This window comes from Lethenteron reissneri, chromosome 46, assembly GCF_015708825.2.
Source record: "Lethenteron reissneri isolate LAM-NWPU_2019-01 chromosome 46, ASM1570882v1, whole genome shotgun sequence".
Lineage (NCBI taxonomy): Eukaryota > Metazoa > Chordata > Hyperoartia > Petromyzontiformes > Petromyzontidae > Lethenteron > Lethenteron reissneri.
In genome coordinates, this window is record NC_083824.1 from 5,497,842 (window position 1) to 5,642,020 (window position 144,179).

At 48.1% G+C, this 144,179-nt stretch overlaps 5 protein-coding genes across 9 annotated transcripts; all 5 read right to left on the minus strand.

Annotated features, from left to right (window-relative positions):
- Nucleotides 1–3,420: 3,420 nt before the first annotated feature.
- LOC133354304 (mucin-2-like) lies at nt 3,421–18,850 on the minus strand. The gene is made up of 8 exons (XM_061571059.1): nt 17,285–18,850; nt 16,327–16,391; nt 15,238–15,273; nt 12,867–13,009; nt 10,449–10,564; nt 9,475–9,627; nt 8,804–8,854; nt 3,421–6,646 (listed from the first exon to the last, which is right to left on the minus strand). Exons 1-8 carry the CDS (start codon nt 18,692–18,694, stop codon nt 6,635–6,637), a joined length of 1,986 nt encoding a protein of 661 aa, XP_061427043.1. The 5' UTR covers nt 18,695–18,850; the 3' UTR covers nt 3,421–6,634.
- Nucleotides 18,851–19,556: 706 nt separating this feature from the next.
- Nucleotides 19,557–21,406, minus strand: LOC133354305 (mucin-2-like). Its single transcript, XM_061571060.1, has one exon. It carries the CDS (start codon nt 21,236–21,238, stop codon nt 19,691–19,693), a length of 1,548 nt encoding a protein of 515 aa, XP_061427044.1. The 5' UTR covers nt 21,239–21,406; the 3' UTR covers nt 19,557–19,690.
- Nucleotide 21,407: 1 nt separating this feature from the next.
- On the minus strand, nt 21,408–48,062 carry LOC133354049 (uncharacterized). Its single transcript, XM_061570596.1, has 11 exons — nt 46,723–48,062; nt 45,786–45,853; nt 44,241–44,398; nt 42,643–42,896; nt 38,191–38,475; nt 37,252–37,319; nt 35,681–35,838; nt 24,915–33,934; nt 23,574–23,641; nt 22,852–23,009; nt 21,408–21,682 (listed from the first exon to the last, which is right to left on the minus strand). The coding sequence occupies exons 1-11, from the start codon at nt 47,767–47,769 to the stop codon at nt 21,426–21,428; spliced, it is 11,541 nt and encodes a 3,846-aa protein (XP_061426580.1). The 5' UTR covers nt 47,770–48,062; the 3' UTR covers nt 21,408–21,425.
- Nucleotides 48,011–52,257, minus strand: LOC133354050 (mucin-2-like; the record flags this gene model as incomplete). Its single annotated transcript, XM_061570597.1, has 3 exons — nt 48,011–48,065; nt 49,082–49,214; nt 51,219–52,257. Coding segments are annotated over 3 exons (1,227 nt in total), but the record flags the coding sequence as incomplete, so codon positions are not given.
- A 29,301-nt stretch (nt 52,258–81,558) lies between these two features.
- Nucleotides 81,559–125,212, minus strand: LOC133354296 (cartilage oligomeric matrix protein-like). 5 transcript variants are annotated; one of them, XM_061571046.1, is made up of 24 exons: nt 124,889–125,212; nt 119,849–120,052; nt 117,709–117,965; nt 113,912–113,941; nt 113,095–113,197; nt 112,253–112,276; nt 111,058–111,140; nt 109,701–109,752; nt 108,812–108,975; nt 107,433–107,573; nt 106,480–106,557; nt 105,787–105,939; nt 104,846–104,950; nt 104,366–104,473; nt 103,634–103,793; nt 102,265–102,383; nt 101,353–101,405; nt 96,440–96,633; nt 92,376–92,554; nt 89,389–89,437; nt 86,631–86,827; nt 84,917–85,089; nt 83,971–84,110; nt 81,559–83,148 (listed from the first exon to the last, which is right to left on the minus strand). In XM_061571046.1, the coding sequence occupies exons 1-24, from the start codon at nt 124,965–124,967 to the stop codon at nt 83,090–83,092; spliced, it is 2,904 nt and encodes a 967-aa protein (XP_061427030.1). In that variant the 5' UTR covers nt 124,968–125,212; the 3' UTR covers nt 81,559–83,089. The 5 variants fall into 5 exon arrangements, with proteins under 5 accessions (XP_061427030.1, XP_061427029.1, XP_061427033.1 ...); XM_061571045.1 differs by having other exon boundaries at nt 113,095–113,200; XM_061571049.1 differs by lacking the exon at nt 124,889–125,212 and adding an exon at nt 122,980–123,001 and having other exon boundaries at nt 113,095–113,200.
- Between the last annotated feature and the right edge of the window lie 18,967 nt (nt 125,213–144,179).

A 144,179-nucleotide genomic window follows, 5' to 3' on the forward strand; every position in this document is an offset into this window, starting at 1 on the left:
GGCAGAGAGGCGAAGCGACCACGAACATTCATTCACCAGCTGGGGTTCCATTGCCAACTCAAGGGTGGTTCAAATGTCTTTCCCCCCCCCGCCCCCAAGATCAATCGACCCCTAACATTTTTTTTCTGTTTTAAAAAGGCATCTTTATTTCTTTCCGATGGCTGATACGAGTTCATATATTGTTGAACAACGGCTTGGAGTGAGCGCATGGGCTCACGAAAGATTAGAAACCAGACAGAAACTGTGAAGGATGTTTGAAAGGATTTTTGGAAAGATTTAACAATATTAATGATATTTAATAGAGTTATATTGCTTAAATAGCATTCACACCCATTGGTATGCAAAAATATCTAAGTTTTCCAGAATTCAGTTTTACACCCTGCACAATGATCCATATATCACAACAACGAATTGGAATCACTTACATCTGTTAATTGTTCATTAATGACTATGCGGTTTTGTGAATTATTGATTTGTAGCTTAGAATGTAAGTGTTTAGTTAATCAAATGTTCATGTTGTTTAATGTTTTTTTTATGTTAAGAGGAGCCTCTCTACTAATCCTCAGCAGATGCGTGTCTGGGTTTGGGTTGTGGAAAAGGTGGCATTAGCAGATGGAGGAGGCTCGTGAAGCACGCTGCTACTGGGCAGTTGGGGTGGCTGTCGCCCTCCAACAACAACGGAGGGCAGAGAAACGACGCTTACAACAACAAGCGCAGCATAACCGGGCGGATAAAATTAAAAGTTTGCACAGTAGGGGGCACAGCTGGCGCATCTGCCAGTCACCTGAGTCAGTCAACCCATGGCACCTGCTGGGTCTGTCCCGAGACGTGTCGGCGATCCTTCGGCGCGTGTGGGGGGTCGCCACACAGAAGTCACAGGAAGATTGAGCTGATTTAGATCGATAGATGGAGCTTAGCAAAACAGAGTTTCATGGTGGGGCCATAGAAACGCAAGGGGTTGGAGCTGTGGCTAGCGCAGTACTTTGTGAAGCCAGTGAGCTCAATTCGATTCCTGGCCACGGCTAACATCAGTAGCGAGTTAATACCCCCCCAAGGGTCATTAGCACGTCCATTCAATTTGCACTGAGCAGCGGCGTGGTGAAGTATGGGAATTCTCACATGCAGCAGTGGATTCAACAAGGGCTGTATATTATTAGTCTTGCATACAAACACTTTCTGAGCAGGTGGCAGCGTTGTTAAAGCACTTAACTCGACCTGGAAGCCGCGGGTTCAAATTCCAGTCAGGGCTCAACTCGGGGTTCAACTCGGGGTTCAACTCCTGGTTCAACTCGGGGTTCAACTCGGGGTTCAACTCCGGGTTCAACTCAGGTTTCAACTCAGGGTTCAACTCAGGGTTCAACTCAGGGTTCAACTCAGGGTTCAACTCAGGGTTCAACTCCTGGTTCAACTCAGGGTTCAACTCCGGGTTCAACTCGGGGTTCAACTCGGGGTTCAACTCGGGGTTCAACTCTGGGTTCAACTCCGGGTTCAACTCGGGGTTCAACTCGGGGTTCAACTCCGGGTTCAACTCCGGGTTCAACTCGGGGTTCAACTCGGGGTTCAACCCAGGGTTCAACCCAGGGTTCAACCCAGGGTTCAACTCGGCTCATTCTCCTTTTGGGGCGAGCGCTGTTGTGGGAAGTCAACCTGGTTATCCTATGAAGTGGCCGCATGGCCCCCGACATGATAACGTGGAATTTCCACCACCGGCTCGTGCATTGGCCTGCTGTGGAAATGAGCGCCACCCCTCGCTTATTTGAGCAGATGCAGTTTCAATTGGACTCTCCCCTCTCGTGTCTGGACTCGCACCATCACCCTGTGTCTTGCCTTCGATACTGCAATTAATACGACCCGCAGTCTGATCCTGTACAGCCTTAAAAGACTGTTGGGGCAAGTGCTGTTAGCGAGCACCTATGAAGGCCAACACTACGCCCGGCCGCCTTTGTCTCCCCCAGTGGCGATGTTTATACACACCGCACCAGGTCCTCTCATTTGAGGCTGAGTCGACCTAGGGGAGGCCCAGGGACCGGTTCAGACAATCGTCACCGGTGTTGGCCGTGAGCGGGGAATCGAAACCCGCGTCCGCCGGGTTCGTAGCGCAGCGCTCACGAGCACAGCTCGCTCGGTGGGCGGCATCACGGTTTGGTTTAGCCATGTTTGTTTGTTGCAGTACAGAGTTGGCCTGATAACTTTAATCTACATTGTCTCATGGTTGTTATCGTTTGACTTGCATCCCACTGGGATTTTTTGCACACAGCGTTGAAATGCGGTGTTTTTTTCTGGAAGACTTTACTGTTTTTTCCAGGATTTTTTTTCTGTTGCACGTAATCACTTTAAGATGTTTCTTGTTCATGTTTTTATTTTGTTGCGGTTGCACCCGAGTCAAGAGCCGCATGGCTCACAGGGTTATACCTAACTAGCTTTACTACCCCGGCTTCGCCCGGGACTTAATTCACCACGCCCGGCCGCCTTTGTCCCCCCAGTGGCGATGTTCACACACCACACCAGTTACTCGTTTGAGGCTGAGTGGACCTAGGGGAGGCCCAGGACCGGTTCAACTCGGACTATCACCCCCTTGCATGGTCGATACAAATGAGCACCACTTTGTGGAAGGTTAACAGGGGTCGGCTGGTTCTGTGGAGAGAGACTGGCACCAACCATGGGAATGTTGACGTTCCACCGCTGGCTCAGGGGTGGATTAGCACGGTTGGCTACGTACGGTGCGAAAGAAGTTCAACATGCGAACTGTCGACGGAGGCCAGAAGATTTTATCTGAGTTGAGCTTAGAGAGAGGCGCTTGGGCATTCGGTAGGCGGCGCGCGCTGCGTTGTTCGAGTTAGAGGCAGAGGCGTCCTCCTCCAGGAGGCACTGTCAGACCACGTGTTGCTACTGTGAGGCTTAACAACGAGTTTGAGAGGCAATACGGTTGAGCGTGCGGATGTCCCCCAGGTTGTTTTTTCACGGATTGCTCAGACGTCTCCATGCTCAATTTGATACAAAAAAGACCACTACAATGTTAACGTGATCATTTGTATGAAGAGCGTCTAACATTTTCGATTTAAAGCTTTCGTGACTGCAGGGATTCATATTCGTGGGTCTTTCGGTAAAGTCACGTAGATGGGTTCAAATAAAATAACAAAAAACTACGACGTTTCGATCACAATCTGAAGCTAACCCCCCTTTACCTGGAAGACGACCGCTTGCGTTGCGATCGAAACGTCGTAGTTTTTTCGTTATTTTTGTTTTGTTATTATCTTTGAACCTATCTACGTGACTTTACCGAACGACCCCCAATATTATTGCACAAATTGTTTGGTGGCAAAATACTTACGTGTGCCGGTGCGTAAAGAAGAGGTGCTAAGAGGGGTTGAGACTTCATCCGTGACGTTGATAAGTTATTGAGTTCAGGCAGATGCGGTGTAACTTTTCGATCGTACGTGAGCAGCAAATTTATTACTAAAATTCTAAGAGGACAACAATGCTTATGCAAATTCACAGAGAACAGTACCGTCACAGCAATTCCTGCGTGTTCAAAATCACAATGTTCCTCTTGTTATCATTGCCCAATATATACAAATGCAACTCAACTCTTAACAGTGCAGTACTTGCGTACGCCGATTTAAATCATCGTCAAGCATCCCTTGTATTTGCAATTGTGTCAAAATCTACTATGATGTGCAATTATAATAATAATGATAAAACGTAGCAACTTCTAAGAATTTTAAAATCCAATATTGGATGATCCCACATTCGACCATACTTCACCACGCCAGTCAGTCCACTTTGCTAAAGGGGGGGGGGGGTGGCAGTAAGAATTTTTTTTTCAGATATCACTCGTCACTGATGCTTATCACGGTCAGGAATCGAACTTAAGTTGCTGGGATCATAGTGCAGTCCGCTAACCACCGTGTCCCTCGGTCCGCCCACACAATGCATATAACTGCAATCGTATTTTTAATTCATTGGCATGCTGCTTTATGTTTTATTTGCTAGTCTGCACCGAATTTAAGTACATTTAAACTCAATTGAATGCGGTTGTATCTGTTTTGTCGATCCATTATGTTTGTCCTCATTTTAAAGGCCTGCAAGGAAGCACGCTTCCAATCATCAATTAAACTTGGGATGATGTCCGACGTTTCGCTCCACGTGCCGCGAGCTTGTTTAGCTATCTCTACGTTCAGGAGTTCCTGCATAAACTCCCAGCACGTGGTTGAAAAACGTCGGACATCATGCCGAACAGCACACGGGACAGAAATGTAGTGAGATGAAAGAAGACAGCTACATACAAGATAGAGTTGACAGAGATTAATGGGCTTATATAAAATTGGCTTTATATAACCTCATATTCGGATCTGAATTCGAGTAGCCATGTGGCACATCCCTTTATTCTGTGAATGTGGGTACTCCTTGAGCTATTTTCGGGCCCTATGCTTTTGCTTATTTTGCGTTTGCCCGGCACCACCACTGGGGCTCAGGGCTCCCACGAGGACCTCATGAACCCCGCGAGCCACCCGGCCAACGCCATCAGAATGATTTCATTGCGGCGAGTGACCGTCTCAATCTCCCATGCTCCTTACTGTCGTGCGATAACATTCGTCTCCCGGGCGCGTGACGGCCGCCGGGTGGGAACGTCACGGCGTGTCTACTTCCACGGGCCGATCTCCAACCCGAACGGTTGCACTCCTCCGGATTCTTCATCCCGTGACGTGACAACGATATGACGATTGGGACGAAACCCCAGGGGCGAGTGAAGAGGCTGACATCGACCATGTGCTACGCCAAAGCACTTCTGAGTTGATCTCGAAGCCCAGATGTGCTGCTCGCCATCGCGAGGCCACTGAGCTACCCACTGAACACAACAATACGATATCTACCTTGAGAGTATTATTTAAGGCACACAATCAGTGGAGAACTAGGAAAGTTATACATTTGATATACAGCCTCAAGCTTTAAGGAATAAGCAGTTAATTTAATGCAAATCTGGTTCACAAGTACCAATTTTAAAATGCCCTTTGTAAAAACCGGTGCATAGATCGTGTTGCTGTGCATATGCACGCCTCTCTTAGGCTCCCAAACAACAATGGGCTTAATGCCGAGATGCTCTGCAGGCTAAATATACGTTAGCATCACAGTATACGCTATCTTGTCCTCACTTACAACACGCATTATCTTCCAGTTCATGGGGGGTTTCTGTCACATTAGTCGAAGACAGATGGTTGGCTTGTGTGGCAGATGCAAGTGGTTGTACCGTACAACGTCGCATATCTGACCGTCGCAAATCCGCCCTGACCAACTAACTGTGGTATACGTGCATGGTGTCAACTGTGATTTTTCCACAGATGTTCACAAATCAGATATTTTCACAACATCGCGTACACATTCGCTTTACTCCGACAGCATTTCCCCACGTTTCAAGCCGTGCGTGCGATTTGTGCTTGTCCAGTAATCCTATTCGTGCACGATGGTGTAACTGTGACTTTCTACTAGACGTTCATACGTCCGCCTATATCTCAGTCTACAGCATGCAACGGATACGCAACGTTGAGCTGCAGACGACGTTGCAACTACATCGTCCAGAATGGGCGCCATTAGAGTTGTGCGCACATCAACAAATTTCGACAATCCAAAAGCCTCATGAAAATGATGACATTGCCTTGTGCTATTAACCTTACTGAGCGTTACATTCAAGCCCCTAAAATATTACCCTGGAATGTGTTTGAGTAAACGTAACGAGGGCCCAGATGTGCAGCACTGTTGTGTCTCAATCAAAATTTCCCTTTGAACATTTTAAATTTGCTTTATTTCCCGAGGTGGTAAAATGTGCACGGTGTGTTTTGAGCGCTCATCTGTTTAGCCGGGTCCACACCGGAGAGGTCAATTGCCCAACCAAGTAGCTTTTGAAAATTGCCTGCAACTGCTTTGTCCACATGTGAGCAAGTAGTTGAGTGCGGCAAGGGCGTGTCTGGCCATGCCCTTTACAGTATAGCCCCACCCCTTTTCTGATTAGCTACCCCCCCACCTCACCTACGTCAGGATCGTAACAACCAATCGTCATTAATGTTTTGAGTGAGGCCGCGTTTGGTTGCGAAAACGAATTGAATTGGCACGTGTACGAGCATTTGACGACGCGCCAATGGTTATCGTTTCAGCTCACCGCGGGTTAAGTTGAAGGACAATTCTAACAACCAACTTCAGCAATTAGAAATGACGTTTCGCTTGAAACCACGTTACACGTCGTCAGGACAGGATCCGGGATTTCAGAAAAAAAATTCCAGGTAGTCAAGAATAAAACCAACGCCTTAAGTTAACCAATAATAGTTTGTGAATGTGTCACGCGATGAAGTACGTCGCTGCAAATCGCCAAACAGGTCGCTTGGAAAGTTGAGCCTGTCTCTCCTGCAAGCCACCGATTGAGCCATTCAGTTGCATCCAACCAGGTTGCATCCAACCGATCACTTTCAGGTGTGGACCCTGGCTTCAAGGAGGTGGTGACGTGAGCCTCGTTGTTGTCCACCTCAGTCTGAACTGCGTCCGCCCGTGGATCTCGTTTTGCGTTGACGGCGTTCCCACATGGCCCCGCTTGCTACCGCTGCAAGACGTGGTGGTCTCCCGCCGGCGCAGGCCGGCAAGAGGCTCATATGGACACCTGAAGAGAAGCACAGCATGTGGAACCTCAGTCGTCAGGAGCTTTCCAGAACAAATAATATCAAGCAGTATGGGTTTAACGGATTTCCCGTTGCGAGACGTCTGCAAGTTGCAGAGGCGTAGTGCCACTGTTGTTAAAGACATTGTACTCACCGCAGAGAACCGTAGCGACACGACCGCATTTTGTGAAAGCTGGCGCCAAACTGTGCCACACGCCCTCCCGTATGCCCTTGTGGGAGCCTCGGCATCGATAAAGTTACATTATTTTAGTTTTTCTTCACCAATATAGAATGTAAGAATGCCAGGTTATTACAATATTTCTGCAAACCACCAGTGCGCAGCAGGCCTAGCGTTTGCCGACTTTCCGGGCGCGACTGTTGGCAAGAGTAAATAACTAAATATTACACCCGCTGGCACGATTGGAACACACACTTTAAGTGTAAAAAAATCAAGCAAAACGACTAAGCACACCTCTACCCTAGTGTATCAAACCTGTTTGTGTTAGAACACATCAAGGAGTCCTGGGGCTAATGACCAGGCGAGGATGCCGCTCGTCCCACGAGGGACGAGGTCGTTAGGGTTTACGACTGTCCTGGTCACGGTGTTCGTGTACCCTGGCCATGCGTGAGAGCGCGGTTCGTTTCCCCGTGAGAACAAAGGGCCCTTTGAAGGCCTTCGGCCTTTGGCACTCGTGGCCCCCTTTGCAGTTGTGGTTAATCCGACAGTGTGCACAGCCGGCGTGGTGACACCGGGGAAGCCAAACCACAGATGAGTGTCACGAAGGTGCTGCCAAGCCGACCCTCCCCCTCCCACCGCCCACCCAGCAGCCACATCAAAAAGGAGCGGTGAGCTTCTATCATCCTGGCATCAGTAATAATATAACACATTTATGCCACGCCTTTTTGTGGCTCCGAGCTGCTGATCTGAGTCTGGTTTGTTGTCAGGCCTTACGAGGGTGACCCACGGAGTGCCGCGGGGGCGAGATGTTAACGCCCTCGCCTGGTACACAGGAGGTCGTGGGTTCGATCACGACCCTTTGACGCCTGCTGTATATTTGGAGTTTACATGTTTTCCCCTCCACATTTAGAATCAATATCACGCGTTTAGAGTACTTGGCTGCCATAAATTGCCACACGATAAGCCACTTCGTTGAGTTGTCATTTGGGGCCAGGTCGCTTCTGAAACAGAGCTATATAGCTCAGTGGGCCTTACCTGGTCAAATATTTACTATTTAATTTTAGTTTAATGACTAGATGCATCTCAGGCAACACAAGACGGGATCGGGTGAGCAATCAAGAGACAGGGAAGAAGGCAAGCAGGGTAGTATGTATGTATGTTGACCTTTCGCATCATACGTAGCCAACCGTGCTTATCAGAGATACGGTGGAAGGACAACAAACTAAACACAGTTCTGAAGAAATGAGTTCAAGGTGATATACGCTGCGCCCCTATTTATTTTAGTGCCATGATTCCCTTGAGCTACAATGGGACCCTACAATTCTGCTGAGTTTGCTTTATAACGGGCAGCCTGCAGCCCTAACTCGAGCACGACCGTGTGAGGCATGTTCAAGCTAATCAGATCAAAATATCTGATGTACATGCCAAGACGTCACTTCGTACCGATACCTGGGGGTCACATCAAGAGCGATTCACTAATGGCTGCCAATTTTTCAGCAGCCATGTTAACTAAAACCACTTGGCTCCCCTTCCGACGTCAACATGTCAAATGAACCCTCACTGGTTTGACAGCTCGTAGAAAATATGGGGTCAAAGTTCAACAAAACGTCAGGTCGAAAGTGTTTTACTTCTCATAACGAACGTGGTTCATCATTTGTATCCGTCAGTGTCCGTGAGCCAGCGGTGGAAATTCCATAGTTCTATGGTGGGGCTCGACACGGAAGGAGGGCACCTGTGGCAGATTGGAGGTTGCGGAATTGAACGGCACGATGTCCGACGTTTCGCCGCACTCCTCAAGAACTGAATTCTAGATTCCTCATGAACTGAATTCAAGAGGCTCCTGGCACATGGAGCCACACGTTCCGTATTTAGGACACAAAAACTTAGCAGTACAGTAGACCATGCTATTTAACGGTGTTGCTCAATTGAAGCACAAGGCCTCTCTCTAGCGAGCATGTGGAGGAGTTACTCGTCGACTCACCACTAACTTGCTCTTGTCGATTGTGCCTTGCTCTGGCTCCGCCAACGACACCTGCAAAAGTAACAGCCGATGAGTAATCCGATCACCGCGGGGGATTGTGTCCTGTTCACAACCCACGATGAATTGGCCACGACTGGTGGCTCTTCCGCTGCGAACCCGGTGACCCCGTGAACCCAGTGACCCCGGTCACCCCGGTCACATGATGTCCTGGCTACGTCTGCCATCAGTGGCGAGTAATGTTTGAATCGGCACTGGACAAGACCGGCACTGGACGAGACCAACGTTGCAGTGGCAGCTAAAAGGAGGCAATTACGCAAACGAGGGGGACGTCCACCGCAGAGATGGAGCGATGAAATCAGCTCGTGCGCATGACCGTGAAAGATGGTAGCAGATTAGGGGGGGGGGAGTGGGGGGGGGGTGCCTTCGTCCAGCAGTGAACGGAGCATGACGATGTGTGCCAAAAGTGGCCATTATTATTTTTTGGAAATTCGCATAGCAAATTCTACAGTTTTCCGTGGTGCAAATCGCACAGATGCCGCGGCAAAACATCATTATTATCGTTATTATTAGTATTATTGTTCTCATTATACATCTGGCGGTTGTGCCAACTTGCTCGCGTGAGCTCGAGAGTGGGCGGGCGGGCAGGCGAGCGCCGGCTCCGCATTGCGAACCTGCGCATCGCCGGCGTCGAAGGGGGGCGGCGCCTCCATGGCAGTCTCGTAGAGCACGTGCGGGATGCCACCAATGCTCCATGGGCGCAGGTCGTGCGTGCGGTACGAGATGCCCACCTCGTCCACGCTGTACTTGAGCTTGCGTCGCCGAGCCTGAGCGTCGACCCGCACGCACGGTCACAGATTCATGCAGCACGCAAACACGAGCATCCGGTACCGCTGGGAACTTGGGGTTTGGGTCTAGGCAGCTGCCCTCTGGTTAAAGTGGGCTCGTAAACAGAGCGAGTGCGTCGATGGTCTCGACTCAGGAAGCCAAAAACTGCACAAAAAGTTTGGTGTTGATGCTTGATATGGAAAATGTTTCAGCTCTAAGAATCACAGCGACAGTTTGACTTGTCGTGCGAAAAATGTAAACGCAGAGGGCGCACAGAATAAAAGGGTGGTAATGTTGGTCACGTTGATGCGGTGGTGGTTGTTTTTGGTGGTGTCGTGGTGGTAATGGTGCGGGCGGTTGTGATAATGGTGATGCCGTGGCGTTAGCATTGTCGTTGTTGTGCGATGGTAGCCGGCAAACTGTTCGTGGTGCGCCACGTGTCCCTGCACCACGGGCGGACGCTCCCCTACCACACTGAAGTCTATGGGAGCCCTTAACATTGAAGTCTATGGGAGGATTTAACATTGAAGTCTATGGGAGGATTTAACATTGAAGTCTATGGGAGGATTTAACATTGATGTCTATGGGAGGATTGAACATTGAAGTCTATGGGAGGACTTAACATTGAAGTCTATGGGAGAATTTAATATTGAGGTCTATGGGAGGATTTAACATTGAAGTCTATGGGAGGATTTAACATTGAAGTCTATGGGAGGATTTAACATTGAAGTATATGGGAGGATTTAACATTGAAGTCTATGGGAGGATTTAACATTGAAGTCTACGGGAACCAGTACGCACGGCCCTGAGCGCCACTGACCAGGATGAGGCAGATGAGGAGGATCAGGAGGACGAGCGCGAGCAGACTCAGCAGGGTGATGAGCACGGGCCAGATAACCGACCCGCCCAAAACCTCCACGTCTTTCAGCATCACTCCTGCCGAGAGAGGCGGGGGAGGTTAGGAGTTCACGCCGGTGGTCACAACCCACGTCCGTGTCAATACGGTACTCGGTAGTTAGTCCGTCCCGTGTCACCGACACATCGAGCGATCGAAAGCCTCCGAGACGCTCACCGTATCACGCCCTTTCAGATGTGCTCCTGCGACCATCTGGAAAGCTCTTTCATCCGATATGAGGAAGCCACTGGAGCTATGAACTTTTAAATCATCTCGATTCACAAACTCATTTATTTAGAACTGCTTCTTGTTTCTAGTTTGTTGTGCTTCCCCCACACCTCCGTTTAGCGCGGTCGGCTACGTACGGTGCGAACAAATTTCAATATTCACGCCGTACGTACAATCGTCATGGTCGTACGGTCGTGTGTCCTCGATCGGAGGTCTTCCCGCACGACTCCCGTTTCAGCTCATCAGCGGTCGGCCGTGCCAAGCAATGCCTCGACTTCATCTTTATCTTCCTTTGTCGATCTTGTTCCAATTTTATTCCCAGTGCCTGATCGGTGCGTCGTGTCCCTCGACCAAGGAAGTTATGGTAAGGTTGTGACGATGTGTCGACATTGGTAGATTTATTAATTACATGTATTTTGTGTATATATATATAAAATGTGTATCTTCTTCTTCTTCTATATATATAAAAGTCAAAACTTGTGTGTGTGTGGGTTTACGTTAAAAAAGAAATAGCCAGGAACCACGCCGTAAAACCCGCGGTGAGCAAGCGCTATTCCTTCTTCACATCCGTCAACTTAAAATGAGTAAAATTAGCGATTTAGTACGAATGTGCGCTTCCCTTTTATTTATTTATTTATGACACGTGCACGACCATACCAACTCACGCGCCTTTGGTGGGGGGGACGGCCCATGCCAAGTCGCACGCCTTCGGTGGGAGTGAGCGGGACATTTTATTTCGCGTTAAAAATGCTTTAGAAATACATTAAATACTGACGTTAATTATTCACTGTGTGATGTCCCCCACACCCCGATGCGTGCAGTTATTACTACTATACAGTCGCTAGATGCTACCACTATAGGCCGTACATATTACTCCTGAGCGGCCTTGGAGATTGTGGCTGGGGGTGGGGGGGGCTTAGGGGTAGCAGCCCAGCTCCAGCCTGCCAAGGTGCCACCTCGGTCGGCTGGATAATCTAGGCGAGGCCGGAGGCTCTGCACGGAACTAGGCCTCACCACGCCTCTCTTTCAGGTGAGTACTTTGTACTATACAGTCGATAAATACTGCTATAGAGTCAGCATGTACTACTGTAGTGATAGCAGGTACCACCACAGTCGGTATGCACTGCTGTAATCATAGCAAGTGCCACCATAGTCAGTATGCACTGCTGTAATCATAGCAAGTACCACCACAGTCGGTATGCACTGCTGTAATCATAGCAAGTACCACCACAGTCAGTATGCACTGCTGTAATCATAGCAAGTACCACCACAGTCGGTATGCACTGCTGTAACTATAGCAGGTAGCACCACAGTATGCACTGCTGTTAGATTTTAAGAGTAGTTTTGAAATATTTTTAAGATCCCGGCAACGGCGGGTACTTCCTGCTAGTATATATATTAACTTTTCCCCCAATGATTCCAATTGGACCACTAGATATCATGGATGGGATGACGAATCATTCGGAAATCTCGCCGAGGATTGCCACCTGGTGTGGCAGCATAACAAAGTTTGACATACATTATTTTGTAAACCCCTTTACAATATGGGGCGTACTTTCAAACAAAGACAAAGATCCCCCGTATAGCCTTTACAGACGTTTATAGAAGCTGCTGTTAACGAGCACCTATGAAGGCCAGCACAACACACGAGCGGTGGGTGGCTACTGGCCGCCTTTGTCTCCCTAGTAGCAGTTTATAAACACACCACGCCAGGAACTCGTTTGAGGCTGAGTTAACCTAGGGGGAGGCCCAGGACCGTTTCAGATAATCGTTGGAACTCCGGTCGCCAAGTTTGTGGCGCAGCACGTTAGCCGCTGCACTACCACTCTCCACTACCGTGCACATTCACACACACACTCTGTTATGAGATTGGCATGTGTCATCACGTGATAATCAAACTGAGATTTTAATTCCCAGATCAGGAATGTAGCCATGTTCAGTCATCTCACTGCACACGACCATCGACTTGCTACATTCGAGAACCCGAATTAATCACAGGTGGCGGTGGCTAATACAGTACTCAGGATTCAAATCCATGCTCTCAGCGGTGCCGGGCTCAGCGCTCCGACGCCGTAGCCGCTGGGCCAGAGCTCCCGAGGGAACACTCCGCCTCACCGGGTTCGATGCACGACACGTTGGTCGGCTGCCACCCGGACAGCACGGAGGTCGAGTTGAGGTCGTGACGCGAGAGCACCGTCTCGAACGCGTACTCCGTGTTGTTCCGGAAGAACTCCTCCACCGTGGTCCCGTTCGTAAACCTGTGAAGGCAAAATTTGAGCGAGTGTGTTAACGATTGCTCCTGGTCTGCAGAGCGCTTGGAAAATAGGTCAACGTGGGACTTGCGGGGACTATGTGGTGGCACGCGGCAGAGAGCAGTGCGGTGAAATCCGTTCCTGTGCTGTACTTCTGGTCATCCTCGATGGTTTAAGCTCCTTTGTCAAGGAGCTTAAACCATCATCACGTGACCTCTGGTCATCCTCGCAGCAGGGGCTTTTGGCTGGCCATCGAACAGAGACGGTCACCCCATCGTATGCTTTCAGATGTGCTTCTATGGCCGTCCTTCCAATATTAGGAAGCCACTGGAGCTTTGCACTTTTAAATCATCTATGTTGAAAACTAATTTCTTTAGAACTGCTTTTCTGTGTTATTTTGTTGACCTTCCCCCGTACCTCCAACTAGCATGATTGGCTACGTACAGTGCGAAAGAAGTTCAACATACATACTCCCAAATGTTCTATACCTTCATCAATCGGCACTGAGCAGCATTGTAAGTGTAATGTGAGGATATATCCGGGTTGCTGATGGATCACACCTCGTTACGATGATTGGCTCTACCGGTCCTGGCCCATAGCCAATGGGGGGAAGTCTAGGGGCATGACCCTGACGTAATGGGAAGGTGACATCTGTAAGTAGAGGATTGGATCTGCTGGCTTTAGCCACAGCCAATGGGGGGACGAGTCAGGGGCGTGGTCCTAGGAACGTACGATGGAGTCTAGAAGATTTTATAGAGGTTAACCAGGATTGGTGGAAAGGTACTACGTGACCCGGGTATTAAAAGGGGTGGAGACGGACAACACGTGGTCAGATCTGGAACGAACGGAGGGTGAGGCCACGCTGGAGCGGGGCCCAGGCTGCCACGTGGCCGCGCGTGTCTCTCTCTCTCCCTCTCACGCTGTCTGTCAGCAGCGTGAAGGAGTAAGATAGGAGTGTTGTGAACAAAAGACAAATAAAGACCGGATTCCAGAAGTCGCTTCCACGACCTTTATTACATAAGTATGTTCAAATAATTTCCGTGACCTAGAGGCCTTCATCCAGCAGTGAATGCAGACAGGGCTGCACAGTAACACAATGCTCTGTGTCTGTGATAAGGTCAAGAGGTTTATTTTGGTAGCAGTGGGTTTTCGTAACGGAAAGTTTTAGTGACTTACGCTACATGGAATTTAATATTTAACCTTGATTAATTTTTCGTGCAATATTTTCGAGCCAGTTTTTTTAAATTCTCATTTCTATCTCGCGCCATTGCTTCGATACTTTATTTTTCTTCTCCTTTTTCCTTTCGTTTTGCGTTTAGAATGTCTGTAACCCAGCCCACTCTTGACAATTCGACTATCCTGGTCTCTTAAGGTTTCACCGAGTGTAAAAAACAAAACAAAACCCCACCAACTTGTTTGGGACGGCATCAACAGCATTTGCTACGATGACATCTTGACTTTGACCGACCTACGAATTCCTTCAATTGAGTCCAATTGTACTCTTGGTGTCATGTAATTAGATGCAGAATTCATTTATAAATATCGCAGAACAGTTTAACCCCCCCCCCCCCATGTGTCAAGCAATGGTTATAGAAGAGATATTTCAGAGGACCTTTACCAAAAAATCATTCAGTCAAGTGGCTCTCAACGATGAAGTTCATTGTCCACTGCAGGAGTTCAATCCTGACAATGGTCTGATGACGCTGGATGCAACTACCAGCATAATGTCCATACTCAGTTGTTACACGTGTGTGGATTGCTCTCCACCATATAGGTGCTGGTGTGCTGACGCAATGATACATTGGAACGATTGTTTACCTGACAACTTAATCTGTTTGGCTGCGTCGGGTGGAGGAAGGTGTAAAACACACATTGGCATTTAACTCACACGATCGCCCATGCACTCTGCTGCGAGAGCTTTTGTCACGTGACAGTCTAACCCTTACGTACACATTTTCAATTCGCTGAGCTGGAATTTAGCCAAATAAGTGGAACATCAAATTTATTGATGTTTTTTTTTGCGCAGTCGACCAGCAAAATGGGCTGAGACCACAAAATCACGAAGCTTGAGAAGCTGGCTAACATCATGGGTGGCTCAACCATTTTAATCGAGCTTCTGGATCTCAGCAGTGCCGACTCAACAACGCTCTGACCTCTCGGCCACCCGGTCGCCTGAGCTTGCACGAATTTCCTCTAGACGAACCAGCGCTTAAGAAGTGCACCGCGTCACTTACCCGATGGTCACGCAGTAGGTTTCATTCGAGACATTTCTGTTTGAGGAAATAAACACAAAAAGGGGGAAGCGCACGTGACAATGGACGTTCACATTTGTGCAACTGAGAAATAAGCAGGATATTTTCACGTTTGCTTGTATTTATTTGCAATTCGCGCGGTGGGATTCTCGGTGTATAATAAGAGCACGGATATTTGCCAGCAGCCCCCAATGACCTGCGTGGTGAAGTATGGTCAAGCAGCCGCGTGACTGAAGTGGCATGGCGGAAGCCTTCATCTAGTAATGGATTGACAATGCCGTATTTTACCTTTTCTCATTCACCCAGGGAAGCCACACCGAGTCAGGAGGGATCTGCAATTGCGATTGTTTGGCCAACACCAATGACACCACAAGTTTTGGCTGCAGAACCGTGGGAGAATGTACAAACTCCACAACACAGAAAGACACCCGCTTCAGTAATCTAACCCAGGTTCTTCTTGCTACGAGGCATAAGGGTTATCACTTGCGCCAATGGCGGATCCAGGATTTTCAAGTAGGGGGGGGCAACCCATCCAGCAATGAAAAATTAAAGGAGTTGTTAGTAAGTAAGGACTTGTCCCTTGCTTTTTATTCGACGCGTGTGCGGCGATGGCATGGCCATCGACCGAGAGTCGAATTCGAACCGCGTTGTGTGATCGTCATCGCGCTCACTGAAGGTGAATGCCTTCAGGGAAGTCGTGTACTGTCGACGCAACTGCGCACAATTCTGTGAGTCACTTATAACTGCGTTTCTGTTACTTATTGCCAATTATGGACTCACACTATTGTCCTATCATCTCATAGAGTCCCTGGCACGTAATAATATGCGACACAGTGGCAGTGGGGGTGGCAAAATGCCGATTTATTACTAATAAACCCCAATGATCCGATCGAAATTAGGGATTTCGATCGGATCATTGGGGGGGCATGTGCCACCCTCCCCCCCCCCCCCGCCCCACTGGCTCCGCCAGTGCAATGTGCCACCCTGCCACTCAATCATAATAATATTCATACTACGGTGTGATTGTCATTGCATCTGGTGTCTTGTGAGTCTTTGCAGAGTTGCTTCTACCTTATGAAGACATCCATGTTGTGCGAATACTTCTCAAGGTCCGTGTTGTTCATGAGCTGAGTTACCTGAAACATAAATCCGCGTAAGAGCATTGACTGACGCTTGCAGTGCACCATCATTGTCAGTTACGATCTGTCTGCTGCTGGATGAACGTCTTCCCCAAGTTAGCCCCATCTCCCATGGTCCCGAGAAGAAATAATCTACTTAACAACGGCACGCTACCGAGTGTAGCACTACGAACCCGGCGACCCGAGTTCGATTCAGGTTCATGGCCAACACCAGTGACGATTATCAGAACCGGTCCTCGGCGGCCGGGTGTGGTGCTGGCCACCCACCTCCTCGTTCGTCATGCTGGCCTTCACAGGTGACTGCTTATAGCACTTGCCCCAAAAGTCGGTTAAGGATATACAGGGATCTTTGTCTTTGTTTGTCTCAAAAATGTTCTTGAAAGTCAGAAACCGGTAGCTTCTTCCAGTGGAATTTAGTGACGAATGCACCGATTTAAGAAACGTATCCCATTTGTCTTAACTGCCACGCCGGGAGATGGAATCAAACCGGCGACCTCTGGATTGGAGGTCCAGTGTGGTGCTTAGCATTACTCCACTATGGCTGCTCCATTCCTTTCTCAGTTAATAAGGTCACAATGTCGTGGTTAAATTGCTCTAAAACTCAATATATCAAGAGCCGCAATGCACTGTGGTGAATACAAGATGGCGGTCCTTAACAAATAACGTGACAAAGTAGTCCTTAAAGAGCCGCATGCGGCTCTGGAGCCGCAGGTTGACGACCCCTGCTCTAGACAATTCAACGTGTGTCAAACTGACAATGGATTTGACCATATTTTATTTTTTTACATACGTAGTTTATATACAAATGTTGACATACATAGTTTTTTTACATATACATACATACACAGTTACAACACTACAATGCGGCAGCAAACAATTGTCGCACCCACCTCTTGCAGAATGCGCGCCGTAAAATTCCTCAATGTTTCGTCGTCCAGGTCGCTGCCGAGCGGCGCCTCGCTCGACAGCAGGAAATTGTAGATCGGCACAAACTCTTGGGGCGTCGGTTCGTCCGCCGGAGTCGGAGAGAACGGAGGAGCCCCCGTGGTGGTGAGGTACGATGTCGTGGCCACGTGCTCCCCCTGCGTGGTCGCGCCCGTGGGCCCCGTCGCCGGAGCCGACGTCCCGTTGCCCGCCGGCGTAAACATCCTGCCGCCCGGCTTTCTCTTCCTCGGCCTGGAGGTCGTGGACGCCGCTGGCGTGCTCGCGGTGGTCTCGCCGTCTGTTGGGCCCGCCCTGTCCGGCTCCGCACGATCGCCGGGTGCAAAGATTGCCGTCAAGTTGGCCGGCGCCATCTCCGAAAGCGTCGAGGTGTCGCCGGTAGTCGACGACGCGTCTGGCGCCAGCGTCGTGTGGGCGGTGGAGTGCGCCGACGAATCGGGAGACGTGTGAGGGTGCGTCGCTGTCGGTGTTGGGTCGGCTGTCGACGCTTTCGGCGGCGGTGGCGGCGGCAGCCTTGGTGGTGCCGATTCTGATGTAGGCGGCACAGAACTGGTCGGTGAATCCGTCGCTGCAGAGGTGTGACCGGTAGAAGAAGAGTCGCTCGCCGTGCGTGCAGGTGTCCCCGACGAACTGGTGTCCGCGCCTGGAGAGACTTTGGAATCTCGAAGCGGAGGCAATGCTGATGCATTGTGAAGAGGCGAAGACCCTGACACCCATGCGGAAGTCGTGTAATCAGTTGAACGCGACGATGGTTGCGTCGGAGATGATGGTGTGGCCTGTGACGCGAACGATGAGGCATCGACGGAAGGTGTGTGTGCCTCATCAGAAGGCATCACTCTCGGAGTCAACGGTTGCTCTGTCGACATGTCGCCACGTTCCGCAGGGATCTGCGGCGATGAATCGGTGGACGCCGTTGACTTTGGCGGCTCCGGCGAAGTGGGAAACGTTCCCAGTGTAAGTGGGGACACGACAATGGTCTGCTCAGAAGTTCCGAAGGACGTTGCTTCCGGTGAGGATGATGATGGTGATGACGCTGACATCGGCTGCTCACTGGGAGAAAAACCGGGCACAGGAATGAACCCCGCAGCTGACGATGACGAAAATACCGTGGTCGCCGAGGAGTGGCCGGTCGATGTAAATCCGATGTCTGTCGACGCCGATGAACCAACCGTTACTGCTGTGTGCAGGGATTCTAAAGATACTGATGGAGAGGTCGCATCCAGGAATGTTGACGACTCGGCCGTGCAATTGTCGGTGTGCGCTGCTGGAGTTGGCGCCGTCACTGATGAAACTGCGGTCGAGGCTGCCCCAGACTTCCGACGTTGGTTGTGACTCGGCACTAGTCGGTAGGGTGCCATCAGGCGAGGTAGCGGATGACACCACAATCCACGGAGGCAAATCAGAAACGGCCGTGACCGATGTGATCGGTGCAGTGGAAGCCAACGTATCTGTCTGCTGGGACTCCCGTGATGTGAGATCAGTCACGGTTGATACAGGAGAAGTAGACATGGGTGACCCTGGGTGCAGTGTTTTCCATGATTCTGGTGAAGTTTGTCCTGATGTTTGGTCAGATGAATCAGATGTTTGATCTGAATATAGGTCGGTAGAAGCAGTGTCACTTGGGGACACAGAAACAGATGCCTCAGAGGTTGTTTGTTGTGACACAGGAGATGTGGAGAAGAGACTCAGAGGTGATGATGTTAGTACAGTCGAAGCAGCTGCCACATCTGGTACAGGAGAATCAGACAGCGGTGATCCTGTGTGCTGTGAGTCTGGAGATGTGATATCAGTCACAGATGTCACAGAAGAACTAGACAGAGGTGATCCTGTGTACTGTGATTCTGAAGATGTGATATCAGTGACAGATGATGCAGGAGAACTAGACATTGGTGATTCTGTGTACTGTAATTCTGAAGATGTGATGTCAGACACAGATGACACAGAAGAACTAGACAGAGGTGATCCTGTGTACTGTGAATCTGAAGATGTAATATCAGTGACAGATGACGCAGGAGAACTAGACACTGGTGATCCTGTGTACTGTGATTCTGGGGATGTGATATCAGTGATAGATGATACAGCAGAACTAGTCGGTGCTGATTCTGTGTACTGTGATTCTGGGGATGTGATATCAGTGATAGATGACACAGGAGAACTAGACAGAGGTGATCCTGTGTACTGTGATTCTGGAGATGTGATATCAGTCGCAGATGACCGAGAAGAACTAGACAGTGCTGATCCTGTGAACTGTGATTCTGGAGATGTGATATCAGTGACAGATGACACAGGAGAACTAGAGAGTGGTGATCCTGTATACTGTGATTCTGGAGATGTTTGATCAGATATGTCAGATGTCACGGCTGTTTGAGATGAATATAGCTCGGTAGAAGCAGCATCGCTTTGTGACACAAAACAGACGATGCCTCAGATGCTGTTTGCTGTGACACTGCAGATGTGAACATGGGGCTCATCGGTGAAGATGTGAGCACAGTCGCACTAGAAGCAGCTGTCACAGTTGGTACAGGAACACTTGAAGCCATTGTCTCTGTCTGCCTGGTCACTGGTGATGTGAGATCAGTCACGGTTGGTACAGGTGAACTAGACAGAGTTGATACTGTGTGCTGTGATTCTGGAGATGTGACGACTGAAAGGGATGACGCTGGAGATTGACTTGAGCCCTTAGACACAGGAGATGTAGAAGCCACGAACACTGGAGATAAATCCGGTGATAAAGAATAGTCCGTAGTCATCCATGATCCAGTTGGTTCTGATGATGATGGCGTTGTTTGCCACGATTCTGTAAATGTGGATTCAGATGATGCTGATGTTAGGTCAGATGATTCAGACATCGTGACAGTTGGAAACAGCTTAGTAGAAGAATATAGCTCGGTAGAAGCAGAGCCACTCGGCGACACATATGTTGCTGGTATTGTTGATAATTGGGAAACAGGAGATGTAGGCACGGGACTTATGGATGCGCTTTGCTGCGTAAACGTCAGTGAAGTTATTTTGGAAGCGGCCGTCACAGTTGACAAAGGAACACTTGAAATTAACGTTTCTGTATGTTGAGATACTGCAGAAGTGGCATCAGTAGCAGCTGATAGAGGGGCACTTGGTGAAAATGAGAAGTCGGTCAACGGCGATTCTGGAGACGTGGCAGTTTCATTGAATGAAATTGATGGCACCGGAGATTGACTTGGGCCTTCAGACGCAGCAGATGTAGAAGCCTCAGACACCGGAGTTGACTCAAAGGAAGACGATACAGAGGAGACCATGGTCGATGATGGGCCACTTGGTGCTGATGAAGATGCTGTCGTTTGCCATGACGCTGGTAAAGTTGGTCCTGATGTTTGTTCAGACGAGTCAGATGTTTGAGCCGAATGGAGTCGAGTAAAAGCAAAATCACTTGGTGACACGGGAACAGACGATGCCTCAGACGTTTGTTGTGACACAGGAGATGTGGACAAGGGACTCAGAGGTGACGTTGTTAAATTGGTCACAGTTGATATGGGAACACTTGGTAACGATGACCCCGTGTACTCTGATTCTGGAGATGTGAGAGATGAAAACGATGATACAGGAGATTGACTTGGGGCTTGAGACGCAGCAGATATGGGGCTCATAGGCGATGATGTTAGGACAGTTACGCGAGAAGTGGCTGCCACAGTTTCAACATGAAGACTCGAAGCAAACGTTTCAGTCTGTTGAGACACTGGAGAACTGAAATCAGTTGCAGTTGATACAGGAGAACTAGACAGTGGTGATCCTGTGTGCTGTGACTGTGGAGATGTGACAGATGAAACTGATGATGCTGGAGGTAGACTTGAGCCCTCAGACACAGGAGATGTAGAAGCCACAGACACGGAAGATGAAGCAGATGGAGATGATACAGAAGAGTCCATCGATGTCCAAGATGGTGTTGTTTGCCAGGATTCTGGAGATGTGGATTCGTATGGAGATGATGCTGATATTGCATTGGTAGTCAGTGTTGAAATTTGCTCAGTAGAAGCCGAATCACTCAGCGATACGGACACAGATGCTGCTCCAGATGTTTTCTGTTGTGATACCGGAGATGTAGACTCAGCAGTCTCAGCTGACGATGACAATGACGATGATGACTGGTGATGTCAAAGTCGCAGTCGGTGCGGATGTCTTGGAAACAGTCGTCACAGTTGTCACAGGGGCGATACGTGACATCCCCGTTGGTACCGACTCGAGCAGAGTGGAGGTATCAGCAGTGGTGGTAGGCGAATGGCTTTGCTCGGATTCACTCGCTTCGCTGGAGGAGGTGGTCGTGTATGTGTACGGTGTCGTGAGCTGACATTTGTCACCATCCTGATGTATGTCTGAAAATGAGAAAACCAGCAAATATGAATAATAAACAGCTCGATAATAACTTCATCATCATCAGCCACTACTGAATGAAGGGCTCTCAATTGACGTCACCATCCCTCACGGACCATACTTCAGTACGACTCGGAGAAGGGGGGCCCAGGACTGGTTCAGATATCATACGCCACTAAAATTAACCATGGTCGGGAATCGAACTCGGGTTGCCAAATTGGTCAAAATCTGAATTTTTACTCATACTGGAGGAATCCGATGAGCTATTAAGCTCATTTTCACATGTCCAGTCGGGGCAGGTCAGAATGTTACAACAAACAAGTTCAAAAACATGATAGGAGTGCAAAGTATAAGAAAGGGAAGCAAATCACAAAAAAATTACAATCTATTAAAAACCAAACAATTTTTTTATTTTACCAGGTAAGGCCCACTGAGCTATGTAGCTCTTTTAAAGAAGTGATCTGGCCACACATAATAGTGGACATTTATAGCAGGCAAATAATTTAAGTAAAATAAACTCCACCCCAAAGGGCCTTTTACTGAGATAAATCAAATTTAGGTATTTCAAAAAGCTAATGGCCTTTCACCGTTATGGGAAAATGGTTGTTACACATTTTCTTTATGCTGTATATCGACAATGCCAGCGATCTTATTGATTATTAAAATCCGTACACACTCCACCTACACAGGGTGGGTTTCAGGTCAAATATTTCAAGATATCGGATGATCTGATATTCAGGACCAATGTCTCATTTGTTCTTGTATTTTAATATTGTCGAATTTAAATGTATATACTGCTTATAATTCCCATGAATTACAAAAAGAAATGTAATAATTTTAGTAATTCTAAGTATTAACATTTGAATACAAAGTGTGTAAAATCAATACAACCTGTAATTATAATGTAAAGCTTTCTATATTTCAATCCTGTTATATATATTTAATAGTTATTTCACACGTCGTCACAGTTACGTCACGTAACGGCACTTTGCTGGGAAAGGAGCAGAAGCGATGGGATAGGGGCGATGTCATTTCCTACAATATCGCGTTTTCAGACCAATCTGAAACAACGCCAAAAACAAATCTGGATCGTACAAATCTTTGTAAGTAGGCCCAATATTCAGATGTTTCGGATTAATTGGAAAACCAGGAAGACATCCGTCATACCCACCATCCACAGAGTTGCTGCCACAGGCAAGAACGAATGCCCCCAATTCATTTCCTCCGTTTGTGCCATCAAGGAATTCCTCGTGAACTTCTTCTGCCAGGATGTCTTTGTCTTTTGGCCTTTTAAACTTCAGGGTTCCGTGGCAGTCCACCGAGCCTTCCCTACGGAACAAAAAAAACAAGGCTATACGTGTAAATGACAATCACGATGCGAGCCAAAGCCTTAATAGTTGGTTTCGGATTTAACTATGTGTTTGGAAAAGCAGAGATGGTCAACTCCGATGGTAAGCGACAGACGCACCGCAGGCTACATAAACCACTTTAAAGGAGTGTAACGGTCAATTCTTCTTCTTCCGTATGGATATGGCTTGATAACCTGAATGTGAAATTGTAAGTTGTTGCACTGCATCTACATCAGAAGCCGTACGACAAGCAGAACGGTCAATTGTATTGTAAGAGACATGTGTGTGTGAGGCAGGGATTAATCAAGTTGATTTTGTTCAACCAAGCGAGGACTCAAGAGACCAGGATGCAACAGTGACCTGGGGACAAAAGCAGGAATGTAAAGGTACAGCAATTAAGCAAAATATAAATGAGAGCAAAAAAAAGACAACCACGTGAAACGGCACCAGTGACACTGGCCGTGATGGCTTCTTTGACTTGACCTGATTGTCGCTTGCTACTGAGCAAACTTCGGGAGCGAGAGAATGTAAGGTGAAGTCTCACCTGAACGAATGCATCCTGCTCCGCTTGAAGTATTTCGATAGTGGACCGCTTTTGTAAATGGATTTCACCTGTGGAATGCAATATAACAGGCACACACAATTACAGCTCACATGCCATTCCAGTAGTTCAGTAAAATCTAGATATAAAGGTAACTGGTTCAACATCAGCCATGGTTAACCCACTGCTGGATTGGCCATTTTATCATGATGATATACATCCATGAATAATGTTGATAAATGTTTAAAATAACTCGATCAAACTAGTTTAAATGATATACTGCACAGTATTTTCTAAGACATTATATGCACAGGATGTCAATTAAGATTTCACACATCAAAGATGCATAATTAAACAGGCACCTACAATTAGCACGGCTGGCTACGTGCGGTGCGAAAGAAGTTCAACGTACATACGCACTTTTTTCCTTGTGTAAGTTTGCAAAAAGCGTTCTGGGAGGACAACAATTAGGTAGCCTGGCACCACTTTTCTGCACTTCACTGTTGTTTGAGTCTGGGTGAATTGGGGCTCATGAAGATTACCATTCGATGAGTGATCAGGAGCCGGCAGTACAGTAAGCGTGATCACTGCTTTCCACCGTTATCCCCTTGTGCGCATGCAACTGTTATGGTTATGTTAGCGTACTCCCGCATGTGAAACATTCTTTCAGGGTATATCATGGGAACTTTTTGCCAGTATCAAAGTATTAAAAATAAGCATAGGTTTTACCCTTGTATGTTCACCACAAGTAGCTGTGGTTATTATACACTTGATTCCTTGCACAAGGTATATATTTGGCGTTTGAACATCTTAACACCTGTTTTATTGCCAGAAAGGGTAAACCCTATTCTTCTTCTAGATTTGAAGCTTTCGTGACTGCAAAGATTCATATTCTTAGGTTTTTCGGTTAAGTCACGTAAGTAAAACATCAACTATTCTTCTTTTTCTTATTCTTCTTTTTCATAATCATTCAGGGCTTGGCCAAACATCCCAACGCTAGGACCGCCCTCCTAAAAAGGTCTGTGTTGCTATTGATTATTGTTGGCCGAGACATACTGTAGCTAAAAGGTAAAATGTAGGATTCATCCTTCAACACGATACGCTGTTTTTACAGCGAGGTTGGCACGGGGCCCCTGGTGCACGGAATGAAATGGTGGCCGCCCTGAACCAATTTTTCACTTTCGTGGCCCCGGTACCTGGGCCCCTCTGGCTCATGGGGCCTGGTGCAGTTGCACCGCCTGCACACTCCGTAATAGCTGCGCAACTGCAAAAGATGAACAACGGCCTTCATCTGTAAATGCATGTGCAACAAACATTCATTCCGAGTAACTCAATGTTCCATACCTCCTGATTCAAATCGCTCGATAGTTGTCGGAACTCGCCCGAGTTCCGATCGCTAAGCTCCGGGACAAACTCCTTGTTGAGAACTTTGAACCTGAGGCTGAACGTCTGCTCGTCGGGGGAGTCGGAGAAGCGAGGATCGGGGGCCGCCCTGGCGACCATCGTCTCGTTCAGCGTCGCCGGGGCTTCGGAGGCCCGAGACTCGGCAGCTGTGGTCAAGGCGACGGTCGTTAACGTGGGGATGGACGAGAACGTCGCGGTCGGGAGTGAAGCTGAAGACGCGACGGCCTGCGACGGCCTTGAGGAAGCCGCACTAGGCGATGCTGATGATGCCAACGGTGGCGTTGTTTCTTGAGATTTCGGAGATGTTGATGCAAGAGAATCAGAGGGAGTCGCTTCCTCCGTGCGCGTGAGGTGACTTGACTGCTCAGACGTAAAAGTGGATGTTGTGCGTGAAGAAGCAGATGTAGAAGCCATGGATTCCGATGATGAAGCCGATGCAGGTGGCATTGAGGAATATTGAGCCGATGGTGAGCCACTGGGTACTGAGGAGGACGGTGTTGTTTGCCGCGATTCTGGATGTGTCGAAGTGAATGAAGTTGGTCCCAAAGTTTGGTCAGACGATTCGGATGCCGTGAAGGTTTGAGGTGAAAATATCTCCGTGGAAAGAGAAGCACCTGGTGACGCAGACGCTGCATGTGTCGATGACAATCGAGAAACGGGGGATGTAGACACGGGGCTCATAGGTAGCGGAGTTATCCTAGAAGCAGCTGTCACAGTTGAGACAGAAAACCCAGAAGTGAACGATTCAGTCTGTTGTGACTCTTGCGATGTCACAGCTGATGGAGACGCGCTTGACGCAAATGACAAGTCGGTGAACGGCAGTGATTCTGGAGATGTTTGATCAGATATGTCAGATGTCACGGCTGTTTGAGATGAATATAGCTCGGTAGAAGCATAATCGCTTGATGACGCAGAAACAGACGATGTTTCAGATGTTGTTTGCTGTGACACTGCAGATGTGGACATGGGGCTCATAGGTGATGTTAGCACAGTTGCGCCAGAAGCAGCAGTAACTGTTGGTACAGGAACACTTGCAGTCATTGTCTCTGTCTGCTGGGACACTGGTGATGTGAGATCAGTCACGGTTGGTAGAGGTGAACTAGACAGTGGTGATCCTGTGTACTGTGATTCTGGAGATGTGGTATCGGTCACAGATGACACAGGAGAACTAGTTGGTGAGGATTCTGTGTACTGTGATTCTGGAGATGTGATATCAGTCGAAGATGAAACAGGAGAACTAGACAGAGGTGATCCTGTGTACTGTGATTTTGGAGAAGTGATAGAGGAAACAGATGACACAAGAGGTTGACTTGTTTCAAGAGACAGAGCAGATGCAGAAGCCACAGAAGAAGATACGGATGATACAGAAGAACCCCCAGGTGATGATGGGCCACTTGGTGTAGATGATGATGATGAGAGTGTTGTATGCCATGATTCTGGTGAAGTTGGTTCTGATGTTTGTTCAGATGAGTCAGATGTTTGATCTGAATATAGCTCAGTAGAAGCAGAGTCACTTGGGGACACAGAAACAGATGATGTCTCAGAGGTTGTTTGTTGTGACACAGGAGATGTGGAGAAGAGACTCAGACGTGATGATGTTAGTACAGTCGAAGCAGCTGACACATCTGGTACAGGAGAATCAGACAGCGGTGATCCTGTGTGCTGTGATTCTGGAGATGTGATATCAGTGACAGATGACACAGGAGAACTAGACACTGGTGATTCTGTGTACTGTGATTCTGGAGATGTGATATCAGTCACAGATGTCACAGAAGAACTAGACAGAGGTGATCCTGTGAAATGTGATTCTGGAGATGTGATATCAGTGACAGATGACACAGGAGAACTAGACACTGGTGATTCTGTGTCCTGTGATTCTGGAGATGTGATATCAGTCACAGATGTCACAGAAGAAATAGACACTGGTGATCCTGTGAACTGTGATTCTGGAGATGTGATATCAGTGATAGATGACACAGGAGAACTAGACATTGGTGATGCTGTGTACTGTGATTCTGGAGATTTTATGTCAGTCACAGATGACACAGAAGAACTAGACAGAGGTGATCCTGTGCACTGTGATTCTGAAGATGTGATATCAGTGACAGATGACGCAGGAGAACTAGACACTGGTGATCCTGTGTACTGTGATTCTGGGGATGTGATATCAGTGATAGATGATACAGCAGAACTAGTCGGTGCTGATTCTGTGTACTGTGATTCTGGGGATGTGATATCAGTGATAGATGACACAGGAGAACTAGACAGAGGTGATCCTGTGTACTGTGATTCTGGAGATGTGATATCAGTCGCAGATGACCGAGAAGAACTAGACAGTGCTGATCCTGTGAACTGTGATTCTGGAGATGTGATATCAGTGACAGATGACACAGGAGAACTAGAGAGTGGTGATCCTGTATACTGTGATTCTGGAGATGTTTGATCAGATATGTCAGATGTCACGGCTGTTTGAGATGAATATAGCTCGGTAGAAGCAGCATCGCTTTGTGACACAGAAATAGACGATGTCTCAGATGTTGTTTGCTGTGAAACTGCAGATGTGGACATGGGGCTCATAGGTGATGTTAGCACAGTCGCGTCAGAAGCAGCCGTCACAGTTGGTACAGGAACACTTGCAGTCATTGTCTCTGTCTTCTGGGACACCGGTGATGTGAGATCAGACACGGTTGGTACAGGTGAACTAGACAGTGGTGATCCTGTGTACTGTGATTCTGGAGATGTGATATCAGTGATAGATGACACAGAAGAACTAGAGAGTGTTGATCCTGTGTACTGTGATTCTGGAGAATCAGATGACACAAGAGGTTGACTAGTTTCAAGAGAAAGAGCAGATGCAGAAGCCACAAAAGAAGATACGGATGATACAGAAGAACCCCCAGGTGATGATGGGCCACTTGGTGTAGATGATGATGATGATGATGACAGTGTTGTTTGCCATGAGTCTAGTGAAGTTAGTTCTGATGTTTGTTGAGATGAGTCAGATGTTTGATCTGAATATAGCTCAGTAGAAGCAGAGTCACTTGGGGACACAGAAACAGATGTTGCCTCAGAGGTTGTTTGTTGTGACACAGGAGATGTGGACAAGAGACTCAGAGGTGATGATGTTAGTACAGTCGAAGGAGCTGCCACATCTGGTACAGGAGAATCAGACAGCGGTGATCCTGTGTACTGTGATTCTGGAGATGTGATATCAGTGACAGATGACACAGGAGAACTAGACACTGGTGATTCTGTGTACTGTGATTCTGGAGATGTGATATCAGTCACAGATGTCACAGAAGAACTAGACAGAGGTGATCCTGTGAACTGTGATTCTGGAGATGTGATATCAGTCACAGATGACACAGCAGAACTAGACAGAGGTGATCCTGTGTATTGTGATTCTGGAGATGTGATAGAGGAAACAGATGACACAAGAGGTTGACTTGTTTCAAGAGAAAGAGCAAACGCAGATGCCACAGAAAAAGATACGGATGATACAGAAGAACCCCCAGGTGATGATGGGCCACTTGGTGTAGATGATGATGATGATGAGAGTGCTGTTTGCCATGATTCTGGTGAAGTTGGTTCTGATGTTTGTTCAGATGAGTCAGATGTTTGATCTGAATATAGCTCAGTAGAAGCAGAGTCTCTTGGGGACACAGAAACAGATGATGCCTCAGAGGTTGTTTGTTGTGACACAGGAGATGTGGAGAAGAGACTCAGAGGTGATGATGTTAGTACAGTCGAAGCAGCTGACACATCTGGTACAGGAGAATCAGACAGTGGTGATCCTGTGTGCTGTGATTCTGGAGATGTGATATCAGTGGCAGATGACACAGGAGAACTAGACAGAGGTGATCCTGTGTACTGTGATTCTGGAGATGTGATATCAGTCGCAGATGTCACAGAAGAACTAGACACTGGTGATCCTGTGAACTGTGATTCTGGAGATGTGATATCAGTGACAGATGACACAGGAGAACTAGACACTGGTGATTCTGTGTACTGTGATTCTGGAGATGTGATATCAGTCACAGATGTCACAGAAGAACTAGACAGAGGTGATCCTGTGAACTGTGATTCTGGAGATGTGATATCAGTCATAGATGACACAGGAGAACTAGACATTGGTGATGCTGTGTACTGTGATTCTGGAGATGTGATGTCAGTCACAGATGACACAGGAGAACTAGACAATGGTGATTCTGTGTACTGTAATTCTGAAGATGTGATGTCAGTCACAGATGACACAAAAGAACTAGACAGAGGTGATCCTGTGTACTGTGATTCTGAAGATGTGATATCAGTGACAGATGACGCAGGAGAACTAGACACTGGTGATCCTGTGTACTGTGATTCTGGAGATGTGATATCAGTCACAGATGTCACAGAAGAACTAGACAGAGGTGATCCTGTGAACTGTGATTCTGGAGATGTGATATCAGTGACAGATGACACAGGAGAACTAGACACTGGTGATTCTGTGTACTGTGATTCTGGAGATGTGATATCAGTCACAGATGTCACAGAAGAACTAGACAGAGGTGATCCTGTGAACTGTGATTCTGGAGATGTGATATCAGTGATAGATGACACAGGAGAACTAGACATTGGTGATGCTGTGTACTGTGATTCTGGAGATTTTATGTCAGTCACAGATGACACAGAAGAACTAGACAGAGGTGATCCTGTGCACTGTGATTCTGAAGATGTGATATCAGTGACAGATGACGCAGGAGAACTAGACACTGGTGATCCTGTGTACTGTGATTCTGGGGATGTGATATCAGTGATAGATGATACAGCAGAACTAGTCGGTGCTGATTCTGTGTACTGTGATTCTGGGGATGTGATATCAGTGATAGATGACACAGGAGAACTAGACAGAGGTGATCCTGTGTACTGTGATTCTGGAGATGTGATATCAGTCGCAGATGACCGAGAAGAACTAGACAGTGCTGATCCTGTGAACTGTGATTCTGGAGATGTGATATCAGTGACAGATGACACAGGAGAACTAGAGAGTGGTGATCCTGTATACTGTGATTCTGGAGATGTTTGATCAGATATGTCAGATGTCACGGCTGTTTGAGATGAATATAGCTCGGTAGAAGCAGCATCGCTTTGTGACACAGAAATAGACGATGTCTCAGATGTTGTTTGCTGTGAAACTGCAGATGTGGACATGGGGCTCATATGTGATGTTAGCACAGTCGCGTCAGAAGCAGCCGTCACAGTTGGTACAGGAACACTTGCAGTCATTGTCTCTGTCTTCTGGGACACCGGTGATGTGAGATCAGACACGGTTGGTACAGGTGAACTAGACAGTGGTGATCCTGTGTACTGTGATTCTGGAGATGTGATATCAGTGATAGATGACACAGAAGAACTAGAGAGTGTTGATCCTGTGTACTGTGATTCTGGAGAATCAGATGACACAAGAGGTTGACTAGTTTCAAGAGAAAGAGCAGATGCAGAAGCCACAAAAGAAGATACGGATGATACAGAAGAACCCCCAGGTGATGATGGGCCACTTGGTGTAGATGATGATGATGATGACAGTGTTGTTTGCCATGAGTCTAGTGAAGTTAGTTCTGATGTTTGTTGAGATGAGTCAGATGTTTGATCTGAATATAGCTCAGTAGAAGCAGAGTCACTTGGGGACACAGAAACAGATGTTGCCTCAGAGGTTGTTTGTTGTGACACAGGAGATGTGGACAAGAGACTCAGAGGTGATGATGTTAGTACAGTCGAAGGAGCTGCCACATCTGGTACAGGAGAATCAGACAGCGGTGATCCTGTGTACTGTGATTCTGGAGATGTGATATCAGTGACAGATGACACAGGAGAACTAGACACTGGTGATTCTGTGTACTGTGATTCTGGAGATGTGATATCAGTCACAGATGTCACAGAAGAACTAGACAGAGGTGATCCTGTGAACTGTGATTCTGGAGATGTGATATCAGTCACAGATGACACAGCAGAACTAGACAGAGGTGATCCTGTGTATTGTGATTCTGGAGATGTGATAGAGGAAACAGATGACACAAGAGGTTGACTTGTTTCAAGAGAAAGAGCAAACGCAGATGCCACAGAAAAAGATACGGATGATACAGAAGAACCCCCAGGTGATGGGCCACTTGGTGTAGATGATGATGATGATGAGAGTGCTGTTTGCCATGATTCTGGTGAAGTTGGTTCTGATGTTTGTTCAGATGAGTCAGATGTTTGATCTGAATATAGCTCAGTAGAAGCAGAGTCTCTTGGGGACACAGAAACAGATGATGCCTCAGAGGTTGTTTGTTGTGACACAGGAGATGTGGAGAAGAGACTCAGAGATGATGATGTTAGTACAGTCGAAGCAGCTGACACATCTGGTACAGGAGAATCAGACAGTGGTGATCCTGTGTGCTGTGATTCTGGAGATGTGATATCAGTGGCAGATGACACAGGAGAACTAGACAGAGGTGATCCTGTGTACTGTGATTCTGGAGATGTGATATCAGTCGCAGATGTCACAGAAGAACTAGACACTGGTGATCCTGTGAACTGTGATTCTGGAGATGTGATATCAGTGACAGATGACACAGGAGAACTAGACACTGGTGATTCTGTGTACTGTGATTCTGGAGATGTGATATCAGTCACAGATGTCACAGAAGAACTAGACAGAGGTGATCCTGTGAACTGTGATTCTGGAGATGTGATATCAGTCATAGATGACACAGGAGAACTAGACATTGGTGATGCTGTGTACTGTGATTCTGGAGATGTGATGTCAGTCACAGATGACACAGGAGAACTAGACAATGGTGATTCTGTGTACTGTAATTCTGAAGATGTGATGTCAGTCACAGATGACACAAAAGAACTAGACAGAGGTGATCCTGTGTACTGTGATTCTGAAGATGTGATATCAGTGACAGATGACGCAGGAGAACTAGACACTGGTGATCCTGTATACTGTGATTCTGGGGATGTGATATCAGTGATAGATGACACAGGAGAACTAGACAGAGGTGATCCTGTGTACTGTGATTCTGGAGATGTGAAATCAGTCGCAGATGACCGAGAAGAACTAGACAGTGCTGATCCTGTGAACTGTGATTCTGGAGATGTGATATCAGTGACAGATGACACAGGAGAACTAGAGAGTGGTGATCCTGTATACTGTGATTCTGGAGATGTTTGATCAGATATGTCAGATGTCACGGCTGTTTGAGATGAATATAGCTCGGTAGAAGCAGCATCGCTTTGTGACACAGAAACAGACGATGTCTCAGATGTTGTTTGCTGTGACACTGCAGATGTGGACATGGGGCTCATAGGTGATGTTAGCACAGTCGCGTCAGACCCAGCCGTCACAGTTGGTACAGGAACACTTGCAGTCATTGTCTCTGTCTTCTGAGACACCGGTGATGTGAGATCAGACACGGTTGGTACAGGTAAACTAGACAGTGGTGATCCTGTGTACTGTGATTCTGGAGATGTGATATCAGTGAAAGATGACACAGAAGAACTAGAGAGTGTTGATCCTGTGTACTGTGATTCTGGAGAATCAGATGGCACAAGAGGTTGACTTGTTTCAAGAGAAAGAGCAGATGCAGAAGCCACAGAAGAAGATACGGATGATACAGAAGAACCCCCAGGTGATGATGGGCCACTTGGTGTAGATGATGATGATGATGACAGTGTTGTTTGCCATGATTCTGGTGAAGTTAGTTCTGATGTTTGTTCAGATGAGTCAGATGTTTGATCTGAATATAGCTCAGTAGAAGCAGAGTCACTTGGGGACACAGAAACAGATGATGCCTCAGAGGTTGTTTGTTGTGACACATGAGATGTGGAGAAGAGACTCAGAGGTGATGATGTTAGTACAGTCGAAGCAGCTGCCACATCTGGTACAGGAGAATCAGACAGCGGTGATCCTGTGTACTGTGATTCTGGAGATGTGATATCAGTCACAGATGTCACAGAAGAACTAGACACAGGTGATCCTGTGTCCTGTGATTCTGGAGATGTGATATCAGTGATAGATGACACAGGAGAACTAGAGAGTGGTGATCCTGTATACTGTGATTCTGGAGATGTTTGATCAGATATGTCAGATGTCATGGCTGTTTGAGATGAATATAGCTCGGTAGAAGCAGCATCGCTTTGTGACACAGAAACAGACGATGTCTCAGATGTTGTTTGCTGTGACACTGCAGATGTGGACATGGGGCTCATAGGTGATGTTAGCACAGTCATGTCAGAAGCAACCGTCACAGTTGGTACAGGAACACTTGCAGTCATTGTCTCTGTCTTCTGGGACACCGGTGATGTGAGATCAGTCACGGTTGGTACAGGTGAACTAGACAGTGCTGATCCTGTGTACTGTGATTCTGGAGATGTGATATCAGTCACTGATGACACAGGAGAACTAGACAGTGGTGATCCTGTGTACTGTGATTGTGGAGAAACAGATGACACAAGAGGTTGACTTGTTCCAAGAGACAGAGCAGATGCAGAAGCCACAGAAGAAGATACGGATGATACAGAAGAAACCCGAGGTGATGATGGACCACTTGCTGTAGATGATGATGATGATGACAGTGTTGTTTGCCATGATTCTGGTGAAGTTGGTTCTGATGTTTGTTCAGATGAGTCAGATGTTTGATCTGAATATAGGTCAGTAGAAGCAGAGTCACTTGGAGACACAAGAGATGTTGAGAAGGGACTCGTCCGAAGTGAAAGAGGCGATGTAGATAGCGCGCTGACAGACGACGATTGCCCTGAGGACACATTCGGTGGGATCATTGTAGAGGTAGCCGTCTCAGCCGTCACAGGTGCACTTGATGGTTCTGCTAGCGTTGATGCATCGGTTTGGTCAGATTTAGATGTCTTTCCTGGGAGCGTGGCCACGGTCGTGTAAAGAGTTGTGAACGTACAATCTTTGGCATCCTGATGTACGTCTGAAAAGATAAAAACATTAAGTTAAATAACAAGCAAGGAAATATTTAGCACACGCGACGAGATTTGAAACTCATTTCGAGAGCAGCAGTCGAATTAGGAGGGAGCTCGCTCGGGAGCGTGACCTCCACGGAAACGGAGTCTGACGAGTTGGGGTGCCATTCATCCAGCAGTGCATGGAGCATGGCTGTTGACGATGACAATAACTCGGGGTGCGACAAAGGAGGGGGTATTCAGTCTCTGACTCGTACTGTATTTCAACGCAGAATTGGAAGACTCATAAGTTTATTCCTCCAAGTAAAGCCCCATTGGGCTAAGAGGCTCTTTTTCAAGGGCGACTCGGCAGGCAGACAATTAGTGAGCAGGTGGGTGAGTGGGTGAGTAGGTGCGTGAGCTGGTGGGTGATTGACAGAGGTGGGACAAAGTCATTGTTATGCAAGTCCAAGTCGAGTTGCAAGTCTTTGTACATTTTGCCGAGTCGAGTCTGAAGTCATCAAATTCATGACTCGAGTCTGACTCGAGTCCAAGTCACATGACTCGAGTCCACACCTCAGAGGTGGGACAAAGTCATTGTTATGCAAGTCCAAGTCGAGTTGCAAGTCTTTGTACATTTTGCCGAGTCGAGTCTGAAGTCATCAAATTCATGACTCGAGTCTGACTCGAGTCCAAGTCACATGACTCGAGTCCACACCTCTGATTGAATGGGTGAGTTAGTGGGTGATTGGGTGTGGTAGTGGGTGAGTGGGCGTGTTAGTGCCTGAGTGAATGGGTAAGGTGAGTGGGCGAGTGGGTGAATGAGTGAATTAGTGGTTGAGTGTGTGCGTCAGTGGGTGGGTGACTGGGTGGGTGACTGACCGGGTGAGTGACCGAGTGAGTGGGTGAGGGGGGTGGGTAATGCAAATTGAGCTAAGAAGCTCTTTGTGAGGGCGACTCGACCGGCAGCCAACATCAAAGCACTGCTGAGCTGTCATCTTGTTTAAGCTCTAAATGAAACGTAGGCTACCAGCTCCCTCCCCCTAAGCAGTCAAATCAACGCCAATCCGCATCTCACACGGTTCTGAGATGCAGCAACACCATCTAGCGTCTGCACAATGAGCCATTTCGCTTCGCTCCGTCTCCGCGGACGGGGTTCCTGCGGGCACGTTTACTCGATGAAAAGGAGTGAAATATACAAAGGCACAATATTCGGGAACAATTGCCAATGACTTGTTAGACTATAACTGTATGCAATCCAGATCTCTCATGAATATGTGGAAGTGATTGCTGCAAACTTGACGAGCATATTTCTGTACAAGTGCTCTAATGAATTATTTTCAGTAACACTCCCGGCTTAATTTCCGTTGGGTTTTTTTCCGGCGTCGGCGATCCGTAAAGTATTTCTGCAGTAGTGCACACCCACGTGTGACGGGGCCCACTCCACTCTACGCAGTGACCTGGGGAAACGTCCACTGAGTGAGACATGAATCCTTGAGGTGAGGGGAGGAACAGAGGGAGGAGGAATGAGCGGAGAGAAACTTGATACAAGGGTTCTAGATTTGAAGCTTTCGTGACTGCAATGATTCATATTCTTAGGTTTTTTCGGTAACTTTTCGGTAACTGTGACTTTACCAAAAAAACCTAAGAATTTGATACAAGTGGATTTGCGAGGAGGCTGCGGCAGAGCCACTCGCCCATCATCCCTGTGGGGTCTATAAAACAAGAACCGCTTTGTGCGAAGCGCCGGTAACAACACGTTGCACGGTACGTACCATCTACCGAACTGCTGCCACACGCAAGGGCAAATGGTCCTAAGGCATTGCCTCCAGTCGTTCCGCCGACGAACTGCTCGTGAACATCTTCTGCCAGTATCTCCATGTCTTTTGGCTTATTAAACTTCAGAGTTCCACCGCAGTTCACCGAACCTTTGCTAAGAAATACAAAAATATATATTCACATGTGAGTCACGCACTGAAAACATGCGACATTAGAGAAGTTGCCATCAACTGAATGTTTTATTGTTCTTACTCCGCGAGTTTACACAGGAAAGCTGCACTAAGTCTATTCTGCCTCACGGCAGGTGTTTTGCTCCACGGCAGGAGTGGGGGTGTTTGTAAACAGGAATTTCCTGTTTTGAGGTTGAGTTTGGTCACATGACCAGGAAGTTACAATTTGACAGTCTCTCAGCCACGAGGCATGGGCCAGCCATTACACAGAGTTCAAAATGGTGGCACAAATAGCGTTTCCGTGAAGACAGCTGTAACTGTTCATTGTGGGACTTTAAGAAGCATTGTCTGTAAGTCCGTTTATGTTCTTATAATATTGGGAATGCTATTATAATGTTAGAATGACCGTTATAATGCTGTAAATCCCTTTATAATGCTGTTAAATTGTTACGATAAATCTGAGGCCTAGTTAACAACAAAGCCTGAAACTTGCCTTATTGTAAATGTTTCTTCTAATTGAATTATTCGAGTCAGACTCGTACCCATGTAACCTTATTGCGATCTTGAGAGCATGGATGACGAAATATCTCATCCACAGTTCAGTATTATGTGTAGTGCTGTACATTTAGGCTGCAGTATGGTGATTACACGATGTGCCCTTACTTAATACAGTAGCTTCCTCTCTTGTATAGCTGTTCAGTACTAATGTGGGTGCCTGGTCCATCCAGGATCTATTGTTGAGTTTCATGTTATCTAAGACAATGTTATGACGCTGTAGTATTCATTGTATTGATATTACAAAGTATTTACAGATGCTGTATTTGTGCTGTTTTTTTTCATCAGTTTTACCTCGTTCAATTAATTAAATACGTTTGGAGTCAGATGTTCACCCTTGCTCTGAAAGTTTATTGGATGCGAGGTTATCTACTCGGATAGTGGTGCAACGCAGCGCACAGCGAGGCCGAGACAGAGTCTCAACTCTTTCTCAAAAGAGTCCTACCAAGTTTTTGTGGATCATCTTTACGAGATAATCGTTGCCCCCCCCCTACTTTCATCCATTAGTTGGAAAGCGTGAATAATAAATAATACACTCGTGTTGATCAACAACCAAAATGGCTTTCTGAACTCCCAAAGTTTTCCGAGCAGCATTTGCTAAAATCTGCCGTCAGATGCCCATCAGTAGGGCATGATCCATTGAACGAATTCCGTCCCGTATTCCTGGTGGTTATAGGCAAGAGCCCTCCATGAATCACGAGGGGCCGCTTTAGCAACATGGTATGTGTGATTGTTGAACTTCTATCGTACCGTACGTAGCCAAATGTGCTAACCGCATTGCACTATGGTTCACAGTAATAATAATAACAGCAACAAACAGATTTGACTGCTACTGTTGTCACCTGAACGAATGTATTTTGCTCCGTCGAAAATGCTTCGAAAGGGGCCCACTCTTGAAAATGGATTTCACCTGTAAAGTCACAGAGAGAGAGGAAAACACCATGCGGGTCGAATTCCAGTGCACAACATGGCCGCTTAAGGCACTGGGCTGCAGTCAATGTACGTGAAACGATAGACCTGTAAAGTTTGCTGTGCTTTGAAAATATTGGTGCACAACGTTTATGCAGGAGATTTTCACGTAAAACATGTCGAATAAAAGTTTGCGTCAGACAATGTGAGTGGCGTTGCTGCTAAAATATAGCATACATTCTTTGATATCTCCGTTTTTCAGGTATTTATTTTTACCCAAATGCCAAGGGTGAGTGGGCAAAGCTCAAAGCTCACTCCTGCTTAATATTCACACCCCTCCTCTGAAATACACTTCCCTTGTACATTAAGCAGTCTGCCTCCTAAACCTCCTTCTGTTCCTCTCTTGAAGCCTCACCTCTTCTCGACTGCCCATGCTCTTCCCTCCCCTCGGCCCTCCACTCCATCCTGTCTTTCTCCTACCGTTTTGTGATCCCTAAGTACCCTTTATCTCTGCGGCTGTCTGGAATGCTTTTCCTTCCCACATTAGACATCCACTGGAGCTATGCACTTTTAAACCTATATTGAAAATCCATGTATTTAGAGCTGCTTTGTGTGTTTAGTTTGTTGTCCTTCGCCCACACCTCCGATTAGCACGGTTGGTTACGTTCGGTGCGAAAGAAGTTCAACATACATACCTACCTACATCGCTATTACTCATTCCTCAATTCTTCCAAGCCCTTGCCAACTACATTATTGCATTTTGTCACTGTCTCAAGAATCAAGAGCCTTGAATTGATGGATCTCCATACATATAAACTTGATTAGACTGAGTAAATCCCTAATGACAGTACGTGACGAGGCTGCAGCCTTACCTCCTTATTCAAATCAGTCGACAGTTGTTGGAACTCGTCCGAGCTCCGATCGCGAAGCTCCGGGACAAACTCCTTGTTGAGAACTTTGAACCTGAGGCTGAACGTCTGCTCATCGGGGGAGTCGGATAAGCGTGGATCGGGGGCCGCCATGGCGACCATCGTCTCGTTCAGCGTCGCCGGGGCCTCTGGGGCCCGAGACTCGGCGGCTGTGGTCAGGGCGATGGTCGTTACAGCGGCGATGGACGAGAATGTCGCGGTCAGCTGTGAAGCTGGAGACGTGACGGCCTGCGACGGCGTTGAGGAAGCCGCACCAGGCGATGCTGATGATGCCAACGATGGTGTTGTTTCTTGAAATTTCGGAGATGTTGATGCAAGAGAATCAGAGGGAGTCGCTTCCTCTGAGCGCGTGAGGTGGCTTGACTGTTCAGATGTAAAAGTGGATGTTACGTGTGAAGCAGCAGATGTAGAAGCCATGGATTCTGGTGATGAAGCCGATATAGATGATATAGAACTCACTGCGATTGATGATAGTGAAAAAGCCGATCGGGCACTTGTTACCAATGGACCTATTGATGATGCAAAAGAAGATGTTATTTTTTGAGATGTTAGATCTGTTTGTATTGATTCTGGAGATGTGATATCAGTCACAGATGACACAGGAGAACTAGACAGAGGTGATCCTGTGTACTGTGATTCTGGAGATGTGATATCAGTCGCAGATGACACAGAAGAACTAGACAGAGGTGATCCTGTGTTCTGTGATTCTGGAGATGTTATATCAGTCACAGATGATACAGCCGAACTAGACAGTGGTGATCCTGTGTACTGTGATTCTGGAGATGTTATATCAGTCACAGATGATACAGCCGAACTAGACAGTGGTGATCCTGTGTACTGTGATTCTGGAGATGTGATATCAGTCACAGATGACAGAGGAGAACTATACAGTACAGATCCTGTGTACTGTGATTCTGGAGATGTTTGATCAGATATGTCAGATGTCACGGCTGTTTGAGATGAATATACCTCGGTAGAAGTAGAATCACTTGGTGACACAGAAACAGACGATGTCTCAGATGTTGTTTGCTGTGACACTGCAGATGTGGACATGGGGCTCATAGGTGATGTTAGCACAGTCGCGTCAGAAGCACCCGTCACAGTTGGTACGGGAACACTTGCAGTCATTTTCTCTGTCTGCTGGGACACCGGTGATGTGAGATCAGTCACGGTTGGTACAGGTGAACTAGACAGTGGTGATCCTGTGTACTGTGATTCTGGAGATGTTATATGAGTCGCAGATGACACAGGAGAACGAGACAGTGCTGATTCTGTGTATTGTGATTCTGGAGATGTAATATCAGTCGCAGATGGCACAGGAGAACTAGACAGAGGTGATCCTGTGTACTGTGATTCTGGAGAATCAGATGACACAGGAGGTTGACTTGTTTGAAGAGAAAGAGCAGATGCAGAAGCCACAGAAGAAGATACGGATGATGCAGAAGAACCCCCAGGTGATGATGGGCCACTTGGTGTAGATGATGATGATGATGACAGTGTTGTTTGCCATGATTCTGGTGAAGTTGGTTCTGATGTTTGATCAGATGAGTCAGATGTTTGATCTGAATATAGCTCAGTAGAAGCAGAGTCACTTGGGGACACATGAACAGATGATGCCTCAGAGGTTGTTTGTTGTGACACTGGAGATGTGGAGAAGAGACTCAGAGGTGATGATGTTAGTACAGTCGAAGCAGCTGCCACATCTGGTACAGGAGAATCAGACAACGGTGATCCTGTGTGCTGTGAGTCTGGAGATGTGATATCAGTCACAGATGACAAAGAAGAACTAGACACTGGTGAGTCTGTGTATTGTGATTCTGGCGATGTGATATCAGTCGCAGATGACAAAGAAGAACTAGACAGTGGTGATCCTGTGTACTGTGATTCTGGCGATGTCATATCAGTCGCAGATGACACAGAAGAACTAGACAGTGGTGATCCTGTGTACTGTGATTCTGGCGATGTGATATCAGTCGCAGATGACACAGAAGAACTAGACATTGGTGATCCTTTGAACTGTGATTCTGGAGATATTTGATCAGTGATAGATGACACAGGAGAACTAGACAGAGGTGATCCTGTGAACTGTGATTCTGGAGATGTGATATCATTAATAGATGACACAGGAGAACTAGACATTGGTGATCCTGTGTACTGTGATTCTGAAGATGTGATATCAGTGACAGATGACACAGGAGAACTAGACAGATGTGATCCTGTGTACTGTGATTCTGAAGATGTGATATCAGTGACAGATGACGCAGTAGAACTAGACATTGGTGATGCTGTGTACTGTGATTCTGGGGATGTGATGTCAATCACAGATGACACAGGAGAACTAGACAATGGTGATTCTGTGTACTGTAATTCTGAAGATGTGATGTCAGTCACAGATGACACAGAAGAACTAGACAGAGGTGATCCTGTGTACTGTGATTCTGAAGATGTGATATCAGTGACAGTTGACGCAGGAGAACTAGACACTGGTGATCCTGTGTACTGTGATTCTGGGGATGTGATATCAGTGATAGATGATACAGCAGAACTAGTCGGTGCTGATTCTGTGTACTGCGATTCTGGGGATGTGATATCAGTGTTAGATGACACAGGAGAACTAGACAGAGGTGATCCTGTGTACTGTGATTCTCGAGATGTGATATCAGTCGCAGATGACCGAGAAGAACTAAACAGTGCTGATCCTGTGAACTGTGATTCTGGAGATGTGATATCAGTGACAGATGACACAGGAGAACTAGAGAGTGGTGATCCTGTATACTGTGATTCTGGAGATGTTTGATCAGATATGTCAGATGTCACGGCTGTTTGAGATGAATATAGCTCGGTAGAAGTAGAATCACTTGGTGACACAGAAACAGACGATGTCTCAGATGTTGTTTGCTGTGACACTGCAGATGTGGACATGGGGCTCATAGGTGATGTTAGCACAGTCGCGTCAGAAGCAGCCGTCACAGTTGGTACAGGAACACTTGCAGTCATTGTCTCTGTCTGCTGGGACACTGGTAATGTGAGATCAGTCACGGTTGGTACAGGTGAACTAGACAGTGCTGATCCTGTGTACTGTGATTCTGCAGATGTGATATCAGTCACATATGACACAGGAGAACTAGACAGAGGTGATCCTGTGTACTGTGATTCTGGAGATGTGATATCAGTGATAGATGACGCAGGAAAACTAGACAGTGCTGATTCTGTGTATTGTGATTCTGGAGATGTGATATCAGTGATAGATGACGCAGGAAAACTAGACAGTGCTGATTCTGTGTATTGTGATTCTGGAGATGTGATATCAGTGGCAGATGACGCAGGAGAACTAGACAAAGGTGATCCTGTGTACTGTGATTCTGGAGAATCAGATGCCACAAGAGGATGACTTGTTTCAAGAGAAAGAGCAGATGCAGAAGCCACAGAAGAAGATAGGGATGATACAGAAGAACCCCCAGGTGATGATGGGCCACTTGGTGTAGATGATGATGATGACACTGTTGTTTGCCATGATTCTGGTGAAGTTGGTTCTGATGTTTGTTCAGATGAGTCAGATGTTTGATCTGAATATAGCTCAGTAGAAGCAGAGTTACTTGGGGACACAGAAACAGATGATGCCTCAGAAGTTGTTTGTTGTGACACAGGAGATGTGGAGAAGAGACTCAGAGGTGATGATGTTAGTACAGTCGAAGCAGCTGCCACATCTGGTACAGGAGAATCAGACAGTGGTGAACCTGTGTACTGTGATTCGGGAGATGTGATATCAATGATAGATGACACAGCAGAACTAGACAATGGTGATGCAGTGTACTGTGATTCTTGAGATGTGATATCAGTCACAGATGACGCAGGAGAACTAGACACTGTTGATCCTGTGTACTGTGATTCTGGAGATGTGATATCAGTGATAGATGACACAGGAGAACTAGACAGAGGTGATCCTGTCTGCTGTGATTCTGGAGATGTGATATCAGTCACTGATGACGCAGGAGAACTAGGCACTGGTGATTCTGTGTGCTGTGATTCTGGAGATGTGATTTCAGTCACAGATGACACAGAAAAACTAGACAGAGGTGATTCTGTGTACTGTGATTCTGGAGAAGTGATAGAGGAAACAGATGACACAAGAGGTTGACTTGTTCCAAGAGACAGAGCAGATGCAGAAGCCACAGAAGAAGATACGGATGATACAGAAGAACCTCCAGGTGATGATGGGCCACTTGTTGTAGATGATGATGAAGATGACAGTGTGGTTTGCCATGATTCTGGTGAAGTTAGTTCTGATGTTTGTTCAGATGAGTCAGATGTTTGATCTGAATATAGGTCAGTAGAAGCAGAGTCACTTGGTGACGCGGAAACGAATGCTGCCTCAGAGCTTGTTCGTTGTGACACAAGAGATGTGGAGAAGGGACTCGTCCGAAGTGAAAGAGGCGATGTAGATAGCACGCTGACAGACGACGCTTGCCCTGAGGACACAGTCGGTGGGATCATCGTTGCGGCAGCCGTCTCAGCCGTCACAGGTGCACTTGATGTTTCTGCTAGCGTTGATGCATCGGTTTGGTCAGATTTAGATGTCTTTCCTGGGAGCGTGGCCACGGTCGTGTAAAGAGTTGTGAACGTACAATCTTTGGCATCCTGATGTACGTCTGAAAAGATTAAAAACATGAAGTTAAATAACAAGCAAGGAAATATTTAGCACACGCCACGAGATTTGAAACTCATTTCGAGAGCAGCGGTCGAATTAGGAGGGAGCTCGCTCGGGAGCGTGACCTCCACGTAAACGGAGACTGACGAGTTGGGGGTGCCATTCATCCAGCAGTGCATAGAGCATGGCTGATGACGATGACAATAACTCGGGGTGCGACAAAGAAGGGGGCATTCAGTCTCTGACTCGTACTGTATTTCAACGCAGAATCGGAAGACTCGTAGGTTTATTTCCCTCCAAGTAAAGCCCCATTGGGCTAAGAGGCTCCTTTTCAAGGGCGACTCGGTAGGCAGACAATTAGTGAGCAGGTGGGTGAGTGGGTGAGTAGGTGCGTGAGCTGGTGGGTGATTGAATGGGTGAGTTAGTGGGTGATTGGGTGTGGTAGTGGGTGAGTGGGCGTGTTAGTGCCTGAGTGAATGGGTAAGGTGAGTGGGCGAGTGGATGAATGAGTGAATTAGTGGTTGAGTGTGTGCGTCAGTGGGTGGGTGACTGGGTGGGTGACTGACCGGGTGAGTGACCGAGTGAATGGGTGAGGGGGGTGAGTAATGCAAATTGAGCTAACAAGCTCTTTGTGAGGGCGACTCGACCGGCAGACAACATCAAAGCACTGCTGGGCTGTCATCTTATTTAAGCTCTAAATGAAAAGTAGGTTACCAGCTCCCTCCCCTTAAGCAGTCAAATCAACGCCAATCAGCATCACCCACGGTTCTGAGATGCAGCAACCCCATCTAGCGTCTGCACAACGAGCCGCTTCGCTCCGTCTCCGTGGACGGGGTTCCTGCGGGCACGTTTACTCGATGAAAAGGAGTGAAATTTACAAAGGCCCAATATTCGGGAACAATTGCCAATGACTTGTTAGACTATAACTGTATGCAATCCAGATCTCTGATGAATATGTGGAAGTGATTGCTACAAACTTGACGAGCGTATTTCTGTACAAGTGCTCTCATGAATTATTTTCAGTAACACTCCCGGCTTAATTTCCATTGGGTTTTTTTTCGGCGTCGGCGATCCGTAAAGTATTTCTGCAGTAGTGCACACCCACGTGTGACGGGGCCCACTCCACTCTACGCAGTGACCTGGGGACACATCCACTGAATGAGACATGAATCCTTGAGGTGAGGGGAGAAGCAGAGGGAGGAAGAATGAGCGGAGAGAAATTTGAGACAAGAGGATTCGCGAGTAGGCTGCGGCAGAGCCACTCGACCCATCATCCCTGTGGGGTCTATAAAACAAGAACCGCTTTCTGCGAAGCGCCGGTAACAACACGTTGCACGGTACGTACCATCTACCGAACTGCTGCCACACGCAAGGGCAAATGGTCCTAAGGCATTGCCTCCAGTCGTTCCGCCGACGAACTGCTCGTGAACATCTTCTGCCAGTATCTCCCTGTCTTTTGGCTTATTAAACTTCAGAGTTCCGCCGCAGTTCACCGAACCTTTGCTAAGAAATACAAAAATATATATTCACATGTGAGTCTCACACTGAAAACGTGCGACATTAGAGAAGTTACCATCACACAGGAAGGCTGCACTGAGTCGATTCTGCCTCACGGCAGGTGTTTTGCTCCACGGCAGGAGTGGGGGTGTGTGTAAACAGGAATTTCCTGTATTGAGGTTGAGTTTGGTCACGTGACCAGGAAATTACAATTTGACAGCCTCTCAGCCACGAGGCAGGGGCTAGCCATTACACAGAGTTCAAAATGGTGGCACAAATAGCGTTTCCGTGAAGACAGCTGTAACTGTTCATTGTGGGACTTTTAAGAAGCATTGTCTGTAAGTCCGTTTATGTTCTATAATATTGGGAATGCTGTTATAATGTTAGAATGACCGTTATAATGCTGTAAATGCCTTTATAATGCTGTAAAATTGTTACGATTAATCTGAGGCCTAGTTAACAACGAAGCCTGCAACTTGCCTTATTGTAAATGTTACTTGCAATTGGATAAGTCGAGTCAGATTCGTACCCATGTAACCTTATTGCGATCTTGAGAGCAAGGATGACGAAATATCTCATCCACAGTTCAGTATTATGTGTAGTGCTGTACATTTAGGCTGCAGTGTGGTGATTACACGATGTGCCCTTGCTTAATACAGTAGCTTACTCTTTTGTATAGCTGTTCAGTACTAATGTGGGTGCCTGGTCCATCCAGGATCTATTGTTGAGTTTCATGTTATCTAAGACAATGTTATGATGCTGTAGTGTTCATTCATTGTATTGATATTACCAAGTATTAACATGCTGTATTTGTGCTGTGTTTTTCCATCAGTTTTACCACGTTCAATTCATTAAATACGTTTGGAGTGAGATGTTCACCCTGGCTCTGAAAGTTGATTGGATGCGAGGTTATCTACTCGGATAGTGGTGCAACGCAGCGCACAGCGAGGCCGAGACAGAGTCTCAACTCTTTCTCAAAAGAGTCCTACCAAGTTTTTGTGGATCATCTTTACGAGATAATCGTTGCCCCCCCCCCCCCCCCACTTTCATCCATTAGTTGGAAAGCGTGAATAATAAATAATACACTCGTGTCGATCAACAATCAAAATGGCTTTCTGAACTCCCAAAGTTTTCCGAGCAGCATTTGCTTAAAAGCTGCCGTCAGATGCCCATCAGTAGGGCATTATCCATTGAACGAATTCCGTCCCGTATTCCCGGTGGTTATAGGCAAGAGCCCTCCATGAATCACGAGGGGCCGCTTTAGCAACATGGTATGTGTGATTGTTGAACTTCTATCGTACCGTACGTAGCCAAATGTGCTAACCGCATTGCACTATGGTTCACAGTAATAATAATAATAGCAACAAACAGATTTGACTGCTACTGTTGTCACCTGAACGAATGTATTTTGCTCCGTCGAAAATGCTTCGAAAGTGGCCCACTCTTGAAAATGGATTTCACCTGTAAAGTCACAGAGAGAGAGGAAAACACCACGCGGGTCGAATTCCAGTGCACAACATGGCCGCTTAAGGCACTGGGTTGCAATCAATGTACGTTAAACGATAGACCTGTAAAGTTTGCTGCGCTTTGAAAATATTGGTGCACAACGTTTATGCATGAGATTTTCACGTAAAACATGTCGAAGAAAAGTTTGCGTCAGACAATGTGAGTGGCGTTGCTGCTAAAATATAGCATACATTCTTTGATATCTCCGTTTTTCAGGTATTTATTTTTACCCAAATGCCAAGGGTGAGTGGGCAAAGCTCAAAGCTCACTCCTGCTTAATATTCACACCCCTCCTCTGAAATACACTTCCCTTGTACATTAAGCAGTCTGCCTCCTAAACCTCCGTCTTCCTCTCTTGAAGCCTCACCTCTTCTCGACTGCCCATGCTCTTCCCTCCCCTCGGCCCTCCACTCCATCCCGTCCCTCCCCTACCCTTTTGTGATCCCTAAGTACCCTTTATCTCTGCGGCTGTCTGGAATGCTTTTCCTTCCCACATTAGACATCCACTGGAGCTATGCACTTTTAAACCTATATTGAAAATCCATGTATTTAGAGCTGCTTTGTGTGTTTAGTTTGTTGTCCTTCCCCCACACCGCCGATTAGCACGGTTGGTTACGTTCGGTGCGAAAGAAGTTCAACATACATACCTACCTACATCGCTATTACTCATTCCTCAATTCTTCCATGCCCCTGCCAACTACATTATTGCATTTTGTCACTGTCTCAAGAATCAAGAGCCTTGAATTGATGGCTCTCCATTCATATAAACTTGATTAGACTGAGTAAATCCCTAATGACAGTACGTGACGAGGCTGCAGCCTTACCTCCTTATTCAAATCAGTCGACAGTTGTTGGAACTCGTCCGAGCTCCGATCGCGAAGCTCCGGGACAAACTCCTTGTTGAGAACTTTGAACCTGAGGCTGAATGTCTGCTCGTCGGGAGACTCGGATAAGCGAGGATCGGGGGCCGCCATGGCGACCATCGTCTCGTTCAGCGTCGCCGGGGCCTCGGGGGCCCGAGATTCGGTGGCTGTGGTCAGGGCGACGGTCGTTACCGCGGCGATGGACCAGAAAGTCGCGGTCGGCTGTGAAGCTGGAGACGTGACGGCCTGCGACGGCGTTGAGGAAGCCGCACCAGGCGATGCTAATGATGCCAACGATGATGTTGTTTCTTGAAATTTCGGAGATGTTGATGCAAGAGAATCAGAGGGAGTTGCTTCCTCTGAGCGCGTGAGGTGGCTTGACTGCTCAGATGTAAAACTGGATGTTACGTGTGAAGCAGCAGATGTAGAAGCCATGGATTCTGGTGATGAAGCCGATATAGATGATATAGAACTCACTGCGATTGATGATAGTGAAAAAGCCGATCGGGCACTTGTTACCAATGGACCTCTTGATGATGTGAAAGAAGATGTTATTTCTTGAGATGTTAGATCTGTTTGTATTGATTCTGGAGATGTGATATCAGTCACAGATGACACAGGAGAACTAGACAGAGGTGATCCTGTGTACTGTGATTCTGGAGATGTGATATCAGTCGCAGATGACACAGAAGAACTAGACAGAGGTGATCCTGTGTACTGTGATTCTGGAGATGTTATATCAGTCACAGATGATACAGCCGAACTAGACAGTGGTGATCCTGTGTACTGTGATTCTGGAGATGTTTGATCAGATATGTCAGATGTCACGGCTGTTTGAGATGAATATACCTCGGTAGAAGTAGAATCACTTGGTGACACAGAAACAGACGATGTCTCATATGTTGTTTGCTGTGACACTGCAGATGTGGACATGGGGCTCATAGGTGATGTTAGCACAGTCGCGTCAGAAGCACCTGTCACAGTTGGTACAGGAACACTTGCAGTCATTGTCTCTGTCTGCTGGGACACCGGTGATGTGAGATCAGTCACGGTTGGTACAGGTGAACTAGACAGTGGTGATCCTGTGTACTGTGATTCTGCAGATGTGATATCAGTCACATATGACACAGGAGAACTATACAGAGGTGATCCTGTGTACTGTGATTCTGGAGATGTGATATCAGTCGCAGATGACACAGGAGAAGTAGAGAGTGGTGATTCTGTGTACTGGGATTCTGGTGATGTTATATCAGTCGCAGATGACACAGGAGAACGAGACAGTGCTGTTCCTGTGTACTGTGATTCTGGAGATGTGATATCAGTGATAGATAACGCAGGAGAACTAGACAGTGCTGTTCCTGTGTATTGTGATTCTGGAGATGTGATATCAGTGATAGATGACGCAGGAGAACTAGACAGTGCTGATTCTGTGTATTGTGATTCTGGAGATGTGATATCAGTCACAGATGACACAGAAGAACTAGACAGAGGTGATCCTGTGTACTGTGATTCTGGAGATGTGATATCAGTCACAGATGACGCAGGAGAACTAGAGAGTGGTGATGCTGTGTACTGTGATTCTGGAGATGTGATATCAGTCGCAGATGATGCAGAAGAACTAGACAGAGGTGATCCTGTGTACTGTGATTCTGGTGATGTGATATCAGTCGCAGATGACACAGGAGAACTAGACACTGGTGATTCTGTGTTCTGTGATCCTGGAGATGTGATATCAGTGATAGATAACGCAGGAGAACTAGACAGAGGTGATCCTGTGTATTGTGATTCTGGAGATGTGATATCAGTCACAGATGACACAGAAGAACTAGACAGAGGTGATCCTGTGTACTGTGATTCTGGAGAATCAGATGACACAAGAGGTTGACTTGTTTCAAGAGACAGAGCAGATGCAGAAGCCACAGAAGAATATACGGATGATACAGAAGAACCCCCAGGTGATGATGGGCCACTTGGTGTAGATGATGATGATGACAGTGTTGTTTGCCATGATTCTGGTGAAGTTGGTTCTGATGTTTGTTCAGATGAGTCAGATGTTTGATCTGAATATAGCTCAGTAGAAGCAGAGTCACTTGGGGACACAGAAACAGATGATGCCTCAGAGGTTGTTTGTTGTGACACAGGTGATGTGGAGAAGAGACTCAGAGGTGATGATGTTAGTACAGTCGAAGCAGCTGCCACATCTGGTACAGGAGAATCAGACAGCGGTGATCCTGTGTGCTGTGAGTCTGGAGATGTGATATCAGTCGCCGATGACACAGAAGAACTAGACAGTGGTGATCCCGTGTACTGTGATTCTGACGATGTGATATCAGTCGCAGATGATGCAGGAGAACTAGACAGTGGTGATCCCGTGTACTGTGATTCTGGAGATGTGATATCAGTCGCAGATGATGCAGAAGAACTAGACAGAGGTGATCCTGTGTACTGTGATTCTGGTGATGTGATATCAGTCGCAGATGACACAGGAGAACTAGACACTGGTGATTCTGTGTTCTGTGATCCTGGAGATGTGATATCAGTCGCAGATGACGCAGGAGAACTAGAGAGTGGTGATTCTGTGTACTGTGATTCTGGTGATGTCATATCAGTCGCAGATGACACAGGAGAGCGAGACAGTGCTGATTCTGTGTATTGTGATTCTGGAGATGTGATATCAGTGATAGATAACGCAGGAGAACTAGACAGAGGTGATCCTGTGTATTGTGATTCTGGAGAAGTGATATCAGTCACAGATGACACAGAATAACTAGACAGAGGTGATCCTGTGTACTGTGATTCTGTAGAATCAGATGACACAAGAGGTTGACTTGTTTCAAGAGAAAGAGCAGATGCAGAAGCCACAGAAGTAGATACGGATGATACAGAAGAACCCCCAGGTGATGATGGGCCACTTGGTGTAGATGATGATGATGACAGTGTTGTTTGCCATGATTCTGGTGAAGTTGGTTCTGATGTTTGTTCAGATGAGTCAGATGTTTGATCTGAATATAGCTCAGTAGAAGCAGAGTCACTTGGGGACACAGAAACAGATGATGCCTCAGAGGTTGTTTGTTGTGACACAGGAGATGTGGAGAAGAGACTCAGAGGTGATGATGTTAGTACAGTCGAAGCAGCTGCCACATCTGGTACAGGAGAATCAGACAGCGGTGATCCTGTGTACTGTGATTCTGGAGATGTGATATCAGTCACAGATGACACAGAAGAACTAGACAATGGTGACCCTGTGTACTGTGATTCTGGCGATGTGATATCAGTCGCAGATGATGCAGGAGAACTAGACAGTGGTGATCCTGTGTACTGTGATTCTGGCGATGTGATATCAGTCGCAGATGATGCAGGAGAACTAGACACTGGTGATTCTGTGTATTGTGATTCTGGAGATGTGATATCAGTCGCAGATGACACAGACGATCTAGACAGTGGTGATCCTGTGTACTGTGATTCTGGCGATGTCATATCAGTCGCAGATGATGCAGGAGAACTAGACAGTGGTGATCCCGTGTACTGTGATTCTGGAGATGTGATATCAGTCACAGATGACGCAGGAGAACTAGACAGAGGTGATCCCGTGTACTGTGATTCTGGAGATGTGATATCAGTCACAGATGACACAGAAGAACTAGACAATGGTGACCCTGTGTACTGTGATTCTGGCGATGTGATATCAGTCGCAGATGATGCAGGAGAACTAGACAGTGGTGATCCTGTGTACTGTGATTCTGGCGATGTGATATCAGTCGCAGATGATGCAGGAGAACTAGACACTGGTGATTCTGTGTATTGTGATTCTGGAGATGTGATATCAGTCGCAGATGACACAGACGATCTAGACAGTGGTGATCCTGTGTACTGTGATTCTGGCGATGTGATATCAGTCGCAGATGATGCAGGAGAACTAGACAGTGGTGATCCCGTGTACTGTGATTCTGGAGATGTGATATCAGTCACAGATGACGCAGGAGAACTAGACAGAGGTGATCCCGTGTACTGTGATTCTGGAGATGTGATATCAGTCGCAGATGATGCAGAAGAACTAGACAGAGGTGATCCTGTGTACTGTGATTCTGGTGATGTGATATCAGTCGCAGATGACACAGGAGAACTAGACACTAGTGATTCTGTGTTCTGTGATTCTGGAGATGTGATATCAGTCGCAGATGACGCAGGAGAACTAGAGAGTGGTGATTCTGTGTACTGTGATTCTGGAGTATCAGATGACACAAGAGTTTGACTTGTTTCAAGAGACAGAGCAGATGCAGAAGCCACAGAAGAAGAAACAGATGATACAGAAGAACCCCCAGGTGATGATGGGTCACTTGGTGTAGATGATGATGATGACAGTGTTGTTTGCCATGATTCTGGTGAAGTTGGTTCTGATGTTTGTTCAGATGAGTCAGATGTTTGATCTGAATATAGCTCAGAAGAAGCAGAGTCACTTGGGGACACAGAAACAGATGATGCCTCAGAGGTTGTTTGTTGTGACATAGGAGATGTGGAGAAGGGACTCAGAGGTGATGATGTTAGTACAGTCGAAGCAGCTGCCACATCTGGTACAGGAGAATCAGACAGCGGTGATCCTGTGTATTGTGATTCTGGGGATGTGATATCAGTGATAGATGACGTAGGAGAACTAGACAGAGGTGATCCTGTGTATTGTGATTCTGGAGATGTGATATCAGTGATAGATGACGCAGGAGAACTAGACAGAGGTGATCCTGTGTATTGTGATTCTGGAGATGTGATATCAGTGATAGATGACGCAGGAGAACTAGACAGTGCTGATTCTGTGTATTGTGATTCTGGAGATGTGATATCAGTCGCAGATGATGCAGGAGAACTAGACAGTGGTGATCCCGTGTACTGTGATTCTGACGATGTGATATCAGTCGCAGATGACGCAGGAGAACTAGAGAGTGGTGATTCTGTGTACTGTGATTCTGGTGATGTCATATCAGTCGCAGATGACATAGGAGAGTGAGACAGTGCTGATTCTGTGTATTGTGATTCTGGAGATGTGATATCAGTGATAGATGACGCAGGAGAACTAGACAGAGGTGATCCTGTGTACTGTGATTCTGGAGAATCAGATGACACAAGAGGTTGACTTGTTTCAAGAGAAAGAGCAGATGCAGAAGCCACAGAAGAAGATATGGATGATACAGAAGAACCCCCAGGTGATGATGGGCCACTTGGTGTAGATGATGATGATGACAGTGCTGGTGAAGTTGGTTCTGATGTTTGTTCAGATGAGTCAGATGTTTGATCTGAATATAGCTCAGTAGAAGCAGAGTCACTTGGGGACACAGAAACAGATGATGCCTCAGAGGTTGTTTGCTGTGACACAGGAGATGTGGAGAAGAGACTCAGAGGTGATGTTAGTACAGTCGAAGCAACTGCCACATCTGGTACAGGAGAATCAGACAGCGGTGATCCTGTGTGCTGTGAGTCTGGAGATGTGATATCAGTCACAGATGACACAGAAGAACTAGACACTGGTGAGTCTGTGTACTGTGATTCTGGAGATGTGATATCATTGATGGATGATACAGCAGAACTAGACAGAGGTGATCCTGTGTATTGTGATTCTGGAGATGTGATATCATTCACTGATGACACAGAAGAATTAGACAGAGGTGATCCAGTGTGCTGTGATTCTGAGGATGTGATATCAGTCACTGATGATACAGGAGATCTAGACAGAGGTGATCCTGTGTACTGTGATTCTGGGGATGTGGTATCAGTGATAGATGACGCAGGAGAACTCGACAGAGGTAATCCTGTGTACTGTGATTCTGGCGATGTGATATCAGTCGCAGATGATACAGGGGCTCCGTCAGATGCTGCAACTGATGTTGATAAGGTATCACTGGAGGTTTCGGCAAATGTCCCCCAATTTATCACCCCTGTTGAGGGCAAGTCATTTTCAGACACTGGTGGCACTGATGCTACAGGGGTTGAGGCCAATGCAGCAGATGTAGGAGATGTTTCAGTTGATGCCTGACCAGGCGAGCCAGCCGTTTGAATGGATCCTGGTGATGTTGGAACGTTTGTTGTCGTTGTTGTTGGCGAAGTTTCTGCTTTGGGAGAGGAGAGCATTTGCTGTGGTGCAGTTGGTGTCGACACCGTGGCTGAAGTTTCCAGAAGGACTTGGGAAGCGTCCGACTTCCCACTTGTAACATAATTATTTCCAATCGCGGCCGCAGATGAGGGATTTGGTGTTGTACAGTTTGATGTGTTACCTGTCATGAGAACACAGCAGAACATAATTGGTAACGTAAATTTGGTTTAGAAAAAGAAAAAACCCCAGAACTGCCCTTAAGTGGGCTATAGAGCTTATATGTCTATCATATCCTGATATATTATTTTCACACACACGGTCCAAACTTTCCAAATTTCAATCTACACAACGATAATCAGTCCCTACCAGCAGAACACTTAGAACCTTTTCTGAAAAAGTAATGGGAGACAGTGAGGGTTTACTGGGTGAAACAAGCCCATTGCATTGTCATTTTATATTACAATTGTTCTGTGAGTTTTATTTGACAAGTCTAACATCGCCCCATGTTAGAGACGTGTTAGAGGACCACTTCTGGAATATTACATCACAGAACTACTTCTGACGTTCTATCTAGATTTGAAGTTTTCGTGACTGCAGGGATCCATACCCTTTGGTTCTTTCGGTAAAGTCACGTAGGTTTTCCCACCTGATGATGATTGCTTGTGTTGCAAACGAAACGTCGTGATTTTCTGAGGTTATTTTAACTGTGGTGCCACGATGGCGAGATGTTGACTACCTCGCCCCGTATATAAGATGGTCGTGGGTTCGATCCAGACCCTGACGCCTGTATATTTGGAGCTTGCATGTTCTCCCCGTGGTCGCGTGGATTTTTCTCCGAGTCCTCCGGGTTTTCCCTCCACATTTAAAAGCATGTGTGTCGAGAGTATTCGACTGCTATACGTTTGCATGTGATAAGCCGCTTCGTTGAGATATCATTTTTGGCCAGGTCGCTTCTGAAAAAGAGTTACTTAGCTCAGTGGACCTTATTTGGTAAAATAAAATAAAAAGTTTTAAAAATAGTTTATAGTTTAACTGGTTTATCGTTTAACTGTCTCTTATCCACACGAGGCAATGCTGCACATTCTCAGCGGCGTTCGTCACACGGTCGTGAACTAAACAAAATTTTTCCTTCTCAGAAGTAGAATTTATACGAATCAAGTGACAAATATATTTTAACAAGATTACTTCATCCATATTGCAGGTTTTTTGGGTGAGATCGCATAAATATATGAATGTGTCGTTAAATCCCGCCACCACCCGACACAGCCAACTAGTAAGGGTTGTCACGTAAACAGAACGTAGCCAATTCGTCACTAGTACAGCACACCGATGTGTTGGAGAGCCAAGGCACAACATTTACAATCTGAGTACGACGTTTCGCTAGTAATTACAACTAGCTTCATCAGGCGACAGCCAGATTTGTGGAGAAATCCTCCTGTTTCATTCCTTAAATAGAGGGAACGAAACAGGAGGATGTATCCACATGACAAACCTTACTAATTGGCTGTGTCGGGTGGTGGCGGGTTTAACGACACATTTATATATTTACGCGCTCTAACCCAAAAAACCTGCATTATGGATTATATTGTTCGTGGAAGCCTACGTCTTAAAGATTACTTAATTATGTCGGTGCAGTCATTGATAACTCATGACACTTGAGAACCCGGTTTAATCACGGGCATCTAAAAAACTGCATTTCAACCCAGGACCCAGCAGTGCTGTCACAACGCTCTTGACATTCAGCTACTCGGCCACCTTACAGGCTATGCAGTTTGTACGTGTACAAGAGTGGACTGTAACAGTCGGAATGTCGCAAGTTCACATAACTGTGGTTAAGGTCAACACCGTCCATCATCCCCCCAGAATCAGTTAAAATGATCCATACAATGCTGTGGCAAGTCAACAGTGCTGCTGTTCAATGGATAGGCCGGCCCATGCAACAAGAATGTGGAATGTCCACCGCTGGCTCAAGTTTGTCATCACCGCGACACGCGCTGGAGTAGCAACGCTTGCGTTTGATGTCCCTGCCAAAGCGGCACAGCCGAGGGCGGTACCCGCAGTCTTTGAACAAACCGCCCACAATGTGCCCGATCTCGTCAGATCTCAGAAGGCTAAGCAGGATTGAGCCTGCTTTGGGACTTGGATGGGCAACCACAACCACCATGCATACAACTATCCTATCTTTTTTTTGTATTGTTTGTTGTCGCTTGCTGACTCGTCCCTACTGGACATCTGTGCAAAAAGAGCTTCATAGCTCATGGGATTCCTCCAGAATGAATAAAGATTCTAATTCTGAACTGGTTTTGTAGGCGGCCGTGGGGCTACATTGGCAGCAGACGCCAATGTAGCAAAGCCCATTGTTCCACTGTACTATGCTTCAATGTCTATGATCTCTCGCCATCACCAACCCGCACTGACGAGTGCGGTGAAGTATGGTCAAGCAACTCAAAACAATCCGCACGGCGTTGGGAGGCCCTTGTCCAGCACATTGGTCGACAGCAATGGCTGCGCACGAGCACAGACTCTTGTAAACGCATGGAGTTTGCGGTGGAGGTGGCGCTCAGCGTTGGTGTACGATGTTTTTTTCTGGAAGACTTTGCAGTTTTTTCCTGGATTTTTCTGTTTGCGCATAGTCACTTTAAGATCTTCTTGGTTCTTTCGGTAAAGTCACGTAGAAGGGAAATAATAAAATAATAAAAATAAAACATAATAAAATAATTCTCACGACGTTTCGGCCACAACTGCAAGCAGCCGTCCTCAGGTGAAGAACAGGTCTGTCGGAAAGACAGGGTCGTGAGAATTATTTTATTATGTTTTCATTTTTATTATTTTATTATTTCCCTTCTACGTGACTTTACCGAAAGAACCATGAAGATGAATCCCTGCAGTCACGAAAGCTTTAAATCGAAATTCACTTTAAGATGTTTTCGTGTTCCATGTTTTTGTTTGTTGCGGTTGCACCCGATTCAAGAGCCGAATGGTTCACAGTGCTATACCAAATAAATGAAACTGAAACTGAAAAAAAACCTGTGAGTTTCTCACCATCGTCGCAAGCAGCTGCGTCTCCCTGACCCTCCCCGGTTGCCTTCTGTGCCCGTGTGAATGTCCCGGTGCTCTTGCCGACCGCAGATCCCTTGCTGCAACACATGGTCGATGTTACAGCGCGCGAGCGTTTGCACAGCATTGCATGTCCGAAAAGCTGTCAGCCTTATCCAAGGTGGCACTCAGTACACACACAAAGTGCTCGCCACAAATGAACCACAATACCTTTCTGATCTCGCCAAGGATCATAAACCATCACGCCAACTCCCGGTCATCCTCGCAGCAGCTTTTGGCTGGCCATCGAACAAAGACGGTCACCGCATCGCGCGCTTTCAGATACGCTTCTATGGCCTTCTGGAATGCTCTTTCTTACTATATTAGGGAGCCACTGGAGCTATGCACTTTTCAATATAAAAAGGAAACTAATTTATTTAGAACTGCTTTTTGTGTGTAGTTTTTTTGTTTCCTCCCCGCATCCCCGCCAAAGAAGTTCAACGTACATACATATACCCAGACCACCAGCTCAAAAGAACTGCGTGTGTGGCTGTGTTGTCGTTTTAGATCACCGGCTCAGAGAGGTGGAGAAAATGTGGTCAACCGACAGGCAGCCAGTGAAATAAAGACACATCTGCGGATCGGTTTCCATCCTTATATCAGCAAAGCACAGTCGTCTATTACACAGTCATTCACTTCTGCCGTACGCCTCTGGTGGAGTCACATATATATGAGGAGGACTTTCCTTTTTACACTATGGGTGGGTGGGTGGGAAATCCACATTCGTGCTTCCCCAGGACCGGACTCACCACCATGGCTGGGAGAAGAACTGGGGTGCCACGGTTCACAGCGAAGTGTACGAGCGATAGGCTTTTGTTTAAACACCAGCAGAGAGGAGATGCGAACGCACTAAGGCGTGTGCACACCAGCCTCGAGGCATTCGAAACGTTCAAGACAATGCACTTCTGTACGAATCGACGTTGTGCACCATTACTCGTGCATTTATTTACACGTTTGCCGTGTGATGTTCATCAATGTGCTCTATACGTATCTATATAAAAATCAGCTCAAGCTTCCGGCAGAACGCGTGACTCCTCGTATGACCACCCCCACTCTGAATCCCTCCCCTCTCCCCTGTCACCGCCCCTTCTGAAAACAGACGCCTCTACCCGCATCAGCGCCGTGACCCTAATGCACCCACTTCCTGCAATTCTCATCGCTTTGCTTCTGTTTCTCCGTTTCCAGACCATCCGTTTGCTCTAATTTCCCAATATTTATGTTTTTATTTTCCCCTTTCATTATTTGATTCACCTGCTCCCATGCATCGGCATCCTTGATTCTCACTCCCCATCCGATGGTGCAACCATGGTACAACGTTGCTCGATGTATTAATGCATTCTGCAATAATGTATACCGTAATAATATATAATGTAACAATGTATACTATATTCATGTATACTGTATTACTGTATAGGCTGTGGATGTTCAAATGTTTTCTTTGCGAGCCCACTACGAGTCCACGATGCCTTTGCCGCGTACATGTCGTTTGACACCCCTCCCACCTCTTGCGCACGAGGTCATTATTTCAAACGAAGTTGTCGTTGTTTTTGTAACAACGAATCGTGACCATTTGGGTTCACACGCACCGCTGTTTGGCCCCCGACGCATCGCGCAGGGGGCGAGGGATCGCAACGCGCGCTCACCGCGAGTGGCTAACTGGGCCCCGGTCGGAGTCGAGCGACCGCGTGCTCCTGCTGCTCCTCTGGAATCCGCTCGTCACCTGCCGTCAGTCACGCAACCGTGTTAACTGTGGGCAGCGTGTTAATTGTGGGCACCGTGTTAATTGTGGGCAGCGTGTTAATTGTGGGCAGCGTGTTAATTGTGGGTATCGTGGTGTTAATTGTGGGCAGCGTGTTAATTGTGGGCAGCGTGTTAATTGTGGGCAGCGTGTTAATTGTGGGCATCGTGTTAATTGTGGGCAGCGTGTTAATTGTGGGCACAGTGGTGTTAGTTGTGGGCAGCGTGTTAATTGTGGGCATACGGCTCAGTGGGTACTGGATCGGCAGGTCTATTAAACTATTTAAACTAAACTGTTTATTTAAAATTTTACCAGGTAAGGCCCCCACACTGAGCTGTATAGCTCTATTTCGGAAGCGACCTGGCTATCACAAATGATAACTCAACGGGAAGTGGTTTATCATCATGTGGAATTGTTCAGCAGCCAAATACTCGAAACGCCGTGATGTTGTTTCTAAATGTGGAGGGAAAAACTGGAGGTTTAACACGTAGGCTTTCGCGACCAATGTTATTCATAATCAACGATTTTTGGGTTTAGATCGCGTTTATTTATAAATGTGTCGTAACCCTCCACCACCCGACACGGCCAATCAGTAAAAAATGTGTCACGTTGACAAAGACAAATAGTTCACTGCTTTAGCCCACCGGTGTGTTGAAGCAACAACATTCACAATTTGAGTACGACGTTTCGCTGGTAATTACAACCAGCATCATCGGGCAATTCGCCAGAATGGTGAGGCTCTCCTGTGTCTCCCGTTCTTATATAGAGCAGCAGCAGGATGACGTCATCATTAACTCATTAACTCATCAGGTGCAAAGATTCAAGGGGGGAGTGATTGTAATTATATACTAGATTAGTAATCAGGCTATTGTTACGATGCGAGTTGTAGATTAGTAATCATTTGGAATGTGTTTTATTGTGATTATGCTACATTAGTAATCAGTTAGTGGTTGTTTCCCTTATAAGTAATTGTAATGTATCTTATTTAATAATACGCTTCCAGGCCGCACTAAGCCTGTAGCTGTCTGAGCGATTGAAGTTATTTCTGTTTCTCTCAATTTCGATCGATTCTCTAATTAGTCTTTGCCAGTAGTAACTAGTTTTACACAACACTTCCACGTTGTCAAAATCAATTGAGTGTCCCTGTTGGCATGCATGTTCTGCTACTGCCGACAGTTGTGTTTGTGATAGTTTAATATTTCTCTGGTGTTCTTTTAGTCTTACACTAACGTTACGCCCTGTCTGTCCAATATAGCATCTGCCACATACACAATTAATCCGATATACACCTTCTGTTGATAATTTAGGTAATTCGTCTTTAGTGCACGTTACTAGTTGTTGAATTTTGTGTACTGTACCAAATCTTACTGTAATGTTTTGCTTTTGCAAAACACGGGCTAATTTATCAGTTACTCCTGAGATAAATGGTATTTTTTTTTATTGTTTTAATAATCTGATCGCTTTCAGCAGTGTTGCTTTGCGATCGTGATTTGGCTTTTAGTGCTCTGTTAATTTGAGCATTATTGTAGCCATTCTGTCTTAGTGCTTCTTTAACATGTTTAATCTCTCTCACTAGACTTTCACCATCTGACACTGTTTTAGCCCGATGTATGAGCGTCTTGATAAGAGAGGATTTCTGAGCTGGGTGATGATGCGAATCTGCATTCAGATAGGCATCAGTGTGCGTTGGCTTTCTGTAAACGCTGTGTGTTATTTTACCGTTTGGGCCATGCCCAAGTAAAATATCCAGGAACGGGAGTGTGTTATTCACCTCCATTTCCATGGTGAACTGAATGGCCGGGTTTTGTGCATTGAGATGATTTAGAAAATCGTTAAGTGTATCTTTACCATGTGGCCAGACAACCAAAGTGTCATCCACATATCTAAACCAAAAGGATGGTTTTAATGTGCTCGAGGCAAGTGCTCTGGTTTCAAAGTTTTCCATGTACAAATTTGCTATAGCAGGAGATAAAGGAGAGCCCATTGCTGCTCCCTCCCTTTGTTTAAAGAATTCGCCTCTCCATAAGAAGTAAGTGTTATTTAAACAATGGTCTGCGAGTTTCGGAATATCTTTTGGTAAACCTGTATTCTTTACCAGTGTATCAAGTAATTTAAGCGACTCGCTCACTGGAACCTTAGTGAATAGCGAAATCACATCAAAACTCACCAAAATATCATTAGGGTTAAGTTTAATATCTTTGATCATATTCACAAGATGTTCTGAATTTCTTATGAATGATGATGTCCTACCGATGTAAGGCTGAATTTGTTTAGTTACATATTTTGCTAATTTATAGGTGGCAGAGCCAATTGTACTGACTATAGGTCGTAAAGGGATGCCGACTTTATGGATCTTTGGAAGCCCATACAGTCTAGGTGGTTTTGAAGCCCTTGGCTTCATTAGAAATTGCTCATTTTTTGGGATTAATGAATTTGCAATGATTGCAGTAGTCTTACGTTCCAAAGTATTAGTTGGATCTCGTTTAATTTTAATGTAGGTACTCTCCTCTAATAAATCTTTAATTTTATTATCATAATCGGCTCGTGACATCACTACTGTAGTGCGGCCCTTGTCAGCTGCTAGGATTTGAATATCTTTGTTTAGACGAAGCTCTCTTAAGGCTTTTGCCTCGTTCGAGCTAATATTTACTTTAGGTACTTTACTATTCTCAATAATTTTGGCAACCTCGTGTCTAGGACCCAGGGAAAAATCCATGCGATCACGTGGAGAGTGAAAACTCCAAACATACAGCTAGGCGTTAAGTTCGGGATCTAACCCACGACCTCCTGCATACCCGGCGAGGTAGTTAACATCTCCTAGCCACCGTGGCGTCCAATTTGTGGCGGAAAGGCAAGAGGGCGATTTGCGACACAAGGACACTTGGCTTTGCTCAGAAGAGTGTGGTCATTTCCAACTTCTACTGCATCGTTATTTTGGCGACCAATTTGAGTGATTAATAATTAGTAACTAGACTTTTGTTCATCCATAGACGGGTGTATTTCAGTAAATTTGAAACTTGCAAGCGAAAAGCAGACCGCGACGTGATATTCATTGCATCAATTCGTGTGCAATTTTTAAGGGCGCGGAGGATGGTGGTGGGAGGAGGTGGTGGGGGGTGGTGGTGCTGAGGGTGGGGGATGGTGGTGGGTGGTGGTGGTGGGTGGTGGTGGGTGGCGGTGGTGGGGGGTGGCGGTGGTGGTGGGGGTGGTGGATGGTGGTGGTGTGGGGGGATGGTTCTGCTGCTCATACCTGATGCGTCCTCTGCCTGCCGCCTTGCACCGCCTCGTGGCGCTCCTTGGCAGAACCTGCCGAGCGACAGCAGCAAGGGCGAGCAGCAGGAGGGGGGGGGGGATTGACCAGCAGCCCCAACCACCTCGCTTATGCTTGCTTTGCCACACCACGGCGGCAATCCCCGCTCACTCTGCCCTTGCAGAGAGCCTCGGCAGGGATTGTGCCATGCGTGGGTTAAACGGGAGGCCTTCAAAGTTATTGGCGGAAATGTTTTGGGGGATTGTGTTGTTGTTGATGATGCTGGTGTTTGTTCATCACTGCCAGCAGCAGCATCGCCCCCCCCCCTCCAAACATTTGCCACGTGATTTCAATGACTTCACAAGTCTAACAAACAGCTGTCAACCCATGCGGCTTACCCCGCATCCTTGTGCAGGGGAATTGAGTTTTCAGGTCCATACGGCGTACAGCCGTTTCAATACTGGCAACAAAAACACGTGTGTTTGTCTATTTGTTTGTGTTTCTCTCCTTGTAATGGGACTTTGTCTGATGAACGTTGAGACGTATAGGGGCACGGGGTGAACAATACGGTCTGAGTTGGTTTGTAATAAGATGGAGCACTAACAAGGGGCTGATAGGACAGGCAGGTATGTTCGGATTCCAAGAACACAGGATGAGATGTTACTATCCTTTGTGCAAGCACTTCCAAGAGTTCATGAACAGTGAGCCTGGTGAAATTTGGGGAGCGCATCGTCAGTAGTGAACCTTTGGTTCCTCGGGTGTTTCGGCCTTTCATACTATACACCCTCCCCAAAGGCGGCCAGCGACAGGGTGATCAATCCTACGCTTGCGTCCCATTCCCAATTAGTCATAGGAGTTGCCTTGTTGTTGATAGCCAACATCCCATGGGACTATGCATGGCAGGGGCGTCCTCCTCCCTGAGTCAAGCATTGTTGACTGCATACCTTTCCCGACTCAGGGTGGTGCACTGCCTAGCTGCGAAAAATAGGAATACACGACAGCGATAGCAGGATTGCAAAATACATATTTGAGTGTTTAAAAAAAAAAACACGTAACTGAATATTCGCACGCTAATTGTGGGCAGGTGGTGAAGTCAAATAATATGCAGTGCGGCACTTACAATTAAAATTACGCACAGTTAATTTGTCAATTCACTGCTGGGCGAAGGTCTTGTCACGCCGTGTTGGTCGTAAGGGTTGTTTGACCATACTTCACCACGCTGGTCAGTGCCCAGGACTGCTCCACATATCACTCGCCATTGATGTTATCCGTGGCTGGGGGTTAAACTCAGGTTCGCAGGCTCATAGGGCTACATATTAACCGCTGTGCCACTCATTCTTAATGTAGACATTTTATGACACATCTTATTATTATTGCATTGTATTAATTACACAACAGATCTTGCAAGCTAAGCAGACCTTTAGCCTGGATGGTGTTTGGATGGGCTGCCACCATGCACGTCACAGGTTCTGCTGGACGCAGCCTTGGGGCTGTGCTCCATTGTGGGCAGCAGAGGGCAATGGAGCAAAATCGCATTGTTGTACTCTACTACACTCAAACGTCTACGCTCCCCCATCCTTCGCCAACCCGCTTCGAGAGGTGTGGTGATGACGTGCGGTCAAATAACCCCCACGGCGTGGGAAGGCCCTCATCCAGCAGTGGACCGACAAACAGACCGTACCTGCAGTGTGTTTAACAGCTGCCTCCTGTCCAAGTGAAATATCGTGTGCGTGTATGTGTGTTGAACTTCTTTCGCGCCGTACGTCGCCAAGCTTGCTATTCGCAGGCGTGGGGAATTGTGTAATAGATATGAAGACCTTCAGATGCAGCTGCTTACCTGTCCATGTCTCGACACCTCGATTTTCCTTACTTCCCTGTATGAAAAATAAAATACAGCATTAAAAATACACTCGTATACTATTTGTTAATGACGTAAAAACAACAAAAATCCCCGTTAATTATAACCACGGTAAACGGCCGAAGATCTGAGAGAAAGGCTGCAAAGTTTGGCCCAAGATAAATCTGAGCGGAGCAAAAATCACGGTTCAATGACTTCACTAAATAAAAGATGATTAGTTGGCGTGGGACCAAGAGCTGTGGAAAACACAGCTCCATATTCACGTCCAGGGAAGTGATTGAAATCGGACCCGGATCTACATATTGTGAAATCAGGAGGCAAATCAAATCGAGAGCATTGGGAAGAGTGAATGTGAAGAGTGAATATGAAGAGTGGATTTAAATAGTGGATTTAAAGAGTGGATTTAAAGAGTGAATGTGAAGTGAACGTGAAGTGTGAACACGAAGAGTGAACATGAAGAGTGAATTTAACCATGAAGAGGACACCGTTAATTCCTTCCGTGCCTTCACTTCAACCAAACTTCAATGTTTAACAGTGTCCCTCACCACTATGGAATCGTCAGAGGACTTTATATATTACCGTGATATTACATAATTCACATTTGAGATTCACAAAATGGTAAAACGTATCTTAAAAAGTTCAAAGTATAGAAAATAGGTTATAAAATACAATACTGTACGATGTAAACATTCCCGATACGAAGGTCATCGCGATATCTGTTTCTCACGAATCTGCGATTGTATTTCGCATTTGTGTTTTAAGTATTTCGCGTGCACCGTACTTCCAGTGCCAATAAAGAGACGACTCACGAATGTTTATAAAGGGTCACTTCAATAGTTCCTCAACTGCTATTCACTCAGCATAACCCTGCCACGAGTCTTCCTAATCAATGCAACTCTATAATTGAATCAGATAATGAAGACCTCGTATTACGAGCATGTCGCCAATTTATCTGGAGAGAATTTTCACTAAACAGGCCATGTGCACGTTGAGGCCACGTGAAGTGTAGAACACCCGCTGGTAGGTCACGGGGCAGACCCAGGTGCCGCGGGTCGACTGACTGAGATGACTGGCTGATCCACCACCTGTGCCCCCTACTGTGCCAACTTGCTGTGCTTTAGCTACTCGGCGCTCTGCTCTTTTGTTGTGAGCGTCACTCCTCCGCCCTCCGTTGTTGTTGGCGGGCGACTGCCTCCAACTGCCCAGTAGCGTCCTTCACGAGCCTCCTCCACAGAGGCCGATCTTTACACCGCTGGTACCAGTCATCGGCAAGTCCACTCAGCTCCACGTCCTCCTGTACCACATCACTCCATCTCTTCCCCAGCCCGTGCCGTGCCTGTTTCCCCCCTCTATCCGGCCGAACAAAAACTGTTTAGGCATGCGGTGGCTGGGCATGCGGGCTACATGGCGCAGCCAAAGCAGCCTTGCCGGAGGAGCTCACCGATGGGACTTTGTCCAGATCTTTCAAGGATTTGTGAGCTCCTCACACAATCCAGCCTGGTTAAACCCAGGATGGATAGTAGGCAGGCCAGCCTAAATGTTTCTAACCGGCGAAGATGTGCCATTAGGGGGGGTCCACGTTTAGCAAGCGTAGAGAAGGGAGAGACCAGGTAGCTTCCACACAGTGTTACGCAGCCGATGAAAAGATAATGCCGCTCAACTGATTCGGAGTGAGACCCCTGCTGTCAAACCAGGTATGGGAAACTCTCCACTCTCTCCACAACAGCCCCATCACCAATTGGGAGTTGTGGGGGTGGCATGTCCGATGGTACAAAATACCCAGGCAGGTGCTTAGTTTTGGTGGGGCTGATGGTAAGGCCCCACCTCTTAGTGGCAAACTCCAGGTTCAGTGGCAGCGCCTAGAACTCCTCCTCTGAGTGAGCAGCAATTACCAGATCATCAGCATACATAACGTGGTTGACCCATAAGGAGCCATCCCTTGACCGCACCCGGGCATCGATCAGCCTCCCATTGTATCTGTACCAGATGGAAATTCCTCCGGTACAGCCATCGAAGGCTTCACGAACTACGTGGTCGAAAAAGATGGTAAATTACGTGGGAGCCAGAGGGCATCCCTGTCGCACCCCAAGGTGAACAGGGAATGGCTCTGACTCCCAGCCACATAGTTTTATCTGGGCCCGCTCACCATCATGAAGGTCCTTAATGATCGTGAGCAGAGGGTCAGGGACTCGGAAAGCACGAAGAATAACCCAGAGCCCAGGCCTACTGATGGTATCATAGGCCTTGACCAGGTCAATAAAGCAGACATATAGGTTTTGTTGGAATTCCATACACCTCTGCTGGAGCAGACGGATAGAAAATATGGCATCTGTGCAGGAATGCCCTTTCCTGAAACCACATTGGGGCTCCGCAAGCCTCTCCTTAGCGTGCCTGGCAAGGCGATGTTGAATAATCCTTGCCAGGACCTTTCCTAGCACACTGAGGAGTGAGATGCCCTTGTAGTTGTTACAGTCTGTGTGGTCCCCCTTCTTAAAGAGGGGGACCACCAGGGCATCCTTCAAATCCTGCGGAATCCGGTCAGTGGTCCAGACTTGTTATGTCATGTAGGGCAGTCTGTGCACAAACGCCACCCTCTCTCAGCATTTCGCTTGGGAGATCATCTCTACCCGGTACCTTTCCTGGTCTCAGACTCCGGATCGCCCTTTGTACTTCCTCAACAGATGGCACCTCAGCCAGCCACTCACAGGGGGTGACTTCTTCCAATATTTAAGACACCGCAGCCTCAGCAGGATCATCCCCACTTTGTCCCTCGATGTGTTCTAGGCTGAGGGATTTCCCCTCCCCCAGGACCTCACATAAATGCTCAGAAAATCTGCAAACCTGTTCCTGTGGGTCAGAGATTGGATCACCATTATTTCCCCTAATAATGGTAATAGGTGTGGTGCTGCAGGTAATTTTTTGATGGAGTTAAAGAGTGATTTCTGATCGTGGTCCATTGAGGGAGACTCCATCTCCTCAGCAACTCGCGACCACCATCCATCTTTGCAGCGCCTCACGGCTTTCCAAACCTCTGAGCGAAGGCTGCGGTAAGTCTCCTCATTCTCTGATGTGGAATGCTGTAGACGATGAGAGTGGGCCTGTCGATTTTTTTCAGCCATACTGAACATGTGTACCCAAGGCAGCCATTGCAGCTGCATGAGCCACAGTCATAAACCTCGCCCATTTGCCCTCGACATCTGGAGGAGTGGGGAACGATGCCAACCCCAGCCGCAAGCGATGATCAAATTTTTACTTGCAACTTGCATCAGCTAGATGAGACCAGGTCACACAGGGTTTGAATGGGGTACTGGGTCTCCACCCACCACTGGAGTGGAAGAATCGCAGGCGAATCTTACAGATTACAAGTCGATGGTCAGTAGGCAGATCAGCTCCACGGTAGGTCCTGGTGTCAAGGACATGGGCTCGCATCCGCTGTTCCGTCACTATGTAGTCCAGAAGATGTTCTTGCTTGGACAAGGCATGTATCCATGATGTTGTGTGGATGCGCCGATGCCGGAACAGCGTGTTGGTAATCACAAGCCCATGGGCTGCACAAAAATCTAGCAGCCTCCTACCGTTGTTATTGAGCTGATCTGGCCCATGTCTTCCAATCACTCCAGACCAATCACTCCAGAACTTCTTTCGCACCGTACGTAGCCAACCGTGCTAATCGGAGGTGCGGGGTGGGGTAAAGAACAACAAACGTTTGGCAGGAATACTGCCTGTACACCAACTACCCCCACCCCAGTCCCCTCCTTGTTACCACGCGACACTGATGGAGTGCTGTACGGGGAAAACAGGAATCCACGTTGCATGCAAGTAGCACATTATCACCGCGTGCTATTACAGCGATATCAGCCTCTTCCCAATCAAAACACCGCCCGGGCGCTAACACAAGCAGGCGGTGTTCCCCGCAGCGTTAGACGTGACGATGCTTTGACGAGGTTTGAAATAAACATCTGAAGAGCCAAGGGACACACGAAACTGTGGGGTGGGAGGAAGGTGACCGGGTAACTCAGAGGTCATAGCGCCCTGCTGAGATCCTGGGTTCGGATTAATTTGGGTTTTCACCCCCTGGCCTCTTGATGAAACCGGGTTCTCAGGCGGAGCGAGTGGATGACCTCAGTGCAAACGCCAATGACTGAACAGGTTTAATCACACCCGCGTCTGTGCCGAGCGATGGGTCTCTATGCAAGTCTGTTGGTCTCTGTGTAAGTCTGTAGATCTACTTGTGAGCGATTGGTCACGGTGCTGAGGCCATCAACTCGCTGCATTTGAGAAGTTGGTTTAATCACGAGTGGCTGGTTTAATGACGAATGGTTGGTTTAATCACGAGTGGCTGGTTTAATGACGAATGGCTACTTCAATGACGAGTGTCTGCTTTAATCACAAGTGGCTGAACCCCGACCCAGGATCTCACCCGTGGCGGCTCATCTCCCGTGCTTCACGCTGTCTGCACAGCGCTGGGATGAAGTCTCAGAGTTGGTCTTTGCAAACCTTTCAGCCACGACCATGGTGGCCTGCAGTGATGTCCTTGTGCTTACCTTCTCCGAGTGCCTTGCCCAGTTAAACCAGTTGAACCTGGAAGGCTTGCCCGGACGTTGGGAGTTCTTCGATACGCCTGTGGGACGACAAATACCCAAACTGCTCAGTGGCTTGTGCCACTGTGATGTATGCGCTGGAGCAGGACCGCTTTTGATTCTCACTTGGCACTTACGTTTGCCGCGGGCAGGAATCTCACTTGGGTGGCTGGGTTCATAGCGGAGTGCCCCGACCACTGTGCCATCACTCCACCCAGTTTAATTTCAATGTCAAACCAATATGTTCAGAGTTGGAACGAAATCCGCTTGAACGGCGTTGTCAGAACAAGCTGGGCAACAATACATCTAATTTGGCACCCGTTCTCAAAGGCACAGTCGCCAAACGCTCTTGTGAGATTTGGCGACGCGCTAAATTGCACCACGCATTCAAACTGGGGAACGGACCACGGGAACGGGGTGCCACGTTGCGCGAGATGTTATCTCCCTCGCCTGGTATGCACGTGGTCGTGCGTTTGATCCCGACCGTGAGGTCTGTATATTTGGAGTTCGTGGTGTCTCTCTCCCCGTGATGGCGTGGATTTTTCTCCGGGTCCTCCGGTTTTACCCCCTCCACATTTAGATTTTTGGCTACTATAAATTTCCACGCGACAAAGCCACTTCATTGAAGCCATCATTTGTGCCCAGGTCGCTTCTGTAAAAAAAAAAATCCACGTAGCTAGCTCAGCTGGGGCTTTACCTGTTGACATCAAGGTGGAAGAAAAATAAAAAAGGTGAAAACAAACGCGACAGAAGAAAGAGAGAGGCCAACCGAGAGATTGTTGATTTCATGAGCCGAGGTCGCGCTGACAGAAGCAATCGGTTGCGTGCGTGGCGAGGGCGTCCGTCACGACAGCTCCGTTCTCCCCGCGCCGCGCTTGCGGACAGACGCACGTGGAGGTCACCGGTTTTAAAAGCGGCATGCGGAGCGCACGGTGAGCACGGCGGTCGCGGGTGTCACCCGGCAGTCAACCACTCAACGATATCGACGGATGTGAACTCTGAAGCCCCTTTGCCTGCGCTGAAGTTATGGGCGCATGGAGGCGGTGGTGGTGGGGGGGTTGCTATTATGCGCGTGTAAGTGCTCGGCACAATGTTTTGATTGTGATAACTCCACTTTCCTGGGTCTCCATTTGAGAGCGCCTGGCTTCGTACTTGGCTCCTCTTGAGGGGGGGGGGGAGGGGGTAGGGAGGGAATTGAATGGCACCGTCATTGTTTCAGCGGCAATGTAAAATAAGTCATTTCCCCGCTGCCAAAGGGGACAGACAGAAGGTTTCGTCAAGCGCAGTCGATGGAATAATTTGGCAATAAAATAGAACTTTAACTGTTATTTTAGACCCCCTTAATCTAAGCCGTTGGCTGGGCTACGCGGAGTGTCTGTCACATGCGCAAACCTCCCATTTAGACGAACAGATTGTGGGTGAAGGTGCAGCTTAGGGAGCACCTATTAAGGTCGTCATGGCACGCATGGGGTGGGTGGCGTTGCCAGCGTGATGCTCGACAGACTGACTTTGCCTCCCGAGTACCGATGTTTACACAACGCACCACCGGCTTACTCATTTAAGGCCGAGTTGACCGAGAGGAGGCCGGCCGGGGTACAAATGCAGATTGCAACTCGCCACCGATGCAGTGGCCGGGCTGAAAGCGACTCGGTGTGCCAATTTGTTCACCGCTGCCTCCCCCACCGTATGACGCGTACTGCCCGAAACACAACAAATGTGGTCGGCACAGAGGTGCCGCCCTGCATTTTTTGTTGTTGTTGCCGCTTTGGCGGAAGTGGTTCCAGAGGGCTTTCATGGCCCTCTCTTCAACGTTGGCCAGGCAGATTGGAGGAGGTGGCAGTACCCACACTTTACCCCAACACGCACGATCTGCCCGCCAGCTGACACTGCTGCGTGGATAGAAGTTGGGTAAGGGAGGTAGGGGGTGGTGGGATTTTTAAAAAACGTATCCATTGCGGCATCCCTGGGAGGCCATGTAAAGAGAAGGCTTACCTCCTCCACACTATGGCAATCCTCATGAGCACTTGCCCACGATTTAACACGGTTGGCTACGTACGTTGCGAAAGACGTTCAACACAAATACGTAAAGGCAACGACGATTGAGGTTCACGACCAGATAAAGTATGCAGGCTGGAGACAGATTTAATAACACCCACGCAAGATGCGATCGCAAACAGCAAGTGCAAGACATAACAACCCATCGCGCCTTGCACCTGCTGGACATCTGTGAAAAAGAGCTTCATAGCTCATCGGATTCCTCTAGGATAGGTGAAGATTCTGATTCAGGACCGATTTGACCACCCCAATTGAACGCACACTGCTCTTTCACAGGGCCACCGACTCTGAAGCTGAACCGCGTGCCCGCTCTCGGTGTTACCAAGCCCCCACGCGTTTTTTTCCCCATCGTGATAGTTTATAGTTGAAAGTAACCATACATTGTCTGCTTCACAGCGAACGTTAAAGATCCCGTGTCATTATCGAAAAATGGTCGGCCATGTATGCCAGCGCCACGGTCTACATCTGCCAAATATGAAAATGACTGAACTCGCAAATAACCTAACTGGGTAAAAAAAAAACATAGCAACATTGCCTTCGACTGTGCAACTAATCCGTAGCCTACTCGTCGAAAGCAACGGCGTGGATTCCAAATGTATTAACGGCTTGATTTAAAAGTGGTGTTAATTTTATTTGTCCCTCAGAGATGATGATGATGATGGGTTTGGTTTGATTGCCGACTGAGCTTTGAACTTAACAATAACGTGCCCTCCGTTTCAGGGGGCGACTCATTGATTCATTATATATTAATTATATATTCATTAATTCAAATATTTGGTTGGCCCTTTGTTAACCTCTTGTGGAATGAAAGCCTCCACACAGCATGTTGGTCATGGCCTCATGGGGATGTGTTTGTCCACTCTTCACCACGCTGATCAGAATGGCTTGGTGAAGAGGGGGCGGCCAGGACTGATTTAGACATCACCCACCAGTTACGTTAGCCACGGCTGGGAATTGAACTCGGGCCGCTGGGTTCATCGCGCCGTGCGCTAAGCATTACGCCACCGCTTCTCCCACCCCATTTGATATAACACTTCACCCTAATTAAAGTCTTGAACTAAAACTAAACTCTTTTTACTTTACCAGGTAAGGCCCACTGAGCTATGTAGCTCTTTTTCAGAAGCGATCTGGCCACAATTGATAGCTCAACGAAGTGGCTTATAATCACGTGGAATTTTATAGCAGCCAAATAATCGAAACTCGCATTTTTGAATGTGGAGAGAGAAACCGGAGGACCCGGAGAAAAAATTCCATACGACTACAGGGAGAAAGACAAATATTCAGGCATCAGAGTCGGGATCTAACCCACGACCTCCTGTATACGAGGCGAGGTGGTAAACATCTCACCACCATGGCGCGATGTTAACTACGGAATTTGGCAGCAAAACAAACAAAATGATACAATTAATTATTTAGTCATTGCTTTTCATGGTGAAGTGCCAGAAAAGTGGTTTTCACCGACTTGCCAATCAGGCCCCAGGGCTACTGTTGCAAGGAAATCCAAATAAATAATCGTAACAATTTGCATTTGTCAGGCGCATTTCACCCGTAGATCCCGATGCATTATTTCATGACAAGTTCAAATACATTGCGTGAGATTTCTTTCAAGATTACTATTTAGTAATTCAATTAGTTGCAGTATTTTGTCTTAATGACAAGAATAACAATGTGCATGTTTAACACTTTAATGAAGTTATAAATCACACTGTATGATATTGATAACGCAATTGGAAAATAATTGCACTGCCTTCTCTTTGCCAACAAAGGCCTTGGCTTGCGAGGAGGCCTCCTGTCCCAAGCACGAGGCAGGCTCCTTGCTGCTTAGCTTTCGAAGTCTGATGAGATCTGATACATTCCAGTTGATTTTGCCATAGACTGATAGAATTAAAAGAAGACCTTCATTATTGTTCATTTGTTCCATTATAACAAGGCCGTAATTATAATTTATTTTGGGGGTGACACATCCCCCCAAATATTCAAATATGTTCAAAATGTCCCCCCCCAATATATTGCTATAAACAATATATATAAAAAAAAAGAAATTGCTATGCTATGTAAATAAAAACAATTTGCTAAACCTTGGCCACAATATCTGGACTTGTCTTCATATAACAATGCATAGATTTCTGTTTATATGATTGTGGTTATGGTTGTACTTTATTAATCCCTAATCTCTGCCATTACATACACTGAAACAAGAAAAGGCAAAAAAGTAAAAACAGAGCAATGTTATATAATACACTATTAGACATTATTGTAAAAAAAAAAAAGTCCATGCCATGTGTTAGTGAATTTTTACTATTTTAGGCAGGAAATTCTTTTCAAATTTTGATTTTTTTTGTGGAGGGGGATACCCCTAGACAACCTGGAAGATTTGGTCCCCCCCAATGTTGACTCCATGGCTATGGCCTGCAATTATAATATTAATAATAGCTAATTGTAACTTGCCGCACATTACAGTATTCGCTCATTTTCATAGAGAGATGCAGAAGTCTGCGTGTGTGTGGCACGCAAAACAAAGATCAACAGACTGTTGGGGTAAGTGATGTTAGCGAGCACCTATGAAGGCCGCCACGACACACAAGGGGGTTGGGTGGTCAAAACCACGCACGGCCGCCTTTGTCTCCCTATTGGTGATGTTCACACACCACACCAGGTATTCATTTGAGGCTGAGTCGACCTATGGGGAGGTGCAGGACCAGTTCAGATAATCATCACTGGCGGTAGCCGCGAGCGGGAATCGAACTCGGGTCACCAGGTTTGTGGACGGAGCACGCTAACCGCAACACCGGCACATTACACGCACACACAAACACGTGCGCAACTTTTGCCTTCAAATAGAGGGCAGCTTTATTGTCGCGTGCGTTGAACCCCCTTGACAACAATGTCGCCTTACCCCCGGGATGTTCAGCGAGGGAAGTAAGAGGGCAGCAGCAGCTGACGATGGTGACGATGACGGCGAGGGTCGCCAGCAGCCTGACGATGGCTCTGCGGTCGCTCCGGTGCAGGGGAGAGCATCGGCCGGGCTGCGGTGTCATCGTGGCCAACGCCGCTCACATCTCCCTCTCGTCTCCCACCGCAACCTGCGTGGTGGTTGCGCAGTGTGGGCAGCTGTGGGTCTCAACGGCGGGGGGGGGGGGGAGGAGGGTGACAACCTGGTGGATTTGTCCAATTTACTGGGTGCCTCGTTAACTTTGTAAAAAAAGAAAAAAATGTTCGGTTACGACAAGTGCCATTTATATATTTCGATGCGATGCCGCCGTGGTGTCAATGAAGGAAAAATACACCGCTGCTGCAAGTAGCTCAGCTCTTGCAAAACCCCACGACGACGATGATGACAACAGGAGGAGCAGGAGGAGGGCAAAAGCGGGAGAGGCAGGAACAGCAGCGCCGCGGCGGAACGACTCAGCGACCCCAGGGCCACGCGCCCCGCTCGGAAACACGCGAGTCACAGCACGATTGCTGTATCAAGTAATTGATACAGCTATCGTGCTGTGACGGTTCCACCTGAAGACGGAAGCTTGTGTTGCCTCCGAAACGTCGCGATTTATTTATTTATTTTTATTTTACTTTTATTAATTTTTATTTAAATTTTTTACCTACGTGACTTTACCGAAAAAAACCTAAGAATATGAATCCTTGCAGTCACTAAAGCTTCAAATCTAGAAACACGCGAGTCTGTCGCCCCCCCAAGATGGGCCTCGTCGGGCGTGTTCGCACCCCACGGACGAGGGAATTGGTGGAAGACGATCATCCTCGAGCGCGAGGGATGGCCGAAAAAGGACGAGAGCGGTTGGCAGCACCCTGGACTTGCAATCGATTTAAAAATTTCCCCCACCCAGCAGTATAAATGGGTCCACCGTAGTCAATCGGCAGCAGGTCATGTGTGGTGGGGTGAAGTGTGGGTACTCACACCTCTTCCAAGACGTCTGGCCAGCGTGGAAGAGTAGGCCAAATGCTCTCGAGAGGGCCTAGAGAGGCCCTTTGGCCATTGGAGGCCCTTCCTGCCAGCAATGGCCAGAGAAGCGCCTCTAATTTTGATTACTTAATTTTTACTTGTAGAGAGTGGTACTGATACCACTGAAAAGTATGTAAGTTGAACTTCTATTTCGCACCCATGCTAATCGGAGGCGTGAGTGGCCAAAGCCCATTGCTGGTTACTCATTCGCAGGAATAAAATCATCTCCCTGTTGAAATTAGCATCATGTGGCACTCACCCCTATTACCGGTCCTGAAATAATTCTGAAATTCCACATTCCTATGGCAGAAGCCATTGCCTCTATATGATAACCACTGTCGACCCAGCTAATGTACACAACACATGTACAGCCATTTTGTCAATCCACTGCTTGATGGGGACCCAGCCCCTCAGAGGGTACGATAATAAAGGATTATTATGCATTTGCGCATCTTGTATTCGAGTGGCAGTGCCTCAGGCTGATGATCGCTACTCTCAGCCAGGCGATTAGCGTTCCAAAAAATGTTGAGCGAGGTATTAAAACCGCGGAGAGAACCACCCCTGGGTGCAAGTTGAAGCATTGGAACCGACGTTGACACTGGTATATTGTGGTCACACAACAACGGCAACAACAAGATATAATCACGGGGCATAATTGCCCAGGGAAATGTTCACGTTGAAATAATGAGACGTAATTGTAATGTACCATGCCTATTTCACTCATTCTTGGAGAGAGAGAGAGAAACGGCTCAGGCGGGGAATCACAGACATGCGGGAAAGGCAGCAGCAGCAGATACTGTAGGTGGTGAGCCAACATTACAAGTAATTGTCCAAGCTCTATGGGTCCTCTATATGTCAGGATGTTTATTCTTTCGATTTATACACGTTATGTTTTTTTATTTCTCTAATACTAAGAGCAGATGTAGTTATAGAAGCGAAGTTAATTTTACAAATATATATTTTTATGAGTGTGCTTAATAATAAGTGAGTGTTTAAAATAAGAAAAAAGACAAGTATTCTAGAAAATGAACGGTCAGATTTAAACGTGATTACCGCAATTATTAAGAAAGTTATATGGCCAGGAGTAAGTGGTAGGATGTTTATGATAACTCATAAAGTTAATAGCAAGTTAATGATAACTCAAAACATTTTTGCATAGTGCTGCCCTAAACGGAGCACACACACGTAACAGGTGATGTGTTCAGCAATAACCCTTCTTCATAATCAGACATCATATTTTGTGCATTATTACGCCTGGTTATCCTCCAACACCTTCACTGAGGCTCAAGACTCTTTTTCAGGAGGCTGCTGCTAAGTTGTAAGATGAATACATCCCACCGATCTGTCTGCAATAAAGAAGGGATTTTCTCGAAACGTTTATACGTTTATTTTTAACGATTTTTAGGGCAGTATTATTGACAAATGCGTTGAGTTGTTATTTTAAATCATTGTCCTTAATAGCTTTATATTTTTAAAAAACTACATTATTTGTAACATTACATTCACCCCATTTTAATAAAACTGCAGTCATGTTCAGTTGTTACCGCTCGTCGTGCCAGTGAGTTAACGGTTTGGGGGTCACGCATCTTGCCGAACGACGCGCCTAGTGGCTTGCCGCAACGCTCTGCAAAGGCACGGGTGTGGTTTTATTTGCAATAATTAATCTACTAAAAAAATGTTTAATTCGTCGCACGCGCCTAAATTACAATTGCTTCACAAATCGCTCGTCACAAAGCGAACGCAACGATGCCGGTCGCCGGTGTATCTGGAGCAACGCGGGTTTACTATCATGCGCGGGTTGAGAAAGTATTTTAGAAAGTATTTAGAAGCAAAGAGCACGTTCGCCACAAGCATGTCCACGTATTGTGTTAACAAGTCCACGCGTTGTGTTAGCAAGTCCACGTGTTGTGTTCGCACTACATACGAACCTCCAAATCATTACAAGTTCATGCCCCGTATTATCACGCGTGCGATTACACAGAGCGATCCGTTTCTAGACACCTCTGCTAAAATAACAGGGAGAAGTCGCGAGAGAAAATTAACCCTTCTGTTTCAATGCCTCTGCAACGTTTCCCTCCACCCCAATCTCGATACACCGCATTCAATTCTAAATCAGCGTCCTCCCAGTACGATACGGGGAGCCATCGCTTTCCCCAACATTCAATCGCCTGTTGAGGGGGAAAAAATGTTCGCTGTACAAACCAGTTCGGGTCTCCACACATGGATCACCCTGTGTATGTCGTCAAAGTCGTCTTGACAGCAGCGGACGCATTATTGCAGTTGCATTTCGAGAAATGTCGCCACCGACTGTATTCCGATGTTGCCATCGGAATCGAGGCACGGGGCAAAGAAACGTCAGCCAGAAGGTAAGGCGATTTAGAAAAAAGTAAGGCAATCAGAAAAAAGTAAGGCAGAAAGAAAAAGTAATGCAATCAGAAAAAGGGTAAGGCGATCAGAAAAAGTAAGGAAATCAGAAACAAGTAATGCAACCAGAAAAAAGTAATGAAAGAAAAAAATATCAGTGGGGTGTCTATAAGTGGATCGCCCCGTGTTAAATCGCACCCAAAACGAATGCTCCTTACCTGCCCACTTGATCACCGATCTAGCAGCTCCAAATAACTCAAGCTCGTGAGACAGGTGCAGCCTTGAATCACCTTTCTATCCACAGGGAAAGAGAGAGAGAGAGTTTCTTAAATCCGATGAGTCATTAATGAAGCGTAACGCTCCGTGCGTGTGGAGCGGAGGGGGGTGGTGGAGGAGGAGGAGGGTGAGGAGGAGGTGGAGGGTGAGGAGGAGGTGGAGGGGATCAGTGGTGACAGTTTGTTCTGCCTCTGTCACTCGATGGCCAAATGCTTTCATCGGTAGCGTGCGAGTCGGGACATGCGGCATGGCTAACGGTGAAAGCGTTCGCCAGCGAGAAGGGGGGGGGGGGGGGATAGGGAGAGAGAGAGAGGCACACAGAGACGTAGAGAAAACAATAATCCCCACGACCTTAATCATAGCAGGCAGCATTGTTCTACTGTTGATATGTCCAGGGAACGCCCTTCCGCGTGGCACTGCTTTGCTAACCTTGGCTATGCAATGGGGATTTGTTCTCTCTCTCTCCGATTTATACCAACCCATGGATGTTACCGCGGTGCAATGGGTAGCACACTGGACTTGCAATCCAGAGGACGCCAGTTCGATTCAATCTGCCGGCGCGGCAGCAACGGACACGTGTCTTAAATCCTCCTGCCTCTATCTATCCAGAACGTAGGCTAGTCCCTGCCATGGGAATGTGGAACTTATACGGCTAACTCGGGTCTTATTTGTCGGAGATACTTTGAGGACATTGGGGTCAAGAGATTGTTCTTTTCATAGATTCACTGATTTCTGCAGTGGTAATAATAATAATATTACTAATATCGTGATAACGATACTGGAGGAAGGTTTCCCCAGGATGTGTCAGTCACGGGACTTGTTTGATGATATTTTAAGCTGGTCAGTGTATGTTTAAGAAGGAGGGGGCCCTGAACCATTTCAAATATCACTCGCCACTGATGTTAGCAGTGGTCGGTAATCGAACTCCGGTAACTGACTCGTCCCTCCTTTGGGGTTGGAGGCTTCTGGCAGAGGAATGTGGCATTTAAATTCTAGGCTCATTAAAGGAGATAAACTTTGGCTTTGAATGCCTTTCAGGTCAGAATCAAGGGTACAGGGATGGATTCGTGAAATAGTTCCATAGTAGCCACATCTTATCGATAAATTGTCAATACAAATATCAGTCCCTTGGTCTCAAATCCATTGAATCATTGCACTTGGTATAAAAGGACATGATTTGACATTTTATTTGTAATTCGATTTGTAAAACCATCCAGCAATGGCCTTGGCGTCTGACCCAATCACCATTAATGTGCTTGATCTGGAAATCAAAGCAAAGTTGAAGCCAGTTCAGGTTCGGGTATGAACATGCGTGAGCATATCAGCTGTTGCAGGCTTGAGTTGTGGTGATGCCAGACGATTGCGGTCGAAATCAGAGCACCCAGAGAAAAACCCACGTAATATCTGAGGAGAGCACTCAAACTCAGGATGACGGTCAAGCATAACGACGAAGTGGCAGCCAAAGAACGGAACGCGTCTTAGAGAGACGTCGCGTCGACTCTTAGTAAGTAAAAGTGGGTCTTGGGCAGGACGCGTCGTGGCTGGAACGGAACGATGGGCGGTGTTCGAGACTTAACGGACAGATGTCCAGTCAGGGAACGGATGGAGTTCAACCGGAGATGTGGAGCAATGAAACCGCCTCGTGCGCTGGTGCTCAGTGGATCATTGCATCACAGGATCGTGAGAGATGGCCGTGACCTTGGGGGGGGAGGGGGGGTTCAATCCAGCAGTAGATTAACCAAGGCCGATCGATGATCATGATGAAGACTCAAAACACCTTTCCAAAAACCGACTCTTCCCACCGACTGCACGGAGCTTTCATCTTTGACGAGTTACACTTATATAATAAAATAACAACCTCCCCTCCCCACCACCGAAAATATTAAACCCTGCAAGTATGCGGGCCCTGGGGCCCTACGCAAAGTGGGCGTAGAGGAGCGTGTCGAAGCGCCGGGGCGGTTAGCCGCACACACCGGCAGTGCGACCTTAGCCGCCAGCCAAACTGGAACCCGTTTTGTCGCCACCGAGCTGAGCGCGACCACGTCGCTTCCGCCGCACTCGAGAGCCACGTTTGGGTTCATGCGAGGCCCGGCCGAAGAACTGGATTCGGACCCAGGGGCCTTCTCGGTCGGCTGTTGGCAGCTCAATGCTCACCGTGGGCTCGTGGTGGGGTTCTCTCCGCGGCGAGTTGGGTCCGCCACTTTGTATGCAGATCGAACCCGGGACGTGTTTCTCATTCATCATGAGGCCTATCAAAACTAGCGCGTAGTGTGCCACTTGAAGGCAGGTGATAGACCCTTCGCTTGAGACACCCAACCAATACAAAACATTCAATCCATTTTAAATCCACCAATTAATGAAAGTCTCCCTCCATGAATGTTTTTTTTTAATTATTATACTTCACCACGTTGGTCATTACGGGTTGGTGGGGGCGAGAAAGAGAGGTCAAGACCAGATAGGAGTCGAACTAGGGTCATCGGGTTGCTAGCTCAGTACGCTAACCACTGAGCCACCACTCCACCTTGAGTTCCGTGTTCATATATTTGCATCTCTGCATTGCACAGCTCTCCTCGCTTTGAAGCATGACCCCAGCTCAACTTTAGAGCAGTAAGACATTTCTCTGTGTTTTGACTTTCGATACGAATGAAGTATGGCTCATTGTACTTCAATTCGCCAATGAGAGAATCCCACAGACTGCGCCCGGTCTCGCCAACAACGCTGGGAGGCTAAGCAGCTTTCAGCCTGGATAGTGCTCGGATTGGTGACCTCTCTGCATTAAACAGGTGCTATAGGTTTACACTGGGGAAAGCAGAGGGGCAGTGCAGAAAAATCGATTGTTGCATTGTACTATGCTCCCACAGCGATGCTCCTCCCCACCGTCACCATCAACATGCAGTGACCAGCGTGTTTGAGGTTTGAGCAACATAAACCTCTGGAATATTTCTCCTCCTGCCACCGACATTTAGCGATGGGTATATGTGTTGTCCTGTACTGTGGCTCCACAGCGATGCTCCTGAGGTACGGTCAAGTAACCCCCATCCACCAGCCCCCCCCCCCCCGAACGGGACAATGCAGGGGTGGTGGTGGGGGCTTAATTCCGCGATAACAATCAATCCTGAACAAGACATGGATGGACACCTTTAACAAAAGTCTCTGGAAATTGTTGGGGCATTGTGCCGCGACTTACTTGAAATATGTGGCATGATAAACGTCAGATGTTAATTCCCAGACACAGATGCCAATTCCAGGACACAGATGCCAATTCCGGGACACAGATGCCAATTCCCGGACTCAGATGCCAATTCCCAGACAGAGATGCCAATTCCCGGACAGAGATGCCAATTTCCGGACACAGATGCCAATTCTGGGACACAGATGCCAATTCCCAGACTCAGATGCTAATTCCCAGACACAGATGCCAATTCCCAGACACAGATGCCAATTTCCAGACAGAGATGCCAATTCCTAGACACAGATGCCAATTCCCGGACACAGATGCCAATTCCCAGACTCAGATGCTAATTCCCAGACACAGATGCCAATTCCCAGACAGAGATGCCAATTCCGGGACACAGATGCCAATTCCGGGACAGATGCCAATTCCGGGACAGATGCTAATTCCGGGACACAGATGCCAATTCCCAGACACAGATGCCAATTCCCAGACAGACATGCCAATTCCCGGACACAGATGCCAATTCCCGGACACAGATGCCAATTCCCGGACACAGATGCCAATTCCCGGACACAGATGCCAATTCCCGGACACAGATGCCAATTCCCAGTGGCAACCATCGGTGGGCTCTCACCTCTTATCAAGACGTCTGGTGAGCGTGGAAGAGTAGGCCAAAGACCCTCTCTACGAGGGCCTCTCTAGAGCTCCCTCTAGTGGAGACCCTTCCGGAAGCAGTGACGTGAGCAGAGCAATTGCGGGACTGGCATCTCCTCCTACTCCTCCGACCTCTCAGACCCTTTTACTGTACTTTGACACGTGTCCTTAAAATGCTGTGCTGGGCTAATTCAGGAGTGGGGTGCTCAGGGAACATCCATTCTTTTTTTCCGCATTATTTCCTTTGAAGGCAGCGTTACTGACGAATGCGTTGAGCTTTTGTAACGGATCCCAACTGAGATGTGTGCAAGTGTTTTGAGTCGCCAACATACGGGGGGGGGGGGGGGGCAAGTAAGGCGTCAGGTAGAAGGCAGCGTACGGGCAAGCAGGTTGCTGGTTGATCTGTGACCGGCTCGACCCTTGTGTACATGTTTGGGTGGAGGGGGTCTCACCTGGCAACTCCAGCTGTTTACCTCGTGTAAAGAATGCTCTCAGCAACGGATTGGCCACATGGCACGACATATACATACTTAGCAGGACCCACATGAAAGAGTTCTGTGGGGACTCCAGCAGGAAGCTGCACGGCTAATCTGCTGCTCTGCACGGAGGGGGAGGGACGTCGCTATCCTGGCCGACGTGGGCTCTTGTTAGCGGCACTTTTAAATGCAGCTTGAAACACCGATTGTTATTCACTGGCTTTTCCTGCGGTCTTGACTGGATGTTACCTACACTGTATATTTAATGGATATTACCATAGTTCTTAATTTTATTTATATAGCGTGTATAGTTATCTTCATTACTAGTTTTTACTTCATTTCCATTGGATGTGACCTGCAACTTATACGTATTGAATCTTGATTTGATCTTGATTTGAAGCTTTCGTGACTGCAGGAATCCATACTCTTTGGTTCTTTTGGTGAAGTCACGTAGGTATAAAATAAATTATATCACGATGTTTCGGGCGCAACACAAGCGTCCGTCATCGGGTGGGAAAGCATGGTCTGCTGCTAAGGCAGACTGTTGTAAAAAGTTTGAAATGGGTGTAGCCCAAGGGTCATAAAGAAGTGGCCGGGGCGCATGATGTTAATGTGAGAAATTAGCATGTAACTGTAAGATAGAAGGAGAGCGGCCTCCTCGACGAGGGAGTGCAACCCAACGGGTGCAATCCGAAGGACATGTGAGCATGAGAGTGCAATGTATTGTTTTACGCCCAGCGCTTTGAAATATTTCCATATGAAAAAGCGCTTTATAAAATGAAAATTATGACTGCAAAATTATGAGCAATGTTTGGAATCTCGCAATGCCTTGCGGTCTTTGTACCTTTCGATGTGGGTCGGCATGTGATGACAAAAATAAGAATAGGCTTTACCATATCTTTTGGAGTTCTCTGGTCTAATACTTGTGAGACTAGGCCATAAAGAAGGCTGTCTTTGGTGTTGGCCAATCAGTTTCAACAACAATACAAATTATCAGAGCGTGTTTGTGTGCATGTTTTGCCACAAGGACGTGTGGTCAATGCACACTTGATGCCTTGCAGTGGGTATATCTATTTGGTGTTTCAACATATTAACACCTGTTTTATTGGCAGAAGGTAAAGCCTATCTATGATTATATTTTTTTCATCATTTTGATACTGGCTAAAATGTTCCATATGTAGGTCGGCGACATTGGTGAAATCTCCCTCCGCATGCCAATTAAAGACACAAGAGTCACATTGAAAACACAACAGCAATCCAGCCTCGTTTTACCAACAGCAAAGTATACATATATCGTAGGTGACCTAGACACTTGTCGTCACAAAAAACACAGCATGGCATAGCGCCCCTACGAGCAAAAATAAACAATATTTCCCTCTCTCTGCGCGCTAAACGTGATTTTAGTATAACATCTAACAATAAGCGAACTACAGTAAACAAACCAATGATGATAGAAATAACCACCTACGACGCTACACACACATTACATAAACGGGTCAAAGCCTGTGCAAATGAATAACCACAGCGCTTACAGCTCTCCCGACGCGCTTTCGTGTTGTACCACGCACGCCGTGTGCCACGGCGTTCTGGCGCTTTCCGCTCCTCGCGCCGCGGGGGGCCTCTTCGCGCGACTCCGAAGCGGAGAAGCCGCAGGCGCGTGGAGCGGAACGTCGGACAAATCGCGCACAACCAAAGCGCGCGGCACAAACCTCCCCCCCCCCCCGAAAACGCAGTGGGGGTCAACGAAGCACGGGCGCGATAAACCCTACGCCGCGAAACAAACTACGGCGCACCACTGATGCGACTGCTTCACGTGCAAACACGGAGCACGCAGCGGCAACATTTTTAGCCACAGAGGTTTTACAAGTCCATCGGTCGCTGTCGAGCAGCTTCCCAGGCGAGCTCTGATAACGCCGCCGCTATCTTGCGAAAACCTGCACTCGGGGAACTTTGTTTTCCCCGGAGACCCTCGGATGGGGTGGAAAATAGAAAGAAAACCGTGTTGTTCCCCGTACGTGCGCTGGTCTGCCCTGCCCTTTCCTGTACTGATCTCAGAGTGGACGAATGCATTTCTGCCTTTCGATAAGACGTAACACTGAGGCGCGGCGTTTTGTGTGTTTGTGTGTGTGTCGACTCGGATTGACAAAACGTTACACGAAATTAAATTTTCCACACAAAGTCACAGTTGTCTCCCTCTTCAAATGAGCACTGGGCAGAACTCAGTTCCAATGGCAAGCCTGAACCATTCACGGAAATTCCACATTCCTATGGAGGGACTCCAGAACCACATTTTTGTGCATGGTGATCATCCATCCAAGTGCTAACTATCCAGGCTCAACAATCCTGCTCAGCTTTTGAGTTATGAGATATATGCAGAAGATGGGATGCATTAGAATGACATTTTCAGAATTCAGGCACTAAGGTTGCCATAGTTAGCTGTCCTTTTGACACAATGTCATCTGCCACAAGAATGTGGAAATTCCACGAGTGGTAGACCAATTGAGATGAGCGTCACTGCACGGCCAATCGAGCAGGGGAGACTCCTTGACTTGTCAAAGTCTGCATAGACTTTTGTATACATTCGCAAAGATTGGGTCACTTCCAAGACTATCGATGAGAGGTCTCCCTCCCATAGGCAGCTCCCGGTGAGGCGAGAGTGGCACGAGAGAGCGGTGAGCGCCGTGCGTTTCCACCCCCAGACGCTGCGCTCTGATGATGCCCGGTCGAGTGGACGGCCGCGGGAGGGTTGAACGCCGGAGGCGGCGTTCTCTAAACCTGAGCCCTTCCCTGCTGGGCTCGATAAGACACGAAGTCCGATGGGATTGTATCTGTTCAAACAAAAGTAAAAAAAAGAGGGAACATTTCAAAAGAATGAAGAGCACCGCTGTCATCTGGAGATAACTGCTGGCGTCAGCATGAATGGCAAACATTAGACGTTTAACTCGACGCGCGGCGTTGTGAACTACAATGGGAGAATATAAAATGTTTTAATTAAAATCTTTCAGAACAAGAAGGGTGTGTCTGTGTGCGTGTGCCCTTTCGGTTTTGATAATGGCTTTTGTGAAAAAGGTTTCCTGGAAGATGTGACATGAATGAAAGTGTCGGAGAGATTGTTTTCACCGCGAAATACTCATTGTCGAAAATATCGAGTGAGATGTGTCATGGCAGAGCAAATGAGTGCATGCTAAGTAATACATAAAAAAATGAATAAAATATCCAGTTTCTTGTACCATGTTCCATTCCCATGTACTCTGGTGATAAATGTGCGTCTTGCTGTTGTAATATCCCTGTGCCCTATTCTTTTCCCCTCTACGCCCGTAATAAAACAAATTATTCGGTGCTGATGCTGCCGCTGCGTTGGCAGCGGCGTGCAAGAACAAATAACAACGCAAATATCAACACATTCGTGAAAGCACTGTGGCCTTGAATAGCAGCCAGATACTCTAAATGCATGTTTCTAAGCGTGGAGGGGAAACTGGAGGACCCAGAGAAGAATCCATGCAACCACAGGGAGAACTTGAAACTCCAAATATACAGGCCTTAGGTTCGGGATCGAACCCACGACCTCCTGTATACCGGGCGAGGTAGTTTACATCTCCTAGCCATCGCAAGCTCGCTGTGCCACGCGTGGGCCCGCGCAAAAGCCTCACCGTTGCAGCGGTAGCGCAGGTTGGACCAGATGATGTTCTCCTGCGAGAAGCAGAAGACTCCGAGGCGGCCGCCCCGCATCGTCGTGTCGATGATGACCCCCGAGTCGGCCACCTGCCTCACCCCCTCAAAGAGCTTCACCCTGCGCGCGAATCGTCAGACGTGGCGCTGTCAACGCATTTTATCCACTGGTCGTTCACATTGTACACAGCCTCATTCGTGGAATTGCATCTCGTACCAACACCGATTTAATTTGACCGCAGAGAAGCGGGGAAGGCAGCCCGAACCTGGCGCTAACAATTGCCCAAGCTCTGCGTTCCTGTATTGGGATGTTTGGCCAACTCCATTAATGAGTGTTCGCACACTTGGGAAGAAAACGGAGAGTACCCAGAGAAAATCTCGTACGAATGGGAATTAATCCACGAGCAGTACTGCCATAACCGGGCAAGCTGGGAAATGGCAACCTTGACACCCACGGGGAGGAGAGGGCGGTACAGCAATTTGTAATTTCCACCACCCTCACCTCCACAGCGCTGGAATACAGAATCAGGATCTTTATTTAGATTGGAGGAATCCGATGAGCTATGAAGCTCTTTCTCACAGATGTCCAGCTTCATGCCCGGTGAAATGGGGGGGGGGGGGGGGGGGGTTGCCGTTACTCCTACTAATGCAATGGGTCGTCGTGGCCTCCACAACACGTTGGTATAGGCTGCTGCCGGGGTCACGTGGTGGGTAGCAGAGGGACATGGGGAATGAAAAATCCATTGTTGGACTGCAATCTTCTATGCTCTCCGCCTTAAGCAACCACTCCCCGTGTTCCGTACGGCTTTGGGGGGGAGACCCCGCATCCAGCAGGTGAGAGCCCCGAGACGGCGCGTCGCTTGAGCGCTCGAATAAACAAACGGAGGTCGTCGCCATCCTCGGAAAGCGGAAGCGGTCCTCGCGCACCTGATGTAGCCGACTTGCGGGCGGTGCGTGAGGTGCCAGCGGTAGGAGGTCTTGTCCTTCCAGCCGACGTTGCGTGGGTCCTTCCACAGCAGCTTCACCTGGTCGTCCGTGTCGCCCGTGTTCCACAGCGCGTTCCGCAGCCGCTCGCCGGGGCCCGAGCTCGACTTCACGGCCTGTGCGGCGAGCGAGAGAGTGAGCGTGCGGCCTTACAGCAGGCTGTGGATGCGGGTGTCCGTCAGCGAGAAGCTATGAAGGCCGGAATGGCGATACCCTTGGGGTGAGGTGGGTCAGCATCATGCTGGGGCACCTTTGATGCGAAATTTGTATTTTATTTTAGCAGGTAAGGCCCACTGAGTTATATAGCGCTTTTTCAGAAGCCACCTGGCCACAAATGATAGCTCAACAAAGTGACTTATCATCACGTGGAAAAGTATAGCAGCTAAATACTCTAAACGCACGTTTCTAAATGTGGAGGGAAAAACTGGAGGACCTGGAGAAGAATCCATGCAACCACAGGGAGAACTTGCAAACTCCAAATATACAGGCCGTAGGTTCGGGCTCGAACACAGGACCTCCTGTATATCAGGCGTGGAAGTTAACATCTCACCACCATGGCGCCTTTGTCTCCCCACTGCTGATGTTTGCACACCGCAGCAGGTACTCACATTAGGCTGAGACAACATCGGGGAGTTTACAATTGAGTTAACAGTTTCTTGTGTTTAACCAGGTGTGAACTCAAAAGGCTATGATAGCCTCATTCGAAAGAGCGACCCGTGTCATCAAAATGAGAAAGCAAATTATGCACGGCAAATCTAAATCAAAGACAACCGTGCTACAGGAGAGATAAAAAAAAAACGCTGCGAAAATATAACTCGATACTAAATAAAAAGAACACATTTCCTGCAACGAAAAATTGGCTCGGGCAAATACATTACAGCAATATAAGAACAGCTTTTACCCTTTCTGGCAATGAAACAGTTGTGTTAAGATGTTAAAACACCAAACTGAAACCTTTTTAAAGAAATCGTGTCTGCATTAACCACATATACTTGAGACAGCTTTCTTTAGAGCCGAGTCTCAAGCAGCGTTAGACCAGAGGACGCCAACAGGCAAACAGCACAAAGACAATGCCATTATCAGGACATTGAGTGCTCGGGGTGATCAGCTACAACGCAGACACAATTCCTTGCAAAAGGTTTCAGTTTGGTGATTTTTCCCATCTTAACACAACTGTTTTATTGCCGGAAAGAGTAAAACCTATTCCTATATTTTGATACTGGCAAGGGAGGTCCAATGATGTAGCTGCTCACCCCGAGCTCTCAATGCCCTGTCTTTGTGCTGTTCGAATTTTGGCGTCCTCTGGTCTAACGCCGTTTAGACTAGACTCTAAATAAAGCTGTTTCTAGTGTGGACCAAACAGTTTCAAAGACAATGCATTATATACTATCAGAGCATCTTTTTTTCTTTGCACGTTCACCACAAGTATTGTGGTTAATGCCGACATGATTCCTTGCAAAAGGTTCCAGTTTGATGCTTTAACATCTTAACACAACTGTTTCATTGCCAGAAAGGGATGAAACCTATTTCTATATTTTGATACCGGCAAGGGAGGTCCGATGATACAATGCGGCAACATCGCCAAGCGTTGAAATGTCCCGCGGGGAACCGTCATCGGCGAGGGGGGTCTCTCACCTCACCGCTCACCGCCGCTCACCTTGAGCTGCAGGCCCGGCTCGGCGACGGCGCGGAACGGCGTGGCCTGCCAGTAGGTCTGCTCCGTCTGCTTCCACATCACCACGTAGAAGCTGGCGCTGTCCTGGTAGCCGAAGATGAAGCCCGCGTAGTCGTCATCCGTGATGGTGTTCACGTGGAACGTGCCCTCGAAGTCCACGCCGTTAAATGAGATGTAACCTGGACAGCCGGGGGGGGGGGGGGGGGCGGGGGGGGGGGTTGAGGGGGGGGGGCAGTAGTTGCACCTACGATTAGCACTGTTAGCTAAATACGGCGCAAACGAAATTCAACGTACATTTGCATCTCCGATGAGCACGGTTGGCTACGTACAGCGTGAACGAAGTTCAACATGTATACAACATATATCCGATCCACAGTGGTTCTCCATTCTCAACAACGCTGAACAACATGTCAAATCACGTAATCATCATCATCATCACAGAACAGGAGTGGGTGACTTGATTTAATCATGACATATGGTCTACACATTCCTCGGGTAGTTCTCTACCCAACCGGCAGTCTGAGGACCACCGGTGGTCGCAAGACCGCGTGGATGCTGTCCGCCAAACGCTTGCAGAGAACTCTATTTTACGGTGGTCTCCGAAAATGTTTTGAGGGTTGCATGTGTGTACGTTGAACTTCTTTCGCACCGTACGTAGCCAACCGTGCTAATCGGAGGTTGACGGCAATCCGCAGGTCCAGGAAGGCTTGGGGGGGAACAACTCGACTAACCACTGGACTAGCCACCACAGCGCCACTGGGCTAACACATGTTGAATCTAAATGTGGAGGGAAGAACTGGAGGACCTTGAGAAAAATTTGACGCGACCATGGTGAGAAAAACACGCACACTCCAAATATACAGGCGTCAAGGTCGGGCTCGAACCCACGACCTCCTGAATACCAGGCGCAGTAGTTAACATCCTGCCACCATGGCACTGTTGTCTGCAGAGGGCTAGATTACAGGCCACGTGCATAGCCACCATCACCCGGGTCGCCCTTTCATCTCTCTCTCACTAATCTCACTTTCATTGCACTCATCTCTATCTGTTTTCCATAGCTCTCTCTCCCTCTCTCATCTCCATCGCTTATTTATTTATCTCTCTCTTTCATCTCACCAATCACTATCTTATTATCTTTTGGCGGGTCACTCCAGGAGTGTTCGCAGGCTAACGTCTGGCCTGTTGCGCCCGCCAGTTGAAGACGCCAAGCACCAAGCGGGCAAATGGGGACCCCCTTTGTGTTTTTGTAAAGCTGCGACCATTTATCTCAACCGTGAATATTTTACTCAAGGATCTGCCGCACCCGCCGTGGTCACAGATGTCGCTGTTGACGAGAGGCAGGGATTCACTGATCCAATTTCCAGTGTGTCGATTTTGTTTTGAGCATGTTCACAGCTGGTAAATGTAGTTGCGCACACTTTTGTGAATTACATGCGGAAGGTGCTCTCCATTAATTCATGAATTCACCTGCTCAGGCCATGCCTCTGTGATTATCAAAGCAGACTCGACTCAACCACTTGGCAAAACTCTGAAAATTAACTCAGAAGGATTAAACGAATTGTTGTACTCCAACGAGTCAATGTTGACTCGTATGTAAGTTGAACTTCTTTCGCACAGCACATAACCAACCGTGCCAATCAGAGGTGTGGGGGAAGGACAGCAAAACTAAACACAAAAAGCAATTCTAAAGAAATGAAGTTTCCAATTTATGAAAATTAGTTTTCAATATAGAAGGTTCAAGCTCTCCGACGCGTTTTCGGATTGCACCGTGTGTCTCTCGGCACCATGTCCGACGTTTCACTTCACGTGCCGGGAGCTTCTTCAGGAACTCGACTGGATATCGTGCTCAACAACAACAACAAACACCACCACGACCACCACCACGGTATGACCCGACAACACGTCAAGAGAGCAACACAGCGCAACGGTGAAGAACCCATGCGATTGTCTCCACTCCGCTGAGTTTGTGTGCGTCATGCATGCACTCGTGGGAGTGGTGGCGCAGCGGTTAGCGTGAACCCAGCGACCCGAGATCGGTTGCTGCTCAGCGCCAACACCGGCGACAGATTATCGGAAGCGGTTTTGGGCCTCCCCTAGGTCAACTCAGCCTTAAGTTAATTCCCGGTGAGGTGTGTAAACACCGCAACTGGGGAGACAAAGGCGGCCGTGCGTGGTGCCTGCCACCCACCCTCTCGTGTGCCGTGGCGCCCTTCATAGGTGCTCACTAACAACACTTGCCCCAACAGTCCGTTAAGGCTATACGGGGGATGTTTATCTCTATGGTAATGGCACACGACATCGACGGCAGGATGGGAGGACCGATGCTGTGGTTGTCACAACAGTACCTTTTGCTGTCTAGAAATGAGCTTGGTGCTCAGTACCGTTCGCTTCGTAGGTGCAGTACCTGCCCCAACAGTCTACGGAGGCTACATGGGGGATCTTTATCTTTTTTGTATTAGCTTTGACTGCGCGACGATCATAAACAACGTGGGTTCGACTCCTTGCCACGACTACACAACACCACAGTCCATTCAGCGTAAAATGATATGCCTCGTACGTCAAATCCCGGTTGGCACGGTAATTCATCATCTCTTCAAGGTCAATAAAATGAGTACGACTTTCCGGTGGAAGTCAAAAGCGATTGTCCTCATGGATAGACTCACTCCCGCCATAGGAATGTGGAAGTTTTCACCAGCCGTCTTTACGCAGAAACTCGCTTCGACTCTCGTGCCTCACTTACCAACAGCAAGACCCGGGTCGCTGTTCATGGTCTGCACGATCTCCATGCCCTGCGCAGGTGACAGAAGGACAAGTGTGAGCAGACGATTACCATTGCTAGGCATGTTCTAGCCACTGCTGGATGAAAACCCTTGCCATCCCTCATGGTACCACGATGCCACAATGCATATTCGGCGTGCACGCGCGAGTTGATATCCATCGCTCCCTCTCTGGGGTCGTCCTACTCGAGAGGCATGTTAGGGGTGCCACGGTGGTGAGATGTTAACTACCTTGCCTGGTATACAGGAGGTCGTGGGTTCGATCCCAAGCCTGACCCCTGCTGTTTATTTGGAGTTTGTGGTGTCTCCCTCCCCGTGGTCATGTGGATTTTTCTCCGGGTCCTCCGGTTTTCCCCTCCACATTTAGAATCAACGTGCGTTTAGAATGTTTGGCTGTTATACATTTCTACATGATAAGCCACTTTTATGAGCTTTCATTTGTGATGACCAGGTCGCTTTGGAAAAAGAGCTGTATAGCTCAGTGAGATAAAAAAAAAGTTTAGTTTTAGTCTGATGTTCACCACTTTGGCTGCCATTCCATCACCAGTCTCACCCATCGGCCATTGCCCCGTGTAGCGATCCGTCATGCCCTAGCCCACTTACGCTTGCAGCCAGTGTGGTCGAGTCATGGGGGTGAACAGAGTCTCTGGAGAGCTCCATCTAGCGTAGGCCCTTCCGCCGGCAGTGGCGCGAGCGAGCAATTGCAGGGCTGCACCTTTACCTTTGCACAACAAAGCCTACAGGGGTAAACGTACAGAAGCCCCAGCTCACGACGAGCGGCGAAATAGTTCCAAGGGGAAGCGTTCGTGTCTTTACTTGCGACACGGTCACGGCGGTAACCCGAGGCGAGCTGCTGCTCGCCATTGCTCTTGCGTGACACATTGTCACATGACTCATCAAACTGTGGGACATTGACACTTGCCTCCCCCCCCTATGCCGTGGAAACCTGCCACGTGCTTCGATAGCCTCCAGCGGCAAAGATGCTACTGCACTCACTCCTCTCCTGCTCACAGGAGGTCATGGATTAAATCCAGACCTTGACGGCTGTTTAGAGTTTGCGGTGACTCTCTCCCCGTGGTCACGTGGATTTTTCTCAGGGTCTTACGGTTTTTCCCTCCACATTTAGAATCATGAGTATTCAGCCGCAATAAAATTCCAAGTGATGATAAGCCACTTCGTTGGGCTATGACTTGTAAAAGCCAGGTCGCTTCTGTGTGGGGCTTTACCTAGTAAAATAAAATAAAAACATTTTAGTTTATGTTGCCAAACGATTCTGACACCGCCAATGATGAACACGTGTCTGCGTGCAGGCCCCCGCAATTGCTGACTCGCCCCACTGTTGGCACAAGGGCCTCTGCGAGCACGTATTTGACAGACCCCACCACGCCGGCCGGGACGGCTTGGCAGAGGTGCGAGTGGCCGCACTGCACCAGACGCGAGCTGCCGAGCGACGAGCTGCGGTCGTACCCCGTGCACTTTGGCGTGCACCCCGATGGAGCGGGCGACCTCTGAGCTGAGCGCTCACGAGGGGGTGCTCACCAAGCCCAGCTTTTTGCTGACCGTTTACGACCACAGGGAATTGTTGGCAGTGGCGTACAAACCGCAAATGCAACATCAACAAAAAACCTACTGCCTTCTTCAGTGACACTGTGCTATCCAATAAAGGGTAAACGTTTCAGGCGACGTTCCGAAATAAGGGCCCATGCCCCTAAATGCGAGCAAAGACACGGTAAGGGGGTAACGATGGAGGTGGTGCGTTTTTACTTCCTCCCCTTTATTCGGCCGTACGAGCCACACACGGGCTAATCTATAATGCTTGGGGGTTTCAGTGCAAAGTATCCACTACTCGGCGACACCAACATAAGGTAACGTGTGAATAATAATTCCAAATCAGCATAACCCGGCAATGGCCAATACACCGAGCATCGTGACCCATTCTGGTGGAACTCACCGTATTCTGCAAGCCACCAGAAAAACTGTGACCAACAATTACCCCCATATAGAGTACAGCTAAAGTACGAGCGTCATCTATTGGTAAAAGTTATAATGTTTTTTTAACGTACGAATTACCGTACTCATTTGGGATTTTTATGTTTATGACTGGACATCTGTGATAAATAACTTTGTGGCTTATCAGATTCCTCCAGTATGAATGAATATTCTGATTTGGACAAATTTGGCCACCCGTGTTCGATTCCCAGCCATGGCTAATTTCAGCTGCGTGCGATATCTGAACCGGTCCTGGGCCTCCTCTTGACCAATCCGCACAGAAGCATGGTCCCGTGAGCCCTTCATCCAGTCGTGGCTGACGAAGTAGCCATCGAGCTGATTTGCCATCAGCCGTCACGAGAAAAAAAACCTATCTGTTCCGATTCATCTTGAGATCCACCGAAAATAACAATAATCTCTTGATCGATGTTTTGCCCACCGCTTGCACGAGTGGGAGAATCGCACGTGGCCGCGGACGGAGCGTCGTTTTTTCGCTCCGCGCGCGAACAGAGAGTCACCCAATTTAACACGTAGGCTTTCGCGACCAATATTCATAATATAGGTTTTTGGGTCAGATCGCGTTATTTATAAATGTGTCATAACCCTCCACCACCCGACATGACCAAACAGTAAAAAATGTCACGTTTTCAAAGGACAAATTAATTGACTTCTTTAGCCCACCGGTTTTGCCCACCGGTGTGCTGAAGAGAGAATCAATCAGCTTCATCGGGCAAGAATTCTTGCTGATTGTAATTATCAGCGAAACGTTGTATTCAAATTTTAAAATGCTGTTGATTATCTCTTCAGCACACTGGTGAGCTAAAGAAATCAATTAATTTGTCCTTTGAAAACGTGACACATTTTTTACTCTTTGGCCGTGTCGGGTGGTGGAGGGTTACGACACATTTACAAATAACGCGATCTGACCCAAAAACCTTTATTATGAAGAGAGTCGCCCCACCTGGTTGAGCACCACCCAGTGCGGGTCGATCTGCGCGTCGCCCTCGGGGTCGAGCACCACCGTCTGGTAGGCGCGGAAGTCGGTCATGGTGACCTCGGCGTTCTCCGGGCACACGTCGATGCGGTCGATCACGCGGTCGTTGTCGAAGTCGCCCTCGCAGATGTCGCCCACTCCGTCGCCTGCACAGGAAGGGAGGAAGGGGGGCCCAACACGCGTTGGCCATCCCGTACCATCAGTACCCCTCTAAAAGACGAGGCCGAACCTTCAGTTCACGCAGGTGTAGTAGAGTTACCCACTCGATATTCACAAACAGGGAGAGCTAATCGTTGACAAGGGTTTCCCGCTCAAACTAACGGTCAGGGTCTCACAAGTTGTGAGAGCTGACCGTAAACAAGGTTTTCCCGCGCGACCTAACGGTCAGGGTCAGATAGGGTAAATTGGGATCGAAAAGCAGATGGGGAACGACCAATCACAGGGTTCCACAAGGTGGCCGGGGATTGGACAACCCGGCCACGAACGAGTATAAAGCCAGAACGCTCAGAGCTCTCGGGGAGTTCGACGACACGAAGACCCAAGACGGCGGAAGAAGCATAGGACCCTGGACCAAGCCCTCCAGCCCTTATAAGGGCTAGGGCTCAGAGTAACCAGTGGTCAGGGAGACATCTCCCTAGGTCCAGTCAGAGGACACTGAAGGAGCAGGGTATGAGTAGCCTGTAGGCTTGTACGTTCGGAGTGTAACGGGTGAGGGGACCGTATACCCCTCAGTGCATAGGGACTGTATTCACAAATAAAAGTGTGTGCTACTAAAAGACGTCAACGAGTTCGTCTGTACAACACTACACAGGGATCTAGAGACCAAGAGTGATGAACCGATTGCCCCTGTGGGCCACGTCTGACAAACTGCTTCATTTCATAGGGCCAAAAGCCACTCAACAATAATTATAATAACACGTCCATTTTATAAAGGGGCATTCCTGCTAATAGCATGCCATAACGCTTGTCCAGTAGTCCCTCGGTTAACATTTTTAATCCGCTCCACGAAAACTATTGTTAACCGAAATAACTGTTAATTGAATACAGGCATTAGTGATTAAAAGCATTCACAACAAAGGCAGTCGAGGTCTCAACGCTCATAAATGGGCGTCGCTGATTGGCTGAGGGAATGACTTACAAGTGCTCCGATTGGCCCAAAATTTGCGTCTGTGTGCATAACGTAAACACGTGGCCGTTAAATTTCGATTTAAAGCTTCTTTCGTGACTGCAGGGATTCATCTTCTTGGTTCTTTCGGTAAAGTGACGTAGAGTGGAAATAATAAAATAATAAAAATAAAACATAATAAAATAATTCTCACGACGTTTCGGCCACAACGAAATAACCAAGAAGACGTTGCCGTTAGTCACAATGTGAACGTTCGCCGAAGGCCACGGGGTCCTTTGGGAGGCGAAACGTTAACCGAAAAAACTGTTAGCCGATGTCACCGTTAACCGAGGGACTAGGATACATTAATTAATCCCATATACAGCCACTACCAATCAAATGAAAACCCTACTACTACAAAGCAAAATCACAAATGAATAAACAAATTAAGAAATGGCACCAAAACAAATACATGAGACACATTGTCTTCACTATTACTACTGCATGCCAGAGGTCGCAAACGTGTTTTGATTCCTTACCCGTACCCGGTCGCACCAGGGTCGCAAATGGGTACCCGTACCCGTACCAGACCGGGTACGGGTAGCCGTTCTCTACCCGTACCCGTACCCTACCCGAAATGAGTAACAAACGGCTACTCACCAGTGACTCACGGCCTACCCGTACCCGTACCCGGCCCCACCAGGGTCGTAAACGGCTACCCGTACCCGTACCCGGCCGAGTACGGGTAGCCGGGTATCGGGTAAGGTACGGGTATCAGGTACCCGGTTGCGACCTCTGCTGCATGCTCACCCAGGAAGGCCTCACTGAGGTGTCTCAAGACTTTTTTTCTGAAGGGTCCGATAGGTGTTTGTTGTTGTTCACAATTCGAAACCACGGATGCTCTGTGTCTCCCAATTCATAAATTTGTGCATTTTTTGTTGTTGTTACCATTTAAAGTTTGGCAAATTTGGGCCGTGATGCTGCCACAGAGAAGTCCGTTTCCACGTGATAGGGCCCATTCGTTTGGCTAATGCCAAATTCATTGATTGTTGGGCAAGTTTCTAAAACGTTTATTTCGCAGTGGTTTTATATTCAATTGTAGGTTTTTTAGAAATTAAATTAGACCGATAAAAAGACTTTTCTAATTTAAAATATCTCCCCCAAGACCAAACATTTTATTTGCTCATCCTGACTTATTTCCTCTCTCCCATAAATGCATTTAGTTTGCAGCAAATCTTTTAAGAAACATTATCACGGGTTCATATCAGTGAAATTATATCTTATACTTCTGACAACCGAGTGATTAGTAATATAAACTTCTAAGGGAAATATTCCTCTGTACTCCGATTCCACGGATTCCAATAAAATGCCTGTGATTATATTGGTGAACATTTAACAATCTATTTACCCGCATATGTGTAATTCTTATTATTCCGTGGATATGCCAAGACCAAAAGCCAAACTAAGGAAATATAATATGTTAAGAGCGACAGGAGAAACATCTTCAGCGAGCCTTCCCAGCTGCCTGATTATTGCGTTTTTTTTGTTACCGAACTACTAAAAGTGTCACGTTCATACTTGTTCATTGTACAAGGTAATCACTGCCATACGTTCAGCGAGTCCGTGACATTGCACGCCACTGCAGATTGTAGTGGTCGACACGAGACGCTGCCAAACGGCAGCAGTCCAATCCTGGATATTAAAAACTCTGGGTCTGGCTTGCGTAAAGATTGATTTGGCACTTTCGTGGAATTATAGAATTTTTAAAAATACATTTTCTATCACAATCTCCGAGCACAGGCCACAAATAACAGTCCGAAAAGCCATGTGTCCGGTAACAAACAGCACGATCAAAATTGTGGGGTAGGAACTGGGTGCTCTACCCGCAGATGTGACAACAGTTGACTTAAAGCTTTCGTGACTGCAGGAATTCATATTCTTTGGGTCTTTCGGTAAAGTCACGTAGATAGGTTCAAAGAAAACAGCAAACAAATAACAACGATCGTTTGTGTTGTGATCGAAACGTCATAGTTTTTTGTTATTTTTTTGTTATTTTCTTTGAACCTATCTACGTGAATTTACGGAAAGACCCAAAGAATATGTGACAACAGTGTTCAACTTGAGCTGTGTTCGTTCTTTGCATAGTAGTAGCAGTAATAATAGTTTCGAGTCAAAGAAGGCTTTGGCATGTAAAATAATAGAACGCTTTTCGACGGGGAAATTATGTAAGATCCATTCTGCAAGATTCGTTCAGTGTCTGGCACAATTCGCCGCGTGGAATGAGTGTATAGTTCGATAAAAAAAAAACAACAACGAAAAAACACAACAACCCCGCAGCCAATTGGTAGCCCCATCCGTAGTCCGATTGGCTGCGGTTTATTGGCAACGCGGTTGGCAACGCGCTAAATGCCACGAGCCTGGGGCTGCCTGCAGGAATCCGATATTTGCCACTTCCACCGAGCGCAGTGACGCCGACCGCACTCTGCGAGCGAAGGAAACCATCAAACACAAACATCGCCTTTGTCTCCCGTCTCAGCGGCGAGGCAACGTGCTGCGCTCTCGAGAGTCGGCCGGCACGCGAGAACCGGGCTGCGCGGAGTGCCGATGTCAGGCGTGGCCACCCTCAAATGATTTATCGCGTAAAGTGCGACCAAACAAGAGATCCTCAGTTTGGCTTTACAGGCTGTACGGTGCTTGACGTTGCGACGAGGCCAGCACCGTAACCACGCGCCTGCGCCTCCCCCAGAGGCGACGTTATAACCCGCAGCGCCAGGTACTCAATTAAGGTCGCGTCGACCTAGGAGCGGGTCATGGTGGAATCGTTTCCCAGCCAGTGTGCACTTCGGCCGGCGGCTGTATCCATGCACCCGCGCTGGTACCGCGGAGAGGGCACCGCTTGCGCCGCCACTTCCCACCACCGCCTCACCGTCCGAGTCGACCTGCTTGGGGTTGGCGACGAGGCGGCAGTTGTCGGGGCCGGGCGCGAGGTAGTCGGGGATGCCGTCGTTGTCGTCGTCGTCGTCGCACTCGTCGCCCATGCCGTCGTGGTCCGTGTCGAGCTGCGAGCTGTTGGGAGTCGTCGGGCAGTTGTCCCGCGTGTCCTGGGTTCCGTCGCCGTCGCTGGTGGGGGGGGGGAAGAGCGGACGGCGACCGAGCGGACGCGTTCAGGTCAAGAGGCAACGTCGAGTTGGGTGGTTTGCGCGAGCCGTGCCAAGCAGCATCTTCCCCCTCTATCTTTGCTGCCCCTTTCCTCCCTCTCTGCACTTCTATCAACCGTGGTTCAACTACCGGCCATGGTTAGGGTCAAAGTCAACGTGATTTCATGCTCACGTGAGCACCGAGGCATTGGTGCTCATGTCCTGCCTGTTTACAGCCATGCAGAGCCACTGATGTCAATTCCACATTCCTATAGCGGGGGGCGAGTCGATCCATATGACGACCACTGTTGGCTTACCCACAAATTGGTACCTATTTTATTGAGTCTGGCAGTCAACTTCCGACCAGTATTTGAACTCGCAACCTTCCGATTCGTGAGCCGCTCGCTGTCACTGAGCCACCTGGCCGCCTGTTCTCACGTGTAGTGGGTTGACGGTCTCAGACTGCTCACCACAATTCGGTTCTGCATTTAATTTGGCTAAATTCCCACTCTTGGGAATTACAAATGCGGTAAAGGTCGGTTCTGTTACGCGACAAACTCGCAGCGGAGAGAGCAACGTGGGAACGTGCGGCCCCTAGCGTGCGAACGACAAAAACGACACTTGAAAACATGTTTTTGCCGGAGAAAGTGCCGTGACAAAGTCGTTCGTTCGGGCACGTGGGGTTTACGACCGCTCCGTGAGAATTTCCTCATGGATTATTGATCACGTGACGTGACGGCCAAAGCACATTTTTTTATGCAATGCATTGGGGGAACTAAAAAAATTAAATGTTTTTCCAAATATGAAAAACAATTTTTACGAACCCAAACGGTCATAAATGGCTACGCTCTCATAATGGCATTGTGGCTTCTCTGTGGCTTCTCTGTATGGCGCTAGACAGACGAGGTAGAACGTCAGTCGCTAGGGACGCTGCCGTCATTTAATGATCAAGGAGCAAAGTCATCAAGGAGAATAAACCATCATCACGTGAACTCCGGTCATCCCCACAGCAGCGGCGTTTGGCTCGCCGTCGAACGAAGGCGGTCGCTGCATCGCGTGGCGCTCTCAGATGCACTTCTGCGGCCATCTGGAACGCTCTTCTGATGCACTTTCAAATTTAGATTGAAAATTCATTTCTTCAGAACTGATTTTTTATGTTTAGTTTGTTATCCTTCCCACCCCCTCCCCACCGACAACGCCAATTAGCACGGTTGGCTACGTACGGTGCGAAAACAGTTCAACGTACAAACACGTTGGACTTGCAAAGCTGCTTTTATCTTAGCTGCACGTCCGTGGAAACCATGGGGCAAGATCCAGAAAACCTCCCCGTCTCTGTCCACCTCGTGGTACAAGCGAGTATAAGTGGGAACACCACGGTTAGTCGATCGACAGGTCACGTGTAGTGGGGCAAAGTGTGGGTCCTCTCAAGACGTCTGAACCAGTGTGGAATACATTTTTTTCAATTCTATAAAGGGATGGCAATTGATCGATGAAATCTCATCAGATCTCGGAAACTAAGCAAGGTTAAGCCTGGAGAGTGATTGGATGGGTGACTAACATGCACAGCGGGTGCGAAATGGTGGAAAGCGCGGAAAAAATCAATTGCTGTGCTGTACTTTTACGCTCCCGCATCTATGCCGCATGTTTTCACCAAACCAGCGTGGCGAAGTATGGTAAAAAAAAACATGATCCGAACGGTACAGGAAGGCCCTCATCCAGCAGTGGTGTAGCAAGCAGTGGAAAGTGAAGAAGACCCTCTTTGTAAACCGAAGCATTCCACAATCCCTGCCCACACTCGCATGCCCTGCAGCAATACACTATGACAGCGCGCGCATGTTAGTAATTAGGAATGGAATGTGCCACTTCTTCATGGGGGGTGATCGAGTTTTGAAAACTCCTGGTCCTGGATTTCACCCCTCGGATGTGGCAAATGGTTCCCTCTCATTCATTGCCATTTTGTCAGGATGTAGCCAATTATTGTTTTAACCTCATTAACCTCGTGATGTTCTCCCCGCTGGTGTAAGAAAAACAAATGTATGTTTTTTTTCCACTTGGCCCCCTGGGACACATATTGAAATGTTTCCAGCCCAAAACGGTATTGTGTAAAGTCTCCCAGGAATTTTTACGAGCTTGCAAGAAGCCAAGAGAGCAAGTGAGTGTATGCGTGTGCATTTTAATGATTTTTTTTATTGGCACCACATCATCGCCAGCGACGATCTATCCACTGCTGCACAAATGCCTTCCCATCTCTCAAAGCAATCCGCCTAGCACCTCCAAACGAGTTGCTTTAATCGTTCCATCTCCCTGGTGGGCGCGCTCTCAACAGCATTCCATTCCTGAGCTGCCACTATTTGTGACCCCATCAGTCGTAATATCCTCTCTACTTTTATTAACAGTTTGAGTTGTGGCGTTTTAGGTTGTGTAGGCTATTGACTTCGCATGCTCCTCTTTTCTGTCTCACAATGCGATTCCGAGCTTGAGCTTCTCCACGTTTCTTTGCGCACTTTACACTTTTTAAATCCTCTATATTAAGTTCGCTTGCTTGCTTGCTTGCGCGCTTACGACCGTGCAAATCTTTCGGTCGTGTTTTAACCCACTTCCCGTGATCCAATCGAGCTGACATTTTGCACACAGACTCGTTGTGCGTGACAATTTATTTTCGTGAAATTTTTTTCCCCAAAATTTTCAACTTTTTAGGAAATTATTCTTTTCATACTTAATTTAAAATACCAATGTGATAAAAATGAAACTCTTACTCAAGAAAAACAGAAATGAATAATAAAATAAAACCGATGCCACGCATATAAAGGATTTATAGTGAAAAACTTTGTTTTTACGGGTGAATTTTTTTGTTACCTACGGATCACTTAGCTCCCGCGATCACTACAGTTTGAAATATCAGCACAGCTACCGCAACGCGATGCTGCCCAGCCTGTTGAAAGGGGTCAGCACAGTAAGCCTAAGGACGATCAATACCGTTCAGTGTGCTGCAATAACGTTCCAACACATTGCCGCCACCAGAGTTCGGTACAAATCTATCCCTGCCCCCCTAAAGACAGATGTTAATTCCTGGGTTGGCCAGGCCAAACTCAGGAGAGGTGGAAACCCGGGCTTGAAGTGCATTTTATTGGTAAAGTGGACAGCTAACGTCACCTGCTGGTAGATAACAATAAAAAAAACTATTTAACGTCTGCACAGTTTCAAGATTTATAAATTAATGCGTTTAACATAATAGGGGTGTCGTCATGCAACATCTTGTTTTTTTTTACAATAGTATAATTTATTTCTTATTGATCCATAAGCGTTGGTTGCGTTTAATGGGCGGTAATAACTGATGGCAGTTACGACTGTGTAGGTTTTCGCGGTTGTGTCGCCGTGCGTGGCTCCCCGGTGTGATTTCGGGTCGCGCCGCTACGTGTCGGTTTGGCACGATGTCCGACGTTTCGCTCAGCGGGCTGGGAGCTTTGTGCAACAAAAAAATAAATCCTGAAGAAGCTCCCAGCAACGTGGAGCGAAACGTCAGACGTCATGCAAATAATTAGCTCTATGATGTATTTTTTCCTTTCCCAGTTGTAGCGGTTCAACTGGATAACGCACGAGAGACCTAACTGATGTGATGATTAAATGCTGCTCTCACACCCCTTGCCAAGAGAAAGTCTCATCGATACACCAGATTAAAGCTTCAGCCAAATCGTCTCCCTGCTCAAATGATCAGGGGGTAGCGGTCACCTCCACTGGCAGCCCTGAACCAAGGGGTGAGACCGTGCCCGACTTCTCACATTGTGGTATTGATTGTATCGACCCTGATTGAACGATGATGAGCTGGTTCGACTTTCGACTGCGATTGTGAAATTGCAACTTTCGTATTGTGAGTCGAGGACTCGAATCACGGCGTTGTCAGCCATGAACATTACCATCATCAGCAGCCGCAGCATCAGCTATAATCATCAGCAGCCATAATCTATCCACTGCTGGAATAAAGTCTTCCAAAACCCTCAACATGTTACCTTACAATCCCACATGGCACCTGCTGCACACTAGATGATTTCAACACAAATTTACATCACTCCATCTCAGTGCCAGACAATCATAGTGAAAATAATTTCAATCTGTTGTTACTATTTTGTTTTAATTCTTTTAAACGGTTGAAGTGTATTCAGTTTTTTCTGTACCAGCTTGAATTGTATATCTTTACGCGAGATTAGAATGTTCTGGTACTGTGCACTTTTGTACTTTACTCCTTGTGAAGCGCTGGATTTTTTGCATCCTGCCCGAGGTGTCAATCACAAATCAAAGTCTTTGTCTCCATTGCCCCCTCTTTCCTCATCGGGGAAAAAAAGGATTTGACGGTAGAGTGGTTCGCGTAAAAACGTTAACCCCTTCCCGTTCCGATGATGTACGTGTACGTCATAGAAATGGAACTGGAAGAAGAAATAGAATAACTTTATCGGTACCGAGGCTCCCACAAGGTCATACGGGTGGGCCTGTAGCACAGTTTTCCACCAGCTATTGCAGAGTGCGGTCGGTTCTCTACAATTATCTGCGGTGAGTGCAATGTCTTTAAAAACAATGGCGCTACACCTCTCTAAATAAAGTTAACGCTGAGCCGAGATTCACCGGTAAACGGGCCGCTCACCCTGCAATTTTCAGACGTCTCGGAACGGGAGAGGGTTAACAATTAACAATTCAGACAAATCTTTACCTGTCCACGTTGGTGTCACATGTGTCACCGACCAGATCGTTGTCAATGTCAGACTGAAACAAAAAGAGTCAACACAACAATGTTAGACTACAACAACCAGACACAGCGTGATTGCGTAACTGTAATCATTTACCACGCTTGCTAGCGCCTCCCTATGCGCTTCTCAGTCGCTGTGGCTTGTTGGACTGTGCACAGTTGACCTGCAGTTAGTCCATCACCACTCAGTCGTTCCCGTCGTGCGTCCACCTCCACCACACCACGCACTCGGGTAGTCCGCCCCGCACATATTCAGTCCAGCACTCATTCGCTCAGACCACCACGACTCGTCCCGGTACTTTTTCCACCACCACACGTTCAGTTAGTCCGCTACTCACTCGCTCATTTAGTCCATCGCTCACGCCTCCCTGTAGTCAGTCCACCCCCATGAACTCAGCCCCGTAGTTTGTGTCTAGTTTGTTGTCCTTCCCCCGCACCTCCAGTGAGCACGGTTGGCTACGTACAGTGCGAAAGAAGTCCAACGTAAATCTAGATTTGAAGTTTTCGTGACTGCAATGATTCATACTCTTTGTTTTTTTCGGTAAAGTCACGTAGGTAAAAAATAAATGAAATAAATGATTTAGTTGTTTTCATTTATTTCATTTATTTTTTACCTACGTGACTTTACCGAAAAAACCAAAGAGTATCAAGTCCAACGTGCACACGTAGTTGGTCCACCACCGCTCACCGCTACAGTTAGGCCACCCGCCACTCGCTGCACAGACGTTAGAGCGATGCGCTCCGCTGCTCCCGACGCGGTTATCTGCGCTTGACCAACCTGGATGTCAAATTGTAGCCGTCGCTCTGCATCTACTACACCAGCCACACGAGAGTAAGAAAGAAGACTCGCTCACTCGGGCATCCGGAGGCTCGCACCTGGGAGGGGTTGCTGATCTCAGGACAGCTGTCGCACGCGTCGCCCACGCCGTCCGAGTCCCTGTCCGCCTGCCTCGGGTTCGGCACCCGCGGGCAGTTGTCCAGGATGTTGGCGATCCCTGCATGAGACGCCCATCGTCAAACGCCGCTCTGAGGGGCCCAACGCTCACGCCGCTGGAGGAGCAGCAGACTTCCTCTGGGGTTCTAGATTTGAAGCTTTCGTGACTGCAAGGATTCATATTCTTAGGTTTTTTCGGTAAGGTCACGTAGGTAAAAAATTAAAATTAATAAAAGTAAAATAAAAGAAAAATCACGACGTTTCGGAGGCAACACAAGCTTTCGTCTTCAGGAGGAACCGTCACAGCACGATAGCTGTATCACTTTATACGGTAAATGTCCCCACCTGATACAGCTATCGTGCTGTGACGGTTCCACCTGAAGACGAAAGCTTGTGTTGCCTCCGAAACGTCGTGATTTTTATTTTACTTTTATTAATTTTAATTTTGTACCTACGTGACCTTACCGAAAAAACCTAAGAATATGATTCCTCTGGGGTGGCCGAGGGGCGGCTCGGTCCTCGAGCGCACGCGTAATGAGTCACCCCCCCCCCCCCTCCAGCGACTCGATGGATTGCACGGCCACCGAAACTTTTTTTTGGAGGCCTGGGCCAAAATGGTAGGTGAGGCCCCCTTTTGAGGCCCTCTCGGCCTTTTCTGAGCCATCCCCCCTCCTGGATGTTAGGTCCACGGTAAATGTCCCCACCTGCCCCCACCACCCACCCATCTGCTCCTCTCCTCTTGCACTCATAATAAATTGACACAATTCTCTGTTGCGACCGTTATGGTTTTTACCGATCTCTCATTTGTCGTTTTCATTACTTTTGTGTGCAACACCCTTGCTTGCCAGGAGAGGGCGGTACGTAAATAATCTCCGTCCATAATAGAGGTTTTTTGGGTTAGATCACGAAAATATATAAATGTGTCGTTAAAACCCACCATCACCCGACACAGCCAACTAGTAAGGGTTGTCACGTAAACAGAACGTGCCAATGCGGTGGCCGTCTTTGCTCCATGGTAAGCCACAAGCCGCTGCCGCGAGGATGACCGAAATTCGCGTGATGATAGTTTATGCTGCTTAAACGAGATCAGCGAGGTATTGTGGTTAATTTGTACCAAGCACTTTGTGTGTAATGAGTGCGACCTTAAAACATATTTGCTCGGCAACTGGAAGTCAATGGCAGCTCAGCGAGCACCGGACGGACACGGTGTCAGATCTTGCAGGATCGAATAATCGTTCGGCGCACGATGGGAGCCGGCGCTCCCTCCGCATGTCTGCGCGAGCGTGACGGCGCGTCAAGCGAGGCCATCACCGTCTCCGTCCATGTCGTTGTCGCAGAAGTCGCCCTCCCCGTCGCTGTCCGTGTCCCTCTGGTCGTTGTTGGCCAGCGTCATGCAGTTGTCGCAGGCGTCCCCGTACACGTCCTCGTCCGAGTTCTTCTGCTGCTTGTTCGGCACCAGCCGGCAGTTGTCCTAATTTTTTGCGCGCACGCGGGCGGGACGACAAGACAGGAGTCCCCGGCGATGACGTGAGTCTCACGCCGCAAGTGGAAACTCTTCACGGTCGGTTTGGTTTTGGTTTTGCCCGTTGCGCTAGGTACTCCCTGCGTCGCCCCAAACTCTTAGGGGGCCCACATAGAGCAACGGACGGGACGCCTGTTAAGCCGACGCGTCGGCGATGTGATCGTGAGGTTATCGTTGACGTTGATGACGGTAGGATGGTTGTGGTGACCGGTCGCGATGGTGGTGTTGGTGAGGTGGTCTTGGTTGTGTTGGTGGTAGTTGCGTTGGTGATGGTGGTAATGATGGCGTGTTGGTAGTGTGATTGTGATGGTGGTAATGATGGTGGTGTATGGAAATGTTAGAGGTGGTGGTTGTTGGCCAACCTTGATGGAACATCTTCTGCCACAGCAGACAAGAGCTCTGTGTACATTAGCTGCATGTTGTTTGTTGCGAATCTGGACCCCCACGTCTCATTCATAACATCCTTGGCGACCTTCTCCGCCAACCTCACGGCGATTTGTTACAAAGAGAAGGACCCGAACCTCCAAGTTGAAAATGCCATCTCCATCGGCGTCTTCGTCGCACTGATCCCCAATCCCGTCGTTGTCCACATCCTCTTGCCCAGAGTTGGGAGTGAATTTGCAGTTGTCCTGCAAGAGCAGACGGGGAGAAGCTGCTACGTACAAACACATCACAAAGACAAAGATCCCCCCTGCCCCCGTATAGCCTGAACAGACTGTTGCGGTTAGCAAGCAGCGCCTATGAAGGCCAGCACGGCGCACGAGGGGGTGGGTGGCCAACAACCACAGCGGCGATGTTTACACACCGCGCCAGGTACTCGTTTGAGGCCGAGCGGACAGCACACGCTGTGAAATACAGGCGCTCATGCCACCAACAAAGTGCCGCCAGCCTCGGCGGAATACTTGGGACGCACCGTCAGCACGCGGAGACGCGAGGTGAGAGGGGACGGTGAAGGAACACGGAGGGGGCGGGAGTGAGAGGGGTCGTCGGCTGAACCTCACCTTCCTGCAGTTGACGTCCCTGCACTGGAGTCTTTCGTCAGGAACTCCGTCGATGTCCGTGTCCGGGCCGCACATGAAGCCGTCGCCCGCCCAGCCTACGTTGCACTGCGGGAGACGGGGGAGCGTTAAACAAAACGCACGAGACTCGGAATCCCTGGGAGGTCATAGATGAGGGCGGTCGTGGCAGGGCCAGATGAAGGTTCTTGTCGGCCATAGGCACTTCTGTTTCGTAGGCCTTCAGTGATAACTTCATACAGTTGGCACTGCTTCACTATGTTACTTACTCTCTATTGCGAATGAGATTGTGCGAAAAACACCATTTGAAGAAAATCTTGATAATTTTTCAATGAAAACATAGCGAAAAGTTAAATTCTCTCACATTATCAAAACAACAACCGATTGTCATTGGCATGACTCTGCCTCTTTGTATATATGCACTGTGCCTATCATTGCTATAGAAAATATGTTTATGCAAGATGACATCTTGCTTACATTTCTAATCATGCAAAAAAAAAACATGGTCAAATGTTTTTTTTCCCGTAGGCCCTTCAGTTTTCGCAAGCCCGAGGCACGGTGCCTCCTGTGGCCTATTGGATAAAACGGCCCAAGGGTTCGTGGCGCTGCGGTGGATGCTGTGGGTCAGGCACAGTGGCAGATTATCCTGGTAGAAAAAGTAGCTACAGATGCTACGGGCCCGCACTTTCAAGGGCCCCGTGCTAAATGATTTCAAGCTATCAATTACGGTTCAGTGATTCTGCACTTGCTCTATTACAATAGTACTATACCACCTTCAACTTTTATGAACGACTGGGTGTTTAAGGTTAGCAAGTTAAAAATGTGTGTTTTAATATTTATGTTTTTTTTATTTAGGGCCCCTTTATAACATTTGCTACAGGCCCCGCACTAGCTTAATCTGGCACTGGTCAGGCAGCAGGTGGTACCACGCAGGTGATCTCCCCGTCGCGCTCCACGATGCAGTGGGCGTTGATGTTGCAGGGGTTCTTGATGCCGTTGGGGCAGGCCCGCGTGGGCTTGCATCCCACCGTCTGGTTCCCCACGTAGCCGTCCTTGCACGGCCCACACCGGAACGAGCCCTAGGACGATGGAGGCGCGCAGATCGCCATCGAAAGGGTTCCACGGCTCAAAGTGCCGAGAGGCCGTGCGTCGCCGGACCGCGCACGTAAACTATGAACTAAAACTACTCGACTGTTTATTTTTATTTTACCACCACTCTCATCAGCGTAGAGGGTAATATTTCCTAGTCTTCCACAGTGGCCAGAAGTCTTTGAAGAGGTGGAAGCACCCACGCTTTACCCCCACCTTACACGACCGTGCAAACAACTAACTAAACTATTTTTTATTTTACCAGGTAAGGCCCACTGAGCCACAGAGCTTTTTTTCAGACGTGACCTGACCGCAAATGATAGCTCAACAGAGTGGCTTATCATGTGGAAACTTAAACACGTGATGTTGATAATTATAAACGTGGAGGGAAAAACCGCCACGGCGAGAGAGAGACACCGCAGCAGCAGCAGGCGTCAGGGTCGTGATTGAACCCACGACCTCCTGTAGACCAGGCGAGGTCGTTAACATCTCCTAGCCACCGCGGCGCTGGAGAGGGGCGACCACCTTACCACTGAGTTGATGCAGACGGAGTGAGCCGTGCAGCCGCCGTCCTTCCCGTCTTCACACTCGTTAATGTCGCTGCACACCTGCAGCAGCGGGTAACAAAGCATTGTCCAACATTGAGACCTCGGAAAAATTTGGGCGCCGTTTGCATCTGGAAGCGCATTTCTCAAGCTGCGCGCCCAGGTGGTCTTTAATTCATTATAATCAAAGCTGCCCTATTACGTCCACAGATATTAGGTCAAAAGGAGCAGCCTGTAAGGGCCTCCACCAAGTGGGGGGGGGGGGAACTCTTGAGGGCCCAACTAGAGGGTACATTGGCCTACTCTTCCACGCTAGCCAGACGTCTTCATGTATGTCTGTCTGTGTGTTGAACTTCTTTCGCACCGTGCGTAGCTAACCGTGCGAATCGGAGGCGCGGGGGGCAGGACAAAAACTAAATACGCGAAACGAAAAGAGGTGGGAGTACGGTTACCCACACTTGACCCCACCACACGTGACCTTCTGGTTGTTGACTGCTGTACCTGTTTATGTTGCTGGGTAGGCAAGGGTGGGGTTGGGGGGATTTGAGAAACCTGCTCTTCCATTGTTTCATCTGCCACGCTTGGGAGATCAGACTGGCGACTTCTGGATTGCAAGTCCGGTGTGCTAAACCATTACGCCTCACCAACAGGTGTACATGTGGCTTTGCGTGTATATATATATAAAATGAAATTAAAAGCTCATTAAAGGCATTCGTTTCATGTTGTGTACCGGCGTGTTTCGTGTTAGTAAGGCACGTGTTTCACGTTGCGTATGAGTGTGTTTCCTCGCCGTGACGTGGCGCTGACGTTCCCTGCTCGCATTCCACGTTTCTCCTGCACGGTGTCTACGACGCAGCCTGCGCACCGGGGACCCCGAAAAGCTCGCAGGCCACACCCCGGGCCGGGGTCGACAACCGCGGTGGTGCCGCCCCGCTCACCTGCTTCCTGGCGGTGGCCTGCTGCAGGCCGATGCCCTGCACGAGTTCGCCCGTGAAGCCGGGCGGGCACGGCTCGCACATGAAGCCGGGCGCCGAGTTGAGGCATCGGGAGCCTCGGAAGCACGGGTTCGACACCTTGCACTGGTCATCGCACACAGCGGGTCGACACGGACGACGGATGTCATCGCCTCAGTACACACAAAGTGCTCGCCACAAACGAACCTTTCTGAGGACCACAAACCATCATCACGTGACCTCTGGTCATCCTCGCAGCGGCGGCTTTTGGCTCGCCATCGAACAAAGACGGTCACCGCATTGCGCGCTTTCAGATGCGCTTCTGCGGCCGTCTGGAATGCTCTTCCTCCGATTAGCACAGTTGATTACGTACAGTGCGAAATAAGTTCAACATACATACATACATGGATCATCATCAGCCATGGCCAATAAACCTCTGGATCATGTGCCCCCCAAAGCAACCACCACCTCTCACGATAAAAAATTACACGGTACATTTCGTATTCGCGCCATTCTTGAAGCGCAATTCTATCACGGAGGAAGGCCCTACGTTGCACACTATCTGCAGTAGTTTCGCAGTCGGGGGCTATGTTGCTATGTGCAATCCCATAGGCCTCACACATTATCTTGCATTCTTTCCGTTCCACAGTTACTCGTGTCCAAGTAGCGGCCTCTGAACTCTGTGATCTCCTCCCGCTGCTGCCATCGTTCGGAAGACGCAGGATGTCGTGTCACGCAATTTTCGTGCGTAACAAATCCTTCCATTTTGCGTGGGGCCACGGGACCTACGCATTTCCCCGATGACTTTTAGTGACGGTGGAAAAGACCATAACCTGTGGGCCCTAAAAGGTGGAGCCTCTGCAGCGTACAGGTTCACTGTGATGCAAGTGAATAAGGACTGTGGACATGCGATGTTATTCCATAAATGTTTGTAGCGATTTGCTTACCTTTCCTACACTTTGCATCGTTTATAACTTTCTGACGTGCGCTTACTGAAAAATAGCTTCAAAGCTCATCGAATTCCTCCAGTGTGAATAAAAGATTCTGATTCCGATCGGTTGCCACGCTTCTCTTCCCTTCTCTCGGTCTCCACCCCATCGCCGATGTCGTCTCCCTCCTCTCGCCCATCGTCTCCGGCCGCCCTCTCCGCGCGATTGCCTCGTTCCTCTATTCCTCTTCTCGCGCCACGTGTAGCTGGCCATGCGCTGCGCGAACACTCCCCGACGGCGGTGCGCGTAAATCGCGGCCCGGAACCCAGGCTCGATGCGACGACCTCCTGCGGAGGTCCGCTTCATCCGGCGAGTGCAGACCCACCGGGCCCTCCTCCTCCTGCGGTGGGCCCCCAGGCACGAGCCCCGCCTCACCTCGTCGATGTCGTCGCAGTGCGTCCCGTTGCCGATGAAGCCGTCGGGGCACTGGCCGCACTCGAACCCCTCGGCCGTCTCCTTGCACTCGACGCCCACGGAGCACGGGTTGGGGTCGCAGCCCGGCTTCTTGGGGGGCAGCACGCGGGGGCCGTCGTCAAAGCCTGGGGGGGGGGGGGGGTGGTGGGGGGATGGGGAAGTCGTCCGGAGCGGTGTGACGCCGCGTGGCCCAAACGCAGGCCGCCCTTTTAACGCTTTCCAAGAGAGGGGCTATAATGCAACGTAAGCTGTTGTGTTACAGGGCTATTGTGCCATAGCCCTGTCTGCCCTGTCCGTCTGATAAGTTGGCATTGAGTTGCGTCCCTTTTCAAATGCAATGTGTATGGAACACGTGCCGTGCTTGTGAGCATGTTTGGTTTTTAAAATGTGCACGTTTTTCTCAGCCGATCAAGGAAGAAATACTTCGCAATGTATTTTTCCCAAATGTTATCGCAATCGCGTTTGTTAGTACCGTATCACGAGACGTAGTATCCATTCGGATCTCCCGATTGTGGCACGACAACTCGCGATCGAGACGATCCAGCACCGGCAGTGATGCCACGCGTGCCCCAAGTTTAGTTCACCACTTTTCGTGTGTGTTTTGTTATTGACGCTCTCCAATTGGGGGTTGAACACATTGACGCATCGGCTCTGTCCACCTGCCCCGCAAGCGGGAGGAGGCTGGTTCCTGCCCTAGTGACGTGGAAATTTCCACCGCTGGCTCAAGGGCCACCAACTGGGATGAGCGCCGCCTTGGAGCTCGGTTGAGCGGGGGGAGCCTCTGTGGCTTTGTCTTTAGCTAATCTCGCCACGTGACAAGGGGGAAATGTTCATACAGACACGCTCGTACCACAGGCTTGGCACTCCAGAACCGCGTTTCGGAGCATCGATGTTTCTTTCACCTGAAAAAGAGAAGCGTACAAAGTCACGAATATAAGATGATATGCCTGGGTCAACATCATCATCGTCGTCAGCCATTATCATTCCAAGCTGTCATCATCTCTCCCAGTTCTATAACACAACGGTTCATAGTGCACTGCGCTAACCGCAGCGCCATTATTCCAGAAACAAATACAAAGATCCCTTGGATAGTCTTTAACAGATTGTTGGGTCAGGTGTGGTTAGCGAACACCTAAGAAGGCAGGGCTCAGCAGCACACGAGGGGGTGAGTGGCCAACGCCATGCCCAGCAGCTTTTGTCTCCACAATGTTGATGTTTATAAACTGCACCAGCGTCTCATTTGAGGATGAGTCGACATTGGGGGAGGTTTAGGATCGGTTCGAACCTTCACCCTTGTTATTGGTCGTGAGCGGGAATCGAACCCGGGTCGCCGGTTTCGTTGTGCAGCGCAATAACTATATTGCCGTCCCCCATAACTGCTGTCCATATACACACACATACAAGACAGACACGTGTGTGTGTGTGTGTGTATGGAAAGTACTCGAGTTTCTCTAGTACTGATGTTTGTCACGTGATAATAACAAGTAAAATAACGCAAAAAACTAATTTGTATGCAAGAAACGAACAGCTCAAATCATGTGGCTATGTACTCCAGGCTGTGTGACTGGGACATCGCGCGAGCATTCAGCAGTGCCTTTATAACCCCCAGTGTTAGAAAAGGACACGGATATAATCTTGTCTGACCAGTAATGGCCTACGGTGCCATACAACCTGGCCCCTAAATAAAGAAGAAGTAATAAAGTCAGAAGTTCGTCAAAGAGCATTAGAAAGGAGGATTTTTAACACCGATACAAAATAATACTTTCAGAATGGAAGCCAGGGAGAACAGATGCGATTTCACAAAGTGTAACAAGATTGCTTGACAGAGCTGGGCAAGGCATCTCGCTCGAACGTCAGATGACATTTGGGCGAGATTAACAAGCAGAATGGATGTCGATGGAGGGAAGAGAAAGAGAGGAAGACAATGAGCCGGCGAGACGAGGTTGTTTGGTGTTGGCGTCCTTCCCCGCACCTCCAAAGAGCACGGTCGGCTACATGCTGTGCGAAAGAAATTCAACAGACGCGCGTACATGCGGTACACGATTTTGGAGGAGCGCATTGGATGGAGGTGGCAAGAGACCGTGAAGAGTGGAAGAGATTGGGGAGGGGTGGGGGGATGAGGCCTTTCCTCGGCGGTGGTGCGTTCACGGCTAAAGAGAGGCTACGGATAAACAGGTGGATAAATGATGCGCGCGCGTGGTGCTTACCTGCTGCCGGATGTCATCCCTGAGCTCTCTCAAGACGTCGGTGAACAGAGTCATCTGCTGCAACATCAGCCGGGACACGTCTCCTGCAAGGGCGGAGGGGGCAGGTTGGCGCAAAGTCACCTGGCTGGCACTCGACTAGGCCTCGGCAAGGTAAGGTAATTTTCTTGCTGTGGATTTCACACCTGATGATGATTGCTTGTGTTGCAAGTCGAAACGTCGTGAGAATTTTTATTGTTTTATATTTATATTATTTTATTATTTACCTTCTACGTGACTTTTTTACCGAAAGAACCAAGAATATGAATCCCTGCAGTCACGAAAGCTTTAAATCAAAATTTAAGGGAAGATAATTTACCCTTTTTACCGGGTAAAAGGATAAAGGTAAAGTGTAAAGGTGTCGACATGCCAAGGGGTAAGGTAAAGGGTAGGGTAAAGGTAGCTCGGAAGAATTACCCGGTAGGGTAAAGATAGCGCGAAGTGTTACCCGGTAAATACGGTGCCTTGTTTACCGCTAAAAGCTCCGTGGCACAATCTGTGGCCTCCATTTAATAAGTAATATTTAAAATAAACTTTTTTTAAACACGCTTTTATTAAATGTACTAGTAATGGCAGAACTCCTTATCTCCAGGAAGTGGCCCCGATGCTTGCCATAACAAAAGGGACCGTGGCCAATTACAGCCAACGTTAGTTGAGCGTGGACGTATGATTAAAACAATTTAACCAAGATATCTTCTTGAATAAATATATTTATATAGCAACAGTAGGCACAGGGTTGAACATTTAATCTGCGGCACAGGGCACGCTCCCATCGAATGAGGTCACAGACTAAATAATGAACATATCAGTAAGGTCATCTGTCCAGCGGCTGGACAAAGTGTCACGTGAAACTAGCGGAAGTGACCGCGGCGGTGCTAACGTGGGGCAGCAGCAGCAACTGTTGAAAGTTGCAGTTGAAGGCCTACGAAACAGAAGTGCCTAGGGCCTACAAGAACCGTAAATCCGGCCCTGCTTGTTCACCTCCAGCTTTCATCGGTGTTGTGTGTGGCTGCGTTGTGACGGACGGCACTACCACGGGCACTCAAGAGAGATGATCGACCAAGGGAGTGCCCTGAAGCCAGATCGTGGTGGTTGGTGATGATGAGGCTGTAGTAAATAATGAACGATGATAGCAGGTTGCAAAAAGAGTGCCCCTTACCCATGGCTCCAGTGTCTCCATTCACTGTAAAAGATCAAACAGAAAACGGTTAACTCAGGCTCTGTCATTTCACAGCACGTGCTCGATTGTTAGTGCTTTTCACCTGGTTGCGAACAGTGTCTTTTATTGTCACGCGGTGTGTGTCGATGTAGTCCTAGCCACCACGTCGTGTGCCGTGCCAGCCTTCATAGGGTGCCCGTTAACAGCACTTGCCTCCAAAAGTCTGTTAAGGTTATACGGGGGATCTTTGTCTTTACGCGTGCGTGTATGACCAGATGTGTGCTTCTTACTTTAAGGAGCGTCTCATTGTTTTACACGTGGTACACCTGAGTGTGTGTGCTTCATGCGTGCATAGCTTGCGGTGGCGTAGCGTGGTTTGGTATGGGCCCTGGTGCAAGGAACGAAATTAGGGCCCCCTATGCAATGTTCCCCCTCTCATCATAGCTCGGTGCCTGGGGCCCCCTCTGGCCGCTGCGGTCCTGGTGAAATTGCCACAGCCTGGACACCCGATAGCTATGCCATAATTGATCAATATAATCAGCAAGAGTATTGGCTGTGAAATCGTTCACTGCGTAGGCTTTCGCCGTTTCGCCCTCGTCGCTCCGATGTGCATTCAGTCGGTACCGCGTGTTGTTTGGCACGTTCCTGAACGTTTTGTTTCTTTAAGAAGCTCGCAGAAGGTTGGAGCATAAATGTCGGACTTCATGCCGGAACAGCACGCGGTACAACCGGGCAACACATTGGTGTGGTCGTTCGTTTGAGACGACATCATCATCGTCGTCGTCATACGCCCGTGTACACGCGTGCGACGGCGGCGTGTGGGGTCATTGCGGGCTCCTTACCGATGTTGCGTGCCGAGTCATCGTCCTGGAACTCGCACTCCTGCATGAGCCCCACTTTGGCGAGGGATCCTCCCATAATCCAGCGCAGGTCGTTCAGCGAGCCCTGCTAATAGATGAGCAGCCACAACCTTGAGACGGATCGCCCAACAAGAGACAGCAAACTTTTGTACGGACGGCGGCCTTGCTCAAATTTAACGACTGTACGGAGATTTCACGTTTTTTTTTTATCCGGTTGCCAAGTTGGCTCGGGCATCACTGCCTCGTTGAGCTGGCAATTTGACCATTATGCGACGACCGCTACTGTGCACGGCAGGGTTGGTGGAAGAGTGCCACAGCCCTACTGTGGTCACTCGAAGCGTTGTCAGTGGTAGGTCTGTGGTACCCACTTCCGTGGGCCCTTCTCTAAAACGAAGGGTGGCGCTGCTCTTTGAGAGATGCGAATGCAGACTGCGTCTCGTGATATTATACGAACGGTACTATTGTGATAGAAAAATTGGGGAAAATACATTTACTAATTTTTCCCTTCATTGGCTAAGAAAAACGTGAATATTTTAGCGAAACCAAACATGCTCACATACACAACAGATGCTCCATATACATTGCATTTTAAAAAGGTACGCAACTTAATTCCAAGTTATTATTGAGATATATGTTCAAAATACAAAGCTCATATACATGTAAGCGAAATTATGTTACGAATATTACGCATTCTTTTGGTAATGGCATTTGTTCTGACAAATTCCTGTGTTGCTTTTGATTACATTTGCAATTTTGTTGCGGTCATTTTCTGGAATTAAATATATTTTTTGTAACATACTTTTTTTTGCATCTGCGCTCCACGTTTTCCCTGCAAAAGAGACTTGACTTAGAGGGTTCTCGACATCATCAATAATCATGACCTATCCACTGTTGGATGAAGGCCTCACCAAGCCATCACCATCTATCACGGTCCATCTTCCAGATATGCTCCCTCCTAAAGGGATGATGACTGGTGGTGGTTGAGCGGTGACAGCCAGTTATCAACCCTTTTAACCCTTTCCCGTTCCAAGAGGTCTGCAAGTTGCAGGCTGGGTTGTCCTGTTCACCTCTGAATCTCGGAACGTACAAGCGGTTAGCGTTAATTTAATTTAGAGAGATATAGCACCGCTGTTTTTAAAGACATTGTACTCACCGTAGACAACTGTAGGGACACGACCACGCTCTATGATAGCTGGCACCAAACCGGTGCCACACGCCCTCCCACATTTCCTTGTAGGAGCCTCGGTACGTCTTCCGACCCGATAAAGTCATTTTATTTTTTCTTTCAATTCCGTTCCGATGACGTACGTGTACGAACGTGTAGACGTGTACATGTACCTACGTGTACACGTGTACATGTACCTACGTGTACACGTGTACATGTACCTACGTGTACACGGACATCATCGGAACAGAATCGGAAGAAAAACCGATGACGCACGAGTACGTCATCGGAATGGGAAAGGGTTAACATAATGTCCTGTCCAAGCCTACTCACTTAGCAGATAATATGATGTCTCTAACTTATGCTCTCTCATCCCACGTGTTTCTCAACCTACATCTCAGTGTAATTAAAAGCATGCACCTCTGCACGCTTCCTTTAACCTTTTTCTGATTTTATTATATTTCCATTATCGATGTCCGCGTGTGTGATATCACAGCAGGCAATAATACCACACTGATTGTTTGTTCTCCTTCAGGCACATTGCTATGTTGCTTTTCATGATCAAGTTCAGTTTTACAAAGTGTTCTCGACCGCATCCCTATCTCATCGTTTAGATCCCAGATCACTTTCTAAAACTGCTCCTGGTTGACAATTTGCGGCACACTGTAGTTCTTAGAGTGTGGTCTACGACGTTCCTCCGGGCGATCCGTGGGGGTGTGATGCAAATGCAGGTTGATTCAGAAATAATGACAATGTTTATAGATTTTGTGTCTAACATTCATTTATATTTTACTCATGCTACTTCATAAAAAAGTTACGTAAACTTGCCCGATTGGACTACCCTAACCCTATGATCTAAATGCCCCTGATAAAATAACACGGCTGCGTTAAAAAATAACTAAACATGTTTTTGGCTTCCGGTAATGAATAATGTTGTATTGCTGCCATTCAGAGATAAGTGGCTGCGTTTTGTCACCAGCAGTGGGTACCCGATCGCGACCTCTGGGATGAAGCCATGTTGCAGGCGCGGGTGGGTTAATTCTAGGAACTTGAATTGTGAGAAGAGACAAGACGTTGGGAAATGAGTGACAAACGGTTACTCACCAGTGACTCACGGCCTACCCGTACCCGTACCCGGCCGCACCAGGGTCGCAAACGGGTACCCGGGTATCGGGTAGGGTACGGGTATCGGGTACCCGATTGCGACCTCTGTCCTGCACCGCTGTTACCAACAACAGCAGCAGCAGAACAAGCCCAGAGGCCTTTCTCTACAGCCACGATTGAATTCTTCGTCTTCCTTAACCAGCGGACACATACCGTGTCAACCCACACAGTTTACTCCGTATTCTTGTACAGGGAAATTGAGTTTTCAGGTCCATATGGCGTACAGCCGTTTCAATACGGGCAAATTATTTTTAGTTTTTGTTTGTGTTTCTCCCTTGTGATGGGACTTTGTAGGATGAACGTTGAGACTTATAAGGAGCACGGGGAGACCAATAAGGTCTCAATTATCCTGCAACAAGGTAGGGCACTGATAAGGGGTTGACAGCTATGACAGGAGCTGCTTAAATACCGCTCATTCAGCCTGCCGGGCATGATAGCGCCACATCACAGACCTCGCCAGCCCGGATATTCTATTCTGGCATATGGCAGGACCTAAATGCCAATGTAGAGGTCTGTTTGCCACAACAGGGCTTTGGGAGAGAGTTCGTGTCCTTTTGCTATGCCTCCTCCATTGCAGGAGCGCACACTGCTTTGGTTGACTATATGGTCCGTAGTTTTCGTTGTAGCTTGTCTTTAATGTGGTTCTATGTATCTCCTTGGGCCTCCACGTATCTATACGAGTCTCTTTGCATCTCTGTGGGTGTAGTGTGTTGTTCAGAGTTTGGCTTGCACGTCCACAATAGCACTATACTGTGGCTTGCTTTAATTTTCCATTCACAAATGGACAGGTGTGCATCGGCCTGGACATCGAACCCTCCCTCCTCGCGAGGGCCACCCATGGTGGTTGTGGAAGTGGTGTGGCCAGGTCGGGTGGCTAAGCAGGGGCGGACGCTGTGCCCTGGCGAGCCTTCCATCAGGCTTCCAGACGCTCGGCGTTTAAGTACGGACACAACGCTCGAGTCGACCCCAACACTCTGGCTGCCCGTGCCGTCGTCACTCAAATCTCTCTACCCCCACCCCACCCACCCATTCACTGCGACGCTGCAACCCCCCGAGGTGACAACAGTCGCCTTTCCCATTCATCAGGACCTCGTGGTCGCTGGAAGTCACGCCAGGACCCTTTTGGACACTTGCCCAAAACCTTAAAACAATTTCGAGATCAACCCCCGACGAAGCTTGGAGAGCTGAATGGAGTAAAAAAAAAAACTCGCAAACACCGGCTCGTTGTGAAAGACCCAACGCAGGAGATCCCCCTTGGGTTTGATCTTCCACGAAGCTCGTGGTCCACCCTAAGCCGCATCATCCACTACACAGACCATGGAAGTAGATGCGGATACCTGATGATGCACAAATGGAAAATTGAAAAAAAACTCTCCAGTGGTAGTGGTGCCACTCCGGTCATCCAGAACAGACCGTGACGACGTGAAACGACGCAATGCCCAGATCCACAAATTCCGAAGGAGACATCAAAGCGACGACGATGATGATGATGATGACGACGGCGATGATGATGATGTCGATGATGCGCTACTCCGCTACTGCTCTTGACTCGGTTGTCATGCTGGCGTGACCGACCTCAATGTGAAATTGTAGTCGTTGCTCTGCGTCTACATCAGCAGCCGTACGACAACAATAAGATGGACACAGCTTCGGGTCTTTGACCGTCAACTCATTTATCGCCGTCCCACCTCTGCCTCTAAAGTGCTGAGGCGACATAAGCGACCGTACGACGACCACGTCCAGGTCGTGCACGAAGAGCTGAATGATCGCGAAGGATGTCGCTGTTGTTGTTATCGTTGTTATATGTCGTGTTTACAAAAAAACAATCGTACAATCCCCGACGCACGAGGCCCACCTACCTTCAGCCAGCTCGGGAGGGGGGGGGGGGCAGGCACATTGGGGCAAGGCACAGGCACGGTCTTCACGGTGGGCCTCGGATAAAGTGCTGTACACTTTGGTTTCCGCGCCACCCGTATAGCAACCCAAAAGGCCATCACGCAGCCACTAACATTGATGCTTCGTGAGCTTTACAGAACGTTCCCGACAATGGCCGATGCCGACGCCGACCGCTGCTGCGATGCGAAGGGGTGCGGCCCCTGGAGTGGGAGTCATCTGAGCACCAAAGGTCAACCAAAATGAAACGTGGACATCACCCAAAAAAGGGGGCTTCAGCCACCGTCCTCTGGCCCACCCAGCTCCACCTCACGCCACGAACAACCCGCGCCACCTCCCTTCCCGTCCCAAAACACCGACGCCGCCTCGCTCACCTGGGTGCGGAAGAGGGTCCGCTGGCCCGTGCGCATCTCGGCGCTGCCCGTCTCGAAGGTCAGGCCGGCCAGGGGCGGCGGCACCTCCTTGGCCGAGTCGACGAGGGCGCAGTCCACGTAGAGCTGCACATTGGCGGCGGCGCCCTGCAGGCCGCTCATCCGTAGCATCACCGAGTGCGTCTTGCCGTCGCTCAGCGCCGCGTTGTTCAGAGTCACCAGGTGCTGCCTCCGGTCCGCCTTGATGTAGCGCATGAGGACTGCCAGGGTGGGGCCCAAATGGACACGCGAACGGACAGACCGACGGAGGGACGGGAGCGTCAAGATCCGATACGAACCCCAAAGCGTGGGTCATATGATACGAATGTTGTAGTCGTATACAGCATAGCGCTGTAGTCTTCGAGGTGGGAGGAATGTTACTTTCGCCGATAAGACATCGTCAGTGTGAGGACCGCCACACAATGGGTTTGACAGCAGCACGATGACGACGATGATGATGTGTGTTGTCTTCTCTCTTTGTGTATTGTCGGGGGGCTGCACGTCAAGGGCCGCACTAAAGGCCACCAGAGTCGCCAGTGGCCCCAGAAGAACACTGCTGTATAGCATCATTCATGCAGATTGCATCTCACTCAAGGCTTTGCAATGTGTAATGCCCAGAGGCACCCCAGACAAGCGGGGAAGGCAGCCGGGTGGCGAGCCAGCGCCAACAGGAGGTTTTCATCTGGTTAATGAGTATTTATATGTGTCGGGCAAAAGCAGAGCACCCACAGAAAGCAGATGCGTGTGGGGAAAGGGGCAATACTACATCCCATTAAGATGGAACAGATAGAGATTACAGGAGAACCCTTATCCGTGGCCCTATTAGCAGCGACTCCTATTATCCGCGATAACTGTGGGCTCTGCAAAAACTCTTATCCACGGGTCTTATTTCTTCCAGTTATCTGATATTTTACCAACAATGCATAACTCTGATTTTTTTCCAGTGCGCCAGATGGACGATTCGCAGATAACAGGATCCGCGATTTTGAGTCCCCCCTCTCCCCCCCCCCCCCATATCACCGCGGATAAGACGGGTGGGTATGTACGTATGTATGTATGTAGGTGGGGAGCGGTAGTGTAGTGGTTAGCGCTGCGCTATGATCCTGGCGACCCGGGTTCGATTCCCGCTCACGGCCAACACCAGTGACGATTATCTGAACCGGTCCTGGGCCTTCCCTAGGTCGACTCAGCCTTAAATGAGTACCTGGTGCGGTGTGTAAATATCGCCACTAAGGAGACAAAGGCGGTCGGGCGTGGTGCTGGCCACCCACCCCCTCGTGTACCGTTCCGGCCTTCATAGGTGCTCGCTAACAGCACTTGCCCCTACAGTCTGTTAAGGCTATACGGGGGGTCTTTATCTTTATCTTATGTAGGTGTGGGGAAGGACAACAAACTAAAAACAGAATAAATCTTTCAGGTGCACTTCTGCGGCCGTCTGGAACGCTCTTCCATTTGATATTGGGAAGCCACTGGGAGCAATGCAACGTTTTAAATCATCTAAATTGGACGCCCATTACTCCAGAACTGCTTTCTTGTGTTCAGTTTGTTGTCCCCCCCCCCCGCACCTCCGATTAATTGATCGATTAATTTATTAATCGGAGGTGCGGGGCAAGGGGCCGTCCATAAATGACGTCACACGATTTTGGACGATTTTTGACCCCCCCCCCCTAATCACACGACGTCACAAAAAGTCAGACCGCCCCCTCAAATATGACGTCACAAAACTCTGCCCCCCCCCCAAAAAAATATATAAAACATGCTTCAAATCGCTTTAAACTATTGTCAATTTTGTGCGTATTTAATGTGGCACTGCACTCTGATGTTGTAGGAGAAAACATTTATAAAAAAAGCCCATTTAATTAAGTAGAACGTGTTGTCTATATTTATTTAAAGTTGCGCATTTTGATGTGACGTCACATTTCTCAAACCCCCTCCCCCCTTCGTCACACATCGTCACAAATGTCTGACCCCGCCTCCCCCCCAGGTGCGTGACGTCATTTATGGACGGCCCCCAAAGAATTACGTGGGTGGGTTGGCGGCAGGGGGGGGGGGTAGGAGGTTCTTTCTACCGCGTCCGTGACCGCGAACCGTGCGACGACCTCACCCTTGTTGCCCTTGCCCAGGAGGACGACCTCGAGCAGCTTGGCGTTGTCCTTGCCCGTGACGCTCACCAGCATGCCGTTGGTGGCCGTCCACAGCTTGAGGTTGGTGAGGAGGTAGACGTCGTCCTTCGCTCGCATCTCCCGCAGGAACGTGTCGGCCGCCACCTCGCCCGCCTTGCCGTCGGCCAGGGAGAACACGTCCAGCACTGCGACGTGGCAAAAACAAAACAAAAAACGTCACTCGTGATCCGACGGCGGAAATTTTGGGATTTTCTCTTCCGCGACGACTGTGGGCCGCGCGGAACCGCGCTCGAACGCGGCACGGCGGATGCGCGTGCACGTTCCATAGATGGAAGATCAAAGAATCGCCCGTCTGCGACTGTGGAGACGTCCAAACCATCGAGCACATCGCCGATGAATGCTCCATCCCTGCACATCCTGGCGGTGTCGCTGAACTCCACACCGCGTCAACCGCATCGTTGGACTGGATGAGGAACCTTTGCATTCATTTATGACGATCATTAAGAAAAAAATACCATACGAAATAAGGAGACTGCAATGGCCACGTGCGACACGCATGACGCGTGTACGTACGTAAGTAAGCTGAACTTCTTTTGCACCGTACATAAGCTAAACCGCGCTAATCGGAGGTGCGAGCGAGTCGGCGCCTTTCGCTCGCTCTCGTGGACAAGCGTGAGAGTCTTCATCGCAATGATTTCTTTCGACCGGAGGAGTCCAATGAGCTATGAAGCTATTTTGTCTTTCTCAAAGATGTCCAATTGGGACGGGTCAGCAAGTTGCAACAACAAATGGTACAACAACAACGATAGGAGTGCTAAATGGAGAAAAGGTAAGCAGGTGACGAAAAATAAATATAAATAAAGTATATGAATACAAATATCATAAGTACGTAAATTCCTGTCGATTTTGCAACACTAAAATGCAAGCTTGGGCAAGGCGGCAAAACATCAACAAAGACAGAGAACGACTCAGAGGCACGAGGAGGAACCACAGACAAAGCAGCAGCTACACGGTGAGCAATTGTCCAAGATCTGCGGTACTCTACATATTAAGGTGCTATCAGCCAATTACGTGTGGCAGGAAACCGGAGCGTGTGCGAGGGGGAAACACTCGATCCCACACGGATGGAACAGGTGGAGTCCATACGCTCGCTGTACTGCCCTCTCCCGGCGAGCCAGGGTATGGCACCGCCTCCACACCCACGGGAAGGGAGTTGCAGGAAATGTTGCAGCCCTGACATTTCTCGATGACGGCACCGCTCCTTGAAGAGGCCTCCACTCGAGGGAGCTCTGGAGAGGCCCTCTCCAGCGGGTGATTTGGCCGCCTCGCTCGCTTACCAGACGTCGTGGAGGAGGTGGGAGTACCCACAGCTTTACCCCGCCACACTCGTCGTCCCATCTCCATATATATACAAGGCAAAGTGGTGATTATGTGTGACTGTTCAAAATGTTTAGCGTACTTCCCGACATGCAACAAACTTGAAATTTGTCATGTGGGTACTTTCCAAACTGTACATCATGCAAAAATTATTAAAATACATTTTTGTGTTTTTTTTTTTGGCGGGGGGGAGCTCAATAATGCAGATATTTTTTGCAAGGCAAATGAGCTGTGACGTCACATCTGTCACGTGACCCGCGCACATGGAAGCGTAACGCATTGTAGTGTCGTGGTTAGCGCGACGCGCTACGAACCCGGCGACCCGAGTTCGATTCCCGCTCACGGCAACTACCGGAGACGATTATTTCAACCGGTCCTGGGCCTCTCCTAGGTCGACTCAGCCTCAAACGAGTAATTGGTGTGGTGTGTGAACATCGGCACTGGGGAGACAAAGGCGGCCGGGCGTGGTGAATCCAAGTCCCATGCGAAGCCGGGTAGTAAAGCTAGTTTTATATAAACTTCTGGGTGGACCGAGGCAGGAGGAGTTGAAAGAAATTTGCATCGTCGTTTAAAATGCCCGCGCCGGGAGATTGGATTGCAAGTCTCAGTGTGCCATCCACGTCACCACAGCGCCGTCCAAATCTAAACTTAATTAAACATACGCACACACACAAAAAACCGTCTATTTCTAATGTAACTATGGCAACGGATGTCTGCATGAGAAAATCAACACAACAAACTCAAAAGGGCCCAATTCAGGCAACGGTGAATATTGCTTTGGCAAAACGAATCCGCCGTCTACATTGCCAATATTCAGTGTCCGATTGCCTCGGCGACGCGTCTCTGTTGATTTTGCCGTGGTGGCAATCACATCCACTGGTGGCCCCGAACCAACTGTGCAAATTCCACATTACTATGGCAGCGGTGCTGTACTGCAATCATCTCTGTCCTCGTTTAAACTGACGCTATTAAAGTCACAAAAGCTTAAGCGAGAATGTAATTTTACAACAATTGCTATGATTAAGCCATTTTTGTTGGTGTAATCTGTGAATGTGGAATGCTTTGAAGTCTGCCGGGTCGAGTTGCTTTGAATAAGTAATATTTAAAAACAAACTTTTTTAACACGTTTTTATGAAATGTACTATAGTCATGGCAGAACTCCACGACTCCAGGAAGTGGCCCCGAAGCTTGCCATAACGTAAGGGACCGTGGACAATTAGACCCAAGCCGAAACATAACATATAAAAAATTATGTTTAAAATATTTTTATTTTACTTTTAATGATAGAATGTAGTATTGTCATCAGTATGACATAAGTATACCAAGTTTGCAGTCGATACCACACTGGGAAGTGGGTTCAAATTGAGTTACAAGATTTGAGGATACAACGACAACAACAGAGTGAGTTAAATGAAAGCGTGTAAATATAGAGCTCCTTAGCTGAACGGGCTTTACTCGGAGGGAAATACCCTTGGGAACTTCTGAATGGTTACCACACTGGACCAGAGGTTGCCGGCTCCATCTCCCGTCGCACCAGTTGAAACGAGAGACAAGCTTCTTCAATCCCCCGGTCTCAGTCCACCCACCAACATAAATGGGTTCCCTTCTACGTGACTTTACCGAAAGAACCAAGAAGATGAATCCCTGCAGTCACGAAAGCTTTAAATCGAAAAATTATGGAGTTCGTTGATCGCAAGATCGTGTAGAGTGGGGTCAAGCATGGGTATACTCCTACCTCTTCGAAGACATCTGCCTTAGTGTATAAGAGTAGGCGATATAGTCTCTACGCTGACGAGAATGGTAAGACAAAACAACAAACCCACTAACTTCACTTGCGCGGGGGAAGAGCGGCGCGCAGGAGCGGATTTGGCACGCGCGCGCGTGTGGGAGCGTGTGTGCGTGTGTGTGCGCTGCGTGTGTGTGCGTGCGTGTGCGCGCTCGTGCGTGTGTGCGCGTGTGTGTGTGCGTGTGTGCGCGCGTGTGTGTGCGTGTGCGCATGCGCGTGTGTGTGTGCATGTGTGTGTGTGTGCGTGCGTGTGTGCGCGTGTGTGTGTATATGCGTGTGTGTGTGCGTGTGTGTGCGTGTGTGTGTGCGTGTGTGTGTGTGCGTGTGTGCGTGTGTGTGCGTGCGTGTGTGTGTGTGCGTGTGTGTGTATGCGTGCGTGTGTGGGCGTGTGCGTGTGTGGGCGTGTGCGTGTGTGTGCGTGCGTGCGTGTGTGTGCGCGCGTGTGTGTGCGTGTGTGTGTGCGTGAGTGTGTGTGTGCGCGCATGTGTGGGTGTGCGTGTGTGTGCGTGTGCATGTGGGGAGCGGTAGTGTAGCGGTTAGCGCGCTGCGCTATGAACCTGGTGACCATGGTTCGATTCCCGCTCACGGCCAACACCAGTGACGATTATCTGAACCGGTCCTGAGCATCCCCTAGGTCGACTCAGCCTGAAATGAGTACCTGGTGCGGTGTGTAAACATCGCCACTGGGGAGACAAAGGCGGTCTGGCGTGGTGCTGGCCACCCACCCCCTCGTGTACCGTTCCGGCCTTCATAGGTGCTCGCTAACAGCACTTGCCCCTACAGTCTGTTAAGGCTATACGGGGGATCTTTATCTTTGTGTGTGCGCGCGTGTGTGTGCATGTGTGTGCAACAAAGCGCACGTATAAGTGTGTCGTAACCCTCCACCACCCGACACAGCCAATTAGCAAGGGATTTGTCACGCAAACAAGAAAAAAATCGCCAATTAGTTTACTACTTCAGCCCACTGGTGTGTTGGAGAGTAAATCTACAACGCGTTTACAATGTGAGTAGTACGACGTTTCGCTGGTAATTACATCAACCAGCATCATCGGGCGAATGTTGGTCGCGAAAACCAACGTGTAAAAATGCCGAGTACAGCACCAACATTCGTCAGTCCCCCGGTGCTGCTGTTGCTGCTGTTGCTGCTGTTGCTGCTGTTGCTGCTGTTGCTGCTGTTGCTGCTGTTGCTGCTGTTGCTGCGGTGGTGGTGGTGGTTGTCGTGGTGGATTTTCCTTTTCACAATTCTCCTCGCCGCCGTTGTATTTTCTGGACTCTCAGCGTTCCACTTTCCTGCATCCTCCCTCCTGTTACCCCTCCTCCCCGCACCTCTGCCCGGGGGTCACCGTTACAAACGGAGCTCATCATTAGCTCAAAATGTGCCCCAGCCCCAGATGAACACAACGGGACTTAGCACGCGGAAAATAAAAATGGATAGGAGCGCACCGAGGAGGGGGGGGGGGGGTCTTTGTGGATTTTGTAAGCGCCCGACGCGAATGGCCAAAACGCTCGCCCATGCTGGTAAAGTTCGCTTCCTCGGGCTCGCGTTACTTGCCCGCGTTAAACCGGAGGCTGCACGTGTGTACGTGCGCGCCCGTGTGCGTGTACGCGCGCGCGTGTGCGTGTGTCGAACTTATTTCGCGTCGTGCGTAGCCGAACCGGGCTAATCGCGAGGCTTCGCGTGCAAGAGCCAGCCACCAACACCACCGCCGCCACCACCGCCGCCACCACCAACGCCACCACCACCGCCGCCACCACCGCCGCCGCCACCACCGCCGCCACCTCCGTCACCGCCGCCGCCACCACCGCCACCACCGCCACCACCACCGCCACCGCCACCTCCGTCACCGCCCCTCCGTACCTGACTGCTTGGACGTGGCCCCAGTCAGCACGCAGAGCAGCGAAAGCGCCACCACCGCTGGCCACGCCGGTGGCCCCATTCTGCTCGAGGGGTGGGGGGTCTCCTTCTTCTCTCCTCTTTTCTTTTCAGATGGAGTGCGACGGATCTGGTCCGATGGATCGTTGCTGTGATCGGTTCAATGATCGATAGATAGATACTATATATATGTGTGTGCGTAACGATTTGAAGGCTATAATCCTTTTTGTGTTAAGGAAAGGGGGCTGAAAAAAAACACTTGATGGAATTCACTTTAAGATTGGTTACTATGGATAGGGGGGGGGGGGTAGCCTGGTCGTTACAAAAAAATAAAGTAACCTGGGGGGGGGGGGGTAGAAGCCCCACGGCGACTGAAAGATCGTCCTGTGCGCAGTCAGAGAGCTGAAAAGTGGCGCGACCAGTGCTGGGAGAGATGCTTTATGGTGTCCGCTAAAGGCCCCCCCACCCACCACCACCGCCACCTCTTTTCAGATCCCCCCCCACTCCCACCACTGCAAATTTTGCTCACCCAATAGCAGTGGGGTTGCGGTTCAAAGAGCGTTTCCATGCTTGGTTGAAATGAACGCAAGTGGACGGGGTACGTTGGTGGGGGGGGGGGGGTAAAGTATGTGCACAGGGCACGAATTAATTTCACCGATTCCCTCCAGGGAGAACGGCGGCGTCTGTTTAAGTAATCTTCGGTTTCAGCTGCTGGAGAAGCTGTAGGAAAATACGTGCGGTACACTGCGAGACAGAGGAGGGCGGGCGGGGAGGTGGGAAAGACGATGGGAGCTTGAGCCAGACTTTTATAGGTGCAGGCAGCCACAAAAAAGGCCCTCTCTGTTGTTGGTATTACGAGCAGTGGTGCATGCCTGTCGGAGTTAGACGCCCATCGCCGCCGACATCACCCGCCACGATCTATCCACTGCTCGACGAAGACACTTCCAAGCCGTGTCGAATTACGGGGATTTTCTTCTCAGCATACTTCACAGAGTTGGTCAATGCATGGTTCGGATATCACCCACGACTGATGTTCGCCGTCGGCCAGGAATCGAACTCAGCTTGCCAGGTTCATAGTGTGGCGCGCTAACCACAAATATAGCTACTAATCTACCACCGATAGATCGACCTAATCCATCTGTCCATCTCTCACGGTGCTGCAATCCATCGAGCACCTTTTGTTTGCGGTGATTTCATCGCTTCTGCCACGAGGCGGGGAGATCGAACCGGCGACCTCTGGGTTGCAAGTCCAGCGTGGTGACCATTTACACCACCGTGGCAGCACCGCTGGTGGTTAGCAGTCTAGAGGGCCGGCACCCCCCCCCCCCCTCCACTTACGTTGGGTAGTGGTGGCAAGAAATGCCAAGCCTGCTTCTGGAATTGCTGGGTCGCAGGCGTGCTCACTGTGAACGTGGAGCCACGGAGCCCCGCACGGGGATATAAAACAACGCAAACACGCGCAAGGACAGCTACCGTAGCGTCGCGGGTAACACACGGGGGGCCGCCCATTGAATCTTCTCGCACGGCAGTAAAAACAATGCACGGGTCTTCAACGCGTCCCCCACCGCGTCTCTGGCCACCCAGTAATATGGGCCGTTATCACGCGAACTCCGGTGGTCATCCTCGTAAGCAGCGGCTCCTGGCTCAGCCATCGAACATCGTCGCCGTGGCGCTTTCAGATGCGCTTCTGCGGCCGTCTGAAACGTTCTTCCGTCCGATGTTAGGACGCCGCTGGGAGCTCTGCACTCTTTAATCATCTACATTGACAAAGTCATTTGTTGAGAACTGATTTTTTTGTGTTTAGTTTGTTGACCTTCAACCGCACCTACGATTATCACGGTTGGCTACGTACGGTGCGAAAGAAGTTCAACATACATAGGTACAATATCGACGGGCACAGCAGTGTTAACCGAACCGGCAGGTCGCGCTCGTTGCGGTAAAGCGTGCGTGCTTCCACCTCGTTCACGACGTCGTCAGCGTGGAAGCGCAGGCCAAAAAGCATTGCCTCGCCAGGGGCTATCCAGAGCTCCCTCTAGTGGAGCCCCCCTCCTTCAGGAGTGGTGTGAGCAGCATTTGCAGGGCTCCACCTTTACCTTTTCGTACACGCGGAATCGCTGAAAACGAATAAGCATTCTAGATTTGAAGTTTTCGTGACTGCAAGGATTCATACTCTTAGTTTTTTCGGTAAAGTCACGTAGGTAAAAAATGAAATTTAAATTAATAAAAATAAAATAATGAAATAACGAATAAGTAGTTGGACGGCTGTCATCCTACGCTTGGATGGCCTTCGTGGTGGAAATTCCACGTTCTGGTGACGGGGGCCAGTCTCACCACAGGACAACCACCATCGAATTCCAATTTTATTTGAGCTCTCCGACGTTTTCTTTCGGGTTGTGCCGTGCAAATATTGCGGCACGATGTCCGACGTTTCGCCCTACGCGGCAGGACCTTAATCAGGAGCATAAATCATAGAGGTATGCAGCCGCAAAAAAAAATCATAAACATACGCATTACACTCCCTGACCGGGCGTTTGAATTCGCAACTTCAGAACGATGAGTCAAGCGCTCCTGTCTGACTACCGCAAACTCCACATCCCGCCAACCTGTCCACTAGTAAAAACAAATACTAAGTAAGCAATTAGCCCACGTTGACAGATGGAAAAGGGACAGATAATGAAAGACTGGCGAAGAGACGCCTGCTGAAAGGGCGTCTGCGTCGAACGCCAAGAGGGGCGAGAAGCAGAGGTCAAATCCCATTCACTTCCCACTCGACCCGGGTGTGAGCATGCTGTGATCGCACTCGTCAAAAATGTGAGAACGAAGCATGAGCCAAGGGCTATAAACGCTCTTTAAAAAAAATCGGCAACGCTCAAAGATACAATTTGTGAGATTGCATTTTTCAGACATCGAGATGGTCTTTAAATTCGTAAAAAATTTACCCGTAAAAACAAAGTTTTTCACTATAAATCCTTTATATGCGTGGCGGCTAGAGTCCTCTCGTCCTCTGGCTTGAGATGGCTGCCACCTATGGGTCAGATGATTGGCTGCCAGCATTAAGCAATTGGTAATTAAATATTGATTTTTTTTTCCATAAACAGTGTAAAATTTTTGAACAAAAATTTTCACGAAAATTAATTGTCACGCACAACGAGTCTGTGTAGAAAATGTCAGCTCGATTGGATCACGGGAAGTGGGTTAAAAAACGACCGAAAAATTTGCATGGTCGTAAGCAAGCAAGCACGCAAGCAAGCAAGCAAGCGAACTTAATATACAGGGTTTTAAATAAGTATAACCCGTAAAAACAAAGTTTTTCACTCTAAATCCTTTATATGCGTGGCGTCGAGAGTCCTCTCGTCCTCTGGCTTGAGATGGCTGCCACCTATGGGTCAGATGATTGTCTGCCAGTATTAAGCAATTGGTAATTAAATATTTAATTTGTTTTCTTTAAACAATGTAAAATTTTGGAAAAAAAATTTCACGAACATTAATTGTCTCGCACAACGAGTCTGTGTGCAAAATGTCAGCTCGATTGGATCACGGGAAGTGGGTTAAAAAACGACCGAAAGATTTGCACGGTCGTAAGCAAGCAAGCACGCACGCACGCAAGCACGCAAGCAAGTATGCGAACTTAATATAAAGGATTTAAAAATACACATCGCTCACCCCATTTGTATGCCGTTACAGCCTTCAAAGATGCTGGCTCCACAGGACCTGCACTGAATGTGTTCGAATCTCACCAGGAAGTCGTTGCCTCTTGCATTGCCATCTCATCGCTGTAGCCACCCTCGATCTGTTTACATTTGCTGGCTGTCGCCTGATGAAGCTAGTTGTAATAACTGGCGAAACGTCGTACTCAGATTGTAAGTGTTGTGGCTTGGCTCTCCAACACACCGGTGTTGCTGTACTAGTGACGAATTGGCACGTTCTGTTTACGTGACAACCCTTACTAGTTGGCTGTGTCGGGTGGTGGCGGGTTTTAACGACACATTTATATATTTAAGCGATCTAATACAAAAAAAGCCTCTATTATGGATGATATTGGTCGCGAAAGCCTACGTGTTAAACTTACGTTTTCTTGTTAAATTAACTGTGATTGTACAATGGTCAATCCAAAAGTAATGTACTATTTAACACTGATTTAAGTTTGTGCAATATTTTCGATAACTCACGTGACATCGTTTGTTATTTTGCTGTTTTCTATTTTAATTGCTGTATTTTAATTGTTTTACCTCCGTCAGTTTGGGGACCTCGTTCGCTTTTGCCAAATGAAACGATATCGTGGCCTCTTGAGTTCTCGTCTGGCTAAACTAAAAATAAGTATACCCCGTAAAAACAAAGTTTTTCACTATAAATCCTTTATATGCGTGGCGGCGAGAGTCCTCTCGTCCTCTGGCTTGAGATGGCTGCCACCTATGGGTCAGATGATTGTCTGCCAGTATTAAGAAATTGGTAATTAAATATTTAATTTGTTTTCCCTAAACAGTGTAAAATTTTGGAAAAAAAATTTCACGAACATTAATTGTCTCGCACAACGAGTCTGTGTGCAAAATGTCAGCTCGATTGGATCACGGGAAGTGGGTTAAAAAACGACCGAAAGATTTGCACGGTCGTAAGCAAGCAAGCAAGCACGCAAGCACGCAAGCAAGCAAGCGAACTTAATATAAAGGATTTAATAAACCTGCAACTTTCCCCCGAGGCCCCCTTTTACATCCGCCCATTAAACCACGTGCCCACTCTGCGTGGCCGGGGCAGGTGTGTGCAATTTCTGGAGCGCGATCCATGACCGAAGCGGCGAGGCATTCCTCAATTATCGATAATTGCAAACGTGAGCACCACCACCAGCACCACAGCGCGTGTCTTTCTGACCGCCGCTCAACCGACCCTGACTGCGGAGGAGAAGGGGGCCCACCCACGCACCACCCACGCAAAGTGGAAGCAACCTTTGAATCAATAAATACGGCACGTGGAACAAAGCATTGTTGGGTTCCATACTCTTTGGTTCTTTCGGTAAAGTCACGTAGTTGGAAATAAAATCAAACGAATCACGGCGTTTTTGGGTTGTTTAATTTTTTTCTTTGAAAATGTTATACAAATTACGGTACAACTTGCTAAGGGGCAGGGGGGGAGGTATTGAGGTATCGGGGGATATGTGCCAAGGTCGGATATGTGCGCCATCATTCACAGGGCGGTTAATTGGTCATCGGGGGGCGGATATGCAACGTCGGATATGCGGCATTGCCCTGTGTAGTTTTAAGCACCGAGTTCAAAACCTGGGCAAAAATAAAATAGAAAGTCGAGGAGGTTGTGAGGCTCAGGAGTTTTATAATGGTCACGCTGGGGTCCATTGTCGCCGTTTCAGAGTCCATGAGTCTCCATTAAATCTGGTCTTACATCCACAAAGACAAAGATCCCACTGTATAGCCCAAACAGACTGTTCGGGCAAGTGCTGTCAGCGAGTACCTATGAAGGTCCGGCACGGCACACAAGGCGGTGGGTGACCAGCACCATCGCCCGGTCGCCTTTGTCATCCTAGTGACGATGTTTACACAACGCACCAGGTATTCATTTGACGCTGAGTCGACCTAGGGGAGGCCCAGGACCGGTTCAGATAATCACCACTGGTGTTGTCCATGAGCGGGAATCGAACTCGGGTGGCCGGATTCGTAGCGCAGAACACGAACCGCTACCACTCCAACCCATACACATATACAACCACACACACACCAACCCACCCATGTATACAGACACCCACCACACACACACCCCTTCTGGATTATAAGATGCACCCCCAAGTTTTGCTTTAAAATGCCATGGGAAAACCACGTCTTATTACGTGCATCATTTTTTTAAATAAAACTTGTTGACCCAGGAAAGCCTCACTGAATCTCAAGACTCTTTTTTCATAAGGATCCTGTAAAGTTTTCGGAGTAGACGTGGTGTTGCCACATGCAGTCACACCAATTCAGTAATTGCCAAGTGATTGTTCAGAACTGGGATGTTTGGTCAACACCAGTTACGTTGTCTTTTATTGTCACCTAGGGGAGGAAACGGGAAAAGCCTGGAGGACACCCGTGCAGAACAGGGGGAGAGATTATACAAACCCCACACAGGAGCGTTACCTGCGTCGGGCATCAAACCCAGGCTCCTTCATATTGTGAGGCGCAAGCGTTACCTCTGCGTCACCGCCCTGCCTCCTCCCCACGAACCACTGTGAACTTGGGCAAACCAACAGAGAGCTACCGAAGTAATTCACTCCAAATTAAAGTGAAGCCATTTCCTGCTCAACGAATCTGGAAATTGGCTTATAGCGTCGCTATTCATACAGCCAGGGCCCTTCATAGGGAGAGGTGCGGGTCTCGAGCCAAACCCCACGGTGTGAGCCCTAACCCGTCAGCTCCGCTAACGCCTTCAAACTGAAGCGGAAATATTACATCTGACGCTGTGACGTCGAAGCGTGGGGGGAGGGGGACCCCCTAAGTGCGGGGCCCGGGGCTGGTCTCCCCAAATTTGCCGTTGCACCCCCTTTGGGGGATGGGCTCCGCTGGTACGACCTCACGCGCAAGAAGCTCGAATGACAGAAAAAAAAACAATCTGTGCCGAGTAAAAGTGAAAAGTGCGTGGGAGGTGATTGTGAGATTGAAATTACGCTGAGAGGCAGAGAGAATGAAGCCGCGGTGGACCGGAGAACGTCTCGAAAATGTATGTTGAACTTCTTTCGCACCATACGTAGAAAACCGTGCTTATCGGAGCTGCGGGGAAGGACAACAAACTAAACACAACAACAAGCAGTTCTGGATTTATGTCCGGTGGTTGAGAAGAGGGTCGTTGAATGACAACGGCGAACCCCCTTGAACCGGTAACCGTTTTCATAATCGATGTAGTGGTTTCCCGAGAGTCTGGATATCGGTCGTCGTTCTGAGTGAAGTTTCAGTGCCGAACGCGCCGACTGGAGCGTCACGTGGTCGCACAAACAGCACGGTGGCACAAGAGGGCACCGTTCAGCGCCATTAGCTCGATTGTTTTTGTTCAGTTAAAGAGGCACGGGGTGCAGCCGGGAGATGGAATCAAAACCGGCGTCCTGTGGATTACAGATCCAGTGTGCCAGCAAACGTCGCATTTTCTGCTTGCAGACCCCCTTCGTTAATCGGTTAAAAAGCTTAACAAACCTTATGTTTATCGTTAGAGACAGTTCTATATGTGCTGCAAATCGGTACAACCGGTATATTTTCTTAAAGTGTTTTTTTATCACAATGGACAGCGTTAATTTTTTTTAACCCAAGTTGAGACTAACAGGGGGAGTAAGGAACGTCCAACAATGGAGATGGAGCGAGGAAATCGGTGCCGTGTGCAAAGTGTTGGATGGGATTTGTGGCATCGTGGAACCCGAGGGAATGCTCGCCGACTCGGCGGGGGCCATCATCCAGCAGTGGATCGATCGCGGGTGATGACTTATTTAAGGTGATTATTGCAGCAGCTGTAGCTACAACAACGACGACAAACAAAGCAATTAATACAAGATTACAACCGTGGAATTAAAACAGTTGTTCGCGACATTTTGCAACAACAAAAAACTCGACAACTCAAAAAGCCCCATCTGGCCAAACGTGCTTTCGCTTCACAGCGATGCCCACTACGAGAAACATTCACCACCGTGGATGCGAAAACGGCGTCTCAAATACCGCGGATGAGGACGCCTAAAAGGAAATGCGCTAAGTTAACAACGGAGAACTGTCGGGACAGCTGGAAAGGTCGTTGACAGGGGCTTCCACTGACATCTGTGAAAGGCTTCAAGGCCTGCCAGGGCTCAGATGGGTCCCCGCTTGGAGTTTGGTCACAGGTTCAGGCAGCGGCTGAAAGCAACTCATCAATCTCCGGCGTCCGAGGCCCTCTGGGGTGAGATGAGACGAGCAGATGTGCCGTGTCGCGAGATGGAACCGCGAGCCGCGTGACTCAGCGGAGCCATCTCGAGCGTTGACTTGAGAATGATGCGTGCAATATGTATGTTATAACTGGAAGAGGAATCCGATGAGCTATAAAGCGATTTTTTGTCTCTCTCACAGATGTCCGGTAAGTAAGGGCACGGTGGTCAGGACGTTACAACAACAAACGATGCCAAAAACAAATAACACAATAGCAGTGCAAAGTATAGCAAAGGTAAACACATCACTAAAAATATACAAATTAAACTACACTTTTTATCTTACCAGGTAAAGCCCAATGAAGTACTAACGTATTTTTCAGTAGCGACCTGGCCACAAATGAAAGTTCAACCAAGTGGCTTTTCGTGTGGACATTTACAGCAGCAAAATAATCTCAATAATCTCAATGGATGTTTCTAAATGTGGAAGGTGTATAACAGGCGGAGGACCCGGTTTTAGTGAGGAGTTAATATTGTTTCAAATCACGGTTTGGTGAGCACGGGTCCAAAGGCCCAAACGCCAAGCGGCTTGCAATTAACGGCGCCAGTTGAAGTCCTGATTGATAAAATTAATTACGCCTTTCGAATCGATCGAACAAGGTGACTTGCTGTGTAAGAGCTCGGGGTCACGATGCGGGGGGGGGGGGGGGGGAGTTCCAAAGCGGGGCGGTGCGAGCGAAGAAGCAGAATGCGAAGTGAGGTGACCAGCGGTGCATTTAACGCCACACAGAGATGGGCATCGCGTGCACAAAATCCCTGAGCCTCACCCATTATGCACCTACAATTTGCCGCACCTCCGATTAGCACGGTTGGCTACGTACGATGCGAAAAAAGACCAACCAACGTATTTACATTCAAAAGCACCAGTTCAGAAGAACTGCATCGTGAATAACATTTTTGTCTTGAGCCACCATCGATACATTGAGAAAATGTGGCCAACCAGCAGGCAGAAGTGAGACAAATGCACAACTGTTGACCGGTTTCATTCTTATTCGGCCTCATCAATACAGCACAGCCATCAATTGTCACTGCTGCCATCTGCCTCTGCGAGCCTCGGGTGTGGAAAAGGGCCTGGGAAGGGGAGCGGGGGCATTGGCGCTTGGCAGGACCCTCCTGAAAAAGAGTCTTGAGACTCAGTGAGGCTTACCTGGGTAATACGTAACACGGAATAAAAACCAACGAGTACGTTACATCGCTGGTGAAGTGGTCATCAGTCATGAATGCGTTGCCTACACTATGGTGAATTACTTCTTCAAGACCAACTTGAAACAAACAACAATGACTGGTTGCACAAGGGCTATCTGTACCTGTGACACGGTCATCCTGAATGGAGCAGAGCTTGAACCTAGTTCATGCTCTGATGAGATTCTGCCTAATAAATAAAATGTTCATAATTAAGGTTTTTTGTTGTTGGGTTAGATCACGTGATTATAAATGTGTCGTTAACCCTGCCACCACCCGACACAGCCAACTTGTAAGGCTTGTCACGGAAACAAAAGGTGCCGATTAGTTACTACTTCAGCCCACCGCTGTGTTGGAGAGTAACTCCACAAAATTTACCGTGACGTTTTGCTGGTAATTACATCCAGCATCATCGGGCGATTTTGCCAGAATTTTGCCAGATCTAACCCAACAAAAAACCCCTTTATTATGAATAAAATTGGTCGCGAAAGCCTACTATGTGTCAAACGGAATAAACTATATTTGGTGATGCTGCTGCATTGGCCAGGGGTGACACGAGCATGATAAACACAACTTGCGCGCAGTCTCTCGTCCATGCGTTCTTCGTTTTTGTCTCTCGGTTGCTATCGCAAGCGTTGCGTCTCTCTCCACGCTTCCTTGCGCACTTTTCAGCCTTCGTTACCTTCTCTTTCTCAGCGCCCCCATGTTCCTGATCCACGCGTCTTAGGACAAGGCAACGTGCCCCGAGACAATCTTTCTTCTTTCGGCTCACTGGTACGTCTGTCGCTTTTTCAATCTTGTCAAAAGTCCAGTTTTTTTGTTTCTCTTCTCAAAAACCACTGCGCACGGTACAACTCGAAAACCACAACTCGAAACCACAACTCTAAAACCACAACTCGAAAACCACAACTCGAAAACCACAACTCGAAAACTACAACTCGACAACCACAACTCGAAAACCACAACTCGAAACCCGCATGGGAGGGCTGTGCGACACAAAGCGTAAAGATCGACGAACTGGAGCATTGCGTCAATGCCTCGCTCACGTGTTCACAGCGGTCCGCTGCAGTGTCGCCGATGGTCCGTTTGGTGTTCCGACGATCGCATTTCCCGGACGCTTCTGCGAATTCCCACTTGCACTACTCTGCAAAGATTGCACTGTCGTTTCCAATTACAAATGTTAACACATACATTCAGACGCTGTCTTTCCGACAGACCTGTTCTTCACCTGAGGACGGCTGCTTGCGTTGTGGCCGAAACGTCGTGAGAATTGTATTTTATTATGTTGTATTTATTTTATTTTATCATTTTCCTTCTACGTGACTTTACCGAAAGAACCAAAAAGGTTAACACATATGTTGAACAATAGAACAGTGTCCGTGTCGTCAACACAATTTAAATACCCGAATCCCTCGACCAATATATCTTTGAGGGATCAGCGTTTTGCGTTCGTTTTGACAAGGCTCATCAGCAGGGCGTGATCCGTAAAGAAAATGAAATTCCGACCGGGTTACCTGGTGTCGTGTCCGTAACGGAAAGCAGTCCATGAACTTTTTCAATGAATGGACTAAAAGAAGACTACGAAGAGGTGGAGGAGGCGGCTGCAGCAGCAGCAGCAGCACCTGTGCAATAGAGTCCCGGGAGCCGGCGAGATTGCCAGCGGAGCAAAATAGAACATTGTGTTCAGCGTGAAATGTGTGAAGCGTGGAAAAAGCAACACGTTTGAAAGAATGGCAAGGGGCTGTTTTTGGTCTCGTGGCCACAAAAAACCCAAGGATTTAGACTCAACATCCCGGGACTGCCAGGAGAAAATCGCACGTGCAAATTTTTTTTTTCAAACAATCACCCCGCGCCTTTTCACGCAAACGCAAAGCCCACTTACGCCTATCCCAAGGGGGGGGGGGGGTGGCGAAACTTTGCCCGCGTTCCGAGTCATCCAGACGGCGGACCTCGCACAGGTTTGTTGGCGGCCTCCCCCCCTCCCCCAAAACCGAGCCGACGTCGTTGTGCCACAGAAAAAAAAAATATTGCCGTGATTTTCCCACCTGATGATGAATACTTGTGTTGCAATCGAAACGTCGTGATTTAATTTATTTTATATCTACGTAACTTTACTGAAAGAACCAATGTATAGTTTGGTTTAGAACGGGCTAGGGCAGGACACGCTGCCACTGCACCCTTTTATCCCCCTTCAATAAAACATACTTTGTGACGATATTGCATTCATTAATCCCGCAGATGGGATAACGGTGGACAGCGGAGGGTGTGGGGGAGTTGAGTAGTCAATGTAATGTTTCTGTTTGTTTTAAGTGCACCCATCCCATCCTTGCGTCGATCTTCAAGAATGGAAACCTCGCGAGGAGCGCAATTTGGAAGCGAACGAGTTGAGCATGAGCGGCGATTATCCAAGCGTGAATCTGTGCCCCGTTCAAACGCAAATTGACAATCCAAAAACACCTTGCCGAGTATCAAATCCTTTTTTTTTTACTTTTCTAAAAACACACGCATATCCACACGAACAGGCATGTAACTTAATACGCGTTAAACGTTAAACTGACGGGTTTTTTGGAGAGGGGGAGGGGGGTTAGATGTTGTAAATATAAAAATGTCTTTAAACCCGCCACCACCCGGCACAGCGAATTAGTCAGGTTGTGTCAGGTAAAACATGTCAATTCGTTACCAGTGTAGTGACATAAATAGGTTCAAATGGCGGTTAGCGCCAGCTCCCGTCACAAGAGTGGATCTGTGTGTCTTGGGCCTCTCTCGGGCACCAGAGTGGGTATGCCATGGAAGCGAGCCCTAGGGGATATAGTTCTGGTGACGGTGAGAGAGAGGTCGAGTGAGGACATGACAGTCTGGGTGACCCCGAGAGGGCACGTGACCGGACGAGGTGGCAAGGGGGGGGGGCCCAAAATGGCGAGAGAGGGACACGTGCTGTAGGGGCCGGAGCCTTCGGAAAGCATCTAGAAGGGGGGCGTGGCCAAGGACAGAGCCCGGCCCTGATTAGTGCTGTTCTCTGGAATCAACCCTCGGTGCTACGTCTCTCCGATCTTCGGTCTTTGCTCAGAATCATGGGGCAGTCAGAATGTTACTGACTGACCCGGTTACGTAGTTGCCCCGTGGTGGCTTAGTTAATACTCAACTTGGCTCTCACCTATGTTGTTATTTAGTACGTTTATGTAGTTACCCGGTTGGGGTGTTTAAATAAACGTGTTGCCTCCAAGTCAAGTGTGTGCCTCCGTGAAGAACACTGCACTAGTTCAGCACGCCGGTGTGTTGGAGAATAAACTCACAAAAACATTTACAATTCGAGTAGGGCGTTTGGCCGGTAATTACACTCCCCAACCCAGCAGTGTGCTGAACTAGTAACCAACTGAAAGTTCTGTTTTCGTGACAAACCTTACTGTGTCGGGTGGTGGCGGGTTTAACGACACATTTACATTTACGCGATCTAACCCCAAAAAAACCTCTATTCTGGATATGAATTGGCCACGAAAGCGCGACTACTACTACTACCACGTGTTAAACAGGCGTGTAACTCGTTTGCACGTGTTGCTGGAGGAAGCTTGAGTACCCGGAGAAAGCACACACACACAACGCACGAGGTGATGACGTTTAAAGATCTGGAGAGGCAGGTCAGGAGCACACACAGAAAGCCTCGCAGCACGTGAAGACTGCTGTTTGATCCACCTACCCCAACCTCTGCGACACTGCATCACACTGCTAGCAAGCCATTCGCTTTCATCGTTCTTGGCCATGATCCATCCGACTGCTGGATGAATTATGGTCAAACAACCCCCTATTGCTGACGTGACATTTGGAGGCATTCATCCGGCAACTGACAAATGGTTGTAAATTAATTGGTGAAACATCTGACCATTGGTGAGTGATATCTGAACCGCTGAACAACAACTTGGGGGTTTTTGCCACCTGTCCACGTTTTTGGCATCTGTGTTTGGGCGGCAGGAATTGATTTCTTACCGAACTCTGGCAGCACTAATTGCCGTGTTGACAGCACAGTGTCGAATGGACTGAGTGCTGACTAAGGAAATGTGTCCCGGGTGTGTTCAGCAGTGGAAAAAGGTGGCCAACCCAATCCACGCCACCTTCACTAATCCACGACTGACCAACGCGGTGAAGTATGGTCAAACAACCCCGATGGGAAAAAAATATATAATTTACAAAAAAAAAACTGCCTAAATACGAACCAAATGCTCCTCGTAAATGCCCCTAAGGCACGACTAAAATAATACGAGGGCTGACATACGTCATTTAAAATTCCCATTCCAAAGGTTCGAGGTGTGCTTTCGGTGTTGTTCGCAGACAGCCCAATTGCTTCGCTTGCCACTGTTGACTTCATGGTCTGGGACTGGCGCAAAAAAAAACTAAATCCGCCGCCTGGCTCCCATTAACCACACGGGACACGGCCATAAACCGAATATCGCTGCTACCGCAACTTTCACAGCTAAATGCTTCTGCTGCTCACTGGGAGGTGACGTCCATCTGGCTCCCGAGCCTTCACAAAGACAAAGATCCCCCGTATAGCCTGTAACAGACTGTCGGGGCAAGTGCTGTTAGCGAGCATCTATGAAGTCCGGCACGGAACACGAGGGGGTGGGTGGCCGACACCACGCCCGGCCGCCTTTGTCTCCCCAGTGGCGATGTTTACACACCGCACCATCTACTCGTTTCAGGCTGAGTCGACCTAGGGAAGGCCCAAGGACCGGTTCAGATAATCGTCACCGGTGTTGGTCGTGAGCGAGAATGGAACCCGGGTCGCCAGGTTCGCAGCGCAGCGCGCTAACCGCTGCACCACCGCTCCCCACCTTTGAGCCCTCCACCACCTCTCCCCCCCGCCCCGCTCCCACCATCATCCTTCGTCACCAAACGTCTCGAAAACAACGCCGGGAGCCGTGCCAAGCGCGGCCGCGACGCTGTTCTTTGTTGTTGTTGCAAATGAACGCTCACCGTCGTGACGTCGTCAACCGCAAGTAGAGAGAGAGAGAAATTGATCTAAAAATGAAGGGTGCGTAGGGGAAGGAAGTGGGGGGTGTGGGGTAGATCCATTCTCGGAAAATACACCGCGTGACGGAGAGAATAAGACATTGGGTTGAGAGAACGTACAGCCGAAGTTGGGAGGCGCAACAAAATACGAAATGAATGAATTCCCTCCACCTCTGTGGGGCCCAAGCAGTGTCAACGTGTTCGCCCGCAGTTAGTCGGTTTCGGCCGGTCGCGTTTGGCGGGGCAAAGTGTGGTTACTGCCACATCGCCCAGGACGACCTGGCCAGCGTTTTTTTTATCGATTTAAAGCTTTCGTGACTGCAGGGATTCATCTTCTTGGTTCTTTCGGTGAAGTCACGTAGAATGGAAATAATACAATAATACAAATAAAACATAATAAAATAATTCTCACATTTCGATTTAAAGCTTTCGTGACTGCAGATATTCATCTTCTTGGTTCTTTCGGTGAAGTCACTTAGAATGGAAATAATACAATAATAAAAATAAAACATAATAAAATAATTCTCACATTTCGATTTAAAGCTTTCGTGACTGCAGGGATTCATCTTCTTGGTTCTTAAGGTAAAGTTACGTAGAATGGAAATAATACAATAATAAAAATAAAACATAATAAAATAATTCTCACATTTCGATTTAAAGCTTTCGTGACTGCAGGGATTCATCTTCTTGGTTCTTAAGGTAAAGTCACGTAGAATGGAAATAATACAATAATACAAATAAAACATAATAAAATAAATCTCACATTTCGATTTAAAGCTTTCGTGACTGCAGAGATTCATCTTCTTGGTTCTTTCGGTGAAGTCACGTAGAATGGAAATAATACAATAATAAAAATAAAACATAATAAAATAATTCTCACATTTCGATTTAAAGCTTTCGTGACTGCAGAGATTCATCTTCTTGGTTCTTTCGGTGAAGTCACGTAGAATGGAAATAATACAATAATAAAAATAAAACATAATAAAATAATTCTCACATTTCGATTTAAAGCTTTCGTGACTGCAGGGATTCATCTTCTTGGTTCTTTCGGTAAAGTCACGTAGAATGAAAATAATACAATAATAAAAATAAACATAATAAAATAATTCTCACATTTCGATTTAAAGCTTTCGTGACTGCAGGGATTCATCTTCTTGGTTCTTTCGGTGAAGTCACGTAGAATGGAAATAATACAATAATACAAATAAAACATAATAAAATAATTCTCACATTTCGATTTAAAGCTTTCGTAACTGCAGAGATTCATCTTCTTGGTTCTTTCGGTGAAGTCACGTAGAATGGAAATAATACAATAATAAAAATAAAACATAATAAAATAATTCTCACATTTCGATTTAAAGCTTTCGTGACTGCAGGGATTCATCTTATTGGTTCTTTCGGTAAAGTCACGTAGAATGGAAATAATAAAATAATAAAAGTAAAACATAATAAAATAATTATCACGACGTTTCGGCCACAACGCAAGCAGCCGTCCTCAGGTGAAGAACATATCTGTCGACTCTGTCTTTCCGACAGACCTGGTCTTCACCTGAGGACGGCTGCTTGCGTTGTGGCCGAAACGTCGTGAGAATTATTTTATTATGTTAAATTTTTATTATTTTATTATTTCCATTCTACGTGACTTTACCGAAAGAACCAAGAAGACATGACCAACGTTGAAGAGAAGGCCAAGAGCCCTCTAGGGCAGCGTTCTTCATTGCCAGGCCCCGCAGGTCAATGCTGGGCCCTGGTGGCCTTCAGTTTGGCCCCCGACAGTCCACACAGAGTGAAGTCGTCCCCCCATCATCATCAGGGTGCTGCTGTCAAACCCAGCAATGGTTTCAAACGCGTGGCGGTCCCCACACTGACGATGTCTTCCATAAGAGTTTTTTTTTGGGATTAGATCACTAAATGTATAAATGTGTCGTTAAACCCGCCACCACCCGACACAGCCAAATAACTACTATAATTAATTATCACCAAGGAATGTCTGTCATTAACGCTCGTGACGTCACTCCACATCGACCAGCCCCCCTCATTAATAATCATGAACAGGTGACGTCACTCCACATGGAGCACCCTCCCCCCTCATTAATAATCATGAACAGGTGACGTCCTCCAAATAGACCCCCCCTTCCCCATTCATAATAATTAGTGGCTGACGTCACTCCACATGGGGGGGCGAGGCGCCTCCTCCCCGCTCCTCGGCGTCAACTCACAACCCTCACTACAAAGGCAGAACCCTCACGTCACGCGATCTCCGTAACGCTGTTGAGACATCAAAGTAAAAAGGACGTGCACGATGAACAAGGGATTATAACATTAAAATGAAATCGCCCTTACAAATTGCACACGAATTGATGCAATGAATACATCACGTCGCGGTCTGATTATGGCTTGCAAGTTTCAGATTCACTGCAATACACCCATCCTTGGACGGGCAAAAGGCTAGTTAGTAAGGTTTGTCACGTAAACAGAACATACTAGTGTAGTGATAGAATGGATTACTACGGAGCATAGCGCTCAGTCCAGTAGAATGAGGAAATATGGGTATCGAGGCGAGCACATCATGCAGTACCACACAGTGGGTCGCTAGGGTGCGTAGTACTGGGTGCAGCAGAGAGAGGCTGATGAGTCCTACCGTCAGAGTAGGGGATAGCAGCCACTCCGCCAGCACAGCGAAGTGAACGCCACGTGATTGGTCACTGGGGAGCGTGGTGCGGGTCGCTGGCAGAAGGGGGCATATGAGGACGAGTCACCCGGTCTTGTGTGAAGCACGTGATGGACCGGGGTGAGGAATGAGGGGCAAAGGTGACCGAGGGGACACGGGAAGTGTAGCCGGGAATCGTCTGGAGAGTTCCTGAAGGAGGCGTGGTTAAGGGCGAAGCCGGGCAGGTTGCACGTGCAAGGTAGCCTGGAACCTTCGGGAACGTTCCAGAAGGGAGCGCAGCCGAGGGCGGAGCTAGGCAGCGCCGAGAGAGATAAAAGGGAAGCCACGATCAAAGATCGGGGCTGTCTGCAGGTGACTTGAACCCGAGGTGCTATGTCTTCATCTCTGTCTCAGACGTCGTGGGTCAAACAGCATGTTGGCTGCTCTGACCCGTTATAGTTATCCCGTGTGTAACGGTGTTATATAGTACTCTTTGGTTCTTTCGGTAAAGTCACGTAGTTATAATTAAAATAAAACAAATCGTGATGTTTCGATCGCAACACAAGTGGTCGTCATGACCGAAACGTCGTCATTTTTTTTATTTTATTTTATTCTATGTGACTTTACCGAAAGAACCAGAGTATGGATTCCTGGAGTCACGAAAGCTTCAAATCAAGATTGGTGTTATATAGTGTAGAATAAACGTTTTGGCTCTTAACTAGTGTCTCCGAAGTGACTCACTAAACTAGTACAGAACACCGGTGTGTTGGAGAAGCAAAACCACAACATTAACAACAACTAGCTTCATCAGGCGACAGACAGATTGTGGAGAAATTCTCCTGTTTCGTTCATATATTTACGTGATCTTCACCCCAAAAACCTGCAATATTGATGATATTGGTCGCGAAAGCCTGCCACGTGTTAAACTGACGGTGTCTTATCGGCTGTCGTTAGTGGTCCCCCGCTCTGAAAACGAGTGAAGAGCATCGCCCTGGAGGGAAGCCCTCCAGTCAACAAAAGGCCCCTTTCCGCCAGCAGTGGCGTGAGCGAGCGATTGCAGGGCTGCACCTTTACCTGTTACATTTACTAAATCCGTGGAAGAAATGTTATTTTGGACGAAGCCGTCAGTTCTGTGAAATCCGCCTCGAGAGTTCAATGGCAGAAGCTACGTAATAGAACTACATTTGTTCTCGATGAAAGCATCTGGTTAAACGTTTATTATACAAATAACTGGGCGAACGGCTGCCCGGTTATGATGGTGCGTCGCAGGAATGTCTCTAATTATGGGAGCTGGAGAGGTTAGGCACTCATTCTATTATCCTCGTAGACATCAAAGTGTGTAATGCGTACTATCTATGTTTACTGGAGACGTATCGAAGTAGTTCACGATGGCAACATTGGTCTCGATGTACGTGTGTGTGTGTTGAACTTCTCTTGGGAGGTGCGGGGTACGGACAATAAACTCCACACAAAAGCAGTTCTAAATACATTATTTTTCAACCTAGATGATGATGATTTCAAAGTGCGTAGCTCCAGTGGCGCCTTACTATGGGAAGGTAGAGCGTTCCAGACGGACGCAGAAGCACATCTGAAAGCTTTCTTTTTGTTCTTTAGTTATTTCGGTAAAGTCACGTAGAAAATCAAATAATAATAGAATACGACGTTTCGGTTGCAACACAAGCAACCATCAACAGGTAAGAATGAATAATAAAACACAGACATGGAAACAACATAGGCAGACACATGCAGAGAGAGACACACACAAAGACACACCGAGCGAGACACACACCCAGACAAACATAAATATAAATGTGTCGTTAAATCTGCCACCACCCGACACAGCCAATTAGTAAGGTTTGTCTCGTAAACAGAATGTGCCAAGTCGTTACTTGCACAGCACACCGGTGTGTTGGACAGCAAATCCGCAACATTTACAATCGGAGCACTCCACTCTACTTTGCTTCTCCATGCACACAATAGGAAGCGGGGATAGATTTCTCAAAAACCACCTTGGCCAACGCTACAACAACTTACATTAGCTGACATCGGTTACCGAGCAACGACCATCAAACTGGCAATACTCGAGCATCGTATTTCAACCAGTGGCAGCTGCCCCGATTCGAACCCAGGTTCTCAGCCACTGCTGGCTTTCAGTGGCTTTCGGCGAGGCATTTTTATTTATTATATTTGTTAATGGGCCCATCTCACCTGAGCCTATGGGCAGTGTTGAGTCTATGGGCAGTGTTGAGTCTATGGGCAGTGTTGAGCCTATGGGCAGTGTTGAGTCCATGGGCAGTGTTGAGTCTATGGGCAGTGTTGAGTCTATGGGCAGTGTTGAGCCTATGGGCAGTGTTGAGTCCATGGGCAGTGTTGAGTCTATGGTGCAGTGTTGAGTATATGGTGCAGTGTCGAGTCTATGGGCAGTGTTGAGTATATGGTGCAGTGTTGAGTCGATGGGCAGTGTTGAGTCTATGGTGCAGTATTGAGTCTATGGGCAGTGTTGAGTCTATGGTGCAGTATTG

Bases quoted from the DNA above. Each gene is read 5' to 3' on its own strand.
- LOC133354304 (XM_061571059.1), bottom strand. From the start codon at position 18,694: ATGGCACCCTACCGACTAGTGCCGAGTCACAACCAACGTCGGAAGTCT. The intron at 15,274-16,326 runs GTAGAAGCAACT...TTCCTCAAACAG, and splicing joins AACATGGATGTCTTCATAAG to AAATGTCTCGAATGAAACCT. The intron at 9,628-10,448 runs GTCAGTGGCGCT...GTCGACGCTCAG, and splicing joins TCCTCATCTGCCTCATCCTG to GCTCGGCGACGCAAGCTCAA.
- LOC133354305 (XM_061571060.1), bottom strand. From the start codon at position 21,238: ATGGACTCTTCTGTATCATCTCCATCTGCTTCATCTTCCGTGTCTGTG.
- LOC133354049 (XM_061570596.1), bottom strand. From the start codon at position 47,769: ATGACTGCAAGTGTTCCTGTACCAACTGTGACAGGTGCTTCTGACGCG. The intron at 42,897-44,240 runs GTACGTACCGTG...TAATCTTTTCAG, and splicing joins TGGCAGCAGTTCGGTAGATG to ACGTACATCAGGATGCCAAA. The intron at 35,839-37,251 runs GTGACAACAGTA...TGTATTTCTTAG, and splicing joins AGCAAAATACATTCGTTCAG to CAAAGGTTCGGTGAACTGCG.
- LOC133354296 (XM_061571045.1), bottom strand. From the start codon at position 124,967: ATGGGGCCACCGGCGTGGCCAGCGGTGGTGGCGCTTTCGCTGCTCTGC. The intron at 107,574-108,811 runs GTGAGGCGGGGC...TGCGATGACCAG, and splicing joins ACTGCGACGACATCGACGAG to TGCAAGGTGTCGAACCCGTG. The intron at 106,558-107,432 runs GTGAGCGGGGCG...CCGCTGCTGCAG, and splicing joins AGGCCACCGCCAGGAAGCAG to GTGTGCAGCGACATTAACGA.